At 39.7% G+C, this 101,654-nt stretch overlaps 1 protein-coding gene across 5 annotated transcripts; it reads left to right on the top strand.

Annotated features, from left to right (window-relative positions):
• Positions 1 to 214: 214 nt before the first annotated feature.
• shisal1b (shisa like 1b) lies at positions 215 to 101,308 on the top strand (the record flags this gene model as incomplete). 5 transcript variants are annotated; one of them, XM_080875527.1, is made up of 6 exons in its annotated part: positions 215 to 414; positions 64,055 to 64,102; positions 64,185 to 64,323; positions 81,013 to 81,219; positions 86,941 to 87,154; positions 90,472 to 90,778. In XM_080875527.1, exons 4-6 carry the CDS (start codon positions 81,153 to 81,155, stop codon positions 90,776 to 90,778), a joined length of 588 nt encoding a protein of 195 aa, XP_080731653.1. In that variant the 5' UTR covers positions 215 to 414; positions 64,055 to 64,102; positions 64,185 to 64,323; positions 81,013 to 81,152. The 5 variants fall into 5 exon arrangements, with proteins under 5 accessions (XP_080731653.1, XP_080731654.1, XP_080731651.1 ...); XM_080875528.1 differs by lacking the exon at positions 215 to 414 and having other exon boundaries at positions 63,899 to 64,102; XM_080875529.1 differs by lacking the exon at positions 215 to 414 and adding an exon at positions 98,137 to 101,308 and having other exon boundaries at positions 63,907 to 64,323; positions 90,472 to 90,774.
• Between the last annotated feature and the right edge of the window lie 346 nt (positions 101,309 to 101,654).

The following is a 101,654-nucleotide window of genomic DNA, read 5'->3' as shown; positions in this document are numbered from 1 at the left end:
ATTTTTAAAATGTTTTAAATACGGCTGGATTTTCTTTCATCAAAATAGGTGTAGCAGTTTCAGTGAGGAAAAAAAATTGTGCAGCGTTAAAACTGAATTACTGTGCTGTTTTCACGATTCTTGTCCCAGAGTTTTGAGTTTTGGCATTTGTCTCTTGTTTGTTTTTAGATGCTCTCTTTATTCTTATTTTAGCTCATTGTTTCCCACCTTACCATGGTGGATAGGTTTGTGTGTCCCGTAGATCTTCAAATGGAAATTGATCCTGGGTGAGGAGCCAGACGAAGAGTGATCCACGAAGTGGTTGCTGTCTGTCATGGTGGTAATCCCTAAACTGGATGGTGGACTGAAGAGAGAAGAGCTGAAGGAGCCCCATCGAGCTCTGTTAACTCGTGGGACTCAAGAGGCAACTGACAGGTACAAGCAGGTTGAGTGGTGTGCAGCTCTGGCAGTAGCTGAAGCAAAGATTCAGGTGTGGGAGCAGTTAGGTGAGGTCATGTAACAAGACTTTTGGTTTGCCTGGAAGCAGTTCTGGCAAACCGTAAGTAACAAAGAAGGGAGAGTGGTGTTTTAGCCACACAGTGTATATTGCATGTGGAGTGCTGATGACTTTGACCGAGGATATAGTCAGTTGAAGAACGAATGTTTTGAGTACCTCCTCAATCCCACTGTCATGCCTTCCAAAGGGAGGAAATAGAGTCTAGGGACAGCTCTGTCTGATGACTCACCCATCACTGGGGTGAGGGCGCATGGGGCGGATGAGATCCGCTCTGAGTTCCTTAGGGCTCTCGATGTTGCGGGGCTACCTTGGTTGACAGTTCTCTGCAATGTTGCATGGAGATTTAGATACCTGCTACTCTTCCACATTGAATTATGATGGTTTGGGCATCTCACTAAGATACCTCCTGAAGACTTCCTGGATGAGGTGTTCTGGGCATGTCCCACTGGGAGGAGGCCCTGCGGCAGACCAAGGACAATCTAGAGAGATTGCGTCTCTTGGCTGGCCTGGGTATGCCTCAGTGTTACCCTGGATGAGCTGGAGGATGTGGCTGAGGAGAGGGAGGTCAGGGCTTTTCTTTTTAGGCTGTCCTTCATGACCTGGACCTGGAAATAAACACAAAATAAATGGACAGATGAATAGATGGATCGTTTATTGTTAGGATTTGATTATCATGTATCCCTATTTTAAGCAAGACACCTGTGTCTTTCCCCCTTTGAGTTCATTATGTCTAATCAAAGTTTGTTTAGCAAAAATGGGCAGATAGATGTGCTTATATATATATTATATACATATGTAAACATTACATATAATGAGCAGCAGTTATTACAATGATACCACTATTTAATACTGTTGATTTTATGATATGGTTTCTACAATACAAGCTTAACAGCAGAACAAAAATCAAAAATACTTTAGTGCAACAGGATATATTAATTGTGCTGTCAAACAAACCCCACAGTTGCCCCGGCTTGGACAGTCTCGGTTGTTGACCAGCGTCCGGCAGCCTCGCCTCTGTCAGTGTGCCCCAGGGTGGCTGTGGCTATAATGTAGCTTGCCATCACCAGTGTGTGAATGTGTGTGTGATGGGTGGATGACTGGTTGTGTAAAGCCCTTTGGGGTCCTTAGGGACTAAAAAAGCGCTATACAAATACAGGCCATTTACCATTTAATTACTTACACAATCTCAAGACAATTCCCTCAGTGCATAATAACATCCATCCATTCGCTTCCGCTTATCCTTTTCAGGGTCGCGGGGGGCGCTGGAGCCTATCCCAGCTGTCATAGGGCGAGAGGCAGGGTACACCCTGGACAGGTCGCCAGTCTGTCGCAGGGCTAACACACAAGGACAGACAACCATTCACACTCACATTCACACCTAGTGGCAATTTGGATTATCCAATTAACCTATCCCCACAAGTCTTGCATGTCTTTGGACGGTGGGAGGAAGCCGGAGTACCCGGAGAGAACCCACGCAAACACGGGGAGAACATGCAAACTCCACACAGAAAGACCCCGGCCTGATGGTGGAATTGAACTCAGGACCTTCTTGCTGTGCGGCAACAGTGCTAACCACCGTGCCACCGTGCTGCCTAATAACATTGTACTGGAAATTAACAGTATGTGTATGAAAAGTATGAAAGAATTGATGTAACAAGCTAGTAAGAAAGGTAAAGCTAAAGAATTTATCCAACTTCATGGAAGTGCATCATGGCTCAGTTAAATATACAGTCCAACTCACGAGTTAGCTTAGTGAGATCCAAATTTACATAATATCTACAAATGAAAACAGAAATGATCAGCAATAATATTACACAGGTTGAACGAAAACCAAACCATTTAAAATTTGTCTAACATAATTTAATTGTCGATGTTTCTATTTTAGAAACTCGTCACGGTCCAGTTCTCAGATGCCATGTCTTTAATTCTTCTCCTGTGTAAAACTGGTTCAACCCTTCTAATTTTCACAGCAGACTGAATGTGTGAATATTCACACAGTGGAACTGCAATGTAACCAGGATGTCCGTAACAGAACGTTTCAGTTTCTTGTTGTGCTATGAGGCTTCTTCTGTGTAGCCAGAATATCATTGGCAGATAGTTTCTAAATTTATGCTGTATAGGAATTGTTATTGAAGTCAGTGTATAGTATCATCATGTTTGCACGTTCATATAAACACGTAAGTGTAGCGGTTGTCAAAAAAGGAAACCATAGCTGCTTCAGACTATTAGGTGCCGAGGCCTTGTAGCCTAGAGTAGCCTGCGGCTCTCAGAAATAACTTATCAAAAGGTACCAGTCTCCTGTGTTTCCCCAGGATCCAGGTGCTTTTAATTGGATTTCTTTGACAAGATTATTGCCTGCTCTCAGGCCAAACTTGGATAGTGTGTATTTTAACAAGCGGCCCTATATAGCCCCTTTAATCATGAGCAAACTTCACAAAGAACTTTCACTTGATTAAAAATTACAGTGTGACCAAGTGTTGACCCTACACCCACCCTTTCCAGTGTTGCAATTTGATGTAATCCTCTGTTTAGCCTAGTGTGACTTCAATAAGTTTTACACTATTAATCATATACATGTATATCTTTATTTAATACCACAACATGGAAGAAATTAGAGACGTGCCACTGCTGAATATTTCCAGAGTCAATTTGTAGAACTAGCTTTACCAGGGGATGAACTGAAATCCCCAACGTATAGTCTGTTATAAAAGCATTTTATTCCCATGGACCCAGCCCTCCAAGGTATTCTGACCTTCTTAAATGAAACAGAATTTAAGAAGAGCGTGTACTGAAGCCAGCGAGTTATACCAGCCAGCCATATAATCCCTTAGAAAAAGGCTCTTTTAAAATCCTATTATAATGGGAGAGTAGGTCCAAACCTGGTCAAAGCAATTAGTCAGAGGAAATGAGCAACATTAAATGTCTAAATGGGTACAAAAAATGATAAAGACAAAGAATAGGATCTTATCGTGCCAATTTGAATGTTTTATTGTTTTAAGTTTTAATTAATAGAGCTAAGCTACTTGGTGCTTTCACGAGGACCTTTATTATATAAGTTATTGTTCATAATTGCAAGATAGTTAATATCCAAAATTATTGTGATTTTACTTTCAACATGTGTGGCTTAATGGAAAAATGTCACCTGAAATGAATGCGTTTGAATTATTGGAAGGTAAGTCAGCGCAGCAGCAGAGGCCCAGTTTCAGTGATTCAGTAAAAGCTCATTTAGAAAGATTTACGCCAGTTTACTGCAGTGAAATCCAGTCAGTTGTAGTTAATTTAACCCGTTTGAATAGCCAGGAAAAAAAATAAATATCAAGAAATATAAAATATAAATACAAAATTTAAAAATCAATAAAAATGGTCAACCCATGGGATATGATCTTTATCCACTGTTGTAGTGCTGTCTCTGATAGTATTCTTTCATGTTACTGCTGAGAGGCTTTTCAGCAGAGTGAGAGCAAAGTATGAAGTAAGATATAAGCTACTTTTCTCGAGGCTCAGCTGGGAAATTTTAACAAGGTGCAGGACTTTGAAGTTGGGACATCAGGTGGGAATTTATTAAGAGACAACTTCTATATCCACTGTGTCACGCTCTGCATGCTGTGTCTCATCTGTCTTTGTCTTACCACTTGTTATATAGCCAGCTAAAAATGGGTTCTGGTGTTGCTTGCACTATTATAGTGCCATATGTGTTTTTGGAACTCCACATGCTAAAATCTGAGTAGTAGCAAGAGTGAAAACTTCATAACTGAGAATAAGTTTCACTCAAGTCAGAGCTGTTGAAGCAAGTGGAAGTTACATTAATGTGTTGGGAATATTTGTGTTGGCCGATCAGTCAGTCTGCCACTTTGGTCTAGACAGAAAAACTTGGGTTGGTGTAACATGTTGGAAGACATTCATGCTCCCCAGAAGTTGAACCACTTGACTTTGATCAAAACCCCTTGGTGATATTTATAGTTGTGAGTATTCTGTTTGGGAACTATAGGATGAAGAAACATACTGATGTCTGCAAACACACCAAAATACAGAAAGCTTATTGAAACGAGCCAACCTAATTTAACTTGCAAAGCAAGGAAAGATGTTTGAAAGAATTGTTGTCCTTGCCAAATATTGGGTCGCTATTGTTGCCACTGCTGAGCCCACGGAGACTGTTTTAGACGGCTGGGTCATTAAAAAACAATTGGTGCCTTAGCCAGGGATGCACTTGCTTTATTTTACAAGAAACAGATACAAACATAGCTATTCAATGTAAATTTTGTCATTTTGTTTATTATGCTTTTTCATTTTGAGCTCAAAATATGTGCACTATTACAGCATAAATATGCAAGACACTGGGGTTATTATTTATGAAAGATATGATTAAGTTGTTTTTCTGTTATGTTTTTCTCTTTAATGCTACGATTTCCCCCTTCTATGTCATTTAGATGGATATACATTTCTATGAATATACATTTTTATACTGGGAAAGATTGAAATCACTCTATAATTATTAAAGAAAAAAAGTTTCAGTTATTTCTAATGGAAATATATAAACACTGTTATCACGCAAACAAACCAAAATACACTTAGCAAACAGGTTATGAACAAAGGCTAGAAGAGTATTTAGAAGTTTTTCCAGGATTTAAATCCAGGATGGAATTTGTGTAAAAGATCTTGATGCCCCGTCTTATCTTAAGGACCACATGGTATCATATTACCCTAATAGAGCACTTCACTCTCAGATTTCAGGCTTACTTGTGGTTCCTAGGATTTTTAAAAGTAGAATGGGAGACAGAGCCTTCATCTTCCAGGCCTCTCTTCTGTGGAACCAGCTTGGATTCTGGAGACAGACCCCCTGTCTACTTTTAATATTAGGCTTAAAAGTGTCCTTTTTGACAAAAGGAAAGTTTTGAGCTGGATCAGGTGACCCTGAATCGTCTCTTAGTTACATTGCAGTAGGTCTAGGCTGCTCGGGACTTCCTCATGAGTGTTTCTTCTTCATTCACCTTTTTCACTCTCTATGTCTTTATACACCACTCTGCACTCGATCGTTACTTATTATTAACCTCTGTCTCGCTTCCTCCCCTAATCCCCAACCAGTTAGATAGCCTGTGGTAGGACTTGACTTAAGCGGTCAAAGAAGTGCAGGAGACTGATGCTGTCCAGTGTAGCAACCGATTTATTCACCATTTTGTGACCCAAACAATATTTACAAAGAAACAAATAAGAAACCCAACTCCAAATTAACTCTGTTCAAATAAACATAACTGAACTTAAATCAACGGAAATTAAGGTCAAACTGCACACAGCTACACTGACCTGAACCTTTCTCTTCAAACACCTGAGTTCTTCTGCTTAAATAGTCCACTGAACCAAACAATTTCTCCTCTGGACTATTCCATTCAGCAGGTAGGTAAGATGAACATGGTTATATTCAAACCTCTGCTGCCACTCTTTACTAGCAACACAAACTCTATGGTGTAATCAATACATAGTACAACAATAAATCTATTTCTCCATAAACACTCTAAAATCAACTTTATTAAATTACAAGAATTCTTCCCCTTCTGCTCTTGGTCTCATCCTGTGACCTCAGATGAACCCAGAAGGTATAAAGCAGGAAGTAAAACTACATTTCCTCCTTTTGTTTCTGGAAGTCAGGTAGGTAAAGGTAAGTTCTAAACAATACAAATTAACAGTTGAAATAAATAACATGTTAACTTAACAAACTTGTAGGAATTGATTTAAACCAACATGTTATATTATATAATCTGTAAAAGTGCAAAACATAAACAAACCAGAGATAGTAGATGTTTGCCTATTGCAGACTACATATGAAATATGGTTAAATCAAAACAAGAATGTTAACTAAGAATATGGACAAATGGTCTTCTCACCGACTTTGTCACATAGCCCCATGCTGGTTCTGCCAGAGGTTTCTTCCTGTTAAAAGCGAGTTTTTCCTTCCCACTGTCGCTAATTGCTTGCTCATAGGGGGTTTTCTGATTGTACAATATAAGTGCCTTGAGGTGACCGTTGTTCTAATTTGGCACCATATAAATAATATGTAATTGTAAACTGCATTTAATTTTTGCAGTGAGAATAATCAAACAGGAGCAAACAGAATACAGTCTTTAATATTCATATAGGCAGGATTTAGCCATTATTTTTAAAAGACAGATATTAGTATAACTAGCACTGCACTTGATACATAATTTTTCTTCTCAGTAAATTTAATTTCTGTTATTCTTGGCACTTAACTCACTATAATATTGGAACAGCATGCATAATTCATATTGTAGTAAAATGTTTAATATAGCACGGCAAGTACGCTCCCCACTGATGTTGTAGTGGTTGCCCCCATGAAACATAACAGTCATTAGAGCCACTGGAATTGCAATTCATCTCTCCGTCCGCACAAATCAAATTTAGAGGTCAGAATCAATTATGCTCCTTTATTGGCAGTTAAATGAGTCTCCTTAGGGTCCAGCTGGTTTTGAGAAAGTAGTCATACTTTTTTTTATACCCAGATTGTGTGATGCACTGGCAGACAGAAGCCTTTCGCTCAGAAATACAGAGGAGTGTTTTTTCTTTATTTTTTGTCTTTTTTTAAGCGCCCCATCAGCTTTGTCACATTTAATTATCTGCACTCTGAGATGATTGACTAGAGCAATAACATAAAGGCTTCCTTGTCTGAATAGGATACTCTAAATTACTGTGGCAAAGAGTGGTGATTGCGCCAAGCAAAATGTGTGCAGTAGAAATCACTTTGCTAGATGTGACAAAGACAAGTTCAGGCAGGACCGCTGTTGTGAAAAGAAGATTGATATTTCCATGTGGAGTAATTTTGGCATGTTTTTCTCCCAGTAGATTTAATCTATATTTTATATTTATGAATATATAATTTATTTACTGCTAAAGAGACAGACAGTGAAAGTGGACTATATCCTTGTTTATCAACATAAACCTCATTGTTGCAGCAAGGGGAAGCGCAAATGTGATCCCCTTAAAGTGATTTTGAGTTTTAGTGTCCTTTTCTCTGAGTTATCGATTCTATTACTAGTTAGTTAATATAAACTAACATGTAGGTATTTTACAAACAGCTAACCAACCAACCAACCACATGACGTCATGTGGTTGGTTGGCACCTGACTACCTAGCTAATTTCCTCTGTCTGTATAACCCTCAGAGAGCACTAGGATCATCGGGCCAACTGCTCTTAGTGCAACCTAGGTCTCTGCTGAAGACCAGAGGAGGCCGTGCCTTTGCCGTTGCCGCACCCAGTTTATGGAATACTCTTCCTCTTCATATTCGCGCATCAGATTCCATTCAGTCTTTTAAATCACGTCTAAAAACGTATTTGTTTAACCTGGCATTCAAGGCTAATTAGGGTAAAATACATTTGGCTTTGCATTTAGATTATGTAATTATTTTATATTTTATTTATTTTATTTATATCTGTAATTTATATTTTATGTATTTTATATATATATTTTTAATCTGTATCATGATTTATTGAAAAGCACTTTGGTGTGCTATATAAATAAATTTTGATTTTTTTTGATTGATACTGATAGAAGGTGGCACTGCACATGTTCTCAAAACTTACATTTTAAGCACTTTTTTTCATAAATCCAGCTTCAGCTTCATGTCAGTTTTTGAGAACAGGACTTCATGATGTAAATTAATGTTTATGTCTGTCGTGTTTCATTTCCTTTTAAAGGCTTTTGGTGCACAGCACAGAGTATGTAGTAAATATGAGGGTATATGCAAGTGACAGGGTATACATTAAAATATTTTGTCTGTAGATTTTTGGGGGGGGGTTCAGGTGTAATACCACTTAAAGGGTCAAATGTGTAGAGCAGTTGCTTACCTGAAACCTGTGTGTAACAGCTGACCTATATGATGGCAGAACAAGAAAAGGAAGGCTTACTTACTGTGAGATGTTGACCCACATACATATTAATGCACATACTTGTTTTGACTGTTTTTCTCTTGGATGCTATGTGAGGCTGCCTTTGTGCAGCATAGAGGCTTCACTGTGTAAAAGCTTGAAACAATACAAACTCACGGGCTAGCTGTTAAAAAAAAAAAAAAACCTTGGCTGCCAGTAATAGCATGTAATAACCTCTCATGCTTCACATTCAGTTCTGTTACGTTTTGCTCTTTCTTCAAAATACTGGTATTATTGAGGACTCACTGAGGAGTTATAGGAGACAGCCAAAGCTTTGGCACTGCGCTCGCAGCTTTCAGCTGTCCATCTGTGCCAGTTACGCACTCATTCTGATAATATCGCCTCCTGGCATTCCAAATTGATTAATGCTGCTAGCAAACACTATCACAGCCACATCGTTAAATTTAGCACAATTTCCAGTTAATTGTGTGCTGCAGACCTTAGCAAATTAAGTTTGTGCGTTAATTTAAATACTCTCCTAAAATTTGCACCCTCAAAGGGAAAGGTCCTACAAATATATATGCATTAAGGCTAGCCACAAAACCACTTTTGTCCATGCCTTTCAGTTGTAAAAGTGGCATCGTGCCTCTTTAGTAAGGCAGTAGCTTTTTAGCATAAAAAAAATGGTTAATGAATGTGGCTCCAGGTCTCACACGCTATACAAAACTTGATCGACCAGTTACACAATATGTAAGATGACCTGCTAAACAAAATGAAATGTGTTTTACAGAGAATATAATTGGGACTCATTTTGAACAGTTCAGTAACTGGTCCTGTCTTCAAATGGAAACTTGTTTTTGCGCCCATAAAATTAGCTGAGAATAACATTCCACTGAATGCCTCCAACAGGTTTGCCATTTAACTCAGCCAACTGACTCAACATGTCATGATCTTTTGTAAGTAAAAGAGTCATTGTTATTTGCGGCAACTTGAACTGTGGGGGTTGGAGACAAGTCAATGAAACTACTCGTTTTTGACATTTGCTGTACAAAGCTCTTCTGTGTCAATACCAGTAAGTCAAGCGCTGTCATAAAGAGGAAATGTTGACTTATGAGGAATGTCAATGAACCAGCAGGACCCCAAACTTCTACCTGTTTCCTGTGTGAGCAGTGAATATTTCCCAAAGAGCAGGCTGATCTTTGTTTCCCGTTAGGTCACAAATACCCACGCAGAAACCCGGGAGCTTTGGAGCGTCAGTGCATGGTCAACATCCATGACAAATCTCCTGTCAGATGGGTTCTCATTCCACCTACTAAACATGGAAGGGAAAACATTATCTTCGAGGCAAGATCTAGCTTTTTAAGAAGCAAACGTCAGTATAGACTCCAAAGCCAGACAGAAAACAAGAGAAAAAAGGGTCTAGACTATTTTGCCCCAATGAGAAATTATTAGAAACCTTAATAAGATTGCCACTAAGATTATTTTGATTAAGACAATGTCTTTGTTTACCAGTGTCTTTATATTAAAAATTATTATATCATGAAAAGAAATATTGTCTACCAGACGGTAATGAGCATAACAAACACTTCTGAAAGCTTGTGTAACAAATGCTAGCGATGAGTAAAACTAATGTGGATCAAATGAAACCCATGCAGTTGGTAATAGTATGACCAGTAATAGATACAAACTGTGAATCAACAACACCATCTGGCCATAATTCTGCTTGTATTGTATATTACTGATGTGTTTTGAGGAAATCTTGTTGAACAAAACAACCTTAATGTAATCATTTTCAACACTAATGTCACTCAACATTTCCAGAATGAGTTCAGTAACATTTTTACCTTGGGTTTGTGAGTCGATTTTAAAAACTGTTGCGAGTACATGCTGGTGTTGCTTTTAAAAGAAAGGAAAGTATGCATTCATGTCAAAGTACAACCTTACTTCTTCCATAGGAATTAAGAGGCTAAGTCATCAAGAGCAGGCACGACCATTCCTATAAAAGCAGAAGCTTTAGTAGTTTACTGTTCTGGAGCATTCAGGTGTGTGTGTGTGTTAAAACAATGTTGCTAGCTCCCCAGGAGTGGGCATCCCAGCAGATTCACCATGCGGTGCTCAGAAAAAGTGCCACAAACTACATCTCAGACTCTACAGGCCTCCGCATGTTAAATGTTAAAGCTCACGACAGTACAGACACCATTATAGCTCATTAAGCTGGTGACCCATATCCCAAAGGCTACCACAGGGGTCCTCGGTTTGAGTCTGCCCCAGACCATGTCCTGTATGTCATCCCCCCCTGCTGTCTCAGTACTTTCCTATTTACTCTGTCCTGTCAAATAAAGGCTTAGAATACCAGAAATAAATTTTAAATATTCTCTTTAAAAAGAGCATAGCAGTTCGGCTTCAGTTTGCAAAGTTGCATCTGAACAAACTGCAGGACCTCTGGAACAATGTCCTTGGGTCGGATGACATCGAAGTGGTAATGTTTGGCTATAATGCACTTGTTTACCATATTTCTCAAAAGCCAAACAAAGCAAATCAGAAAAACCACCTCATACTAACTTTCAAGCATAGGGGTGGAGGGCTGATGATTGAGGTTGTTTTGCAGCTGCAGCACATGGGCACCTATTTTGCAGTCAAACGTGAGATCATAAGACTAATAGCTAAAGCTTGGCCAAACTTAGGTCATGCAATAGGACAATTAACCCACAGGAGCAAAACTACCACAGAGTGGCTGAATAATCAGAGGGTTGCAGTCCAAGCCTTAACCTGAGTGGAATACTGTGGCAGGACCTTAAGAGAGCAGTATGTAAATGAATGCCTGCAAACTTCAATGAAGTAAAGCATCAAAATTCATGATCAAAATTCATTCAGAACTTATCTTTTCACCTATTTTGTCTCCCATTTTTCCTTACGCTATTTCTTCCTTCCTGTCAAGTCTGATTTTGCAATGACCATTAAAAATGTGAGAAGCTGAGGGTCATACAGTGAACGATTACTTCAAATAATTGCTGCCAAAGGTTGTTCTACAAGCTGCTGAATCATGGTGTTCTCTAAGTTTTTCACAGTGTTGTACACAGACCTCGCTTTTTCCTATGACTGTAAAATACAGTGAAGTCAGTTTTGAAATGTTTTATTACTATTACAGATTGACAAAGGTACATATATGTTAATGCAAAGCGTTCAGTATAGAATAAAGTTATTAAGAGAATCTCATTCATTGGGAGAGACAATGTGTCTCCATGCCTGTATCATTTCACCGTTTGTGTGTGTGCAAGGACAGGGGCTAAACAAGCAGAGGACAGAGAGATGGAGTGAATGTAATTGAACATGAGATGATGACAACTGCTTCCATTACTGTCAATGCAGTAAACCTTAACAGTCTGTTAGTAGGTAGGTAAACTAGTGCTGGCCAGAGCAATAGCAGGCTACAATGGCATCTGCTTCAAATGAACAACCAACTAAAGATTACAGAGATGCAGGGAGGGAGAGAAGAGAAGACACCAGAGTAAGGGCTGTCATCAGTGGATGCCCAGAATAAGAAAGTAAGAGCTGACAGGGAAAAGTTGATGAAGGTGAATACTTTACAGCTGTCTCCTTGTTTTAGTTTTTGATCTGGCCTGGAGTTTTTGTAATCTGTGAACTATAACCTCTCTGCTCCACATTGCTAAATAAAAAAACACAAACAAACAAAAAAAGCCCCCACTCCAATCACTACAAGCAAGTTAATATCAAAGAAGCCAAGTTATGAAATCAACACAAAAATAAGCAGAAATGCATTTTTTCCTTGAAAAGGGAGCCTGTAATCCTCTTCTTTCCTTTGCATTCCTAACTCCCTGATCAGCATTAGAGATCTGTAATTACTGCGTTTTGTAGTACATGTACAGTTGTCTCTTAGGTTTAAGCCATAACAAACACCAAAATGTAAACATTATGTTGTAACATGTTACTTCTGAAGGATTTCAAAATAAAAAACACAGAGGTTAGTAAAAACAAATATGTCTGTTAGACTTTTTACAGCTATTGTCAATTTGAAATTAGTTTTAGGGACAAAATGTTTGCAAATGTGCAAATAATGGAACTGCTTTAGTTTTGTGCAGGACTACTTCTGATGAATGCACAACAACAGTTGTGATTTCAATGCACTTTATATTGTAAGGTAAATCCTACAATAATACATACAGAGAAAAAACCAACAATCATAAGACCCCCTATGAGCAAACACTTTGGCAACAGTGGGAAAGAAAAACTCCCTTTTAACAGGAAGAAACCTCCGGCAGAACCAGGCTCAGGGAGGGGCCATCTGCTGCGACTGGTTGGGAAGAGAGAAATAAGACAGGATAAAAGACATGCTGTGGAAGACAGCCAGAGGTTAATAACAAGTATGATTCAATGCAGAGAGGTCCAAGTCAGAGCTTAGAAATGAGGCCTGTGCCAGTGTGACAAAAACTGCAGTTCCTCTAGAGGCCACTTCAGGCCGCCTCAAAAAGCAAGTTAATCCCAGCAGACTCCAACGTTAAATTGCACATTCATTTAAAAGCATATCTATAGCCTAGTACAAAAATCAGTACACCGTTTTAGTCTGATCAAATTGTTGACAACTAGATTGACAGCTTCTTGACTTGTCACAGCAGCATATGTAAAAGGTTAAAGATGGGGTTTATTCAGTGTAAACAAGGTTAACTGACAACTTTATTTGATGTTGCCAAACCACAATGTCCCAGCTCTATGTCACCTGGCATTCCCAAACTTTATTTGAAACAGATGATAATTTGTTTTGTGAGCAAACTCAGACTACGTTAAAATGTCAAACTCAGAATTAGACATAAGCAGGAAAGTAATTAATTGATTTCAGTTTGAACACTCTTTCCAATGGCCTGCTGTGATTGGACTCAGTCAACCTTTTGTGTGAACAGGGCTGAAAGCAAATAGCTTTTGAGGAAATTAGTCAACATCTCATAAATCTTCACTAAAAATTGTGAAAAGGCAATTTAGCCAGTTGAGATCAACTGTCATCTTTATGATATGTTTTTTCTTTCTTTTTGTAAAGGAGCGCTTTAAATATCAGTATTAGTGCAGCCAAGTACTCACTGTACACTGATAAGAAAACAGGACTTTAATATCCGCAGCGAAATGAAACGCAGATTGAGGAGACTGGCTGTTGTGGTGATTGTTTCAGCAGCTCCTGCTTGAAAGCTTCCTCCAAATAGCAACAATTGATAATAGATAGAGTCTGACAAAGTGTAGGAAGTTGCTTCCTCACAATCTGGATTTCAGTCAAACATGGTCCGTGCTGTGACAACTGTGTTAAAGTCACTGGGTGAAATAAATTGCCTCCTCCAGAGACAGATTGCTAACTGTTAAATTTAGAACACATCACCACCCAGTCATCGCCTCCCTGTAGTGCAGCCAAAAAGCATGTCGTAATTTGTGATCACCTTAACTTTCCAGGAGCTGCAAGAGCAATTATCCTTTTTGACTTGAGCTTTTTAGGGAAACTTTATACATTTGTTTTGTACTTGTGGCTTCATTTTGACTGCAACATTTTTTGTTTTTGGGCAGTTTTTTGTTTGCTACCAGGGAATTTGCTGTACCAGTTGTAGGACCTGATGTTTGCTGCAGCTGCAGACGAACAAAACTGCTTCATATTTATAATTTTTTGTCTGTCTTTCCTTCACTGAAAAAATCCAAAAAATTAGACAAGCAATTGGTACATCAACAGCAGATCCAGGATATGTACTGTGTCCACCAAAAAACTGTTTAAACACCATGAAACAGTTTCAACCTATTAACAGCAAAGACCTGGAGGACATCTTAGGTCAACTGAACTCCTCCTCCTGCTGTTTAGATGTCCTGCCAACAAGTTTTTTCAAAAAGGTCTCAAAGACTTTAGAGTCAGACCTGTTACAGATCGTCAACTTTTCTTTATTATCAGGTGTGTTTCCAGAATCACTAAAAACTGCTGTAATCAAACCTATACTGAAAAAGGACAATCTTGACAAGACACAAATGAACAACTACAGGCCGATCTCAAATCTCCCGTTTTTAAGTAAGATCATTGAAAAAGCAGTTTCTCAACAGCTCAGTTACTTCTTAAAACAGAATAATTGCTACGATGCCTTCCAGTCAGGTTTTAGACAGAACCACAGCACTGAAACCGCTCTGACCAAAGTGTTTAATGACATATGTCTGAATACAGACAGTGGAAAAATGTCAGTCCTAGTTTTACTGGATCTCAGTGCAGCATTTGATACAGTTGACCACAACATATTACTCAAACGACTGGAGAACTGGACAGGTCTTTCAGGAACTGTACTAAACTGGTTCAAAACATACGTAGAAAACAGGAAATACTTTGTATCAATAGGTAACTTCACATCTGAACAGACAAGTATCACATGTGGAGTTCCCCAAGGTTCCATCTTGGGACCCCTTCTGTTTAACATCTACATGCTCCCACTGGCACAGATTATAAACAACAACAAAATAAACTATCACAGCTATGCAGATGACACACAAATATATATCACAATGTCACCAGGAGACCGAGGCCCTGTACAGGCTCTTGGTAAATGCATTGAGGAAATCAATGATTGGTTGTGCCACAATTTTCTCCAGCTAAACAAAAACAAAACTGAGGTAATAGTCTTTGGCGCCAAAGAAAAACGATTACAGGTCACCAGAGAACTTCAATCTATACATCTAAAAACCACAAACCAGGCGAGAAATTTGGGTGTAGTGATGGATGCAGACCTAAACTTAGAAAAACACATTAAGACAATAACAAAGTCAGCTTACTATCACCTCAAGAATATATCAAGGATAAAAGATCTGATGTCTCAACAGGACCTGGAAAAACTAGTCCATGCATTCATCTTTAGTAGGCTTGATTACTGTAACAGCATCTTTACAGGTCTACCTAAAAAATCAGTCAGACAACTACAGCTCATTCAGAACTCTGCTGCTCGAGTCCTCACTAAGACCAAAAAAGTGGACCACATCAGTCCAGCTCTGAGATCCTTACACTGGCTGCCTGTCCGTCAGAGGATAGACTTCAAAGTTCTGATGCTGGCCTATAAAGCTCTGAATGGTTTAGGACCAAAATACATCAATGACCTCCTGACCCAGTATGAACCTTCCAGATCCCTCAGGTCATCTGGATCCGGTCTTTTACCAGTTCCCAGAGTCAGAACCAGACACGGAGAAGCTGCATTCAGCTTTTATGCTCCTTATATCTGGAACAAACTCCCAGAAAGCCTCAGATCAGCTGAAACACTCAGTTTATTTAAATCCAGGTTGAAGACTCACCTGTTCTCAGCTGCATTTGAATAAAGCACCAAATCCACACTTTAAGCTTAAATTTCAAAACTTACATTTAACTACTGATTTTATCTACTGTTCTGATTTTATCTGTTTTGATTTTATATACTGTTGTTTGTTTGTTAATTAGTTAGTTAGTTTATTTGCTTGTTTTATTCAATTTTAAATCATGCTTTTTATTTGTTCTTGTTTCTAATGTCTCTGTAAAGCACTTTGAATCACCTTGTTGTTGAATTGTGCTATACAAATAAACTTGCCTTGCCTTGCCTTGCCTTATGTAATATGTAACAATGCTGTGTGTGAGAGGCAAATTGGGCCTTGTGTTAGCGTAGTTATTTTAGTAATATTGGCTAGCTGGGGAAGACCAGGATTTCTAACGATCTTTATTTTCATTGTTTGGTCAGGGAGATTCCAAGAAGAATATTTTAGCTGATACAAAAATGATTTGACAAGGTTTTATTCTGTTTGTTTTTAAAAGAATAATGATGATGTACAGTTGGTACACTACTACTCGCTTCTGTCAGTGCGCCCCAGGGTGGCTGTGGCTACAATGTAGCTTGCCATCACCAGTGTGTGAATGGGTGGATGACTGGATGTGTAAAGCGCTTTGGGGTCCTTAGGGACTTTTCTAGTCCCTAAGGACCCCAAAGCGCTATATAAATACAGACCATTTTTACTTACATATCTGCTTAACCATTTATTGGGCAAGGAGCCTCCCCATGGCTCATTGTGAGGTTGTAGAACCACTTGCATTTCTCACAACTAATCAGCAAATACCAGGTTATGTGACAGATAGTGACATTATTGCATTTGACCAGTCAGTAATGGCCTGGAGCATGTCGAACTTCCGTGTTCTTCCAGAATTTGAGAAATTGGGTTTTTCACCCCTTCCCACTCCCACACTTGTGGTCATAACAGCAAACCTAACAGTGGTAAGATGATGAAACCCAGTGTTATTAGTTCAATAGTTGTTCTAGAAATTGAGATGGGTGTTGTTTGTGTTTTTAGAAATTACTGATTTTTTTTTGGCATGTTACAGCAGTTTCACAAGTACCATGAAACAGTGACTGTACATGTTAGGTTAGCTGGATTACACAGATGGATTACGTGGCAGAAACAGACACGGACGCAGAATAGTTGGTGATGCAAGTTTTATATATACACAAGTAAGGGGGAATATTTACAAGGGAAAGGGGCTATATACAGTGCTAAATAAAAATGTGCCAGCAGGAAAACACCGAGGCGATGAGATGGAGCCGAAGCATACAGGTAGGTAGCAGACGCACCGGAGCTACCTGACAACAGGGAACAAAACAGGGTTTATGGCATACCGTTGATAGCCGAACGTTAAACACAAGTGGACGGAGAGAGTTGGAGAGCTTACTTGACCACCCAAACCACAGCCGCTGCGGTGATCGCCGCCTGATGGTACGTAGCACTCCGTCACGGATCCAGCATAGCCAACACAAAATCCTAGGTAGGCGGGCAGGCGATGGAACAGGCACTTGTGACAGCGATAATACTCCGACACCAGACGTCCGTGACTCTGCTCCCTAAAAGCGCTCACTGATGACGTCCGATGCGTCGCAGGTGTGTTGGAATGCCATCAAGCCCCGCCTCGCCTACCTATAACCAAAAGGAAAACAAAACCCAAACAACAACAGTACACCTACCCACCACCTCCTAACAGTACAGGGCTGCACTTTAGTATGTGTGTTATATTTGTAAAGATTTTTAGAGTGAATAAAGAAAGAACATGTTATTCGTGTAGTTTTTAGAAAACATGCGTTTTGGAAAAATGTCTATTGTAAACACGTGAGGAACCATATATGGAAATTTAATTGACCTTGCATTTGTGCTATAAAAATGAAACCTTTGAAAAAAGTCACACAAGTAAAAAAAGTCTTGTAATATGCTTCAATAACACCGACGTTTTCAAATTTCCATGTATGCTCCTTGTAATGGGTTAAGCTAGAATCTGCTAATATATTGGCCTGGTGAGGCATGTCTAATTCTAAATTCTTTATTATGGGTGCATTATGAACAGAATAATAAACACAAAACACTCAGCAGGGTCAGGGATTGTTTGGCGGCGATGCACATCTTTACCACATCCAATCGATATCTCAGTCAGATGGGAGCTTGTTCGGATGGATGAGAGCACATTATGCACAAAAATGTTCCATGTAAGAAAGCTGCCGTAGTGCTTAACATTTCTTAACATGTGGTTCAACTCTAAACACAGAAAAGTAACTTCTAGTTCCTGTTTGGGTCCTGACTTTAATTCCTGGGGGTATCTGGTCAAAACAGCCAACAAGCTAACTTTTCCAAGCACCAGTTCACTGATTCGAAAACCTTCCCAAACAAAACCGCAATGATTTCCCTACTCCATTCTTTTAACCTCCCTTCTGTTTGTCTTGGCTGACATCCACACAGCCATCTGAGCCACCAGCTCATGGAGACCAAGACTGACTCCCTCTGCATGTTGCCCGGGGTGGTTGTCTGCCATCCATGCTGACATGCACAGCACAGGCCAGCTCTAAAGGGTGGATGAATAATGGACGACTTAGATGTCGTCCATTATGTTTTTCATCTCGCCAACCAATGTGTATGGAGCTGTCTCTTTCTCCCCCTCTCTCTCCTTTGTCTTCAACTCCCCCATCAAGAACCAGTGTTTCCAAGGATACGTTCACGTCACTCTAACTAAAGGAAGAAACGTTTATGACTTTAGCTTAGGAGTTACCGATAAAGATGCAGCGTGTGCATTTATATTGAGGACAATCCCTGCAATATTTTTTTTCTATAAACTCTACAAACAGCGAGTCTGGTTTCAACTAACATAAAAATCTTGCTGTTGTGGAAGAAAGAAAGGAGCCAATAGCAGTTGCTAAGAAACTGCTGAGGTGATTGTGTCGGACAGTGATAATTATACTTCTGGAATGTGATCACTTGTGAATAATTTATCCAGCATGTGATGGAGAGACGAGCACGAGGAATGTTGCGTCCCCCATATGTGTCAGAACCAAAGTAAACACTGTGACGAGAAGTCTGCTAATGGAGCCTCTTGGAAGACCTCCGGCATAGCCAAATGAAAGAGAGCCTCGCCAGTGAATATGAAATAAATAAGTGTTATTATGATTTTGGCTGGAGGAATCCTCAGATGGGGAAAAAATGACATAGCCTACATTAGGACTCAGTGAGAAACAGAGAAGACATTGTAACAGCTTGTTACCGCAAAGAATACAATAGCTGTCCCAATTTGCCAAGTTAGCAGTGAATGGCTGCTTCGTTTTTGTTTAACAACATTTGAATAGTCTCCCTCCTTCAGTATACACATTGTTCAGGTTTACTTAACTTGGAATAATCAAGAGAATAAGTTACATTTCTAAATTGTTTTCCCCAGAAAAACGTGAATTGATAAGCATTATTAATTGATTTTTTTCCACTGTAGGGTGGTCCTGAGCAGCCACAGTCAATCCATTTGCTCTGGCTCACCATGAGTGTTTCTTTAGCATACCACACAGAGTTGGTTTACCTGAACCCTTTATAAATCTCCACTTACTGTGTGATAAGCACATTTCTGTTATTATAACATCTCTGCCAACTTGCTGCTGGTAACCATGAAAGGCTTTTAGTGTGAAGCAACAAAAGCAGGAAATGCTCTGTGTACATCGGTAGCAAAAACACCGCCTTAATAGAGCAGGAAGACATCAGAGAAAAGTAAAATATGGCTGATATTCAGCAGAGTTTTCGTTCATGCAGCGAGCAGACCACAATGATGCTACTGCACATCAGCCCCCAGTCAAGCCTGCACCAAGGAGGCAAACTGTTAATGCAAGAACTAAAGAGGTCAGAGTATAAAGGATGACACACACATCAGAACCCATGTGCATGCCTTTTTCCAAACATAAATATAGATTGTATAAACCTGGCACAAACTTTCTCACTTTCTTTCTTAGCAAGGACAGACAAGGATACTGGTCATGGAAAAGGATAGCTGCTCTAGCAGTGATGTGCTCGGTGTCTCGTCATTTTCCTTAATAACATTTTTTAACTTGTTTTTTTTTTTTTTTTTGAACAAATTGTGACATTTTAAGAAGAATTGTGACAGATAAAAATTCTCTGGTCTGGTTGATGAAAGGGTTTTAAAAAGTTATTCACACAGGTATGAAAAACATTCTTGGGTGTTATTTATCAAGATTTAAACATTAAGCAAACTCAACTGGAATCACATTGTTAATCATAAGTTACCGAATCTCATCCTGAGCAAGTTCATGATAGCATTTTTTTCAGTGAAGCTTTGTCTGCTTTATGCCAATCAGTAGGGCATAATAAAATACAGAAATTATAAATGTGACCTACCTACATTTTTAGGAAAATGTAGAATGAAAAGCTAAGAAATGGCATTTTTTCTGGATAATTTTAGTTGCTCTGGAACAATGCTGGGACAAAAAAATCACCCACTAAGGTCTCCAAGTTCTGGAAGTGAATTTCTTAATAATAGCAATATATAATGTAATCCTCTCAGAAAATTCTTGGTCAAGCAGTTTGATTTTTTGATTTTAAAAATAAATAAATAAATAAATAAAATGAAATAAAGGAAAATGGAAAAAGGCAAAGGTACAAGACTGTGTACATAATTACAGTCTACTCAACCTACTCATCCCATAGCCCAGTGCCATTCCCAGATTACAGTTAGAATTAATTTAATCCTTTCTGCTATCAGAATGTTTATATTTTTAATAATGGTATTGTATAATGGCATCTTGGTTTACGTTTTTGTAGTTTGTGTAATAAAGCATAGGGCAGCGATCCTTGTGATATGGTGTTTCGTTCCTGATGGCAATCATGCCTACACAGGCATCCTGCCGTTCATGGGTTTAAACATTTCCATGGTAACAGCTACCTCTACCACTTAGTGGTTGAGTAGTACTCTTCTTCAGCATCACAAATAAAATGGGTTCTTAATAAAACAAGGTTGATCTCATTCAGAAGCACATACCATCATTTGACAATGTTTTATTTTGTAGCAAGTCTGGGTTGGATGGTTGTTTTTTTAATTTCACCTAACTGTTGAGCTCCATTGCACATACTGCACAGAGAGCAAGAGGAAGATTGAAAGGGGTCCAGCAATTCAATTTTGCCAGGGGGCCCCCTACAGGATAATCCAGCCATGCAGCCAGTTGCTAAATTTAGCTTTTAAATGTCACTATCAGGATAGCAGCACTTAAAAGTTGCATGTCATTGTTGTTCCTGGCAGTTTAACAAACACCCTAACTTACAGTGGTTTAGGGTGTTTGTCTTTCCTGCAGATGTATTTGACAAAGATGGGATGTGACAGGGATCCTCTTTTACATCGTTTCATGTACTGTCAGCCAACAGCATGCTCTCAAATTTCATGACCAGAATCAAATCAGTTATTAATGTTTTTAATAAATTCAACATTTCAGGATCTCATTGTAGAGTACTCAGGCTCAGGCTTACCCTAAGATCTAATATATATATGTGTATATATATATTAGATCTTAGGGTAAGCCTGAGCCTGAGTACTCTACAATGAGATCCTGAAATGTTGAATTTATTTACTTATGCCTGTGTAGGCATGATTGCCGTCAGGAACGAAACACCATATATGTATGTATGTATATATATATATATATATATATATATATATATATATATTAGGGCTGCCACAAACGATTGTTTTGATAGTCGACTAGTGACCGATTATTTTTGCGATTAGTCGACTAATCAGATCGTGCATCCACTGGACGTCCATTGTACAGCTTATTGCACCAGCAGCATCTGCTCTTATATAACTATCATTAGCTTACAGCTTTAAGTGTTTAAGGTATGTGCAAACTAAAAAATAAAGACAAGATGATAGTTTATTAAATTTTAATGAAATTTGCAGATTGTTTCGGTGAAGTTTAATAAACTCAGCCGTCTGCTCCTTGTTATCTAAAATATAACAGCACACCGGAGTAAATTCTCGAGCATCTCACACTTCTTATAATCAGTTGTCTGCTTGACGTTTATTCAGCTGTGTAAAAACAATAACTTTAATCTCAGCCAAACTGATTTACTCAGGAACAAATAAAATACTGAAAGAAAAAGCCAAACAATAACATTTTTAAGTTATCTGAGTGACTTATATATCATGTTTAACCTGAGTAGTGAAAGACAGCGGTGGGGTTGAAAACGATTTGCCAGGAGTTTGGTGTTCTCACCGGCTCTAGTGAGCCTTGAACCCTGGCTAGCTATCGAGCTGGTGGGTAACAGACGTCTTGATAAACTGAGCAGATATTTCAAGTTTACACAGCTACATTCTCACCTGAAAATATGAAAGTTTATTTTGTGACCCAGAAAGAATAATAAGAGTAATATTAAAACTATCTGATCGAGAAATCACTCATCTTTGGAAAAGAGAGTTTATTACAGAGAAATGGCTCTTTCCAAAATAAAAGCTATACTATACGCTTCTTCTGGGCTATATTCTCAGCAGCACGTTAAAAATATCAGGTCCCCATAAGGAGAATCATGTGCTAACGGCTGTCTAAATGACTCGGGTAAAGTTTGTAGCATGCATGCTTGTTGTTCTTGTCTGCTTCCACTTGTCTTTGCACTAGAATGATGTCGGCGTAAATGTGCAGTCATATTCGTTGTATTCCCACTAGTACTGTCAGCGTTAATCTTGCTAAAATGACGTTAATGCCACAACACGGAAAATCTCGGTTAACGAGCTATTGCGGATCGCCCCGTGCGTGGGACTGGACGGCGTCAATGCGTTAATAAGCTAACTACGCTAACGCACTAGTACCCACCAATGTAATTGAGCATTGCGTGGCACATTCGACATACTGTTTTACTTTTGTCCATGATGCGCTTACCTTCAGGGTCATACTTCACATAAAGACCAAAATAGTTCCAAAGGCCAGATCTGAATTAGGGTGGGGGAGGTTCAATTTCGGGTAGCGTTGAGGCAATTGCCATGTTGCAACGAACTTAGCTTCTGTCTCGCTAGCTTACTTACATAGTGATTGCTTCAAAGGGCAATCCTCTCAGAGATGCATGAAAAGCAAACCAATAATCTTCTATGATGAAAAGGGGAGACGAACTGTTTTCCACATCAGTTTTTCATCTGTGCCTCTTTTTTCCCCTGCTTGGATATTGATTTTAAAATGAGAGCACCTGTGGCGGTTTCCTTATTTCCTTGGGCTCCCACCCAAAAAAATCTGAATTTCAGTGGGTTTTATTGTTCATGTACCTTCTGATTGGACTAATGTTCTGGGCGATCTGTATGATTTCTAATTAAGAAAGATTGTCAAAAACAAATCTGACATTTTGCTGTATGCATGTGATAAACTTTTATATATGTAATTTTGGGTCCTGACATTTATATTGATGCTAATTTCCACACACCTAAACACTGTTGTATGCTACATATACCCCAAATGGCAAAGACATTACCTAATGGCAGCAGCTTCTCACCACAGGACAGTGCGCCAAACCACAGCTCAGAAACTGCTCAAGAGCAGCTTTAAGAAAATGACAAAACAGGATTATTATAGCACCATCATTAAGTAAGAAATGTCCTTGTGCAATATTTCATGTTTGTGTTCTACCACAAGAAAATGGTGAGCATTAAAGCTGCTAAACATCTGCACAAACCATGGTAGTTTACTGGTTACTTTATAACTCAAAGCACTGCTGTACCCAAGTACAACCTTACAGAGCAGTTAGTTATGCTTTTGATAAAAACAAATATGCATCAGTTATGTCTTGATGCATGCTCAGTCATCCATGTAGGTAAATCCCAAAAGGTTGATTCTGTTCATCTGGACGACCAGATGAACAGAATCAATGCTTGTAGCTTTTGTTGGTTCTAAACTGTTCTCTGGTCGTTGCTTCCTCTACATGTGACGTTTTCATCTTTGATAGAGATGATGCTGATGATGGAAAGGACATGTCCTTGCTTAGATGGGGAGGTTGTTTCATGGAAATGCACACGCATTCACAATAATACAGAGTGATGCACACAGCCAACCTACGGACTGGATGGCTGTAATGGTGCCATATACACTGAGGCTAAAGACCATCCTCCATTCTCTTGTGTCTCAGCAGTAAGAGCTGGAGGACACATTTATGGTGATGACAGCACGGCTTCTCAGAGCAAGGTTTAACCTTACTTTGCATAGGATCGAGTGTCATATTGAGGAAAGGACATCTCTGTTTCATTGTTGTGTCTGTTTTAGTTAGTAAAACAGGGGTGGCTGTAGCTCAGGTGGCAGAGCAGGTCAGCCACTAATCAGAAGGTCGGTGGTTCGATCCCAGGCTGCCTCCTGGCTGCCTCCTGGCTGCATGTCAAATATCCTTGGGCAAGATACTAACCCCATGTTTGCCTACTGGTGTTGGTCAGAGGGCCCGGTGGCGCCTTTGTCCGGCAGCCTCGCCTCTGTCAGTGCGCCCCAGGGCGGCTGTGGCTACAATGTAGCTTACCATCGTGAATGACTGAATGTAGTGTAAAGCGCTTTGGGGTCCTATGGACTAGAAAAGCGCTATACAAATGCAGGCCATTTACCATTTAGTGGATGTTTCTTTTGTTTTTTAACAGACACAAATGTAAGTGGACACATCAGATTTAGGAAGATTTAGCAGGGGTGGAAGCAAAAAGGTTACCAATTTGAAACTAATCTTAAGTTAAAGCATATTATATATAAGGTTATATATAAGGTCACATGTATTTATCAAATTAGAAATCCTTTATTTGCTAGGTTAAATTTGCTGAATTTTAAACGGGGTAGTATAAATATTGTTCCAAGCAATAATAGGTATATGTGTAATGTGGCAGCAGAAATCTTTTTTACTCTTTATCTAAGTTTAAAAAGCTGAAAATTTGTCCTTGTGTTTGTATTATGAGAGACGAAACTGACTCACTTTAAACCAAAAATGTCAGCTGGAACCTTCAAATGAACAGGCCATTATTTATAACCAAGTGCAACACAGTGACTCCAAGCTACGACCTCGTAATGGTATTTTATCAGTGGCAGCAAATGATAAGCATGGAGTATAGAGCTGATGGCTTCAGCACTGGCTTTGTCACTGTCCTGGTAGCTCACTCAAGATAATTAGCTGCTGGGAAGCGGAGTGTCTTGTCCCTTTTAAGCCTGTTTGTTGATCAAAGGCATTTGACGGACTTACTAATCCCCTCTGACGGTTAGAAAGGAACAGTGGCATCAAAGTGTGGAGTGGCAGCTGACTATACAAGGACTGGGAATCTGTTTATTATCACTTTAATTCATGTTTAAGATTTCCCTTTGTAAAATAGAGCTCTTATCGGAGGTGTGTTTAGTTAAGAATTCAGACCTGTTTTATATTTTTCTCATATGAAATCATTGGTTGCCTCGGTGAGGTAAAGGTCCCCCAATTTCACACAAATTTTGACACTAATGAAGGCATAAATATACAAATGTAGTTTCATTTTCAGGACTAAGTCATTTCATAAAACTACTTTACAGTATAGTTTAGGAGTTAATTAGTTATGCTTTGGCTGGTTCAGAGGAAGTGGGATTGGTGGAGGAACCGATCAAGGACCACAGGACTTACTGGGGTCGTTATTTTTAGACTTGGCTCACTTATTATTATTATAACTTAAAAATTACTTACAAAAAATGTATTATCAGTCATAGTTTAGGTGTCCACACTAATTGGTTTAGGTTTAAAAAAAAGACAGCTCGTTCACAACTTTAAATTTTTATTAGAAAATTTGGTATGAAAAGATCCACTAAATATAATATATAGTGTGCCTTCTGAAAGGTTAGGAAACTTTTACATGCACTAATTGCCTCAGCCGTAAAAGTTCACCTACATAAACATAAACCCAACTGTTGTGCATTGTCATATAATTTTGACAATGAGCCTGTTTAAGGCTAAAGTTTTGTTGCCACATTACACTGTCAAAATGACAGAAGCAGATTTTTCTAGAGAATGCAAATGATTCATTAACTAAACATAGAATGAAATGCGGAGGCCAGCATTCCCACTTTATTTATTTTAAATTCAAAGGACATAAATCTTCAGTATTGTACAAAAGGCAGCTTTGAAGCTCATTCTTACTTGTTCAGTCTCTATCTCTCCATCAGTTTCCCAGCTTTGTGATTTTGAACAGAGGCTTTTGAGCTGACAACTTAAATACGTATTGAAGGGAACAACAAATGCCATTTAAATTAGCAGCCTCTGTCTCCAGGGAGCTTCGCTCTATGGCTGCTGATAAAGCCATTTGGGAAATTAACTGAACGGCCAGAATTTTGTAAGAACAACATGCAGACTGCACCCATAGTACTTTGAAAGAGGAGAGTTTGTGTTTTTAGTCTTTGAAAAAACATACATTTAAATTCAAAGTGGTCAGTTTTAACAGAGCAGTCTTAGATCACTGGGGATGATTTAAGTTCCAGGCTCCCTTAATGACAATGATTTGCTCTGTGAAGCAAAAGATAAATTTTTGTAAGTGGATTTAAAAATGTAAATGAGTTCCCTAATAATTAGCCTCACAGTGTTTCTCTTCAGGCATTGTCAAAGACGATTTTAACTGACTGATGTTTGCTCTCCTTTAGAGCAAAGGTTCTCACCAAAATATTTATTGTTAATGTCATACATGTAAATTTTCATTAGCGTAACAAAATTCTGCATCACTATCCCGTCAAATCTGTCAATGTATTTGGGCAATTGACATTGAAGTTGTGGACATAGATCAAAAGTGTAATCCATGCAAAACCAAACATTAAATTACAACCTGGAACTGTTATTATAGATGTCATCTTACTGATGTCAGTGCTGAAACACACAATGTGATTTGATTTTTAAGGCTTTAGGTAATGTGTGGTAACTGTTTAAACATGCTTTAATTACACATATATTATCTCTGGCAAAACTCAAATATTGTCCATATTTACTATAACATTCAGAAATCCAACTTTGACAAATGCTACATTGTCTTAGTCGTTGGATTGCTCTATAGTGTGGCCAAGCACACTGCATAGCATATTCTGAAGACTCTGAAATATTAAACGGTTAAGTATGCAGTGTCATAGTGAGAAAAAAAATGGCATTTAGGTTAATATATTTCTGTCATATTTTGATTCTCTAAAGGATCCCCTTCACGAAAAACATGCAGGCATCGTCCTCCTATCGCAGCTCATAATTAATTAACCATTTACAATATGCTTTTAAAGTTCAGTGTCATGTTTGCTAAATAAGGAATCTGATGTATAAACGATAGAGCTAAACATGAGGAGCTGCAGTATGTCGCGCTCCAACAGTGTCATGACAGGACGAGAGGCTGGCAGCTGGACAGCTGTGCATCTCTAAGGCACAGCAGCATTAATTGTTTTGTCAGCCAGCACTCCCAGCAAAGCAAACAGAATCTGGCTGTCAGAAGAGCCCCTGCTGTACTTCCACCAGAGCAGTCAAGTGTAAGCAGGTTAAATATTACCTCACAGCCCAAGTCAGAACCTGATAAAAGATAAATTAATCCGTGATATTCACCAGAATTGCATATATCGAATCTAAACATTTCTGTACGGAGATTTACTTCTTTTTTCTTATTTGACTTATTTATGTTAATTGCAGGCTACGCTCCCAGAGTTAGGGGGGAGGCTTTACTGGAAACTTGTGTGGGGTAGAAGTAAATTCTAATGATGTTGATACGTGTACCATTAGTTCCAAGAAGAGGTCAAAGAAAGTCAGGCATTACATAATGCACCTCCAAGTCAAAGTAAATTAAATTTAAAAAAGCCCAAAGCTTGTTTCATCCCTGGGTATGCTTGGTCTAAACTTCACACCGATGTGCACATTAAACAGTCTGGTGAAATGAAATCACCTCGGTTGCTGGAACGTTGCTCAAACTCCGTATCTGCCAAAACACACAAGGGAGATCATTAAAAGTGAGAAGAGACTGAGTCCCACTTGCCAGCCACCTCACCAAACTCTGACACCATCTATTAGTTTGGCACAGTAGTGCTATCTCCATTTATTGCTCTATCTAAACACAAATGTCAGTAACTATGTGCTCTGACACAAACAAACGCTCAGTGGGCTGAACTACCATTCATTTCATACCATGGCTGCAAGGCGCCTCTGTCCAGTGTTATGCAGACAGTCTAATGAACTCACTTATAAAACTGGTATTTCAATAACATGTCTGTTCTCAGAAATAGGAGTACATTTAAGATCTGCTGCCTCTTAACAGGTTCACTGAGAAGTCTTTAAAACAAAGATAGTAAGTGAATATTGTCTTTAAAGGTTTCTGCTTCATACAGTGCTCTGCTTTTATCAAGAATTGGTAAAATTCAACAAAAATATTCTCCACTTTAGAATAGTCACCCTGAACACTGTCAGATAGATTGAACTCCATGAATGTGACTCACAGCTCTCCTTCTGCAATAAAAGTGTGTTAAGTTTGACCTTTGAGTCATTGAGATCTTTTACAGATATCGACTCTTTGCAGGAAGGCCTTCTGTGCTGCTGAAATCACAAAGCTCAAACTTGAGTTTCAGACTTGGTAATTTAACCACATCGTCACTGTGAACTGCTATTCAGCTGTGCACCTGTGTCAAAGACATTTCAGTCAGGTGATGAAGGTTGAGCAGGCAAAAACGGAGTCCTTCTAGTAATGTGTAAATGCACATGAAGTTTTAATATTCAATTTGTTCAAACAAAAGGTTATGTCAACCCTGTCTGAAATTCTGCTACCAGGTTTCTGTGCAGTTATTTAAAACGCTATACATGTAAAAGCCAGCCAATTGTTCAGTCATCATAATCATCATACTTCTGCTATCAGAATTTTAAAACAAAAGTCACAGCTCTATTTATAAAGACAGTATGGTTTGTACCTTTAATTTGCACAAAATACCACAAAATAATTTTCAAATGCAGATTTTTGTAGTTTGCACTAATATTTTCACATTTTGCACATAAAATAACATACAGGAAATTTAGTGCATCATGTGTGCAATTATGATAACTGTGTGGATTTTTTGATATTTTGGGGACTATTATGAAATATTTAACTCATTCACTGCCAGCCATTGGCAGTGAATGAGTTAAACCCATTGACTCATTCACTGCCATTGACGGCTATAGACGTCAATGGCAGTGAATGAGTTAATATAGGGAATTCTCATCTTATAGCTTAATAAGAAAAATGAAATTAACAGATTTCAGGAGAACTGTCTTCATAGCTGCTAGATTACATTACATGAAACGTGGCACATGCCTAACGTATCGCTGTCCAACTGCTATAACACATACCGCATGGCACAGATGGAGCAGTGAAACTGTGTAGGTGCAGCTCTCGCTGCTTTTTCCGTGACGACACACTAATGTGCGGCTAAAACCGTGGTCTTTCTTCCTTTGTCTTTTTCTCCCATCTCTTTAACATGAAGAGAAAGTAACGTAGTCTATACCAGGCGGGGAACAGATGGATCCTAGTAAACCTACAGAAACGGCAGTCATCCAACCTGCAACAATTATTGGACAAAAATGGATGGATATAAGCTCAACAGCCTGGGAACAACGGCAAGAATTTGTAACATTTGTCTGGCTCTGTTTGTACCTTTGGTTGTGATTCTTTATAGTTCTACCAATATTTCAGGCTACCACAAAATCCTTGATGTTTGGCCCAGTGGATCACCAGTGTGTATTTAACACTACACCACTGTAGACTGAGCCTATAGCTTGCTGAAGTCCCAGAGAATCAGAGAAGCCTGATGATAAATCGCCATCGTCCAAGGGTCACTGTCACTGTCCCTGCTGTACATGGGAGAAACCTCATGGGCTTCGTCAACCTAAAGGCACTGGAGGAAAAAAAAAAATCAAACGTAATTTACTCTTGCCATGGATCAATGAAGCCTATTTGGTGTTTCAGGAGCACTACTAGTGTTTGTCAAACTCTGCTCTTGTGTATCCAGTGTGGGGATATAAAAACATCTCTGGCAGAGATAATGTTGCAGCCAATCAGCATTCAGCTAGACTATATTCTGTTTATTCTGCAGCAGCCACCAGGCCCAGGCTCTTCCAGCAGCCACTAGGCCCAGGATCCTCCTGCTCCACCAGGCCCAGGATCCTCCAGCAGCCACCAGGCCCAGGCTCTTCCAGCAGCCACCAGGCCCAGGATCCTCCAGCAGCCACCAGGCCCAGGATCCTGCAGCAGCCACCAGGCCCAGGCTCTTCCAGCAGCCACTAGGCCCAGGATCCTCCTGCTCCACCAGGCCCAGGATCCTGCAGCAGCCACCAGGCCCAGGCTCTTCCAGCAGCCACCAGGCCCAGGCTCTTCCAGCAGCCACTAGGCCCAGGATCCTCCTGCTCCACCAGGCCCAGGATCCTCCAGCAGCCACCAGGCCCAGGCTCTTCCAGCAGCCACCAGGCCCAGGATCCTCCAGCAGCCACCAGGCCCAGGATCCTCCTGCTCCACCAGGCCCAGGATCCTCCAGCAGCCACCAGGCCCAGGCTCTTCCAGCAGCCACTAGGCCCAGGATCCTCCTGCTCCACCAGGCCCAGGAGCGTTAAGATGCCGCCTAAGAGGAGCAACGTTAATGAGGAGGAACTGGAGGACATAAAGAAATCCCTAAACTTTATGTCTGAAGAAATAACAACAATTTCAAAACAACAAAAACTGATACTCAATTTAATGGATGATATTAAAGAACTAAGAAGGCAGAGCGAGGAAAAGGACAAGAAGATTGCTATGCTGGAAGGACGGGTGTCAGATCTGGAACAATATTCAAGAGTAAATGATGTGATAGTGACAGGACTGGAAACCAAGCATCAGACATACGCACGGGTAGCAGCAGCAGAGAGAGGGGAGCCACCCGAGCAAGAGCTACGCTCTTTGGAAGAGCAGGTAATGGCCTTCTTTAAAAGCAAAGGTATAGAAATGGACAGTAAAAATATTGAGGGATGCCATCCTCTTCCGAGAAAAAATCAAATACCTGCCATTATCATTCGTTTTGTTAATAGAAAACAGAAAAAAGAACTGCTCAAGCAAGGAAGAAAGCTAAAAGGTACAAATGTTTATTTAAATGAACACCTAATCAAGAAAAATGCAGACATTGCAAGACAAGCAAGAATATTAAGAAAACAGAAGAAAATACAGTCAACTTGGACGTCAGACTGTAAAATATTCATTAAGTTAAATGGAACACCAGAGCAGGCTAAGGTTCTAGTCATCAAAGAGATGACTGAACTAGAAAAATATAACTGATAAATGCAAAGCAGTGCTAAATATGATGTGACCGTCCAAGTGCACAACCAACGCAGATGTCTGACAATTTTCAACTAACAACTCATATAGATATTGAAAATAAGACATTGATGTATGACAGCAACATAGATCCTGATTGTAATTTCTTTAACAATAAGACAAATGAATGCAATTATTATACAAATGAGCAACTTAAAAAGGAATTCAAGGTAGAACAGGGTATAACAATGGTTCACTTTAATAGTCGAAGCTTATATGCAAACTTTCAATCCATCAAAGACTACATAACACAGTTTGAACAGCCATTCAATGTGATAGCCATATCGGAGACCTGGATAACTCCTGGAAAAGAAGAAGACTTTAAAATAAATGGATATGAATTCCTTCATGTAGACAGGATCAACAAGAAAGGAGGTGGGGTGGCACTTTACATTGATAAAAACCTAAAGTACAAAATAATGGGAAGAATGACAACTGTTATTGATGGAGTGATGGAATGTTTATCAGTGGAAATAAGTATAGAAAAAAGGAAAAACCTAATTGTCAGTTGTATATATAGAACACCAGGATCTAAGATTGAGATATTTAAGGATAATATGGAGGACTTATTTACAAATATAAATCAGAAAAGAATGTTTATTTGTGGGGACTTTAATATTGACTTATTGAATCCAAATCATAATAAGAGTACAGAAGAATTTATTGATTCCATGTACAGCATCGGTTTATTTCCACTGATAACAAGACCGACCAGAATAACATCTCATTGTGCAACTCTATTAGATAATATATTTACAAATATAATAGAAGGAAAGATAAAAAGTGGGCTGTTAATCAATGATATAAGTGACCATTTACCAGTCTTTGCATCGTATAATTACCATTATAAAGTGAACAACGATGGACATAAGATTATTTACAAAAGAATAAGAACAGAGAAGACCTTAAATTGTCTTAGAAATGAACTTTTAAAGCAAGATTGGAATATTGTGTATGAACAAACAGAAGTTAATAAAGCTTACGAAGGATTTTTAAGAACATTTAACACATTACTTGATAAAAACTGCCCAGTAATTGAAATCAATAGGAAACACAACTATGCAGGAAGACCATGGATGACAAAAGGACTACAAAATGCCAGCAAAAAAAAGAATACCTTATATCGAGAATTCATAAAAAAGAGAACAATAGAAACTGAAATGAAGTATAAAACTTACAAAAATAAATTAACTAATATAATGAGATCCTGTAAAAGAGAGTATTACATTAAAAGGTTAGAACACAATAAAGATAACACAAGAGATATATGGAATGTATTAAACAGAATAATCAAAAATGAATCAAGGAATAATGATTACCCTGGGTACTTTATAGAAGGGACAAGAAGTATTAATAACATGGAGGAGATAGTAAATGGCTTTAATGAATTCTTCGTAAACATAGGGCCAAAACTGGCAGAAGAAATAAAGGTTGATGGAATAGAAAGGGACACTGGTGAAAATATTGAAAGGAATAGTAGCTCAATGTTTTTAAGAGCAGTGGAAGAGAAAGAGATTTATGACATGGTTAGAGGACTTAAGAACAAAACCAGTACAGACTGGAATGATATTGATATGGTAACGGTAAAGACAGTTATTGATGGTATCGTAAAACCATTAAAATATATATTCAACTTGTCGTTTCAAAAAGGAGTTTTTCCACAAAAAATGAAAGTTGCTAAAGTTATTCCCATTTACAAAACCGGTGAAAGACATCATTTTACAAACTATAGACCAGTGTCAATACTCTCCCAGTTCTCTAAGATACTGGAAAAACTCTTCATAAAAAGATTTGACAGTTTTGTGGAAAAATATGAATTAATGACAGATAGTCAGTATGGGTTCAGAAACAACAGATCAACAGCTTTGGCACTGATAGATTTAATGGAAAAGATAACGGAATGTATGGATAATAAGAGGTATGCGCTCGGAGTTTTCTTAGATCTAAAGAAGGCGTTTGATACTGTTAATCATGAAATTCTATTAAAAAAACTGGAAAAGTACGGGTTTAGGGGAGTGGTTTTGGAATGGTTAAAAAGCTATGTAGGGAATAGGCAACAATATGTACAAATAAATGAATATAAATCTAATTTGATGGATATAGCTTGTGGAGTACCTCAAGGTTCAGTACTGGGTCCAAAAATGTTTATTATGTACTTAAATGATATCTGCAGAGTATCGGAGATTTTAAAGTTTGTAATATTTGCAGATGACACAAATATACTGTGTGCAGGTGGGGAATTGCCACAGGTTTTGGAAATGATCACACAGGAATTAACGATATTAAAGAAGTGGTTTGATATAAATAAATTATCATTGAATCTCGATAAAACCAAATTTATGTTGTTTGGAAACCAAAAGAAAAACATCGAAGTAGAAATATGTGTTGACAATGTATATTTAGAAAGAGTAAATGAAATAAAATTTCTTGGGGTGATCATTGACCACAAGCTCTGTTGGAAGCCACACATTACTTATGTTCGGGGGAAATTGGCACGGGGCATTGCCGTCCTGGGAAAAGCAAAGCATATGTTGGATCAGAAAGCACTGCACATTTTATACTGTGCTTTACTACTGCCATATATGAGCTACTGTGTAGAGGTCTGGGGAAACACATACAAAAGTAACACACAAACAATAACTATAATACAGAAAAGGGCCATTAGATTAATAAATAATGTAGGGTACAGGGACCATACAAATGCACTCTTTGTCAAAATGCAAGCTATTAAATTCCAAGACTTGGTGAAGCTTAAAACAGCGCAAATAATGTATAAAGTCAGAAATAAATTGCTTCCCAAAGAAATCTGTAAATTGTTCATAGAAAGAGAAGGTGGGTATAACTTAAGAGGGAAATGGAATTTAAAAATACAAAGTGCTAGAACAACTTTAAGAACTATGTCAATCTCAATTGCAGGAGTTAAATTATGGAACAGTCTAACAGAAGAAATAAAAGACAGTCAAAACATAAAACAGTTTAAAGTAAAATATAAAAACCTAATTTTAAATAAGTATAAGAATGAAGAAAACGGGGTTAACCCAGGATGGTAATGTTGCTGGTAATGGTGTTGCGGTTCTTTTTTGGTTGTTTTTTTGTTTTGTTTTGGTTTGTTGTTTTTCCATAACTTGTGTATCTGCAAATATACACATTCTGTATTTTTCATATGAAAGAAACTATACTGTGGTGGGGCTTGCTAATTTCTTGTTTTTGATTTATGTATGTTATGTTTTGTTTTACTTCATATGTTTATATGTTTCATATGTTGTTTGTTTAATTTAAGACAAAAAAAAATTAAATGAATGAGAGGTAAAACTTGAGGGGGTAGGGACAAATAAGTAAATACTTCAGCCTACTCCTTTTCAAACAAATAATGGAATGATATTTTGTAATGATTGTGAAGGCACATGTTTGAAATGTTTGAAATAAAAATGAACTGAACTGAACTGAACTGAACTAAAGGAGAAATGTTCGTTTGAGTTCATATTGATCCAACTCTTGAGATCATTGTGTAAGTGTGTGCAGGCATTGCACTTCCATGTGCACATATACAGCCCCTTAAACTCTATATTAAATTAGAGAATGTTTGTTTGCAGAGATTCTGACCTTGGAATCTTTATGAGAAAAAGAATAACACAATGTCTGTAGCTTTCAGTAGAGCTGCTTCCTGCTGAAAAAATGGTCCCCATAAAATATCAACTGTGTGGTCTGTGACACAGATGTTAAGGAGCACAAGTGTAGCAAACACAACCCATATTTAGTTTGAATTTGATTAAATACTATAGAAACCCATCGATCCATCCATCCAAGCTTTGTGCTACTTATCTGGTTCCAGGTCATGTCCAAGCAGAGTAATCTCGCCTTGTCTCTAAAGGAGAACCTAGCCACCCTAATTTCTGCCATTTGTGTGAGCAGTGTCATTCTTTGGGTCACTACCCAGAGCTCATGACCTGGAGAATGTCAACATAATTTGTACAGTAAATTGGCAGGTTTGCTTTCACATTTAGCTCTCATCAATGCAACAGACTGGTACAGTGTACACGTGACAGCAGATGCCCCACCAATCCATCTGTTCCTTCCCTACTAAAGACCAAGAACAAGTGATACCAAGTGGGCCCTCTGACCACCTGGTGGTCAGAGGGAACGGTGGTGCCAGTATCCGGCAGCCTCGCCTCTGTCAGTGCGCCCCAGGGCAGCTGTGGCTACAATGTAGCTTGCCATCGCCATTGTGTGAATGTGTGTGTGAATGGGTGGATGACTGAATGTAGTGTGAAGCGCTTTGGGGTCCTTAGGGACTAGAAAAGCGCTATACAAATGCAGGCCATTTACCAGGCCATTTTTACCTAAAACTCGTAACTTATTCCAGACCTCACTGAGTGCGCAGAGTATATTTTGTTTGTGAAATTGTGGATTAAGGATTCTGTAAAATTTTATCAAAATCTCACAACCAGAGGGTATAAAGAAACACTTATATACTGTCTTGCAAAGCACCATGAGTGTGTTGCTCAGCCACAACAATACTATGCGTACTTTAAATGCAGATTGATTGAAAAGCTGGGCCGAACAGAAACCCATCCATCCATGGGAAGTAAATCTCTTTTTAAATTCGGAATTCTGTCTGTTCCACCACAAGGACTGAGGTAAAGAACCAACAGTATCACCAACAGAAACGACAATATCCCACATTATCAGTTGTGCCACATATTCATAACACTGCCCCCTGCTGACAGCACACAGATACAACACCAAAAAAGCAGCCACGAGGGGAATTTAATATACATATTGTATATTAATGTACATATTGTGACACTGAAAACAGGTTAGAAGTTTAGAGACATGATATAATTTTACTCTTTTTCTTTTTTTTGCATTCCTGCACATCATAGCAGCATTTCTGGTCCCACTGACATTTTTCACGCCTGTCATTTGCTCATCAGTGTATTACCCTGTGCTTTTGGAGCAAAGGGCAACTGAAGTTAAACAACTTTCATAAATGAGGCCAGCTTGACATTGTTGGCAGAATGTCAGCAAAGGTCAAATATTCCTTTCTTAAATGCGAAGCAGGGAAGCGTCGGCAAGTATTAACATATTAATGATGTGCTGTTCTCTACAGAAATATGCCTAGTGGATAACTTAATTCTCTCACTAGTTAAAGGTCGGTCACATTGCAACTCGTCTGGATACATGAAAGAGAAAGAATGGCATAGAGGCTGGAGAGATGCAGTTCTTTGAAATCCTGGAAAATGTTTTTACCAGTTATTTATTTTTCTAATAAATTTGTAGTGTAGTGTATCAAGTGGAACAGTATTATGTGTTTTGTAATTTAGGAATGATCACTTAATATGCTTAATGAAACTCCATATAATATTCAACCTGTCCAATGTGTCATTTATTTACATTGCCTGCAGCACAGTCACTGGTCTGAGTAGTTTTTCGCACCCTGCTTCCATGGAAGCCAAAGCATGACATAAATTTTACATGAGCTGAAGCTAATCCGCGGCGGGCTGATTAGGTGCTAAAAAGGGAGTAATTCACCAGATAATGAATATAGCTTGATAAAAATGTTCTGCAAATGTCAATGATGATGCATAATCCCTCAATAACTGTCACATCCCCTCCTTCTTCTTTTACCCCATTGGCTTTCAAGTCTTCTTCCAGTAATTTAGTAAAAAAAAAAATGGATGCGTTAAATTGTACCAGTGATATATACACCCAAACATGTATGAAAACACATTTATCATACAATAATGCCTTTAGACAACAGCTGCATACTCCCATCAAGCTGCCACAAAGTGAAAAGAATGACTGAAGTGTTTTACAGTCAGCAGAACTGTGTACTTTTCAACTCACACAAACAGCTTGACATCTGTCATTCAGAGTAAGGTTTCAGCTTGCAGGTTTTTTGCTCTTTCGTGACGGCTTATAATAGCACATCTTGCAGTCCAAGAAATAACCAAGTGAATCCCTCTTTGAACAAAGAGGGTTTTCTAGCATTTTTCAAAGTACGATCCAACAAATCAGAGAGCTCAGTGAGGAGTGAGGTGAAGGAGGATTGCGGTGGGCTGAGAAAAAGGTCCAGGCTACACTCAGTTATCTTTCCAAACATGCGAGAACACCCACATTCCCACCCGAGCAACAGCGGCGCGGCCATTGTCTGCTAGAGGCGAGGCACTCAGGTGACGATGTGACAGTAGCTATTGTGTGCCAGTCCTGAGATGGGTACTTTATAATGAACTGGCAAAGCAAGTGGCAGCCTGTGGCACCACGGGGCTGTCAGCGTGCTCTGTCGGCATGCATTGGCAGTGCAGATGTGACATTTAGCTGGCCGTTGCCCTGCTGGTCCCCCCTTTTGAGCTGGAAGAGGAGATAATGACATGGCTCACTCTCCTGGTTAGAGCAGTACACTATGTGCCCAATGTCACTCATGACCTTTAGCATTTATGTCACAATATTTGTCATTCTCATTTATCACAAGCTCACCTTGACGAATTTTCCTCGCTCTCTTGTGGACGCAATCAACACAGTTCAATTCCTTGCTAAAGCTAGGAATCAATACTGAAATGTCAGCCTCTGCACTTTTGTCTCCGTGTGTTTTTCCGAGTGCCTCAATGCTGTGATGCACGTTATGCAAGATGAGTAAAATTGTAATCGGTGGCTCATGATTAAGCAAAGAATGGCGGATCAAATGGTCTGGGGATTCACTGAAGATGAGAGAGACGATAGAAACATCTGTCAGACTTTTCAGGTATCCTTCAATACTGTACGTCTAGATAAACAAGAAGCCAAGTCTGTGAATGTCCTGCTTCTGGAAAAAGAAAAGACATTAGTGAATGCAATATTCAGCTGCTGTTCTGGTTGGTTTGCATTAAAACAGAATGATGAAGTTTCACTTGAGTGGACAAGTGTTTATTGTCCTTACATGTTTACATCTCAAAGTGACAAGTAATTCACTAAAGTGTTAAAATGACACTGGGAAACCATGCCAGAAGTTCATTTGGATGTAAATATTTTGTGATTTTCCTAGCCTTCCATAATTATAAAATTAATTTGTGTTTTGGACTTTTAATTGGACAGAAAAAGCAGTGACATTTGAAAATGGGACCCATGGAAACTGAATTTTATTTATTTATTTACATTTTACATTTTTGTCAGACTCCTAATTGGGAGACTAATTAATATTGGGATAATAGTAAACAAAACTATTATTTTCTATCAATTCTCCAACCAGTAAACATAAAATCCTCATCAAAGGCTCCTAATACTAGAGATTTAAAAACAAACAAGGAGCTACCGTGACCCAATTCATTTGCCTTTTTGCTGTGGAGCATGCATGCCGCAACGCTCCACAGCAAAAATGATGAACTGTGCCCCTTCAGTTGTCAGTTGGAGCCTACTCAGATCAGCCGGTAGATGAGTAGCTATTTCGACATGTGTGCTCCCTTGGCAGGCAGTGAAAGACAGAGAGGAGATGGAGGTGGGGTGGTGGTGATGGTGAGCAGGGTATGTACAAAATACCGGAAGAAAGTTTAGTTGCTGAGGCAGATAAGGAGCTCTACAAGCTGCGGGGTGGCTTTGAATCAGATTCAAGCCATGCTATCAGAGAAGTCAAGCAGTTCATTATTACATGAAGTGCATATAAAACGGGGATTAAAGATGCGAAAATGGGCTCAAATGCTAATCCTCTTCAACAGGTGTAGGAGTGTTGATTACGGTAATGCCATGAGTGGTTCACTGAGTGTTTCCTCACTACTGCTGCAGAAGCTAATGAAAATCATTATTTATTTATTATTTATTTTGGGGTTTTTTTAGTCAATTTTCCAATATTAGGTAAATGGTTTCACAAGTCTTTCTATACAACGCACAAATCCCCAACAACCTAAGACTATCTCTAAAAGAAAGGTGCTGAAAGACAACGCTAAGATAAGATAAAACCGACTAGTGTTCACATAGAAAATGACAGGGACAGAAAGCCCCAATGGAGAAAACCTATTTCATCAAAGAACTGACAGTTCTGATGCTGCAGGAGCTCATCAAGTGCGGGAACAAAAGCTCAGGAGTCAGTGTGGATATTCCTAAATTGATCGCCTTTAAGACGTCTTCTTTTTTTGCTTTATTATATATTCAAGATTATTGAGAGGTGCTTACTGAAGGCCACGGGAGATACAGGGAAACCTTTCTGGCAAAAAAGAGCTCAAGCTCAACCAGGGCATCCTCTGCACTCTCTGGTTGTCATGGTAACTTATTAGACACTGCAAGAGCAGACAGATGCACATTTTTCAGTCCTATTGGCCTTTTTGAACAGTTATATGGTGTACGTCTCATCAGTATCTCTGCATGCATACTTTTGAGCATGGCATCTTCAAACATTAGCAACGATCTTCACTGAGAATCTATATGGATATACGTGCACAACCTCCTTTCCATAATGCAAAATGATAAGTTTCATGCAAGTTTGCTTTTTCCTTTAAGGACAGCCATGTAAATAAAGCTTGTATGTCTCAGACAAGCTGTTTCTACATTACCAATTCTGCCATTTCAGTGAGAGCACTTGCAGAGCACAACAGGAAAAATATTGCACAAGCTGCCAGATGGTGGCCTAACTGATGCATTCATGCCATAGGGCAGCGGCCGGTCCCCAACCTTTTTTGCGCCACGGACCGGTTTATGCCCGACAATATTTTCACGGACCGGCCTTTAAGGTGTCGCGGATAAATACAACAAAATAAAACTAGTACCGGTACCGAAAAAAAAGAAGATTTTATTCATAACACACGTGAAAAGACCCAGGAAAACTGAGTTAATGATAAAAACGATAACAAAATAACGCTGAAAACCGATAAAAACCCTGAAAACCATACATTTCATACCTGAGCCTCAACTCTCGCAGCCCGGTACCAAACGACTCATGGACCGGTACCGGTCCGAGGCCCGGGGGTTGGGGACCGCTGCCATAGGGCATGTGGTTGCACCGTACAGCTGTACTTTGTCAGGAAGGGTGTTAAATACATTGAAAACTTCTGCCAACAGTTATGCTAATTAGTGCTAACCAGTTTTAAGTAGTATAATGTATCAAATGTACTAAAAAAAAAAGTTCGGAGAGCTTTCCTTGTGAAGCAGATTAAAATCAGCTGACGTGAGGCAGTGGTATGATGGTATGAGGTAAACTCACACCTCCACCTCTACAAACACAATGGCTGCACCTAATCTATGGGATTTATAGAACTCCCTCTCAACTTTGTCTGTTGCATTATCTCACGTTGGACAGCTGGCTAACGGCAGTGTGGTCGCCATGGAAACGTGCTCAGTTCCTGACAGAGAGAAATAAGACACAGAACAGTTTTTTACAACTCTGAGATATAAAAGAAGCAATGGAAAGAAACTTGTGAAGGGCACTTTCTTTTGTTTCTTCTATCAGCTGCCACCAGTGTTTGAAGATCCAGAACTGTGGGCAGATTGTTTTTTTTTTTCCGCTACCAAGAATGTCAGGCAACTTTAAACTAAATGTGACCCCTGGGTAGCATTATAACTGTTTTATATTGTATATTTTACCAATGACTAATTGTTTCACTGTTTGTTCGCCAGTGAACTCTGTGAAATCTGTGCCTCGCAAAAAGCCACAAGGCGCTCTGCCCAGTTATTAGAAACAAAAATATACAAAAAAAAAATTTTTTTTCTTTATTTTACAACCAAGAAATTGGGGCTCGCACAGATGGTTCGTATTTGCTGTTGCCTTTGAACTCCTACTGAAACATTTCTTTTTCTCTCTCCCTCATTCTCTTCCTTTGTGTCAGTGGCAACAATTTGCAAACTAAGGATGATTTGCATTCCCGTGCAAAAACTCGTTTTTGATTCAAGCCCTTGTTACCTCGTTTAGTTTGCATAAAGTATTTTAATGAAACTGAGGTCCCTCATCACACACAGTCTGTAAGCATACTGTCAGTTCAGAAAGCGACTAAGACTGTCAGGGGAGTGATGCGACTTAATTATGGAGTGCTATCAATTTTCAGTAAATAACACCTTTTCTAAGCACCTATGCTAGATGTTATATTCTTTTGGTATTTAGTCTTGATAATAAAAGAGAAATTAATATGCATGTCACAGGAGCAACATTCACGGAGACACTGGGATCACAGTGATTAGTGGAAGGGTGTCCAAAGCAAAGAGGAATACTTATACTGAATGAAAACAGCCATGTTGTCTGCTAGATGTTAATAAACTGCTAATTTTGATTGAAGCAGAGCCATAGTGATTAAGAAGCCTAGAGAAAGGGAAAGGTTTTGGTCATGTCAAAGTGTAATATTAACAGTGTTGGGAAGGTTACTTTTAAAATGCATTCCACTACAGATTACAGAATACAAACAAAACACGCATTAAGAGGCTCTAATGTCTGTGTCTCAATCTCGCAGGCCATGTCACCCCTACTTGCGGCTCGCATAATGACATGAAGAAATATTTTAAAAAAATTATTCACAAAAATGATTTAATATGAAGGCAATATGCAGAGTGTTACAGCCATCGCCCTAAAGAATGTAGCCCCATTTCACCCCAGGTGAAGTTTAAACCAAGCATCAGAATGAAAGGTGATTTAAGTGACTTTAAAAATCTATGATAGTTAATACCTGATGTGCTGATATGATCTACTAGGATTTTCCTAATACAATTTGCACGGGCTCATCAAAATTGAACAACAGAAGTTTGGAAAAACATTGTCTGGTCTGAATGGGGCAATGCTGCATATACCAGTTGAAATAAAGTTTCAAATGTATATCTCAGCTGTCAGTTAAAAAAAACAAAACAATAAAACTGCTTACAGTTTTTGGGTTTTTTTGTCCACATCTTCACTGCTGTCTCTGTATATGAATGTTTTATGAGTATTCCTTGCTGCGCAGCCGTATTCAGAGGGTTATGGTTTCGTTTCATCTGGTATTCACTTAGCCTTCATAACTCACCCAGTACTGCTAGATGTCCACACTGTCACAACGTTATACGTTCATATTGATTGTGACAGGCTTGCTGTCAACAAGCCAATTATGCAGTGTAGCATACAAGACTTTGAAAATGGAATGAATTGCATCCAAAACAGAGCTTCACTCTGGGTCCATGCCAAAATATTTCACCATATCCAATTATCTTTCTAACGTCTAGTGCAAATAATGAGCTGCGTTACAAGAAACGGAGATGCAAAACTTCTTCCTGGTTAAATTCCTGGTCATTAACTATATTATTATCTGGACCCTAAATCGAGAAAAGACCAAAATTAATGGCATTCCTTAAGAAAGGAATTACAGATAATATTGCATGCATGTTGCAGTATGTGATAAATCTTGAGGTAAATGAGTCGATAGCTACAATGGTTTGATGATTAAGTGGCAATAATTGTAATGGATAAAGTATGACAAATGCAACATATGAAAGTTTTTAGTTGACTAGTTTTATTGGTCTTTGGTAATATTAAATGTGTGGGAAATAATTATAAACAGTTTTTCTGCTTTATTGTTTTAAAATACTGTGTATACTAATCATGGGCTTAGGCTTCTGCTTTGTGTTTTTTAAAGCCAACATAGGTGGTTGAGTGTGGTTACAAAAAGAAGTCCAACAATGTAGAAGACAGAAAAAAGTAGCAATTTTTTTCTTGATGTCATATATTCTATATAAAAGGTGTTAGACAGGGAGTAACTGAAGTCTATATTTTGTTTAATGACCAACAAGGGGCAACTCTTGTGTTACAAATTGTCCTCCTTTTCTCCAGCACATAATTAAAAAACAAAAACAAAAATCATTACAGTGGTCTGATGCCTAAGCTTTTAGATCACTCTTTATAAAACTCATGAAGTAAATATATCCAACAGTTTGGTTTCTAATTTAAATGGTGAAAAAAAGATGATACAATATTAATGATAGTAAGCAAATGAGGGCCAGTGGTTTACAAAGTCTTGGAGACTAGTAACACATAAGCTTTTGTGACATTACCCAGATGTGCAGGACAGCTGCTTGGGAACTTCCGTAACAAACAGCCAGGCACAGGTGTCTGCCTCCTCTCAGAATCATCCTGGTAATATTCTCTCTGACTCGCCGATATTCCCAGACTAATTGATGTCTGAAAAGCAAACCCATCAAGGTCCAAGAATAGATCTGACTTCCACCCACTCACCTCGCAAAGAATCCAAAGTGGCATCTGTCCAGTGCTTTTACTCTCCTGTCAGTGTATGGGTATGATGTATGACTAGAGAATAGTACACATGGATGAGTCACTAAAGCTTCTGTTTTTTCCTGTCACACAAGGGGTTAGGGTCCCTTGGTGTGTTTAGGAAAATGTGTGATTGTGAAGAATCTGTGACTCCAAATGAAACAGAGCAATTTGTTTTTGTTTTTACTATTTTTTTTTTTAAACTTTAGAAGCAAGACAGAAGCAAAACTTTGCTTCTTACTGTGAAAACGCATTGAGATTACATTGCAATTTGACAGGCAATCCATGTGTCTACAGGAGGGCTTTGTCTCTGAAAACAGATGTGTGTTTAGGGGCACAGGTGGACGGGATAACAAGTGCCTCCCTTGACCTGCCTGCTGGCATTTCAGGCTGTCTTCCTATAATGCGCTCACCCGCTAGGCTCTCACCACAGCCCTGTGAGCCTTTTGTGCCCCTCTCTTTTTTCCCCATTTGCACCCTGAGTTACAATGGTCAAAAATGGAGCACTCAAATTACAGTCTTGTGGAGCTTAAAATAGCCAGGATCTGTGTATGTGTGTGTCTCTGTGTTTGTGTGTGTGGAGGGAGTGTGGATGGTCCTCTCTTTGCGTCAGCCCTGCCATAGCAACTGGTCTTTGTTTGTGAGCGTCTCCCCTTCTTCTTCAAATGTTTCTTTTTATTAACATCAGAGAGTGTCCACACCAATACAGCACGCTGTATTCTGTTTGCGGTGCGTCACGTAATGATCAAGCATTATAATATGCGGTTTGAAGGAGCAAACACGCTCAAACAGTACAAAGGGGACAGCAGAGAGTGACACAAGTATTACATCCATCCTTTTATTTGTTCCTCCCCCTTCTGCTGTTCTCTACATGTGCGACGTGCTGCATGGTAACTCCATTTGCAGACCACTATGTTACAAATGAGGGTTGATTGAAAATTGAAATTCAGTATTAAAGCAGCCTATTGCCGGATTAGGAGAAGCACTACTTTAAAACAGTGACACGCAGACAAAACACAGCTCAAGTGTGTCAAGTATACAGATGTATTTCTGCTTCATCAGCCTGATCAGACATTTAGTGTATCACAAAAGAAATGTTAAGTCTTTAATTGTTTGCGTGCCTCCGCCGGGGTACTCAGATGTGATTTGCTGCACAGAGCATGGTGAATCCCAGTTGTTATTCTGTCTTTACTGCATTTTCAAACTCAAAAAGCTGAGCATTGGGGCAATGAAAAACAAGACAATTAGAAAACGGTGACCTGTTTACACGTCCTGTGGACAGAGTAGATTAACATAGGTCCTAGATCCAATCTCCCTTTTGCTTCTTAGCACTCTACAACCTGTGTTGAGGGACACACTTGACTCTGTAGCTGCTGAGTGCATCAATATGTTCACCAGTTTCTTGTGCTCGGCAGGTAGTGTTTAGTCGGTTCTTGGGGGAGGTTGGTTGTTTTCATTTTCCAAACTTTCAAAGCAGCTGCCCGGGAGTGAATCAAATAAGTGAAACTTTGAGCGTGGATAACAAAACAGGGAGCTGAGAGATCTGTAGGTCCTTTAAGGTAGAGGGAAGAGTGAGGTGGAGGTGGGGTAGAAGTGGTTGGGTGGGGCGTTCTGCTTTGATTTATCGCTACAAGCAATCCTGTTTACCTTCATATAGTCATTTTTTATTTCTTATTATGTTCGTTTAAATTTACAGGTGCTTCAAATTAACTTTTAGATGTTATTGTTTTTCACAGTACTAGGGACCTGTTGTTGTCACTGAGGGCTCAGTCTTGACTGTGGAGGTTGGCTGTAGAGCCAGCACTGAGCACAGGGGGAAAGCTCAAGCCTGTGGATCTTGTTGGTGCTGCTCAACATTCCTCTCCTTGCCTGTTGAAAGCCAAGGCCCATAGCTCCAAGTCTGGCCGGCTCCCTCAGGCCTGGCTTCAGGAAATGGCCCTGCTGTCCCACATCTGTCCTCTTTTGGCCACCTTATTTGACACTCTTCCAGTTTGGTGTGTGAGACACTAAACTACTTTCTACTGACATAAAGCAAACAATTCAAAGTCACAGGGTCGTATAGACTTCCAAGTGTATAGGCTTAACTGACACCTCATTAGGTACATCTGTTCAAGTGCTCGTTAACTCAAATATCTAATCTGCCAATCAAATTGGAGAAATTCTTTGCATTTAGACATGAACAAGACGACCTGCTGAAGTTCAACCTGAGCATTAGAATGGAGAATAAAGGTGATTTACATGACTTTGAATGTGAGATGGTTGATGGTGCCAACCCATCTGGCACCATCCACTCTACCAGCAGTTCAGACTGCTACTGGTGGTGTAATGGTAAACGGTAAATGGCCTGTATTTGTATAGCGCTTTACTAGTCCCTAAGGACCCCAAAGCGCTTTACACAACCAGTCATCCACCCATTCACACACACATTCACACACTGGTGATGGCAAGCTACATTGTAGCCACAGCCACCCTGAGGCGCACTGACAGAGGCGCCCCAGGGTGGGTAATGGTGTGGTAATGGTGTGAGAGATATTTTCTTGTCGCACTTTGGGCCTCTTAATACCAACTGAGCATTGTTTAAATGACACAGTGTTGTTGCTGAAAATGTCCATTCCTTTATGAGCAGAGTAGATTGGTACATACAACAGGATAATGTGCCATGTCACAAAGCTCAGATCATCTCAAACTGGTTTCTTGGACATGACAGTGAGTTCACTGTACTCAAATAGCCTCCACAGTCACCAGACCTCAAACCAGTAGAGCACCTTTGAGATGCAATGGAATGGGAGATTGACATATTGGTTGTGCAGCTGACAAATCAGAAGCAACTACATGGTGCTACCATGCCAATATCTCTGAGGAATGCTCCCAGCACATTGCTGGGACTCCATTGTGAAGAATTAATGGCACTTCTGAATTCAAAATGGGTTCAAACTGGGACTAGAATGGTCTACCTCAGAAAGTGTAAAATTACAAAAAAGTTGCAAATTTGTGTTTAGTCATATATCCAAACTAAAGACAATACCAGGGAAAATAAATAGGTAGGTGATGTTAGTTCTTCTGCACCCCCATGCTGAACTTGGTATAGTGACAGAAATTCTGGACTAACATTGTCAACAGCAGTTCAATACAGTGCATCTTGAGTGACAGTGGAGACGCGCCTGACCTATTGAAGTCGCCTGATGCAAGATTTGAATGGGGATTGAGATGCCTGGGAAGGGATCATAGGCACCTCAACCTCTACTGACATTTTTTTATACCTTGGCTCATCTGATGGCACACATGATTATTACTGGGTCAACGGTCCTCCTGAGGGACAACCCCCACTAGGGTTTAAATAACTGGAATGCTCCATCTTTTGGTTTTAGAGCTGAACAAAAAACACAAAAACAAAAAAAGAAACTTAAAGAAGTCCAGCCGCCTTATTTCTAAGCTCTTTTTACTACCATGACCTGGATGACCGAGAAACTACACAGACATGACACAAAATTTACTTTTGTACCAGCTGAAGTTTCAAAATAAAACACATCTAGCACTTAACAGATAACAGCACTGTCCAAATGTTCCTGCTTTTTATGATTTAGGATAACATCCTACAAGAAGTAACCGCTTCCTGTCAGAATTTGGAGAGTAAAATTTGATGAGTGAGTGATTAAGCATGTGGGTTAGGGTTATACCTAAAACGATATGATAATATGTACTCTTGGAAGGATATTTTCTTGTATAGATTTCTAAATTCTTGACAATCCTGTTTTCATCAATAGTTAAAAGAATGAGTCATTTCCCAGCAAAATTAGTGTTGATTCACTCTGTCAATAATATGCTCGATGTAATTTGGCTGTTAATTATAAAACATACAGGATGTTTTGAGTAATAACCACTGAAACCACTGTTTGTTTCAGAAAGTGATTAAGCAATGAGAGCGATGGTAGAGAAAATTACACCACTGTAGGCTGGTTTACCATGTGGCAGTAATAATATTGCCCACTTTAACAAGCTTAATGGACAGCACTTAAGTCAACAGCAGTTAACTGCAACAGAAGAGGGGCCTTTTTTCGCTATGTTAATGCAATCAAATTAAATTACTTTCTATTTGTTAATTTCCGCCTGGTCGCTTGTTTTCTACGAAGCTGCAGGCAGCTGCGTGTCTTTATCTGTATGCTGTCAACACGCATCTGCCTTCTTCAGTGAACAGTCAAACTTCTTTTTCTTATCCATCGCTCAGGTGCATCTGTGCATGCGCATGTAGGCGTGTGTGTTTACATGCCAGTGCAGGGGAGAAAACAGAGCTCTTGCCAAACCCTCCTACGGTTTAATGATCAGTGCATGTTGTAATTGTTCTTTGAGATTTGCTGAGCATAAAAATAAAATCTGAACGTTCTGCGGCCTAGAGTAATCCAATATTATTATAACTGAGGACGCAGTTATTCCCCCGCACCTGTTTTTTTTTTTTTTTTTTGCCAAAATCAGTTATAATTTAGGAAAACTCATGAGGTGTGTCATAAAAGTTTTCTTTCACCATCATCCCAATTTCAAGTGGTTTGTCAGTCTGAGTGAGAGTATGAGTGAAATTGTGTATCTTACAAATGTAAATAATAGTAGTAAAATGATGTTTGGAGCACTTTATTTTTTATGAACTACTTGATTCAAACACTGAAGGCTTTTGTATAAAAGTATTATTATTATAAGCTTAAATATTTCACGAGTAGCTATATAATATTAAAATGTATCTGAAACCTATACCTCAGATTATTATATAAACAGTATGTGTTAAGTGAACTGGACTTATAAGAATACAATACACTTGGACATCTTGGTGGTGGTGAATCAGAAAGAAACAAGAGCCCGAAAAGCACTGAGCTTTGTCAGCCTGCAGTGGATGCTCCTCTAAATGCAAAAGGCTTCCGAGTGTTCGGTCAGTGCCTGTGTGTAATGTCTGTCTTGTGTCATGTTGAATTAATGTTTTTTGTGATTCATGACAAATCAAATCGAAATCACCTTGTCTGCTTTTTGCAAGGCTTTTGAGAGGGCAAGAGAGTTTGTCTCTTTCTTCCTCCCACCAATTTCAAAGGGATGCACGTATACACACACACACACACACGCACGCACGCACGCACGCACGCACGCACGCACGCAGACACACACACACACACACACACACACACACACACACACACACACACAGGAAAGATAAAACACAGACCCTGATGTGCGTTAAGTCTGAAGAATTGACAGATGGAATCAAACAGTGAGAACAGATGAAAGACAAGGCACACAATGTCTGTTGGTTACTGTGTGTGTATGTATGTGTGCGCGCACAAGTGTGTGTGTGGATATGATCAAAGCTAATCTTGCCTTTTCTTAAGGCGATCTCTCAAAACACAGTGTCACTGTTTGCTCAGCATAGGCCTGGTTGTGAATACATAGCTACGACTGGAATTACAGAATTTTTTTCACATCCCAAGGAAAGAATGCAGGTCAGCACCAAGTCAAGACAGGAAGTAGCTGCAATCTTTTTTATTATCTTTTTTTTTCTCTACATGCCAAAAGGCCTTGATAGTGAAATGAAAACCCCTCCACCTTCGTTTGCTAGATTTTAATTGTGTCTCGTTTGAGAACCACTGGTGGAAGCCTTCAGGTCATGAAATGCCATCATTTCACTGCGCCATTTCACAGCACTCACAAAGGATTTATCAGATTTATAGTGAACAGGATAACATATTTCCAAATCAGATATGCATTTATTATCCTCTCAACCATGTAGCGTGATCTCAGGACACCTTGCAGGAGATTTAGTACAGCAGCTGAGAACCTCTGAGCACTGTCGTTTTCACATAAATATCGATAACTCAAATAACGTCACAGCACAGAGAGAAAAAAAGATGACTGATATTTGCTGAGACTTTGCACAGAGCTCATATCACATTTACATTCGTAACATTTTTCAATGCTGTGTTGCAGGTCTGCCGGGAGCAATGAGATCTATACTGCTAATAAATCTCTTGCCCATCTATCTTCCTTGTTGGGGGTCTCTCCTGGTTTCTTTGGAGTGATTATTTAAATGCAACAAAGCAAATTGGGGAAACTTAGATTAGCAGTGTGTGACTAGTATCAGAAGACCATTGACTGTGGGATTTAGATCAGCAAGGACATTGATAAATTGCATAACTACCAGAAGATAATTGGCCACTGAGCGCAAAACGTGATAAGAGTACAGCCTGTTTTAGCTCTGCAAGGATGAAGTAACTGGGATCTGTTCAGTTGCAGTAGTTATTTAGTGCACATCTAGTGGATATATTTTTTGGTACACAAAATTATGATCATGTTGTTTTAACACTTTTAGAATTTCCCCTTCTCGTACTCTGTGTTCCCTGTTGTTTCGTTTGAGCTATTAAAATTATATTGTTAGTTTTATAAATGGTCTTCGAGGTGATGAGTCACTCTTGTGCTGTCTCGTGCAGCCAAACCCAATGCAGTGCATGGAAAAACAAAGGTTTATGTATTAGAGGAGTCTGTTTCTTTTTACTGCATTATTTTCAGCCAGTCGCCAAGGACACCAGTAATCAAGGATTGCGCAGGCAGGACAAATGCAGAATGTCAGCAGATGTCCTTGGCTCTCTGCCCTTACTTGTAGTAGTTAATGCTTTTTCGTGACAGCATTAAGAATCACAAAATTAAAATCCATTGTTTTGTTTTTTTCCATCCCTCTTCTTCTCTGGAATTTGGAAAGATGGTAGATTGGTCGGGGTTTTTGTTCCTCACTCATGAAGAAAGTGTTCTTTTTCTAAATAACCACTTGGTAGACAGAACTTATTAAGTGCACTAAAGCAAATCTTATTAAGGTTAATAATATTTTTATTAAGATGGTTAAACACAGCAGACCAATGTACCAAGAGACTTTTGAGGTTATCCTAAGCAACGCTGATTCTTTTATGTAAACTCTCAAACTTCTTCCACAAATTTGTATAAAAGATTTCATGACAGTCTATCCAGTAGCGTATTTATTGAAATGTTTCAGTAAAGGCCAAAGTGGTCAAACCAGTCAAAACATTCCTACAGTCATGCTGCTAGCAGGCTAAATATTATTTCTGTCCACTCTATAGCTTTTTATGGTCCTTCTCACCCATCTAATTATTGTTGCAAACCAGGCCCCAAGCTTCCAGAGGACCTATATCCACACCACAAAGGAGAAAATGAGAACCAGTTCTTTGGGGGAAATGCCTCATTGATGCCAGAGGTCAGAAGAGAATGGACAGACTACATCAAGCTGGTGGGGAGGCAACAGTAACTCAAGCACTCATTACATCTAAGGTATGCAAAAGAACATCTTTGAAAACACAGCACATCGAACCTATAGCAGAAGAACACCAGACCAGATATCGCTCCCGTCAGGTAAGAACAAGGTTCACCAGAGTAGAAGATTAAAAATATATTATTTCGTCTGATAAGTCTTGAATCCCACTGGGACAGAATTTGGTGTAAACAACTTGAAACCATGACTCCATCCTGCCTTGTATTACCTGTTCAGGCTGATGGTGGTAATTCAATTGTTTGCAAGATATTTTCTTGGCCCAGTTTGGATATAGTTTCAAGTAAGCATGATTTAAACACCACAGCCCACCTCAGGATTGTTTCTGATCATATCCATCCCTTTATGCCTGCCATGCATTCAACTTCTGATGGGTGCTTCAAATAGAACAATATACTATGCCACAAAGCTCAAATGATCCACAGTGGTTCCTTGAACACGCCAGCGAGTTCATGAACTCCACAGTTACCAGAGCTCCACCAGTAGAGCACCTCTGGGATGTGGTGGAATGGGGGATTGACATGATGGATGTTCAGCTGATGAATCTGCAGCAACTGAATAATAGTATCATGGTAGTATTGACCGAAAATCTCTGAGGAATGTTTCCAGAATCTTGTTGAATCCATGCCATGAAGTTAAAAGGGGGTTCAACCCAGTGCTAGTAAGATGTACAGAATAAAGGGTGCTGAATACATGTGCCAAAACAAACAACCGTGTGAAAATACCTTGCGGGGCAGCTTAGGCCTGATGGCCACTGGGGTTGTAATGCACTGGCAGAATCCCTTAAGAATATGATGAATTGTAAAGGCATTTCCAGTCAGTCTGTTGTTTAGTCTGCAGAAATGGGAAGCTGTAAAACAAACGGTTTGTGAATAACAACTTCTCTCAGTGGTGAAACAAACTGTGCCTTCTATTAAAGGTTTTGCTTCATTTTGAACTGAGATCAATGCATTTACATATTGGTCATACTTGTTTCAGATAGAAGATAAAAGATACTGGGCAACAATGACATCGGTGCAAATACTTTTTCACACCACTGTATGAATTATTATGTTATTTTTAATCTTAGTCCATCCAAGAATCTAAATCACCTTCCTGTTCAAAGTTTTAGGAAACACTTGCAAGTCAAACAAAAGTACTTTCTATAGCTGCTTTGAAATTATGATTGCACACTTAGTTTACAGGAGGACTAGAAATGACATTTTATTGATTATGCCAACATTAAAAATGACAGTACATCCACATACTGGGTTTCTTTTATTGGAAAAAGCAACTGAACAGTTTATATTTATCCATCCATTGTGTAAGGCTACATGGCCTTCAACGAGTCACTGAGCAGATGGCAACTCCAATCAGGCTGCTTATGACTGACGGTCATGCCTGAAAACACACAGAGGTCAGCACTCATCTATAAAGCACATAGCTATCTATACAACACAGATAAGAAACATTCATGATAACATGAAAGCCTGAAATGTGCACTCACACCGCCTTGAAGCTTGTCAGTAGGGCAAAGAAAGCCTTGTGAGTAGATAGATGAATTATTCAGAGTAATATGGTGTATAGTCTTTCACACCATATTCCCCTGGCTGTTGAGCTACACTCACCTTCACCTACCGTAGCTGAAAGTGTTTCCTATGTAACCACCACTGAAGTGCCATAAAATATTTAAAAGCAACTATAGTACCCTGACTGACCTAACCTTCTGTTATCATAATATGAAATTTCTCTGTATTTTGCCACTTATATATTTCAGATTTGTGTCTGACCACAGCAACACTTTGTTAATGCTATCATTTTCTGTGCTCATTTTCCACATCAAACTGTAATTTATCTCACTGATCTTACGCAAAACATATGAAGCACATAAAATCGATTAAACAGATTTTTTGCATCATCATGCATTAGAATTCTCAAGCTCGGACTTAAGTGTGTGAATGTATTGGTACTGTCTTTTAATATCGTGAGTTTATTGAGGTCAGAGGTCATCTCATCAGTCATGGGTCGTGAGCTCCCCTCACATCCCCCAGGTCTCCTGATATTATGCAGAAGGACCTCTTTAAAAGCACAGCTATGCTAGTGTGCTCTTGAAGGCAATTCAATAACTATCTAATGACCGTGTGCAATCACATGAAAAGACCCTTATGCTGATTGACAATTAAAGTGATGATCATTATTCTCTTTCTAATCAGCAACAATTTTGGAGGAAAGACCTTTGGCCCATCCCATCCCACCCCCTTCCCCCTGCCATTTTCAGCTTCTCCAAATTCAGCTTGAAATCGAGGGTTTATTGTTTATCAATTGTTTAATAAGTTATTGCAGTTCTTTACCTTTTCAGCCACCACAGGCCTATTTCTAATAAAAAGACTGTGGGCAGTTTTCAGGCATTGAGGAGAACACACAGGTTAAATTCACTCAGGGAAGACTGTCACATGGTGTTAAACCCAACCTATTAAAAGTCTGCCTAAGTTTCTATATGGTAGACTTATGGCTAAAAGTAATATTAAGACTAGACAAAGTAGTTATGTTAGAACAGTAAGCACCCTCTACATTAAAGAGAATTGTAACTCCTGGGGATCTAATTAATTCTTACCATTTATTTGGCCCTGTCCAAAAGTAAACACTTTGTGATGTAAGTATGTATAAGGATGTATAAAGACTTTTTTTCTTTACAAATATGAAGCCATAGGGGGTTTAAAGGGTTACATTTGAAGCAAGGCTCTGTTATTGTGATTACTTTGGTCCAAAATGCTGCTGTTAGACTCCTGGGTCTACCTTGCAATATAAAGCACCTTGAGGCGACTGTTGTTGTGATTTGGCACCGTATAAATAAACTGAACTGAATTGAATTAGTCTGAAACGTCAACATATTTCAACTATCTTGGCAACATTATGCTGGTTACTTGTGCAAGTTAGGATTCATTTCAAAATACTTTTGTTTACTTCTAAATGCTTTGATGGGATAGCCTCAATAAATAAATATAAATAAATATATATATAGGTTGCAGCTCTGAAAACCTGGAATAGCCTTCCCGTCTAGATCAGGTTGACTGCCTCACTAACAGTTTTCAAGTAGCAACTAAAACCTCTTCTCTTTCTTTAAACTTTTTATTATAGATTTAATTTACAGCTGTGTCTTTCTGTAGGTTAGTAATTTTAACTATGTTAAGTTATGATTTAATATGTGTTCCCTTATTGTTTTGTAATTTTGTTCTACTGACTTCTGTGCACCAATACCTGTGCTATATAAATAAACTGAGGACCTTTTTTTAGTGCAGAGGGTAAGGCCACACAGTGTGAGTAGGTTGGTGACAATCCTTTGTGTCACAAGTTTCTGTTGTCAATAAATATGTCCAGTAAAGGTGGCACTGTGGTCGCAGTGTTGTAGTTACAGAGGAACCTTTAGAGATTTGGTTCCCACAGCAACTGTGCAGCTGTCATGTGGCTGTCCCTATTAACTACCAACTTATTTTAAATCCTTCTGGATAAATATGTGTCTAAAAGCCTCAAATGTAAACATAATACGAAGAGCCATGTTCAATGCTGACAGGCTTTGTGTGTTATTCTTGTAAAAGACCACTTGGAGGACTTTCTTTAAAGCCTGAATGGATGCTCTTGTTTGCGTCAGAGAAAACCTCATGATCTCTCTCCATTTCAGACACAGGGACAATATATAATTCAAACTCTCCTCACCTATCTTATTTATTGATCATTTTCATATACAGGGAGTGGTTTTGATACAATACAAGAGAAGACCACCAAATTAAACAAGCAAACTCTTGACCCCTCACTCCTGACACAGGTTCTAATTAAATAGTCATATTAAGACAAAAAATATATAAAACTTTGTATTCATTTTCTTTATTTAAATCCGTATCTAACACAAAAAAAGGTAAATCCATATATTCATTATGTCCAGTCCACAAAATTGGAACAAATGTTCTTCTTGTTGCTTTCATGCATGCTACAGGTAAATAAAGATGCTTTTTTAAATGTACTGTCTGTATGTGTAAGGCTATCTGTAAAATCTGAACATTGAGGGTTGAAGTGAGTAAAGACAAACTGGGGATGAGATGTTACAAGGTTGGGAAAGCCTGTGTTTTTGATGACGACTCTCCTATAATAAAAAGGTTTGTGCTCAATATAAAAACAACACTTCAATGCAGAGACCACTTTCAATCATCTAAACAGCTACCTGTTATAAACAGGATATAGTCATATGAAAACGTGAAAAAGAAAGTTTTCATAGGTCCTGTGAAAAACTAAGTACACCTGTAGTCTTTCAGTAGGAGTTAAGAGGGTAAGTAGAAGCCAAATGCAGTTGGTTCAGTCATCATGAGCAAGTGTGAAAGCAAGCACTTAGGCGGTTTGCTGGTCTGGAGCATTCAAACATCTTTGAACACAATGCTGCAATCCTCCCAGGAGTGGGATAATCTCATCCCGAGTCAAACTGTGCAATACACAGGGAAATGGAAAGAAAACTGTGTTAAAGTTAAGTACAATTAGAAAAGAACTGACCACATGTCTCTTATTTGGAAGGGTTGCCAGGAAAAGGCCTCGTCTGCCTAAAAAGAAGCGCAGGTCAGCGTAGGTTAGGTTTGCAATGCTGCGTCTGAGCAAACTACAAGACTGCTGGATCAATGTATTTTGGACAGATAAGATGAAAATGGAGATTTCTGGACATCATGCATAACTCCATATTTGAAAAAAACAAAAACAAATACAAAAACCAAACAAGCAAAGAAATGACGGTAGCATACGTACCAGCACAAACAAGTCATAACAACAGTCTTGCATGGTGGTGGAGGGGTAATGATTTGGGCTTGTTTTGGAGTATTTCTGTATACCAAAATATTCTAGACTCAAAATTGAGACCATCAGTCTGACAGCTAAAGCTTGGCTGAAATGATCCTAAGCACAGCAGCACATGTAGAACATAATGGTCCAGTCAAAGTGCTGACCTCAACCTGATTGAAATGCTGTTTGAGAACCTTAAGAGGAATATGCATAAAGCAAACCTCAGAGAACTGAAGGAGCGTTTTAAAGGAGAGTGGGACAAAGATCCTCCAAAATGATGTGAGAGACTGATAAAGTCATACAGAAACAGTTGATTCAGGTTTTTGTGCCAAAGGTTGTTCTGCAAGCTACTGAATCATGTGGCGTTTACTTATTGTAGTTTTCACAGGACTGTATGCTATATTTAATATACTACGAGAAAACAAAAATCATCAACAAAAAACTTTTTTTTTTTAAAAGCCTAATCAGTTTTTGCTACAAATTAGAACTGAGGATGGTTGTGCGTTGCTTGTGGAAGATTTAAAATGACTTTTTACTATCCAATCTTGATAAAAGAGGTCATTTTCAAGAGTTAGATTTGCCTTTCCTTGCTGGGAGCATGCCAGGCCTGCAAGAGCCATGAATCTACTCCTGAGATGTGAGGAGCCAGACTTCCAGGTGTGTTAGATTGGACTCGGGTAGACATAACAAAAGCCTCTTGCCACAAAGATTTGCAGTTTAATGTTGCTGTTTTTAACATTTTTAACCTTTTTTAAAAAAAAAAAAACATTTTGGAGTTAATGCCAAAATGAGTTGTATTTCAGTTTATACTGCTGGATTGTTCCTCCCACACTTCTTCTCTGGTTTTAATTTGTAGCCCCACTTTGCTGAAGCTATCAGCAGATTTGGCATGGTACAGGAGCCTGAACTATAAAAGGCTTATTAGCAGAAAGTTCTTCAAGTACTTCACATAAAAGACGACACCTGAAGGACTTCCAGCCTACTTCTTGTCCTCAAATATGTCTCTAGTACCGTACATTGCATTAAAAAGAACTAAATTGCATTTTTCATTAAAAAAAAATTATTTGTTCTTACTAATCTTTACATAGCTGTTTCAATGACCTTTTCTTTTTTAACCTTCTCTAAGTTTATTGGTGCCCAAGAGTTGAGGGCAGGTCAGGATGAGATACTTCCAGTTCTTTACAGGAACTCTGAACTTGAAAACTGCACACGTCTCTGTGCTGAATGCTCTATAATTTGTGCTCTCCTTTCCCCCTTCTTTTTGTCTGATGTCAGACTCTCAGTCTTTGTTACTGTTAAAACCTGTCAGTGAATCCTTAAAAACTGCTAATTTACATCCTTGCTTTCATCAGTTATGCTACAGTAACTTCCATTTTTACAGCCCGCTGTCCTGATGCAGTGCTTCATTCCATTATCTATGCTGGAAAGAAAAAAAAATCCTTTGCAGCCACTGCTTCTAGCTGAGAGAATTAAACTGCGCTCCAAGAATCCCTACATTGTTTTCTCACTAATTATCCTGGACCAAATCAAGAGTGAAAGCATCAATCACTGGGAAAGACACAGTTGCTGTTGAGGTGAAATGCTATTAAACTTTGCACAAAAAAAACAACTTCATCTCGGGGAGCTTATTGCTGTAATGATGCATAATCTTCATTTACAAACACCAAAGCATTTCTTGTGTTTTATGACAGCAATAACGACTCCTCGTCTGTGACGGTGACCGCGACTGTGAAAAGCGCTTTATTTATTTCAATTTCTTTTTATCCCAGAGTAAGTTTTCATGTTGCCATTAATGCCGACAGTCACACAAGTCCCTTTTTAAAGCTTTAACACAAAACCTCATGCAAAATTTAAGATGGATCTCCAGTTTCATGAGTCTCTGTCAGCGTGACTGATGGTTTCTTTCCCCCACTGGGGCTTCAGAGTGAAGTATCACAATAGGTGACAGTGATCTGAGACTTTGTTGTTTACACACAGGTGGGGAGGAAAAAAGCAGAGGGACCATTGCCTGTTGCTAAATATTTTATGGAGCTGTCCTCTGTCATCTAAAAATTCCCTCAGCTTCTCCATACTTTGAATATGTTGAAAAAGAAAAGGGATTTTTAAGGACACTAAAAATAATTGATGCCTTATTATTTGCCCTCATAGCAAAATTTCAGGATAATCGCTACAGTTCTGGTACATCACAGACCTTTCAGACGCATGCCCTTATCATTTGAAGTATGTAAAGTAATTACTGGAGAGCTCAAATCCTTCAAAAGTAATTTTTTACATCCATAATAATGTCCAAAGTGTAAGCATTGAACAACAATCGCAGTGGTTTAATGATCTTGTTTGTTTTAGGGGGTAATAGCATCTTGACAATCTCTTTGAGTTTAATTAAAAAATATATTTTCATTCTTCCCCTGTGTCTGCTTTTTATCTGTACTCTTTTCCTGTTACTTCCTCTCATTTTCTGGACTCCCTGGGGGTAAAACAGCTGGTTAAATATTCAATAATTTCACTTACAAAACTATTACAGAAAAAAATAACTGAAATGATTTGTTGATTACACAAATCTTTGTTTTTCTCTCTCGATTAACAGGTATATGATAGAATATTTTCCTCCTAATGAATGTCATATCATTTCTGATATTCAATTTTGAATACTTACCAACAGCACTGTGAGATTTAACACAAATATGAATCATTAGAGGATGATGGTGAAGTAATGGTAGAGCTGAAAGAAAAAGCACCACAGCTGAAGTGAAGCTTGGAAGCGTGACGACAGTTGCAAGAGTTCAAAGTTTGCGCAGAAGGATTCAGAGAGAGCAAAACTATTTCAGTGCCATGACTGAAATACCAGGACTGATTTGTCACTTGTGCTGTTGGACATGGCATTGATTGAACATATGAGTGATTTACAGAAAAAACAAAACTCTTTGGAGGAGTGATTTAAAACCTGTCAGAGAGCCTTTCTGCTCCGTCAGTATGGCTAAAAAGATCAAGGTTGAAAATGCTTATTTTGAGGTTTTACTTCATCACGATCCCATAAAATATATCCACAAAATTATGGTCTTGCCCAAAGTTACATGATGCACAGTGAAAGTTAATTTCTCTGCATGTAAATACGCATCTAACCTCCTTCCCCAACTCTGCAGATGTTAAATGTGCTGAGAGATACAGCTCAGGATAATAAGTATTCACCTTTTCAGTAGCATATTATTGTGTTCATAAGGTTTGTTGTTTCTGGAGGAGGAAAAGATGATTATCTTAATACCTTTCAGATGGCTGAGCAGTTTATGATTGAATCTTGTAATTTCTGATGTTAAGTGACACCCCATTGCTTTCAAGATGGGGTTTACAGCTTTGCAACAGGCAATGCTGCCTTCAAGGCAATTAAGAGAACACACTTTACTAACTGAGGGAAATCACATGGACAGCTACCCATTATGGGTTTGGCTAACAGAGAGCTGGGTTCTTTCTGTGTTTTTTGGCATTTTTTCCCTGCAGATTCTAATATGGCTTGGCAATCCTCTCAGATGGCAGCGCGGTCCCCGAACAGCAGCACCACTGCTAATGTTATGCTGACACTTGGACCCATCTCTTGCACTTAAACTGCTTCTGAGAACTCAGCCTTCGGGAATTACTGAACCTGGAGCCAACAGCTTGAATGGGTACAGCAGAGGCCTAACATGGCCCTTCACCATACTAATGACCCCTTGAGGGGATTTGGGGAGGAAAGAGGCGTCTGCGGCATCGAGATCCCATTTTCCTCTGGTCTGGGGATCATTGTGTCACTGCTGACTTCCAGAGTCACGCCTCTTCCTCCCCAGCCAATTCCAGCTGAACAGCCCACCTTAAAAGTTACCCTTTAAATGGCCACGTTTTCATTTTTCTTCATTAACCTTTTGAGTTAAAACCAAAACAAAAAAGAACTGCGCCCCAATTTCATTTGAAGATTGACTGAGTCATCAGACGTTTTCTATTATAGCATCTATATAAATACCAGAGGACATGTAATGACTTGTAGAGATTTAAACAATTCCCTGTTTGTTGTCTGACCTTTATGTGGTGTGCTTAAGCAGTGCCCCTGCGAAGTGCTTGACAACAGCATACACTCACTTTATAGCCAGGAGACAAAGTAGCATCAGCTGCAGGAATCAGGTTTAGTGCCAGGCTGCATTTTGCATAAGAACCTGAACTCTGTTTTTCCAAAGAGAGAAAACTCTGCGTTTGAGGATGGCATTTCTAAGGGTGAAATAAGAAGAATCATGGAAAAGCATTTTTAAATAGTCATTTTCTTGCTCTCAGTCCTTATAATACAAAGCTAAGTTGAAATAACACTCCTCCACCCCCCACCCCACCCTTTTTTTTTTTTTGAAGATTGGAAATCACTGTATCAGTATCAAATAGCCTCTAGGTTTAATGGTGGACCGTGTAAGCTGATCCTCTACATTTACAGAGCGTCCTAAAAAGATTCAAAGAAATCTGGAGCTTGGCTGAAAGGAAGGAAACCGAAGCTAGACAGAATAACTCGTATCATTTGATTCTTGCAGTTGAAGTGAGAGGGACACTGAACAGAAAAGGAAACTGCACCAGATAAATTAAATTCCACATGTAAGAGGGTACAGGTATGATGGGGGTGATGAACGCCTCCATGCTGATTATTATTGAGCCCAGTTGCATGGAAGGCAATTAAGGCCAGGAGCTTGTCGTGAATACAACCTGACACCTCGCTACGGTCACTGACGCTCTCTGAGTACCGTCCAGTGGATAGAGACCTGGAAGTGAAAGCACCTTTGTCAAACCGCTGCAAGAAAAAAATGATTGATCTATTTACAGAATAAAAGACTGCAGTGCATTGGCTGGTTGACTGACATTGCAGGCATTATTTTGTAACCAAGTGCCACCAGCAAACTATCCAAAGAGCTTCCTTGCTTTGCATTTATTTATCCAGCAATTGTTATGCTTTTTTATTTTACTTTTTTTTTTGTGATGGCATATTACTAGTTAACATCAGTTGCAACAAATGGCACATAAGATGGCATGCAGATGAATGCGGTGAAATAACCAGCGACACTTGCAAAGTCTATATCTCTCCCGTGCATACCACCTCCTCCTGGCTGAACATCATGCAGCCCAATCACCACACATCCTGCTTCAGGCGTCCACATAGGCTCATCCTCCCTTTCATAGGAGCTGGCAGTTATCACAGCTGCCTCCTCCGGCTGCATGTGGCCACGTGTCTGGGAGCAACACCCACCACTCTCAACAGCACAATACCCAAAGTGCTCAATAGGAGCACTTCTTGCTTACCCGGTCAACAGGCCAACGTGCAGCATCCACACGACGCGGCCATATGTTCATATCGTTCGACTCCCCGCTTTTGAGAAATCCTCCATCACTTCATCAGTGGTGTAACTGAGCGTTTCTGTCACTTTGCCTGTGGCGTGTTTGCCAGTATGACATTTTGACACTTTATCAACATAACTCAGAAAGCTGTTACGCTGTCCCCTGAATCACCTTTCACCGATGTCTGTGACCTGATTAATCCAACACTTCATGGGCGTATGACCCAGTATGCACTGTACATGGGGACACACTTAAGAGCTGTGGCTGCCTTCACACAACAGGGACCAGCAAAGCTTAAAAGACAAGCAGAGTATCACAGAAACGGCATATTTTGCGACCGAGTTTTCAGTAACAAAATAATTTTGCCTTTACATATGACAATATATGCACACAACAAAACAAACACCTGTTACTTGTTTATTGTTTAGTGGCATAAAGCTGGGCTTGCCAAAATGTCCCTTGAACTGTAGTTTTGGTTGTCTGCTACTATCAAATATGAACGTGCCAAGAAATAGTTCAAAAATGATTCATATCCTCCTGAGGCCCGGAAAAATTGTTTTGATAATTGAAGTATTGTGGTTAAAAGAAAAACGTTACAGCATTTTTATTGCATGAACAATAAAACGAGGAACTGATGGAAACACATCTGAACACTGTTTGGAAGGCATTATTCTTTTTCCTTTATGTCAGAGACATCAAGATCATTTATTACTTTGATGGGCCGCCTCATCTTGAAGAATCTGTCTCAGCTTAGTGAACTGGCTATAACTAGGACCCAGTGTATCTGGATCCTAGACTGAGTCTTGCAATAAGCAGATATGTTCTGAACAGTGTTTCCACCCTTAAAACAACAAATGTTCTGGAGATGAGCACCTTCCTGTGGTTTGACATGTTTTTTCAGAAACCTGGTTGCCCGTGTTATATTTTATGTAAGCAGAGAGCCTCTAGGCTTGATGACTGTGGTTTGTCCTGTTTTCACATTTCAACCCATTTTCAACAGGGTTGAAAGTAAAGTTCTGATATTTAGATTTTCTTATACATAAGTGAACTATTAGAAACATGCATCAAATAATATGTCTAAACTGGAATTTATTTAAATTTCATCTTCTGTCCCTTGAAGTGGACATCAGATCTCGCTTGATCACAGAATGATATGACGGCTGAGTGAGGCACACAGGATTTCATTCAGAACTGTGGAAATTGAGTCAAGTTTTCGGGAGATGAGGTGGAGGAGGAGTGGGCATTAGAACAAGAAGGTGAAGGTTCAGACGGAGGGCATACCAGGTTTTGAGGAGCCTCACAGGACCAGAGTGACGACACCTAAAGTCCAGTATGGATAAGAAGTATTGTGTAAGCTAGAGCTCTGAAGATGTTTCTTGACCAATCCCACATGGAATCATATTTTTCACGGCAGCCTCTTTAACAGAGTTCCCACTTTCCAGTGGTCTTCCTTCTCTTCCTGCATATCAGTGACATGAAGATTATTTGAATCTGCCTCAACTTATTAAATAGGCTATAACTAGCACCCTATTTTCTGTCTGATGTAATCAGACCACCACATTTGGTGGTTATCCTGCTTTCATATTTCATGCTAAAAAAACCAATTTCAACCCAGTTTCAGTATGATATTAGTGCTACTTTCCTTTCAGAGATGAGCAACACCATCTGGTTTGTGAGCTCTAGCATGGTTTTGTAAAACCCGGTTGCCTAATTTTTGTTTGGTGGTTGTGTGTCCTGTTTCATCCTATGTGTGTGTTTGACTGTGTGTATGTGTGTGAATTCAGCTGAAGAGGTTTTCGTTTCTCCTTCTAGAGATCATAATGCCTGAAAACTTCAGAGCTCTACATCAAACAGTTCTTTTTATTATAGATGGTAGGTGCCTTCACACAGTCCTGCTCGGGCTCCTCGAAAGCTCGTATCTCATCCTTTGAGCTTCCACCTTCCTGCCGGTGGTTGTGGGCAACGTCGTCCTGTTTTCATGAGTCATGTTCAAAAAATTTTCAACCCAATTTCATCAATCTCATTAATTTCATAAAACCCAATTATCTGCAAATTTTTCATCGCAAGCTCCCTTGTTGCAATAAAATGTGGAAGCTGCTCCTTGAAAAGAAAGTCCATGGAGTGTGTTAGTCAAACCCCCTCAGATGTGGTATCACTAGAAAGCCCAGGATGTCCTCTTGTCAGTACAGTAAGGCTCAAATACATCGCATAAATTGTGCTTGAGGCAGAGCTCTCAAAGCATGTCCTCCCACAGAGGACAAGAATGAATGGCTGGGTCTTAGGAAGATATTGTGCCCATTATCAAGATGGCAAATTGCAATTGTAATTTGATGCATACTGAACCACCTTATTAACATTTTAATGCTAATGATGAGAATGTTGATGAATTAATTATCTTTAATGAATCTGTTAATATTTTAAAAAATATTTTAAAAGATGGAAACAGGAAGTGCATGGTCTTTTGCTAACTGGTGAGTTAAATAAATGTTTTGGTCTTTGTCTTCTTTCTTTTGCAGATGACTGATTATTTGTTTAAACATTAAGACTATAATGAAAAAGACAAACAAAAAACCCCAACGAAGCCCCACATTATCAATTTACTGCGTGATCCCGTGATTAATTGGATCTGTGATGACCGAGTTGAAAAAAGTAAAGTATTTTATTTATTCATCGGTTTATCTGTTCAAACCCAGAGATTTCAGTTATCATGTTGACTAATGACAATATTTGCATTATTACAAATGAGCTCTTTTCTTTTTTTTAGCCTTGTCAGTACAACTGACTGAATGCAGAGCAGTATCAGATGATGGAATCGTATATTAATCATGCAATTCTGTCTTCACGCAGTATATCAGTTAATTGCACATTTTCATTCTTTATACAGCCAAATTGGAGCGCTGTCTACCAAACATGCAGTTAGTTTGTGTATTGGTACTGTGTGTGTCCAAAATTAAACTGCAGAGCATTCTTTGTCAACAGAGTAACCTCTGGACAAGCGATGTTTAGAGAGAGGAGATTAGATTAACGCTTGCTCGGGCGCTAATAAATCTGGAGTCATGAATAGAGAGGGAGATTATGCGCGAAGGAGAGAGGAAGTAGAAGAGAGGGGATTTTCTTAAAAAAAAAAGCACAAAACTGCTAGTAATTTCACCCATGAGAGAAGTTGAGCAGAGAACTAACAGGAAGTCTTCTCCCTCAAGAGGAAACCAAGTGTTGTTACTGTAAAAACAGCTGACCTCGTGCCTTTCTGTCGGGAAGGAATGCACGCAGAGGAGACAGACAGAGAGATAAACAGGAATCATACAGTACAGAAGATCACCCTCCAGTGCAGACGCACGGGCTCTCTCTCTCGCTCCCTCCCTCTCTCACTTTTTCTCTCACTCGCCCACTTAGTATCATTTCATCTCTCTCTCCCTCTCTCTCTCTCACCACACTCTCAGTCGCTGAGCTCTAACGGATGGGGATACACCGCCAAGGAGGACTTAGGGGTGAGAAGTGTGTGTTTCTTCTCTTCTCTGGTGTGTTTTCGTTCTCTTCCGCCTGGCTTCCCTCATGAGCTGTTAATTCCAGCCCTGGTCCTGAGGATGAGGAGGATCTGTTTGTGAGGAAGACGCAACAAAGGAAGAGAGAACAAGGAGCAACAGGGTGGCAAATTCTGCAAGCGGGAGTGAGCAAAAAGATCTTTTCTTTTTCTCCAGGCTCAAGCAAGGTTGGTAAGGGAAGCTTCTTGTTATTGAAATAAACAGTGCCTGCTATTATTGTTCTATGTCTATTACTTAGTTTCATTTCTAACAAGACATATTCAAAATATTTCCCTCCCTCCCTTAGAGCTTCAGTTAACTGTCCCTGCAGAGCATTTTTCTAAATTGAGAATATTTTATTTTTTTAAAAGTGCCTAGAAACATTTGAGTCATATTTCTTTCTAATAAAGCAAGTCCCCAGGTTGGATACTCAAGTGTCACTACAGGTCAAAACTACTGTGTAATTTCCCCAAGGCATACAGTACAATTCTCAGGTGGAGTCTCTCGTTAGCAAGGTGGCGGAGACTGAGCTTCAGGAAAAGGCGAGGACAGCTCGCTCTCATCGCCACTCCTCAGCTGTCACTTTACACAGGAGGCAATTAAGCGGGATTGGCAGCTGACGCTGCCGGTAACTTAGAAACAGGCGTGTGGGAGACACATGGTGGCACACGATAGGATTTAGAGGAGGAAGGAGCAGCGGAGGAAGGAGATTCCTTTTGTTCGTTCACACAAAATCCTGCTCCTCTGTGAAAAATCCTGCTCTCGCCTGGGTGTCTGAAACCTGGCCCACAGGCAGCAGTTGCGAGCTTTTATGATTTTGCTCAACAGTGAACATTGTTCAAGTGTGTTTACTCTTAAGGGTATGTGCGTAGACAGAGTGCGCGTGCTATGTGTGTGGCTGCGCGTTTGTTCTAGTGTGGACTGGATGTATTGAGTCTCTCAAGTGAGCCCTCACCTTTCATTTTCATGAGTGGAAGAAATTATTCAGTCAAACAAAAGAAGCAGAAAAATTATTTTCATAAACACAACACCTCCCTTCCAAATATTGTGATTACTCTGTGAATCATTGGGTACCTTTGGGTAATTTCTGTACCCTAAGAATGAGCAGTTTCATAATTTGCATAAATAAATAGGCTCCCCAAGGACTCTGGCTTTGTTTAGCTTTTGCTTACTTACAATATATGACTGAAAAGTATATGACTGCTCACTATTTGTCACAAAACCTTCTTGCTGCTGTTTTCCGGCACTTATAGAAGAAGTGTGCCTTCAGATGCAAAGGTTGGTCTCTGTCTGGTGGCAACAAAGGGGCTCTGATGGAGGCTTAAGGGAGCCGATGAGCCATGAAGTTTGTTAAATATTCGCCGTTGGGTTTGATGGGCAGTTTGATTAAAAATGTATTCTGGGAAGACGCCAGGGAACAAAGTATTGTGTTCACAGTGTAAACACAGGTGGAGGCATGAAAGTGCAGTTGGTCTGGACTGTGCGTGTATGTGCTTTGACACAAAAGGAGGGCTGTTGCATCAGCCAAAGTCTACCTTATATTCATTTCAGTGACAGGAAAGCGGTGTGTTTATATAGAAACCCCTAAAGTGAAACATTTTGCTCTTAAAAAGGATTGCCCAGCAGCACACTAGAGCTTTGTGTTTAGTCCTGGACTTCACATGTTTGCGTCACTCACACACAGTCTCCTCCACAGGCAGGACAGGACATAACCATGACCGTCAGTCATTACTTGAGCACAATTTCCTCTGTCACCTTGTCTCAAGCGCACCCCGCCACTCCACTGCGCCTCACAGGGACAGCCATGCTGAGTCCATCGGTGACCAGCTGACTGTCCCAACTCAGAAAAGTCATTGACATTGAAAGGGTACTGATGCGTGCATGCTGCGTACAGTATACACACTCTTATCTCACCAAGGCATATACTTGAATACACACATCCGTGCACAAACGTAGACACACACATACATGCGCTCACATCAGCAGAGGTGGAGCCAGCAGAGGCGTCGTGACCACTGGCTTGGCAGGAGCCCTCAAGGTGAAAATTTTTAGTGAGGAGCATTTCAAATTCAGAACAGATGATCAGACCGGTGTTGAAACTGCAGAGTAGCTGGCGGCACCAGATGCAGACAATCTTTTGGCAGAGGAAGAGTTTTTGGTGCCTGAGTCTCAGACATAAAAAGTCAGAGGCGCTGAGCTGAAATTAATACAACTGTGGTTATCACCGTGTTACGGACGCTGGTTCTTATCGCGGTCCAGATGAGGCACAAAGCCTCAGCTATACGACCGTCCTCACAGCACACGTAATCCAGCCATGTATCTAGACATAACAGAGTGCAGACAGAGAAGGTTATTTAGAAGTAAACACAGAGTCAAACGCCGTTTCAGAGTCTCTCTCTGGTCATTACGAAATTGATGTTTATTTCCCACTAAACAGAAGACAGCTTTGAACATTGAGCACTGAGCATAAAATACGGGGTAATATTTACTTAATATAAGCCAAGAAGCTACTTACCAGTTCTTTGCCATTAATTCAGTTCAATTCAGTTTTATTTCTGTAGCGCCAAATCACAACAAGAGACGCTTCACGGAGCTTTATATTGTAAAGTAATGACCCTAAAATAATTGAGAAAAGTATACAGAATGTCACAATTTAAACTCAATAATAAATCTTATTCGAATATCTTCTAATTGCTTCCCACATCCTGAATTCCAAAATAGACATATTCTGAATGTGCAAAGACAAAAAAACAGCAAAAAAAACTCTGAAGTGAACAACACAGACGCACAAAGAAGCACCACTCTAGGTTTACAGGCAACTGTAACAGCTTGTCATGAACTACGGGTCAAAAAAAGAAGCTGTCCTGCACAGTTAGGACAATGTTCATTATTTTGTACTTGCTATGTTTGATAAAACAACAGCAAAATTAAAAAAGAGTAAATGGGACTGATTGAAACTTACCTTAGTTAAGCTGTGGTCACAAAAGAAAAAAAATGAAAAGAAAAACTTTCACTGGTAGTTTCAGCTGTGAGTTAGATCAACCCTATCCCTCTTACTCTTTGAAGTAACTTCAATGTTTGCGTTAACACTGAGGTGAATTTCCGTTATACTTTTCTTGCTAAAGGGCAGCTACAAACCACATCACTGCCAATTTACAAACCACATTGTTGCCTGTTTGACATTTGTGGGCAGAACACTCTGCAGGTGGAAGTGGCCACATGAAGCGCACACACAGGCCACAAAAAATAAAATAAGAATGGGGAAAAAAAGGTTTATTTTCACACTGTATGTTTATGTAAAAAGTTACAGTTTTACTGTTAAGCAATGATGATTATAATCCTTGATTTAACTTGTTGAATACTTTGTCCAAACGCACCCAAGCATCACATTTTTATATTTTAGAAGCTGTCTTGATATTTTTGCCTCGACGGTTAAACGATTACCAAATTGTTAGTAGTAAATGTGAATACTGCTTGGGAGACGGTCTGTCTTTATTTCACTGAGAATTTAGTAGAGCCAATTTTAATGTTAGAGTGATGTGCACACAATCCTTTCATTAGAAGTCAAATTACATTCTGACTGTAGGCCAATCTTACCGCACTTTCAACCTAAAGGAACTTCTGACCACATCATTCAGGTACGCTCGAGCATGAAAATCCCTTTGGACATTTTCTTCTGGTTTTGATTGGCTACTATTTGAATCATTTCACTTCAGTGGTATTTAAAATTAAATACGGCTTTTAAAAAAACACCTAACCCAAAACACTGATCTACTTTTTACTTGCACGCTGAAAACAACAAAGACTTTGATCTGATGTTCCAAGTGGACTCGATGCCCTTATCCACTACACACCCTGCAAAAAAGAAAAAAAATCACGAACATTTTCCAGCTGTGAGTATAACTGATTAATATTGCAAACAGCATGCAGCAGTAGCAGCCAAATAATTACACTGTCCAACCCAAAATAAACAGCAACACGTAGTCACTCTGTGAGCTCAGAAATGTCTTGTTTTCCAAACTGTGGTGCAGAAAACTGCATTTATTTGGTTAATCCGGTCTGTCATCGATAAATCTCTCTGCATGATTTACGCCGAGTTCCCCTGCCCCGTTTTGCCTCTGTGTATGTGTGCACAGTGTTTTTATGTATGTTTTATCTCCACATTCATTTGTTTTTGTGCGCTTGTTAGTAAGACAGTGTGTACCGTATGCATGTATACGTTTCTACAGCTGAGTGAGTAACAACATAACTGAGCCCTTGCATGTCCGACTTCCCCTCCATATCAGAATCCACTGATATGCAGGGGAGATAATAATCACCACTGAGATAATAAGCAGAGGCCTTTAGGGCAAAACATGGCCTGTGCTCATCAACTGTATGCATTCACTTTCCCTCTGTGTGGCCCCTGTTGTACTTCACTTCTGTAACAATGCCAAGGGCGGAAAGCCAGAAGTCTTATTATATTACTGCTAATATTAGTAGCTTGCTTGTAACTATCTGCATCCCGATCCCTTTATGTGGACATAAACATGCACTTTTTTACTCGTATGCATAGGTGCAACTGGCAAAATGGCCCATTAAACATTTATCATTATCTATAAGCACTAATATGAAGGGGTGAGTTTAGTTTTTTTCCTTCACATTTGTGCTTTGCTTTGAGGTCTGTTGCTCTGTATTGTTTTTTGTCTTTTCCTCCCTCAAGGGGGGTGGGGGCGTTTGGCATCAAGAAGGCATTTCCTCTTTTTTTTCAGCAGCTTCTGAAATTAGAGGCTGAAAGAATAATCGAATAAGAGACAAGCTGTTGAAATTCAGAAGCAGGTTCACCCAGTGGCTGTTTTGAATATTAATGCAGTGTTTGCTCTGTGTATGTGAGTGTATCTCCGGTCAACACAAAAGGGAAGAAAGAAATCACATTAATGCAGACTCCTTTGAGCATTAATCCAGCTGAAACAGTTAAATCATAGATGAGTGATACTTCACAGGAGAATAAAGGAATACTTGGGGAAATCAGAGGTTGGGAAAATATTAACTTGAGCAGAGTCATTATTCAAATTAGTATCTGTGCATGTTTATTCCTGTACATAAAGAATAGCCAGAATTTTTATATTGTAATATTGTCAGTCTGTGACACCTTAGTTGAGGGTTTGCAGTATAGATATTTATATATCCTTTGGCTTTTAAACTCATCATATAATATGATAACTAAAAAAAAAAAATTGTGTCACCAGTCTGATGTCTGATCATCGATTAAACAATGGACATCACACCACCGAGTAAACATCTGTGTATTTTTTTTAATTAGCACTTGCATCCCTGCGGCCACAGTGACCTTTGAGCACATTCCCATGCGTTCATCTTTTAACATTTGCTCCAATTTTAAAGAAATTCCCTCAAGATTTTTAAGAGATATTAAATTCACAATAATGGGAAGATCTTTGGTATGAGTGGACAAAAGAAAAACAACCTCGGACCGCAGCTCTCATTCTCAGAGGTAATCTTAATATTGACTTATTGACATTTATGCATGACCTCATACTTCTCAGTAATTGGTGCAGCAGCATCTGACCTCTGACCTTGCTCTTGTGCTTTAACTAAAGCACATGGATGCTTCATCGACTTGAGTTTAACCTCCAGTTCAGCCTCTCCACCGCATCAACCGTGGATCAGTGTTATTACGTGACTAATAACAAGTGGAAACCTGTGGTGATCAACATCTTTCCACATAAATCTGTGTTGTTATTTGATTACAATGTGTGATCCAGTGTATCATAAACCTGAGGGGAAGCTTAGTCAGTGAAATCAAACGTAATCTACTCAAAACCTAATCACCAGCAGATCATTTAGAGATTTTGCGAACAAAACCATGTGTATTTACTTCCACTTGAGGTGCGATGATTTTAAATTACTGCACTCCAGCAACTTTCGGCGAGCACAGTAAATATAAGATAAGAGAGGCTCTGTGTCTTTACGCACTGTGCCTATGCTGTCATATAAAAGCACATGTTATTTCACAGTGTTGTAAATAAGCAGCAGAGAGAGGAAACTCTTAGAGAGTTCAGACAGAAAGAAAACAAAACGGAGCTGCATGGGAAAAAAAATCTTAGTAAATGTGTGACACGGGGAACCAAAACCCCGTTTGAGAGCAGCGAAGAAATTTGGTTTAGGAGCATATTAAAAATAACTTGCAAGTGCAAGTTGTTGTTGTCATGAACTCAGTTGTTTTTCCTTTGCAGACACACAGCTTTTTATTTCTACTGTGGTAGGAATCCTGCAGTTTTAATGACGGCACCAGGTTTGAGTCCTGGTACAAATCTACATTTTCCTCACCTCATAATAGGAATCACCCCAAATAATTGGGGAAATGGAGAGCAGTGAAGTCTCCTGCTCTTAACAGCCTCCATATGTAACCGTATGCCTGCCTGACCTCCCTTCCTCAGAGGTGTTACAGGAAGAGGGAGCAGCTGTGACAGACAGCTGCGATGCGATTGGAGTGAACAAAGGGTTAAACGCTCAATTCAGACGCTTACAGATGATAACAGAGCCAGAGGTGCAGAAGAGCCTCTGTCACTTTGGCTCAACCATGCAGGAAAGAGAAAAAGCTTTTATCACCAGATAAAATGATCTCACAAAACAGTAACCTTTCTCATTGACATTAGTTGAAGGATGAAATAATGTCAAAGTGCACATATATAAAGAGCTAAATTTAACCTCCAAGTTTAGATGTAATTTTTTTTATGTGTTTGTGTGTGTGGGGAGGATTGGTAAAGTAAATGTGTTTTTTTTGCAGGATTTCCTGTAACACGTGGACTTCTAAAGGTCTTTTCTACTCCAACTGAGCACTCAAAGTGTTTTTAAAAAAATATACAACATGTCTCATTCACCAAGTCACACAGACATTCATACTAACATTTTTTCTATACCTAAGCACTTTGTTTAACATTCATGTACATACTCACAGTCACTTGCATGCAATGGGGGCAACTCAGGGTTCACTGTCTTGCTAAAGAATGCTTTGACATGCAGACTTGAGTAGCCTGGGAAATCCTATCCTGACTGGTAGACCACAGCTACACACACCTTTTAATTTTTAAAAGGTACATGCAACAAAATCCTCAAACAATACCCCCATTATAAAAATGCCATTCCGTCAAATAGATCATCATTTTTATAAAGGCACTGGGACGGCCACACTAAAAAATGACAGACTGGGTCCTCGGCGAGAGTATTCATGTGCAAATCTTTACTGTAGGTCATCCTTACTCAATGCCTTCCTTTTGGTTTGCCTTTTAACTTGTGGCGGTCCATATTGTTAAAAAAGAGAATATAAGCGATGCCGCCTTTTGTTACTAAGCAGAAAATGCATGAATATGGATTAAGAGGTGTGTGTCTGCGGGAGATTGGGCTTTGTTTCTAAAGTCAGCTACCACTGAGCCAGGGGCTTTTAAGAAAATGTCACGCAACCAATGCGTGTGTAAACATTTGTCTGTGTTGTAGCATCAAACATGGTGCATATGTGCTCACCGTGCTGGCAGACATTACACGCTATATAAAGCCTAAGTATAATCCATGAGTCATTATGGCTCAAATGACTGTAATTTTTAATTCACCACGATATATAATGCTTCACTATAATCCTTCTCGCCAATAATGACGAATATATTTAAATAAGCTTGATCGCACCCGCCATATTATCAGTGAACAGCAGCAGGTAACTCTTCATTCTGATAATAAATCCATTCACAGTCTCAGGAAATCAGTTCAACAGAAGCGTTTTGCAGACGTGTCGGGGCTTTTAGCACAAACTTATAATATTAGAGCTTTGAGTTGAACTCAAATGGCATTTAGGGAGCACTTCAGGACATAGTAGGAAGTTATTATTCACAAAAATCTGCCAAACGTATGCAACCTGAGGTGAGTTCATTCTATGTGGGTCAAAAGCAGGACAGCCTCATTAATGAGGTGTAATATCACTACGATGGCCAGTCAACCAACACTTCCAATAACGATCGCTGGAACGGTTCACAAACCGTTTCTTGCGGTTTAAGATTTTTCTAACAGGCTATATAAACTGGCTGCCAAAACACCATTAGCATTTGGAAGGGAAGCAGTGGGGAGTATTATCCATTCTCATCTGAGGTATTCTTGGCCACACTATGTGAAGGTGTGCATGACCACTGCCCTCTGCGACCTCCAGGTGATTTACAGTGTATCTGTAATGGCTATTTTGGGGTGAAGTCGCATGGGCTTTGACCTCTTAAGACTTTTGCTTGTGGGGGTTATCTGAGGGTAAAACTACCCACTTCGTTAAATTCAGTGTGCTACTTTTGGATCTGACGCGACTGTAAAAGTCACTGAGGATTAGTGATATTTTCAGGCAGTGTAGGTTTACACGGGCAACCAAAACTTGTAAAGTAGCTGGGTTTATTGAATGCCGTTGAGTCATTGAGTCCGTAATCTTCTGTTTAAAAATCACATGGACTACGAATGGTTCCAACAATGTGCACGGAAATATGTTAGTAAACATTAGCAAACCTTGAGTTTGTGTCTTTACCATTTATCACCATCACACATGGAACAAAAGTGCCAGCTTTAGGGCTAGTGTTGCCTCTTTGTCATTTTGGTCTGTGTAATTAATGCAGGCCAAAGGGACACAGCAAAGTGATATTTTTATATTTGTCATAACTTTCTGCTTCATTTTTTGAAATTCCCACTGGGATATTTGTCTGCAAGTAGGAGCTATTTTAAATCCAGGGTCAGGCGGATGATGATGGTGGGGAGCACTTCCAACGAAAAAAGAAAAGGGAAAGAGCCCAGAGTGGGGTGTTTAAAACAAATCCAAACAAACAATGCTGGCTATTGTCTGGGAGATACTGCCGTGTCAGTCTGCATCAGAGACACCGAAAAATTCCCCAGGATATGTCTCCCAAATCCCAGAGCCAAACAAGTCCAGTTATTCTGCATGAGTCACAGTCTCGCTACCAAAGAAAACTGAATGCGAGTGCCAAAGCGCGGATGCGTTGACAGATGAGGACTTTGCTGCCTGCTGGCGGCTCTGAACTTTGATGGAACGGCAAGTGTTGGGAGCTGCTGCAGAACAATTCCTGGAAGGCGTTCTGTGGCCTTGAAAGTGATTTAAGGGTGACAGCTACTGTATCTCTGTGACATTTAGCAGGCAAACTCAAGAACACCCAGTCCTCTGAGTCGCTTGATGAAACCCAAATTCTCAAAGCTATAGCGGCAGCAAACTCAAATCAAAAAGAAAGTCTGAAACTGATCCCCGCTGTAGTTATTATTATTATTTCTTGTTGAAAAAAAAAAGATGAAATATGTCAAACGTTAGAGAAGATATTAAACAAACAAAAGCGGCACGTTAAAAGCATAATAACTGATTGAAAAACTTTGTGAAAGACACCAAGCACTGCAGCTGCTTTTCTTATTATGCAATAAAGGTTTTATGAGTCGATGCTTAACCTTAAGCGTTCAGTCCCTTCCAAATGCAGCATCAAGTGAGCTGGATTCATTCATACTGCATCACATAGAAACAAGGTCTTTGTTGTGATCTGCGTTATGTTAGATGGGGTTCCAAGAATTCTCATCCCCCCTGCTGACTTCGAGACCTTGATTGTATAATGAATTCAACTTATTAGACTCCAGTAGCTGTCTCATTAGTTCCCTCTCCCTCTCGCCGTGCATATATTTATTGCCCCGCCAAAATTATTTGTGAGAGAATCGCCCTGTTAAATTCCCATTTGGTGCAGAGGAGACCTTTTTTCCTGTGAGTTAGGGTTTCCCAGATTTCCCAAGTGCTTAAATGTACACTAATTAGCCTTTTCTGTGTTGTTTTTCTATTTTGTGTGACTAAAGCTTAAGAAAAAGTATCACATTCCTTTTCTCCAACCTCCAAAGTTGTGATATTAGTTGTTTATTCAACTTGAGATGTGGCTGGAGCAGTGTCGCGAGAAGCACTGAGCAGTGATCAGATGTGTTTGGAGCCACTGCTGGGGGAGGTTAATTTCTAGATGGATGCTGATATTGCCTTCCTCAGAAATACCAGCCAGAAGTCTTTCTATCTACAGTAGATTAGCTCAACAATATAATGCGGTGCTGCCGTTTCTGCCAGGCGCTATGAAACTTTAAAAGCAAGTTGAATTATAATTCTAGTTATACTGATGGGGGAGGGGGTGTTCAGACAAATACCTCTGTTATTTTCCAATCTTGCTTTGTAATTCAAATTGATGATAAATTAAGGGTGTGAGATAAAGTGAACGTAGAAGGCAGAATGGTTTCCATCAACATGACAGCTCTCAGCAGGTAGATGCACTGTGTGCCTCCACAGACACTAGCTTGATTACAGTTGTTCTCTCATCTTCTGCTTGTGTTATGCTAACAAACCATTACCAAGTCAGAAACAGAAACAGACCACCCATGCAGCAAGCTAGGTGCACTTCACAATAGCCGAGGTTATTATGCTGCCGTATCGACCAAACTCTCCACAACAAGCCCTATGGCAACACTGCTGTTTTCCCTCCCTTAGCATATTTAAGGATTTTAAGTATTCATTTCCTGTCCACCACATTGTGGGTGGTAATTACTACAGGCTACACTCTTCCTTATGTCCTCTGTGACATTAAGGTCTCCCAGGCAACATCCAGGCTTTAGACGAAAACATGTTGCTGCCGCCTTTGGGCTTTATTTAGAATATTTGACCTGGAAAATTTATTCAGGTGACGGCTCATGTAAACCGAAGAAGAAACTCTGTTCATCAGTCAAATTCATATCTGCAGACCCGGAGCTCAAAATGACACAGCACAAATAAGCTCTTATTGCTCTGATCACTTTGTAATAAAAAGGCGTCAGATCAAAAAAAAGAAAAAGGCTCCTGAGAGAGGATTATGGGTAGTTGTGTGAAACGCACTTGATTGATGAATCAAAAACAACCTTGTTGCTAATGTGACGCTTGCTGTGTAACTGTAATTTTTTTTTATGTTTATTTCAACCTCTTGTGATTTATTGAAAGATATATTTAGGATCACAAACAGAAGATGATGGAGAAACTTGTCCTTTTATCTTGGTCGACTGGTTTACGTTACAAAATTAGAGCCACTGGGAGAAGCTGCTTTCATAACTGCTTTCAAGACCATAACACTAAATGTCATGCTTCACTTTAGGTATTTAGATCCATCGTTCAGTACTGTTAAAGATGCGAGCAGCAATCTGAAATGCTGTCTGCAGCATCTCCCCAAACATACACTAAAAACCTCTCTTTTCATTCCTGAGGTCTGTCCTGGGTAGATAACTCTATGCTGAAGCAGGAAAAGTTATGTTTTATAATAGGAGATTTATCAATATATACATTTTGATGGACGACTGGGCTTTTTAGCTGCAAGCTTTAACATATCAGGACATAATCCAAAAAATGACAACATCAGATGTTGTAAAAAAACAGAAAAAGCACCTTTAGCAGCGTTAACTCGAGTTAATCATTTTGTGTATGACTTCGATAGTCTCTTTTTCTTTTGTTCCACTCTTCTGTACAATGTAGAGACAGGCCATTGAAAAATATCGGTGTAGTACTTTGACTCTTTTTTTAGCCATTTTGTTGTACATTTTTTGCTGTTCTTAGTGTCATCATACACTTTTTCCCAAGCTTTAACTATTAGACAGATGGTCTGCTATTTGACTCTAAAGCATCGTGCTTGATAGTTGGTATGAAGTGTTGTTGTGGATATGCTGTGTTATGCTTTCAGTAAACATGGTAAACATCAGTAAACATGAATTAAGGCCAGACTTCTCCACTTTGGTCTTGTTCCAGAAGTCTAGAGATTTGTTTAGATGCAACTATTTGCTCTATTCCACTTGTACCTACTCAACTCGGCTTAACTTTACTCAGTTTTTAGGGTTTTCTATTAGGTGGCAGTACCTTATATCAGGTACTTCCTTAGTGTCTGCATGGCCGGGGTTCCAAGTGAGCTGACCCAATCCAAAATTGTGACGTCAGCAGACTGCAACCCACCGATTGGACAGTCAATGGTGTCACTCGATGAGTTGTGAGAGCGTCTTCTTCACAAAAATCAAAACTGCTATTTTTGAAACTGGCTGCACAAAGATCAGCACCATGGTCCCCGAGTGTGACAAAAAGCAACGCCTGGACGTCCTCCATTGTTGTGTCGCATGCAAATGACATCACACGATTGACGTTTACGTTTCATGACATGTCCTGTACTTCATCTGAGGTTATATTTATCTAATCTTATGTCCTTATACGTAAAACCTTAAAACTGAAAGAGGATGCAATTTCTTTCCTGCGGACTGATTTTACGAGCAAAGGCGGTTGAGGTTTATCTTTTTTATGTATTGTGAATTAAAAGTACTTTGTACTTCTTTTTTTTTTTTTTTAAACTTTAAAACTGCCCTTAAGTAAATAAATCAATATCCCAGACTACTGTTATCCTCTAAGGACAGTTTTTCTTTTATCATCAGCTGTGTCACATCTTGTACATGTTCACCAGTCATTGCTTTTAATGACTTAGACTGCCACTCCTTACTCACTGATGCTGCACACAGTTCAGTCCTCTGTGCCAATGACAATCATTAGATCACAGCTCTAAATCTCCTGACATGGGCTCATGTCCTAATGGAGCACTGTCGGGCTTCTGAGTGAAGCTCTAATGCCATCAAACGTGAACGAAATCCAATTTATTATGATGATAGTCCAAGGGAGCATCAATTAGGTAGAGGGCTGCAACAGAATGTATTTGGACGCAAGCCCATCTGCAGACCCACAGTCACTTAGCTATTGCTCACTCTTCCCCTTGTGTGAAGTGGGAGTCTCATCTCTAAACTGTACTTCACTGCGGATGCTCATGTGTTTTAGGGTGATTGATAACGCACATTAACATGGATTAAGAGCAAGGAAAGTAAGAGAGAGTGCATTTACTCTTATAATGAGACACAGAGGGCGAATAAATATCCAACTACTATCACCCATGGAAGAAAAAGGTTATGTGAATACTCAGAAAGACAGGCCTAAATGTTTAGTCTAAAAATAAAGTTAAGCTGTAGAGAGGAAGAAAGCGAGAAAGAGAGAGAGAGAGAGAATTGTAATGTCGAGATTTTGCCTTTACAAACTTGAAAGCTTCTCAGATAAGGGACACTGCAGGCCAAAATAAATAAATAATGACTTTTAGAAAGCATAATAACATGTCGCATACTTTAAAGTTAATGTTTGAACAAAAATAAGACTCGGACAAGGATGTTCTTGAGACAGGCCCCGCTTATCGCTGTGTGTAATCTTCAAATAGCCCAAAAATCTTCCACTGCGCTCTTCCTCATCAAACTTCTGACAGATTTGGGTCTCCTGCTGTGTTGTGATGAAAAGTGTGCTGCTAGCTTCGCAGTGGTTACTGCAGCAATTGGTCACTTAATATTTGCTTCTGTTCTGAGCGAGTAATGAGGAACACGCAGGCAGATAAATGAAATCTACATGCTTTTTCGTAGAAATACAGTGTTTCCCCTCAGAGCAGCTTTCACATTTACTCAGAGAGTGGGTGTTTCCATGGCCTTTATGTATATTTTAGTTTGATTTGAGACACAGCAAGTATCTAGACCCTCCATCTGTGTCGTGTGTCTGTTTGGCTGAACAGTTTGTTCTATTTTAAGTCCCAGGGAGCTATGCACTGTGTGCTGTGCTGTGTGTGCCTGTATACGTGCACTCCTGTGTATTTACAGTACATACTCTGCTTCACTACGATCAGACTCATTACACAAACCCTTGAACATTTACGTCTTCGCAAACAAGCCGTGCGCCGTGATGCTCTGAACCTTGCCCTTTTATAGCCTGCGTAGGGAGCAGGGTGACTCCATGTGACAATACAGGAAAACAAGTAATGTATATAAAAGACCACAGCAGTGAGTTGGTTGTGAGGAGTGGGTTTAGAAAGGATGGGAATCCCTCGTTATACTTTACATGCTGTCATCTGACAGTACACTAAAGCTTTCACAAGAAATAAAAAGACTGGAAAAAAATATATGAAATGCCACTCTAACAAGTCTCCCGGGACCCCCGTTGCCTGGCTTTCTGAAGAAGGAACAGCTTTTCAGATCAAAAAATGCTTTAAAAGACTTTGACAGAAAAAGCTTGCTGTGCTTCACTTGCAGCTCACAGTCTGTCCATGTGGTCCACAGTAACTTCATTGTATATTGGAAGGGTTATGCACAGCATTTATTCCTTGATCTGGGATTGAAACCATTTAACACATAGGAGACGGGGCGGCACCTGTGACAGAGAGTGGGATTCTCCACAGTGTTTGCACAGCTTTAATTTCTTCTAAAATATTTGTTTAGCCTCTGTAGCTCAGTTTGGGAGCCTGATATGTTTCTCAATAGCGCATGACCTCACACTCACATGCTTACATGCCATATTTATAGAAAGCAATAGGTTGTGTCTCAGCGAGATAAAGATAATTGTATGTCTTATTAAGGTTATGGTTTATCCAGCCTGGAATAGGAGCGTATGTCTTCTTAAGGATAGAGTCTACATTTGAGTCTAATCGTATTGCTGCTCCTCTTGAGTGTGTGTCCATGTATGCAATTCAAGACAGCAGGCATTTTCTCACCTCTAATCACGTGAGATTTTTATCACTTGAGGAAAAAAATTCTCTTTTTGTGCCATTAGCAGAACTCGTGTGACCTGCTGGGGAAAAACATCTTTTCCTCTCTTATTAACGTTGGATGCTTGTTAACTGGTGTAGGCTATCATCCTGCTGCCAGTACTGGCGTTGCCTCCCATTTTTAAGTCTGTTAAGGTCAACAGCAATTTGGATAAAGGCTAGGTATTTTAATCTGACGAATCTCTCTGCCCTCAGGTTACTTTGAGGTTTCGGTTTTTCATGAATGGCTTTGGATAAAATCTTAAGCTCTGGACCTGTGAAAGGCCTCTAATATCTGAGGCCTGCATTTTCTGCTTTTACAGCTCCGTAAAACTGACAAACTGACCTGACAGCTTTGCTGCTTTCTGCATCAATTGCCCGAGTGTGCAAAAAGGTGTTAAAGGTGTAAAAATTGCCAAATGCTATTTACTCCACAGCCAGCCCGTTTCATCCTCACTCTGTGATCCATTGTGTACCAGCTGCAAAACAGGCCGTGCCATTGTAAGCAATCAACTTACAGCACATTTTCAAAATTGACGTATCTCTACATAATTTTCTCAGTGAGTTTTTGGTTTAAAAATAAGGGAGCTGAAAGATTTGTGCAAAATATTCCACAGCACATGTTGACGTCTTTATTTGACTACCAAAGCTGAAAAATATTCTGTTTACTTGAAAAATTACAACATAATAACATAATAACATTTAATTAATTGATGCTATTCAACTTTCAAAGACCAGAATGGAAATCTGGAACGAATGTTGAGCATTAGTCTGCACAAACATTACCTCACTGTGAACCCACTCATCGGCAGATGTGGCTACTCGTGTAAACTCTTGACCAAAAAACAGAAACATAGCTTGTTTCTGACCTCTAGCACTTTTTAAATCTGACCTGGTGAACGTTGTCTGCATATTTCTGATAAATAATTTTTGGCTCGTAGGCAGTGCCCCACCACTAGCACCATTTCTCTTCTAACTGTGTGCTCATGTGAAAGAAACTAAACTTTCCAGTCGCCCTCCAAATGGAGCTGTATCTGCGCCATACTTCGGAGTGTTACCAAAACAGCTCGAGAAAAAAGTCGGAGGTTGGTGATGCAACATTAGACTGGCTTTGATCCACCAATAAACTGAATTCTTTTTATGACAGGAACACTGATGGGCCTTCTACACCCTTGTTGTTGCTCTCTTTCCTTAGTTTCTCCTTCTCTGTCAGCCTCTGTCAGGTCCTCAATAATTTAGGAGCCGAGCTTGTAATATTTTCCAACTAGCTCGTGCAGAAGAAGACTCTTAAGTTTCTCGGCACATACACGCAGCTAAAGCAATCTATGATCCTGGTACATGTTTGAATGAAGTTTACATTCAGAAAAATGGGATCTTATAGGTTCGGGGAGCAAATAATGGGTGTTTTTATGCGAAATTTGCAAATGGCTCGTATATAAATGATCAGCAACATCAACTTAAACGAATGCACAGAGAGATACTATTTCTGTGCACATAATGAGGCTATTAAAGCAATAAATAAAAAATAAAAAAACAGAAACAAGTGTGCCTAAGCGAAATGTACTGCCACCCCATTAATCTTACTTATCATCAGTAGAGGGATGACTACAGCGAAGCTTCGAATGGTGATAATGTGCAAGAGGAATTCACGAACCCCCACAATGCATCACTTACAAGCAAAGTGCTCCACAGCAGCTCTGCAATCACAAAACTTTACACTGTGCTGAAAGAGCAGATTCTGTGCAATTCATTAAATATTTGCTCTACTTAGAGCACCGTACTTTTAATGCATGATATGTGCAGTTTTTCCTTACTGCAATGCATAGCTTATAGAGTTGCATAACTAAGACATCTAGTTTAAGATGTTCTTTTAATCTCTCAAAAAAAAGTCAGTTTTATTAGAATCAACTAAAAAAATGACAACAATTTCAGCTCAGGGAAGTATACATATTCATGATTATCGCTATAATTTACCATGACTTATAGACAAGAAAAAGCAAGCATGGAACAACTTTTGGCCCCAGTGTTGTCAGAGTGCCAGTTTCAATTAAACCGAATGCCCAAGCGGTCCTGTTATGTAAGCCTTAGGACAGATTTCGGGAAAGGCATCATGGACGCTCACTGCCAGACAAGCTGTCCACACAGTTGGATGGAACTTCCAGAAATCCAAATCAAATATCTTAATCTTTTCTCTCTCTCCCCCCCCCCTGCTTGTCTTGTTCCCATTAGGAGCCCTGAGTCTAAGAAGCAGCCATGTGAGAGAAGCTGTCAGCGAGCAGAGGATGCCCACGTCCAGCTAAAGCAGCCCTTCCCCCCCCTCTCTCCCCACCCTCCTGCTCCCTCCCTTCTTCCCACATGAGGACAAGAAGATGACTATCTCCAGCCGGCAGTCCTTCAATGTCCTGACGGTCATCTTCCTCCTACTGTCCACTGCAGGTCTGTGAATTTTAGTCCTAGCCTGTTTTTGAGTCTGTTTATCTGTTCCTCTGCAGACACTCAAATCAGAGTTTCAGGTAGTGCTGCTGACATTACACATGCCCTCAGTTTCTACAAACTTTGGATTTCCCCCAAAATATAGGTGTCAGTCCTTTGCATGAGAAGCCACTGCAGTGTTATAAACTGAATTCAGGGAACAGAAAGACTGATGTTGCCATGTGATGGCCAGAAGTCGAGTCAGACACATTTAACATTTGGGTGCTTTCAAACATTTACTGCCAAGAACTTACTTTTATTTGGCAGGAAACGCACTGAACCTTAGGGTGCTCTCTAAATGAGGCCAAGCAGCGTAAACTGTAAAAGAGAGCATATTATAACCCCAGAAGCTACAAAGCAAAGAACCCAGCCAACACATATATCTTAGATATAAAACACACATTATGCAGAAGAAAAAAAAATATGCCGACTCAAGTTTGAAAATGACAAAACAGGGAGGAGGAGGAGGATGAATAGCGAGAGCGAGAAATCAGCGCTATGGCTGGCAGGGCCAAGCAGCAGGTTGAAAACCCATAACAACCAAAAGAGTCAACAGTGAGTTATTTATGTTATTGCCCTCCTCACTCAACATCCATCTTTAGTTTGAAAATGGCCATCCTCGTGTTCCCAGAAAAATGCATCAAACCCAAGGACCGATGATTACAACTACAAAGCAAATTGTGTACAGCACAGCTTTGAATGCTGAATGAGTGCCAGAAATGACAAATAAAACCCAAATTTTACTGACTTAGGTAGTAATGTACAAGGAAATACAACACTAAACAATCTCTGCAATGATTTATGATTTGTTTTGCGTTACACAAGGTTATGCAATTATGCTACATATCTATGTAAGTGATCACTGTAAGTGAATAGAATAGAATAGAATAGAATAGAATAGAATAGGCTTCAGCTTTATTGTCATTGCACATGTCACAGGTACAAGGCAACGAAATGCAGTTTGCATCCATCCAGAAGTGCTTTAGCCTGATATAGATATATTACAAATAATATAGATATGTAAGTATATTACAGAAATGGGTCTATTATGGTATGTTATAATGTACACGGTATGAAGGTATGTTATAACTATAAGTATGTACAGGCTGTAGTGAGTACAAGCTATGTACAGGCTATGAACAGGATATAAATATGAAAAACTATACAGAATATGAAATAAAAAATATACAGAAATATGAGATATGCAGTTATACAGAAATGTGAACTATGCAGGTTATAAAAAGTTGTAGAATTAAAAATTATCGTATGTACAGAATGATTTTTTACACAGAATTATACAGTAGTGCAGTTAAGATAAGTGAGATATGTGGATAATTTCTACAGAGGCTATATAAAGTGCTAGTGGTTGTGAGTGGTGGTTCAGTCCATGTTATTATTGTGTGTATGAGGGTACAGTTGTCCATTGTGTGTGTGTGTGTGTAGGTGGTTGTGGGTGTTTGTATGTCCAGTCCATGTGTTTAATGTGAGTCAGATGTCAGGAGGCAGAGTTCGGGAGTCTGACAGCTGTGGGGAAGAAGCTGTTCCAGTACCTGGTGGTCTTAGTCCGGAGGCTCCTGTAGCGCCTCCCAGAGGGCAGGAGGGTGAAGAGTCCATGTGATGGGTGACTGGGGTCTTTGATGATTTTCCCAGCCCTTTTCAGACACCGCTTCCTGTAGATGTCCTTTATGGCAGGAAGTGGTGCTCCAGCGATGCGCTGGGCAGTTTTCACAACCCTCTGCAACGCCTTCCGGTCCGAGGCAGAGCAGTTCCCGTACCAAACTGTTATACAGTTGGTCAGGATGCTCTCGATGGTGCAGTGATGTTGGAGTTAACACTAAAGACTAGACAACAGAATAACTTTAAATTGTAAACTGAAAATGTAATTGTGTCTCAGTATATTTACCATCATGAAAATATTGATAATAACTCATTATCATCAAATTATCCTGATAATCAAAGTGCAACTATTTTATTTAAAAAAAAAAAGGCAGATTGATATTAAGCTTAAAATTATTTTTTATTTTTTTATTTTTCATCAAAGCTGTTTTTCATGCTTGACTAAGAAGAGGTAGAAAAGCCTATCGTGGATTTGGTTTAACACTGCTGACACAGAGACGGACAGACTGTGAGTGAATAGCAGACAAACTAACCAAAGGCAAAGATAATAGCACCAAGAAGGTGCACACAGTGTATTGTACTTAGCTAAAGAAAAAGGATGCGCACATTACATTTACAGCTTACCAAAGATCTGAGTGAATGGGTTACTCGTGAGCAAAAATCATTTTGTCTTCTTTGTCGAGGATCACCGAATGAAACCTTTATGTTTCAGAACAAAGACAAACTGCAGATGCGAGCGCAGTTATGGATAAAAAAAAGTGATGGGTGAGCACTGACTGATGTTTTGATGTTGTGTGTTTGCACTGCTGAGAGAGAGAGAGAGAGAGCCACAGCCGTTTTCAGACCACAGGCAGTAAACAAACTGTAGTTCAGGAGCCAAGCTGTTAACTGTATCCTAAACTTCAAGAGGTGTTAATGAAATTAAGCAGGTGGGTGTGTTTACAACGGTATCGCTTCCAGAAGCAGCTGTTGTTCATTTGAGAAGCCAGAGACTGCCGATGAACTTGTCTGTTTCCAGTTGTGCATCATTAGAGAATTTTATACTCCACTTACAGTGTGAAGGGCCTCTGTTTCTTTATTACCAGGTTACTAACCCTCAGCCGCTGACCCTCTTCTTTTAAAGGGCATAAAAACATGAGCATACTGCAGAACTTTTTCATGGATTAACCGACTTGTATTGTCAACGCAAGGGTCAAATGAAGAGCTTCCTTTCACTGCTGAAGAAGCCATCCTTGACTTTTAATTCTACCGTGCCCTTCAGTAGTGTTTCATTTTACAGCCTCTCCTGCTGAAATTAGCATCGCTGAAGCGAAGATGGCCAGCAAGCTCATTATAACCTGAAAGAGGTCTCTTTCAAATGCTGATCTGTCTTGGCCTGAGATGAGTGAAAGACTTCTATCACACTGCCTGCACAAGTGGACCTTGAACTAAATCACAGCCGAAACACTTTAACTGACAACACAGTCATATTTTTTGGGCTCATAAAAGGAAGCACATATGAGAAGGATAAATAAGCTACAATAAAAACATCAAACTAAGCTCAGTGCACTTCACATGGAGTGACATCATTTCAATTTGTGATTCAGCTGAGAATTATCAATCAAAGCCAAACAAGAATACACGGTGCCAGAGTGATTCTGCAAGCAAGTACAGAAATGCTGATATGAATTAAATCACAGTAAAACGCAGTTTTACATCAATGAAGCCTAAAAATCTGACAGCACTGGCAGCTTATTGATGAAAAAGAAAGCATAAGAGAAGGATCAATCAGGTACACGTCCCACGGAGCGGCATCTTTCATGAAGTGAAAACAGAATTACAGGACCTGCAAATGCCACATATAGAGCTATTAACAAGATTAAAATCTCATTGGTTCACCTGCAGATAAGTAACAAAAACACTGCTATGCTTACATACAAGCTGTTGTACCTATTTTGTGGAGGATGCTCACATGAAACAAACACCAAAATCAAAGATAATAAAGTGAGTGTCTGTACAAGTAATCCTTTAAACATTTGGTTTCTTAGCAGTCAGAGGAAGCGTCTTACACTTTAGTGTGGCTGTAACTAATAATGGTTTTAGAATTGCTTGTTTCAGAGGATGAACTAAGGTGCTGCTGAGTCTCAGTAGATCCATAAGAATTATTTTAGACTTTGAATCATATGCAGTTACTTCAGCAGAGTCCCAGAATAAAATTGTGGAGCTGGAAATGAACAATAGATTTCCTGTTAGATACATAAAACATTGTCACATAATCCCTCTATCGGAGACTGCAAAGAAATATAAAAGTGAACTGCACGATGATGCATGCTTCAGTGCATTCTGTATATTTGTCACTATTCTGGCTTCCAGTGCTTATAGGCATTTTGAGAACTTTATGTATAGTTTTGGACAGGTCATAGGCTGTTTTAAATGGCTGTGAAACAATGAATATGTCAAACAGGCATGATTATCAGCTTTATAAATAGATAGGTTATTTATTATTATTAGAGTTTGGTTTGCAATTCTTGTGATTTTTTTCTTTTACTTGATCCTTACTGGTTGCCAGAATCCATCTTGGAAACATTATTATTTCCCCCCACGAGATAGTAACACATTCACTTTCCCCTAAAGCTGCAGGGACTCGTAAGCGTAGTTCTGGCTGAATGCAAATAAGCCAGAGGACTGCATGAAGCTGCATAAAGAACTGACTGTTTCCACCCGTATGGCTTCATCTGCCCAAATGACTGGTTATACTTTTCAGGATGACTTTGGCTTTGATTAATTTCTGTTCAGATTTCTGAAATTTACCCCATTTTACTGAAATTCTTTTTTTAAGTCATGTATTGTGTATGTGCAGAACAAAAACTGCATTAAAAAAACACAACCTATGATACTGTACTGTGAGTTAAATAAAAGTGAAACCGGTCCAAGATTAAACAACAGTGTTTAAAACCATATAGTTAGGTGGCACCAGGTTCACAGTGAAACTCTTTGTTCACCTATAAATAGAATGACAAAATAGAAAAACACTCAGACACACAATCACAAAAAACAGAGGGGATCCTTCTTTTGGAGGGAGGATGAAGCGAGGCGGTCAGCCTAGGGGAAGCAGCGTGCTATATACTCATTTTGTCAAGTAATCTGAGAAGTATGTTTGTTGTTTCCATACAAACGCACAGAAGCCACCCTTATGTTTGTATCACGCTTGGGTGTTATCAAAGATGTCCAGTATACCGGAGCACACCTGGCACACTCAGATCTCTCTTATTAAACCGGTAGAGTAATGCTGTATTCAGGCTAAATTGTAATAGCATGTGCCACCTGACATCAGCCTCTTCTGTGAAACAAGCAGAGAACTTGCTTGTTGGACTAGTAACAAGAAAAACGCCGCTATCCCTCTTGGGGAAAACTTTGGGTTTAGACGTGATGATAAAAGTAAGCGGGCCGTCAGAGACTAAACTCTGTGGCCTCAAGAAACTTGTAGGTAAAGACAAGAAATCAAGCTGCGAGTCTGCCACCACCACCTACACATTTTCTAGTTTACCCACTGATGTGTCAGAATCCACTACTGCAACAAGTGCCATTAGGTTCCATAACTTCCAGCTCATACTTCAGTAAGCTCCTATGAAATCTCTGGATGGCGTGACGACATGAAGAAAATAAGACGATGCCGTCTGGTTTGAATGATTAGCTAATCAGTTTGATAGTCTCTGTGTTCCTTCAAGAATAAAAATGACTGCTTTTGCCATCATGTGCCTGCATGCATAATTTAATATCTACTCTCTGATTATTTTTGCAAGTACACCATGTTTTGTGTTGCTTGTCCTTCGCCAGAGGTATTAACCGAATTCAATCCACTCGTGTATCTTCAGAGGCCTCCAAAGAAAACAAGCATTCACGATTATGTTTTTGCAGTTTGGATGCTGTAGGTTGAAAGGTGCTTCCTGGAGAGTTGTTGTCATTTTCAGAACTGGGAGACAAACACAAATTCTGCCTCAAAGGTCATGAGTCCTTTGTTTAGCTCCTAAATATTACATCTACGGTTTCTTTTTTTTTCTTCTCTCCCCCTGTTTCCCACCACTGCAGCCCTCTCTGCTCATTACCGAGTGTGTGAACCTTACTCTGACCACAAAGGGCGGTACCACTTTGGCTTTCACTGCCCACGCCTCTCAGACAACAAGACCTATATGTTCTGCTGCCACCACAACAACACCGCCTTCAAGTACTGCTGCAACGAGACTGAGTTCCAGTTGGTCATGCAGGTCAACCTCACCACCACCCCTGATGGTTATGCACACAAGTGAGTAATCGTTTAAGATGCCATTTGAGTCAAATGGATTTTCACTGTGAATCTTCTGAGACAAAAATCTGCACTGTCATATTTTTCCTTTTTTTCTTGGTTTAGAAAAGAGATTAAATAAAACATCACAGTTAGCATCTTCAGGCCTAGATGCCCAATGCTACTCAAGGGTTACCAGTTCGAACATTGCCCATCTTAACAAAGTCAAATATTGGGAATCATGGCATACTGATGAGAAATGGGCTGCACAAGACACATATGGACAAGGACTAAATACCTGGAGTTTTATACATATTTCCATCAGAGTCTGTTTCTAAACCTCTTGTTTTAGGTGTGTGTGTGTTTTTGTTATCATTATAAGTTTTGTCACGCTGTTCGCTATCAGGCATTATAATTGCCCAATAGGACCTGTGGTAGTAGTAAACGTGAACTTCAGGCAAAAGTTGCATTTGCAAAGAAAAAAATTGCAAGTCTTAGCTAGCTTAATGTGCAGAATTTTAATTCAGGCTGTGAGGGTTTTAAAATATTTTAAACATGTCTCACATACCCTCGGCTGACTGTATTTAAAACATGAAACACACTTGTAGGGTTTTATGGGGAAAACAATCCTTTTTCAGGGCAGTAACTACATTGTTTGAAGTGTATGGAGATTATATCAAGTGCAAGAGCAGAGCTCTGACTGATTTTTTTACCAAAAACTTTACAAACAGAGGGACATTAGAGAACCTAACAGTGACTCCAGTCCACAAAAATCAAATCCCCCAACAACCCTGAATAACCCTAACTTATACTTTCTTTCCGCTGTAATCATGGGGGTCAAACCTAGAGATATTTACAATTTATTCACAGAAAAAAACTCCTACATTAAATAACATGAGCATCCTAATACTATAACAGACATTTAAATAATAACAAAAGCATTTCAACAAAAGCCCAAGACAGAAATCATCCCATTCCTTCTTCTATCCTCAGTGGTACAGCCCAATCACCTGACTGAAAAATGAAAGTCAGGTGGAGTATCCTCATGTGTACTTCATGAAAACACCATCATCCACCAACCCGAATCGAGAGAGGAGAGTTAATAAAAACCAATACAAATCAAACTATTAAAAAAAAATACCCACACCATTAAGTAGTATCCTGCTAAAACGAAACAAACAATACCAAAAGATAACCTGCATGTCACAGTTAATTAGTGAAAACTGGCTTCGCTGAATCTTGGGAGAGCTGTATGTGAGTTGCTACAGCGACAGATAAATTTATCTCAGATCATATGAAACCAGCTTGTTTTGGTCTCCAGACCTTCTTGATGGTATTGTGCTCAGAGACCTTGTTGACACTGACCTACACCTGAAGCGGTATTCAATACCACCACAGAGGAGAGCAGATGCTAAAAGCAGCCTATGTGTTTTGAGTATGACGCCTCCACATGAAACCCTTTGCAAAGCCGGGGGTTAAGTGCTGGCTATTAAGCATATAGAGTCTATAAAGTCCTAGACTGTTTCAAAGTAAAAGTCTGTGTAAAATTGCAGAGCTGTATCAGTGTGGCATTATTAAAAAAAACTGCACACATGCCAAGATATGACAGATTTCTCACAGAGGACAACTAAACTGAAAGAAGTGCTTATGGCGTGGAGTATAAGCAGATTTAAACTGAGTGAAGGACACAGAAAAATGTCCCTCTTCTTCTGTGGGAGCACCCAGTGGGAGGCTTGGGTGACAAAACCACAGCTCTTTGTACTAATGCCCTCCCAGCATGCCTCTGTCTCAAACGGTACACAGTGCCCTGCAGCAGGTCATGATATTTCATTTTTAGTGTCAGATGGCCTGTTGGGCCTCTCTTTTATCTTGGCTCAGTGGCCAATAAGACTGCAGGCTTGATATTTACTGCTGGCCAAGCGAGTTAAACTGGCCATAATTTTGCGCTCCCTTCTTACACTTCATGGTTAAAATGGGATTAGAGTTGAGTTTGAGGTAAAACTAAAGGCATTTTGACTCCAAGGGTTTTGTCACAATGTTGCGCGCCGTCTCCTATAAAGTAACAGAGCAGCTGAAATATCGTGGATCTGAAACATATGGAGAAGTCATCTTAGAGTAAATGTCCAAGAAATTCACAGGAAAACATCAAATATTGTTATATATTTGACAGATAATCCTTTCAATCTGCTGTCTCTGGGAAAGCTGTGATTAATATTGAATGGCGTTGGTGTTAGCGGTGCGGTTCTGATCAGTTTCGCTAAAAACAGTGCACAATCTGCGTTCTTTGCTCTGCGATCAGACTGACTCAAATATATCCCTGCATTTTTAGTCTGTTAGAACACATACAAACTAAATTATAGCAGGTAAATGCCTCTGATGCAGAGGTGAGGGAAGGTAAATGCAGTTAAGCATTTACTGACATGGTATTCATTCAAGCAGCTTCGGTGTTTGTTTTAAAGCAGTTTATTCAGATAAACACCCCTAAGGCTGCATCGTTTCCAGACAGAAGCGGATTCAGTTGATTTACTGAATTACAACCACTCGAATATCACTTTTTCTAAGGGCTTTAATCAGTGGAGTCACACTAATTGCATATTAAGGCATAACTAAAAGAATGGTTTCACTCCAAATAAATCTCTATTTTGAAGTAACACCCTGTGTCATCTCTGCCTCTCAGAGTCAGAATATTTATTCAGTGCGTGAACATGTGTAATATTTCCACCCTACATGCCCTGAGCATTTAAGCAGCAATGTGACACCACAAGATTATTTTTATTTTTTTGTGTATGTGTGTAAATTTTGCTTTCCCAACCTCTCAGGAAGCTATTTTCTGAAGCCCTTTCTGCTCATTCACCTTGTTATACTTTATGGATGTGGGTGGACTAAAACAAAAAGTTCAAATGCACCCCACATAAATCCAGCTGGATCATGTAATACATGAAGAAAATTTATGAGAGGTGGAAAAATAAGAGCACTGATTTTTAGAGAAAACTATGTAAGAGCCAAAACGAGACGTATAAAACTCTCTTGTGCTAATGAAATTCTTTGTCCAATTTAGGAAGCAGTATTTAAGAAGCAGTAAATGGAACAGATGGTGTTTTTTTCCCCCCCCCCTATATTTATTTTTTTTAAGTTTTTATCAAGGGAGGACTTGATAAATGTCTTGGTCTTGCCACATAAACAGCAAACATTCACACCTGGCAGGCACTATCGTTGCTTTTGGGATTTAAGCCCAGTGTAAGGGTAACTAGATGATGGTTCTGAGGATATGAAAAGTGTTTATCATCATCTTTTTCAGATTATCCAGCATTAATTCTCCCAGTCTGCGTCTCTTGCAGTAATTATACAGCCCTGGTCGGTGTGTGGATCTACGGCTTCTTTGTGATGGTGCTGCTGGCTCTGGACTTTCTCTACTACTCAGCCATAAACTACGAGCTGTGCCGGATCTACCTGGAGAAATGGGGTCTTGGAGGACGCTGGCTGAAGAAGGCTCGGAGTCAGTGGCACAGGTCCATGCCAGAGGAGAGCGAAGCCCAGGCTCAAGCGCAGCCCATGGTCCCCACCCACTTCCAGCCCAGACACAGCCTCAGAGGGGAGAGCCACAGCCCTACGCTCCTGCCCTACAACACATCCACCGCATGGTGAGTCACTGCCCGTCACATGACAGCTGTCAACTTCGATGCCATGGACATAGACAGATGCATTTCTGCAACTACTAAAATTATCTGTCTCCGGTCAAAAGAGAAAAACAGAATTACAAGTAGTGAAAAATTCAATATTTATACCACAGAAGTTCAGAAACAGTGATACCCTCATTTGACGCCATAGAGTAGGAAGTGTTACGTAACCATTTGTTGCCTATTATACAAAATAACTTGTTCTGCTCTGATAAGCAAATATGCAGTAGAGACCCTCTTGCTTGTTTGACAAAATAAAGCATTAATAGCTACAGATGCTAAGAACCAAAGTCGGCCGACCCTTTAAAAAATCGTTCCTTTAATTCTGCCTCTCATTTTCTTGTCTGCGTGTTTTCTTTTGTGCTCATTGTTTTGTTTGCAGACAGCAACATGGCAAGGAAACTGTGTCTAGCAGGACAAATTAAAACATTTTTAGCATACTTTCCCGAAAGCCAGCAGCAAGGAAGCTCAAACATTCCGGATCCTAATTTCCTAGAGTCGCTCGTTAGGGGCGCACTGTAAACACAAAGATATAGATAGCACACTCGCGATTAGATCCGACCAGTGGTATTACCAACTGTCAATTCACTGGGTTACAGACTTCAACAGAACTTTTAGAGCTCCACTCCCTTCTGCCCAGCAGTGAATCATTTTCTGCAAAGCGTCTGATCTGTATGCGTCGTTCATCTCAAAATAGCTGCACTCTGTGTCAACATAAACCTTTTTTTTCTTTTATTTTATAGGAGGAATTTGGGTGAGAGATATTTCTTGGTTTTAAGTCTGACCAACTCATTAGGGAGCTATCATTATTAATGAATAGAAAAGAAAAGGATAATGTGAAAGCTGCAGTGCCCGCCTGGGGCTCCTAGCTCATATTTAACTTGAATGAGTCGACTGTGAGTTGCATTAGAAATCATTTGTGGAGTTTCTGCGGCAAAACACCATCTGCTATGTGTTCAGCGTATCTTTTTTATTACCGCTGAGAGCAGTCACAGGTGTCTGAAGGTGTGTTAGGCTGCATGTGACTGCTGTTAGAACATACGCGATGATTTATGATGCCAGGAGTGACCTGTAACACGCCATAGCTGCGGGGAACCTTTCTTCTTCTGCCAGACATTGTTTAAACTTTCAGAATATAGCTGCACAATCGCAGAGCGCAGCCTGAACAACCGTACATTTTTGTGCAGTCGATTTTTCATCCGGTTGCGCGTCTCCAGACACCGTGCACCCTATCTGTCTCTGATTGTGGCTCAGTCTCTTCCTAGAGGTAGACATCTCTCTCGGGTCATGATAATTTAATGTGGGTAGAGTTTTGACAAATGGCTTTAAGAAGCACTGTGGACTGTAGAAGCCATAGATAGAGGAGCTGAGATGCTGCAGAGGGATCCTGGGGCTGCTCTGCTGGTATAAACGTGGTTAACTAAGACTGAACATATCCGCGGAGCCTCCTCATTGGACGTGAAGTCAGTTCAGTATGATAGGACTCATCAATCCTTGACTAGTGAGGTTGACCTGCACTGGCGAGAAGCCAGCATTAAGGCAGAGGAAGTCGATTTTTAAAAAAAAAAAAAAAGGTGTTTGAAATAGCAGCAAACTGCTCATTAACTAAGTGGGCTCGGAAAATGAGAGCAAGATAAGTTCATAGTAATTCATTGTGATGAGTAATGGGAACTGCTTTAGGACTGATAGTGTTTTGGTATCATCTTTTGTAAGATCTCTATCTAAAAATACCAAGAAAAAAATGTAACCGCATTTTTTACAAACAGGACAAAATTTACCATGAGCTAAATATGTTCTTGCATAATCATTGACATCAATAATAAAGTGACAGATGCTGCGAGATAAATTCAGTCACGAGCAGTTTCTGGGGCAAGATCAGAATAGTTTTTTGGGGGGGAGGGGGAAAGTTTCACACAATGAAACACTTCTGAGAATCCAGATAACGCTTACACTTTTTCCTAAATGTGTTAAGTAACCGTTATGGGCGATTCTCTCTGTGTGTATACCGCAGTTGACGTTGCCCACACGGTGCGTCATTAGCTGGGTTTTATTTGCGGGGGTACAGATCTTTATCCCCAGAGAGGATGCAGAGTAATGGCTCAGAAAACTGGGTCCACTTAGTTGGACATCTGTTGGCCAAATGTAAACAACCAGAGATCGGGTCAAGTCCCATTACAGGCCCAGCAGCATCTAAAAACAACCCAGTCGCGCAGCAACTTTGGAATCCAGCACAAATGGTAACCCATGCAGCAAAGCAGGTCCTGATGGCAAGTCAGGTCTTAAAGAGAGAGAGCGAGAGGGGGAGAGAGCGCAGCTTTGCACTCAGCGTGTGGGAATCCTGCTTACCACGTTGCACATAAGCAGGCTGGTATGTGCTGCTGCAGATCTGCTCAGGGTTCAGCGTGGGCGGCCTGAGAAACTGTTATTACTTTTCCTCGGTGGATGCCCTTTATTAAAATCTCATATTCACGTATTCACTTCGGTTTGAATAAAGTACAAAAACATAACTGTCTCTTTCTTCACCTAACGATGTATGATCCAGGTGAGAGACGAATGATCAGCCTGCCACACCAGGAGTCATGGATTATCATTACAGGGGGGGCACACTGTTTGTTTCCAAGCAGAGTTTACTCACAGGGTAATGTCACTCAGTGGAAACAACGGATTTGTGAAAAACACTATTGCAAACTCTTTGTTTTTCTACACGCTATTTGTTCAAGTGCTTATCCTAGTGTTGAATAGGATGGGCAGTTATAGTTTGTCCATTAGCTTGATAAAAAATACATTTATGTAGGAGCTGTTTGGCTTGGACCTTTATGTGTCTTATATCTACTGGCCTGGGGACGCCTTATCCCTGCAAATGAACTAAACTAATGATTATTAAGAGGAGTTCAAGGAAGTCTTTCTGCACTTAAAAGATTGTGGACTCGCTCAGCTAATGAGAAAAAAATAGAAAAAAACTAGAACATCACTGATGCAGCTCATCTGGCACACGATCCATTGTAATTTACAGGTTATTATAATGTGTGAAATACAGAAAGCAGTGATAAGTTTTCCTATCATTGGCTGGCTGTACTGCACAAACTAATGAGAATTCAAATCCACTGAGAATGACAAATATGACCCTGACCTCGAGGGTGATCATTGTGCATAGGTTTGATTAAATCCTCACTCATAATGTCAGCAATTCTTGTAGATTATTGACAGATGGATGGATGACGGACGTCTTCCCAGCTCATTAGTCCTTCGGGTGGATGAGCTGAAAATGAAATCATGATTTCACAAAAATCATTCAAATATTTGTGTTTAGGTCAAAGAGGAACATATAAATAAGATTCGTAAATGGTCACCTGATTAATCTTTATACACAATGATTAGACCTAATTAAAATAAAATAATAAAAATACTATAAAAGTTAAATGTATATGTATATACATATAAATGTAATAAAATAATAATAATAACAACCTAATAAATACATAACTGACCTATTAAACTATGGTGGCTGTCTTGATGCACGTTGCAACAGTAGCTTTAGTAGTAGCAGTCATCCTTAACTCTGCTGCTCTCACACTGAGAGGAGGGGTCATCCTGCGAGGACGTGAACCTGGAGAAGGTGGTGGTGTTGGAGGCCTCAGAGTGGTCGTGGAATGAGTTAAAACCATCAGGCGATAGAGGTTAAATTATCATAGCTGGCTCAGCAGATGATCACATGGAGCTGTTTAAAACTGAAGGAAGCATTGACAACTCTTGGAGCACAAAAATCATCTACTTATCTCATCTACTTATAATCTGGGCAGGGAAACATTTTTTCCCCATTTCCTTTCTTTATGCTTGGTTAAACTATAAAGGTGTAGTCTTATGTTTACCATACAGATGTGCTACCAGATAGCGGTAATGATTTTCCCATTTAGCACTCAGTATCCAGTTTAAAATCCATTCACATTAACCCTCTCAAGGCAGGCGTTGCAGATTTGTAACAGTTAAAAACTAACAACCTGATTACCCCACATGCATATTTAAATTTTTTACTCAGAAGTACCACTGCAGGACTTGGTTGTGCATTAGCAACAAAAAGTTTAATTTGAGCCTGAGACGGTTAATGTGTCCTGGATGACATAGATCAAGTAGCTCTTGAGCTCATATGACCAGGATGTGGTAGCACAAAAACTACTGGGAACCCATTAAGATATCACATTGCCACAGAAAAACATTTTGGCGTCACTCATCTTAGCAGGGCTCTCATGTAGCCCTTTAAAAGCACTGAAACCTTCCAGGAAGTTCAGCAGCATTAGAGCCCTGCTTGGTTGTCCACCCGCAGCTATTAGGACATTAAAGCTTTGGCTGGCTTCCCAGTATCTGCACATCCCCCTTTTGCCTGCTTGTCCACCTCCTTGCAGTTAGTGGTACTGAGCAGCATCATGACACTAGAAGGCAGATTTAAAAGAAGTGGCAGTGAGAATTTTCTATATCATCACTTATTTTACATTCCTTGTGTAGTGTACTCACTTTGACGCTCCCCACTTCATAATTGGAACAAATGTGATCTGCTCCTGTCATTCAGTCTGGCATTTTTTACTGCATATGTTAGATAGATTTAGTTTGCCTTCAGTCAGCGCTGATTAAGACTTACCCAGCAAAAATAAGTGTGCAATCTGGGGAAGGCAAAAAAAGCAGATTTTTTATTACTTTTTTTTTGCTCGTGTTTGGTGGTAAAATTAAAAATACATAACTCAACTCTGGTTAATATATGCTGAGCATCAGCGAGAAGTCATAGATTAAAGCGGGAGAAATGAGGTGTTGAGCAACATCAAATGACACCACTTCACTTGAGCAGAACACGTCACACAGATTCCCCTGGTGGCCGATGAATCACTTGGCACCGACTTAGAGCAGCACCTCATGCCAGCAACCTCCCACTCACTCAAGGCTGGTAGCTTACTGGGCCAGCTGAGCTTAGCCATGGGTAGAGTGGTCTAGGTGAGGTGGCATCTGTCAGCCTATTCAATATATAGTTGACTCACCAGCCTTTGTAACACTGCTTCTTACAGTCAGTCACCAGTGACTCAGCGTTATAGCCCAGTCTAGTAAACGCCACCTCCGCCACTCGAGCAGTCTGTCTGTTACATCAGATCGGTCACAGGTAGGCATGCCCGACACCTGCACTTAAACGCCTGCTGTGCTGCCTGCACAGGACACTCAGATAGACCCAGAAGGCTAAAACAGAATTTCACATTTTTTCCCTTTTTTTTTTTCTGTCAGTGTGATCAAAGCCTACCTCTGTCTCCTGAATATTCACATCCATCTTTGAACTCACTGGTTCCCTTTTTCTGAGGTAATAATGTAATTGTACATTATGAAATTATTCCTGGCCTGTCTGTCCACAGAGCAGCATGCCAAGACCTTGTCCAATTAAAGCAACACACTCCATGTGGTGTGAGTTAATTAACATCATAGATGCTACAAAGACAGCCAGACGCACAGACAGTTCTGCTAAAAGAGAAGAAGAGCAGGTTTAGCTCTTTGAAAGTCGTGCAGTGACGTCTGGCACTGCCAAAAGCAAGATGGGGTTGGTGCAACTTTCTGTGTTTATTTTTGTGCTTGTGTTTGTGATCTTTTATTAGACGTGTTTTCACACATTTACTTTGCATTTTCTCTAAAGTGCAGTCAAGTATCCTTCAAGAACCAAAAGCACTCTGTGTCACACTGTTGATAAAAGAATATTTCTGTGTCCCTACAAGGATGGAGGGTAAATCACTGCTAAGGTGTGGAAAGTGGAAATTTTTCTTTTCCCATTAAAGTGCAGTCGTATTGTTTGGGCAGCAGAAATTATTTTCAGTTGGTGGATGTGATTCATAGAGCTGTGATGGGAGTCTTAACAAGAATTACAGACTTGTAAAATATTCCTGTGAAGCTGGCTGCTTTTTGAAAAGCAGAGCTGGCCCATTTTATTAGTTTTTGTGTTTTCTGGCCTTGAGCTCATTTTCAAGCCAATATGTTGTTATATAAAGATCAGTGTGGACCATGAAACACAGAGCACACACTGAGGCAATTTTATCCATGAAGCTAAAAGTATTAAGTTTTGAGTCTCTGTTGTCCGGGATCCTGCCAGTTTTTCCCAAACAACTTTTGTGGCTACTCTGGAATTTGATGATACAGACATGTGCACTCTGGGCTATAAATTGGCTTTTTGGAGAGGATAAAGCAACAATATATCCACAAAGTATCAACCATTTTTTTATTCTGTGGGCTCCAGTTCTATGAGATCTTTAAAATATGTAAGCATGTTTGCTATCCTAAATACCATCTTCTTCACTCGCTAGTTTTTCCATTGTTTTAAATCATCTCTTGGCCTTCATCAGTGGGTGTCGTGTGAGAGTTACCAAGGATAAAGTCTGGTTGTTACCACGTGACCTGAGTATGTAAATTTAGTCATGTGATAACAGGTGGATAATAGCTGATATTTAAAATCAGTGCTTTTCTCTGTTTTCTCCTAAAGCCAGGTTTTAGTCCTGAGATGACCTCTGTTTCCCAGACAGTTAGAGTTATGTTCCTCTGGCATTCAGTCAGTGTCTAGCCACTTAACCAGTACAATGAAAACTGGAAACCACAGCCAATGGAAAGCTAGATGTGGTTACATCATCCAGCACCAACAGACATTCTGTATGAAACTGCCTTAGATTGTGTTTGGTGGTGTTGTGACTGGCACTGCTCTTTCAGGTCTGAAAACTGAAGCCAGCACGGGAGTGTACTGAATCCTTTCTAATGGCCAGCAGGGTGCTGGGAAGAAAAAAGGCTGAGAAAATGATCCTACCGCTCTTTTGATTTCATAGACAGTGTATAAAAGATGGGCACAGCTGTCTAGTGTGAAATGCAAAGCCAGTGTGGAAGCGCCTTTAACCTGCATTTTATTGTAAAGGCCAGCAGAGGGCTGGTTTCCAAAATTTGCCCGGTTATGGAGAACTCTATGGGAAAATGCTAACTGAACTCAGTTTACGGCATTGACCAGAAGTTTTAAGTGACTAAAAATACTGTAAATACTGCGATTTAGAATAAAAAGGAGGCTAATGCGACATGATCTTTTTGCAGGTATCTCTCGTGTCAGACAAGTCGCTATCTAAAACTGCTAGTATGCAGTTTCCTTCGGTTTCAGATCTCCTTATCACATCCTGTTTGAAAACACCATGTTGATAATGGCCAAAGGACTTAGTTTGAGGCTTACCACACAAAAGTTAATATACGGTTGAAAGCTTCAGAAAATTCAGAAAACATATTACAAGCTTAAGAATGAACCCTGATGCTTTGTCTTTTTTTCCCTTCTGGCAGAATGATGCTGTGAGTGGATGAACAGAAGAGTAGCAACACCTGGTTTCCTTACATGGTACAGAGGAGATGTTCCCCAGTCACCCCTCTCTGGACCACAAACACAGCATCACTGGTGGGCTAGCCATACTGTAGTAGCTAGAAGTGACTACTGTCCCCTTTCTAATGAGCACAAAATACCCACAGACTAACAGAATCAGGCGAAACAGCTGAAGAAAGCCTGGAAAGCCACACAGACGAATGTATCGCTGCTTCTACAGAAGGGAGAGATGGATGCATTTATCTGCTTATAGGGTTTAACTGATTCCCTAAAGTATCTGCCAAGGCCTGGAGTACCCCAAACAAATCCAAGATGAACTGGATAAACTGTACTCGCAAGTGAGAAAGCTTGCCTATTTAAAGAAAAAAAATAAGAAAAAAAAGCTTATTTCTAGATATAACATGTTTATTAAACTGCTGTGTCACTTTGTGTTCAGTAGCAGTTAGACACAGTTGTGGGTTATCTATTTGGTGATTTATTTATGTGAAGTAGTCAGAGAAAATATATGAGTGGCTAACAATCTGATTATGTAATGGCTTAGGTTGATGCTGAGCATCTCACTTAGAGTAGAATGTTTTTGTTACCTACTGAAACCAGAAAAAATGCCTCTGCAGCCACGATGAAAAACAAACATCTTATACAAAATGTTTTTGGTCTCCTTTCTGCAAAACAAGCGATTTCTTGAAACAGTGTCGGAAAAGGACGTAAGGCCATAAAAATAAACTGCTAAAACTTCAAAACATGAGGGTTTTCCATCTTCACACAAGCATTAATGAGGATCAGGGATGCCTTCATAACAGCCACAGTCTTTATGCTAATTTACACATATCCGTATCCCTTGGCAAAGAGCCTAAAGACCTGAGTGAAACCCTTACTTATCAAATTACAAGTTTGTGACAGTTTTCTATAACATCACCCACTGACCTATTTGACCTTCCTCGTTATTAGGGCTGCCTGAGATCAGCTTCATTAGCAATATGACGCAAAATAATATCCATTAGTCTCTTTATACGAAGTGCTCCAAATTCCACATGGGTAACAGGCAACTGTAAGTAACTAGCCATAACAGAAAATGTTTCCAAAAGAAATATCAGTAAACCCCTTTCACTGTCAGCAATAATGTACAGAAGCTTAACCAGAGGATCACATGGTATGTAAAAATCAGAGTCAGCTAAATGAGCAATGGGTAATCACTGAGGTGTATCACAGAATTTTTGGCTCAGTTTGCATTTAATAAGACGGTGATGTCAGTTAAATGGAGATATACTCTTTCTGGATAATGAACTCTTTTTTTTGTCAGCTCTTTAAGAAAAAAGACATGATTATCTCTTACTAAAAGAAACTCTTGCACACTTTTTACGTTAACGCTCAGTGTATTTCATAGCAAAAACTGTCAATTATTATTTCAAACCGCCACCAGTATGGTATTTATTTATTTAAATCTTTGTTTTATTTATCCCTCAGATCTAAAACCAGTGATTTGGCGAATGTTGTGGGGAAATAATTATTTGATCCCCTGCTGAAATGAACAGTTTCTAATTTTTATAGTAGTTTCATTTTAACAGAATCTCAACCAAAAATCCATAAAACAAAGACACATTAAATAAAAGTTATAAATTGATTTGCACCTCATTGAGTGAAATAAGTATTTCATTTGTGCGAAACATGACTTAGTGCTTGCTTTTGCACACATCTCAGGAGGGATTCTGGCCCACTCTTCTTTACAGAAACTATAAATCCTTTAAGGTTTCTTGGCTGCCAGTTCACAACTCTAAGTTCGTCTCCCTCCACAGATTTTCTAGGATTGAGATCGGGAGATTAGCTAGGCCACGACCTTAAGGGGCTTTTTCTTGTTGCCTTGGCAGTACAGTATGTTTTGGGTTACTGGAAGACCCATCCACAGCCTATCTTCTGGCTCTTAAGTGGCCAGTGGACTGTTGTTGTTGCATCCATTGACCTCAGTGTGGTGAAGTCATCCCACACCCTTAGTGGAAAGATGGCTCCAAAGTACAATGTTTCCACCTTTGTGCTTGACTGTGGGGATGGTAATGTTTGGGTCATACTCAGCTTACATACACAGGGGGTCAAGTTGATGCCAAAGAGCTTGATTTTGGTTTCATCTGACCACAGCACTTTCTCCCAAGCCTTCTCTGAATCATTTAGATGTTCACTGGCAAAGACGGACCTGTACATGTGCCTTCTTGAGCAGGGAGACTTTGCGGGCACTGTGCGCTACCAATGGTGTTTTTGGTGATTGTGGTCTCAACTGCCTTCAGATCAATAACAAGCTCCTCCCAGGAAGTTTTGGGCTGATTCACCACCTTTGACATGATTATCCTCACTTCATGAGACAAGATCTTGCATTGAGCTCGAGATGGAGGGACATGTTGTTCCATGCACATCTACAATTGCGTCCTTGACATTCTTGGACATCTCTTTGGTCTTACCTATGGTCACGGTGAGGTTGAAATGGAAGAAACTGATTGTGTGGACTCGTGTGCTGGGCACACAGCCAATTTGTGGGATCAAACATTTATTTCACTCAAAGGCATGCAAATATATTTATAACTTTTATGTGATTTGGGGGTTTTTTCTGGATTTTAAATTCAGAAAAAAATTAATTCAGGAAAGGAGAAAATAATTATTTCCCCTATTTGTGGGATTTTGGATTGACAAAAAAGTGAAACAATTATTACACTGCTTTAGAGGTGGTTGCAACTAAAGATTTGATTTAATTATTGATGAATCTGCCTGTTGCTTTATCAACAGATGAATGAATCGCTTGGTTTGTGTTTCAGAGAAAAAAGTGGAAAAAAATAAGTAAATTTAGCAATCAGTATTTAAGTATCACAGGAAGATGGAAACTGAAGGAAGGAAGATGAAAACTGGGGAATTTTGGTCATTTTTACAAAATTAATGGTAAATCAACTGGCTATTAGACTAGGAAAAAGTTGACTGTTTTACCTCTTAGAGTTTAGGTAAAGTTGTTACCCAAAGCTGCTGAGATCGACTTTCTTGGCTATCCATAAATGCTGTCCTTTGTGTTTGGAGAAAAGCATGCAAAGCAGCTGCAGCGGTGCCAGTTTTTATATGAGTGACAGTGTGTGACGACCAGGTGGACAGAAGGTAGGTACAGTGGGGGGGTTGGTGGGTGTAGGGGGGGGGTGTGGGTAGGGGGTTGTCTGTTCCAGTCTTGCATCTGGTAGTCTGGCAGCTGCTGAGCTTATACATGGAGCACTTTGCATGTGCGCTGAAAGCTAACAGCACATACTGTTAATCATTAAGAGTTGGCTGACTCAACACAAACACACCAACAGAAACACAAAAAAGCCAGCTATTAGACTTGTCTGTTGCCTTCATTTTTCCATCTCTCTGTCTCATGAAGTTTAAGTGGAACCTAACAGAACTGTGGTCAAGTGCTGTAAGTGGGGCCTGCTAGCGTCATCCTCAGTTATCAGCAATAATATTCAAATTTGTAGAG

This window comes from Rhamphochromis sp. 'chilingali' (assembly GCF_963969265.1).
Source record: "Rhamphochromis sp. 'chilingali' genome assembly, chromosome: 2".
Lineage (NCBI taxonomy): Eukaryota > Metazoa > Chordata > Actinopteri > Cichliformes > Cichlidae > Rhamphochromis > Rhamphochromis sp. 'chilingali'.
Note: the sequence above shows the minus strand (reverse complement) of the source record. Positions and strands in the feature narration are given on the sequence as shown.